The 142,938-nt window shown below is 41.3% G+C and overlaps 9 protein-coding genes across 14 annotated transcripts in view; 5 read left to right on the top strand and 4 right to left on the bottom strand.

Annotated features, from left to right (window-relative positions):
- The window catches only part of LOC103709836 (uncharacterized), a 19,316-nt gene extending 9,033 nt beyond the window's left edge, over positions 1-10,283 (top strand). Inside the window, exons 10-18 of the mRNA XM_039114470.2 lie at positions 744-808; positions 897-963; positions 1,111-1,224; positions 7,061-7,134; positions 7,915-8,012; positions 8,216-8,275; positions 8,373-8,441; positions 8,526-8,579; positions 9,977-10,283. Of these exons, the coding sequence (XP_038970398.2) occupies positions 744-808; positions 897-963; positions 1,111-1,224; positions 7,061-7,134; positions 7,915-8,012; positions 8,216-8,275; positions 8,373-8,441; positions 8,526-8,579; positions 9,977-10,027 (652 nt within the window). The 3' untranslated portion in view covers positions 10,028-10,283. The remainder of the gene's footprint in view (positions 1-743; positions 809-896; positions 964-1,110; positions 1,225-7,060; positions 7,135-7,914; positions 8,013-8,215; positions 8,276-8,372; positions 8,442-8,525; positions 8,580-9,976) is intronic.
- Positions 10,284-15,389: 5,106 nt separating this feature from the next.
- FAH1 (fatty acid hydroxylase 1) lies at positions 15,390-19,682 on the bottom strand. 2 transcript variants are annotated; one of them, XM_008795354.5, is made up of 8 exons: positions 19,545-19,682; positions 18,286-18,356; positions 16,848-16,940; positions 16,576-16,772; positions 16,359-16,464; positions 15,934-16,080; positions 15,682-15,843; positions 15,390-15,528 (listed from the first exon to the last, which is right to left on the bottom strand). In XM_008795354.5, the coding sequence occupies exons 2-7, from the start codon at positions 18,334-18,336 to the stop codon at positions 15,724-15,726; spliced, it is 714 nt and encodes a 237-aa protein (XP_008793576.1). In that variant the 5' UTR covers positions 18,337-18,356; positions 19,545-19,682; the 3' UTR covers positions 15,390-15,528; positions 15,682-15,723. The 2 variants fall into 2 exon arrangements, with proteins under 2 accessions (XP_008793576.1, XP_008793575.1); XM_008795353.5 differs by having other exon boundaries at positions 15,390-15,843.
- A 5,895-nt stretch (positions 19,683-25,577) lies between these two features.
- Positions 25,578-27,123, bottom strand: LOC103709838 (uncharacterized). The gene has a single exon (XM_026805720.4). It carries the CDS (start codon positions 26,899-26,901, stop codon positions 25,789-25,791), a length of 1,113 nt encoding a protein of 370 aa, XP_026661521.3. The 5' UTR covers positions 26,902-27,123; the 3' UTR covers positions 25,578-25,788.
- Positions 27,124-36,055: 8,932 nt separating this feature from the next.
- LOC149768477 (uncharacterized) lies at positions 36,056-38,393 on the bottom strand. The gene is made up of 2 exons (XM_089929338.1): positions 37,666-38,393; positions 36,056-36,969 (listed from the first exon to the last, which is right to left on the bottom strand). Exons 1-2 carry the CDS (start codon positions 38,329-38,331, stop codon positions 36,538-36,540), a joined length of 1,098 nt encoding a protein of 365 aa, XP_089785464.1. The 5' UTR covers positions 38,332-38,393; the 3' UTR covers positions 36,056-36,537.
- An 8,916-nt stretch (positions 38,394-47,309) lies between these two features.
- Positions 47,310-51,720, bottom strand: LOC103709839 (tubulin beta-5 chain). Its single transcript, XM_008795356.5, has 3 exons — positions 51,116-51,720; positions 48,491-48,760; positions 47,310-48,198 (listed from the first exon to the last, which is right to left on the bottom strand). The coding sequence occupies exons 1-3, from the start codon at positions 51,507-51,509 to the stop codon at positions 47,525-47,527; spliced, it is 1,338 nt and encodes a 445-aa protein (XP_008793578.1). The 5' UTR covers positions 51,510-51,720; the 3' UTR covers positions 47,310-47,524.
- A 12,807-nt stretch (positions 51,721-64,527) lies between these two features.
- Positions 64,528-66,778, top strand: LOC103709857 (myb-related protein Zm1-like). The gene is made up of 3 exons (XM_008795381.4): positions 64,528-65,206; positions 65,546-65,675; positions 65,778-66,778. The coding sequence occupies exons 1-3, from the start codon at positions 65,062-65,064 to the stop codon at positions 66,580-66,582; spliced, it is 1,080 nt and encodes a 359-aa protein (XP_008793603.3). The 5' UTR covers positions 64,528-65,061; the 3' UTR covers positions 66,583-66,778.
- A 16,537-nt stretch (positions 66,779-83,315) lies between these two features.
- On the top strand, positions 83,316-93,312 carry LOC103709840 (actin-depolymerizing factor 11). 2 transcript variants are annotated; one of them, XM_008795358.4, is made up of 4 exons: positions 83,317-83,537; positions 90,629-90,894; positions 91,108-91,210; positions 92,913-93,312. In XM_008795358.4, the coding sequence occupies exons 1-3, from the start codon at positions 83,517-83,519 to the stop codon at positions 91,172-91,174; spliced, it is 354 nt and encodes a 117-aa protein (XP_008793580.2). In that variant the 5' UTR covers positions 83,317-83,516; the 3' UTR covers positions 91,175-91,210; positions 92,913-93,312. The 2 variants fall into 2 exon arrangements, with proteins under 2 accessions (XP_008793579.1, XP_008793580.2); XM_008795357.5 differs by lacking the exon at positions 91,108-91,210 and having other exon boundaries at positions 83,316-83,537.
- A 6,259-nt stretch (positions 93,313-99,571) lies between these two features.
- On the top strand, positions 99,572-110,049 carry RBL (Noc2p family). 3 transcript variants are annotated; one of them, XM_008795359.5, is made up of 14 exons: positions 99,572-100,262; positions 100,347-100,486; positions 100,752-100,812; positions 103,479-103,587; positions 104,675-104,726; positions 104,808-104,902; positions 105,122-105,190; positions 105,280-105,795; positions 106,546-106,848; positions 107,281-107,607; positions 108,640-108,846; positions 109,228-109,317; positions 109,398-109,497; positions 109,640-110,049. In XM_008795359.5, exons 2-13 carry the CDS (start codon positions 100,369-100,371, stop codon positions 109,467-109,469), a joined length of 2,019 nt encoding a protein of 672 aa, XP_008793581.3. In that variant the 5' UTR covers positions 99,572-100,262; positions 100,347-100,368; the 3' UTR covers positions 109,470-109,497; positions 109,640-110,049. The 3 variants fall into 3 exon arrangements, with proteins under 3 accessions (XP_008793581.3, XP_026661522.3, XP_038970399.2); XM_026805721.4 differs by having other exon boundaries at positions 99,958-100,084; XM_039114471.2 differs by having other exon boundaries at positions 100,090-100,212.
- Positions 110,050-126,625: 16,576 nt separating this feature from the next.
- On the top strand, positions 126,626-128,116 carry LOC103700036 (uncharacterized). Of its 2 annotated transcripts, none has more exons than XM_088717270.2 (2): positions 126,626-127,003; positions 127,378-128,116. In XM_088717270.2, exons 1-2 carry the CDS (start codon positions 126,794-126,796, stop codon positions 127,879-127,881), a joined length of 714 nt encoding a protein of 237 aa, XP_088573396.1. In that variant the 5' UTR covers positions 126,626-126,793; the 3' UTR covers positions 127,882-128,116. The 2 variants fall into 2 exon arrangements, with proteins under 2 accessions (XP_088573396.1, XP_008780235.5); XM_008782013.6 differs by having other exon boundaries at positions 126,656-127,003; positions 127,357-128,116.
- Positions 128,117-142,938: the final 14,822 nt, after the last annotated feature.

Raw genomic sequence — 142,938 nt, 5'->3', positions numbered from 1 at the left:
TTATAGAGGATACAGAGCTTAACAACATCGAAAAATATTTGAGTTTTGATTCTGGTATATGCATATGTTATTCTGTAATTAGTTTGAGATAGAATTTTTCAAGGAAGAAAATAGATGAAATATGATGATGTTTTCTTGAAATAGAGGTGATGCCATAGATAATTGATACTTTACCATCTTCATTGAATCATACCTTCGACCAATTTTCTCATGACTTCCTAGTTGTTTAGGCATAAAATTTGGCAGCATGCAGAGTTCCTTGCAGTTATTCTAATATCTTCTACATTTTTTCCCCACCTGATCTCAAAGATCCTACCGATCTTTTGTTGAGACATTCTGCCATGCAAGGTCTGTCATCCTAACCCTTACAATCCCATACCAACCATCTCATGCCATACTGGTAAGGTACCGAGTATGGCACCAAGGTTTTATTTGATATATGAGCCGAACTAATCCTACGGGTTCAAACCAAGTGGAGCTGCCCCGTACTTGGTGGTATGGGTCGGGCAGTACTATAGTTGGAAGTGAGAAAAAAGTGTTGAGAGCTAGTCTCGGTGCATGTTACATATCGTACCTTATTGAACTAGTAACATACCAGTGTGATCCCCAATACTGGTCTTATGAACTTTGTTACCACGTATGTTATATGAATGAAGCAGTGATACTTATCATATAAATTGGGAACAATGCCTTACTGTCATTAATTAGTGGTTATTTTAACCTATATTTTTGAGCTTTTGTAGGCCTCCTTGTTGTTTAGTTCCTGGTGCTGGACTTGGGAGACTAGCTTTGGAAATTTCATGTCTTGGTATGCAGAAAAGTCTACAGCAGAAATAAATAACTACTTTTCTTACTTTGTTGCTTAGTAGTGACCACTCATTGCCTTCATTGAACAGGTTTTATATGCCAAGGAAATGAATTTTCATATTATATGATGATCTGCTCAAATTTTATCCTCAACCAGTAAGTTGGTTATTAAGATTGCTTTTTGAGTTGTTTCATCTCATTAACCTTGTAGGCAATTAGAAGATCAGAATCAAATATCATGTAATTCTTCATTCTTCATTCTTATGCAATCCAGTTAAGACAAATACTTTGTTCTTTTATCAGTATTCAAGTGGCCAATGAATGGACGATTTATCCTTGGATCCATAGCAATTGTAATACTCTTTCAGACAGGGACCAACTTCGGCCCGTTTCATTTCCAGATATTCATGCAGCAAGGTATTTGTTGCTTACCCTATGTTCATTTTTCTTATAATGGTGTGACTGTTAATCTATTTTTTTTTTCTTCTATGTAATGTTTTTTTTTTTTTTTAAAGAATCTCTGAAGGCCATGATAATTATTAGTATATTTTAGCCATGTTTTCTTATCGAGGACCTCCTATCATTCATCCCATACTTGGTGGTGCTTTCATCACTCTGAATCGGAAGAAAATTGAATGCCATTTGATGGGCTAATGGTGCTTCAAAAATGTTGGTGAAAGTAAAGCACGTAAAGTTGTAAAATGAAAGGCTCTACTAATTGGAATTTCGGACTACCTTTGTTATAAGTTGTAACCATAAACAACCAACCTTATTCCATTCACTTTGTCTTTATTATATAATTTTTTTGACCTGTTTGTTTCCATCAAAAGTCAAGGCTTTATTTAATGCAAGTCTTTTGGATTTTTCCTCACCATATATCCTACCGGCTCCTCATACATTTTTCCTGATTCACTTTCAGAATTTATAACCCTCTATTTTTGGACTTCTTATGGCCCCTTATTGGCCAGTTGGTTATTCATCACTTTCTCCATGGTTCGTGTGACTCGAAAGTTTAACATGGGTTTCATTTTCTTTTGTTGCAAAAGATTCTTTTATTCATGTGACATCTAAACAAGTTCCAAAAGACAGAAGATATTTGAATCTTATTTACCATGTATCATAAAATGGATGGACCATTTCAAGGTGAAGTCGTCCATAGTTTTCATACATAATCTGTTATTTACTTGTGTTGGACAGTGGAAAGTGGAAAATCCTGTCTATAAGGGCACACTTGGCTCACAGAAGCCCATATTTGGAATTGACTTAGGTTGGTGATTGTACCCAGTAAGTAACTGTTGGATGCAAATCTGAAGGCTCAAAGTGGTAGATTTGCATAATCTTGTGGATGGTGTTTCTTGATCTACTTCCTACCAAACGATATTAAGGACCAAATCAAGAAAATACCATCTCAATACTGCCTCCAACTTGCCATGCTCCACACTCTTTTCATCTTTCTCACACAAATATCATGAACTCCTCAAACATATTGAGGCCAATAATTCTAGGGTCCCCATCCAAAAGGTTAAAAACTTTAATTGTAAGCCATTAGTATTTGGACAAAAACTGATTAGTTGGATGCTTAATCTTTTAACTTAAATGGCATAGAACTGAATAAAGCTGGATGGTGAAAAAGCCTAAATGTTGAGGAAATGTTTATCAATATAAATTTAGCCCTTCAATGTTGTCAACATGGAAAGGTTCTGCTTTATTCTATAAGAAACCAGATCTTGTAACACTCCAACTATTGTCCTAATTCTGGCTGTACAATTAAAGACCAAGGCAAGGTGTAAGATCTTTACCTTGAGTCCAAGGCATGAGTGTCTGATGCATCTAATGGGTCTTGAAGTTAACCTAGTTCGACCATACTATACTGCCTTGACGCCTGGTGCATGGCATATCATCATGTAGGTATTGTTGGGTCCTGTGAACCATGAGTTGATACAGGGGCCGTACCATGTCTTGTAATGTACTAGTACATGAACAAGTCAGGGTTGATAACCCCAACTTGTTACATCATTGCATTAAGTTGCTGCATACCTTGCCTCAAATATCTCCACAAGAAAAGTCTCACTTGCAAATTTGAAATAATTTATCATTTACTGAACCACTAATTTATGGCCCCCTTCCAAACTTTGAAGATGCTTTCTGAGGATGGCAACCAAGAGCATCTACCATAAGGGGATGAGTGGGTCCTTCTAGGGGAAGATTGCAAGAAAACAGAATGCCTTTAGGGGAAGTTGTCTGTGTTATAACATTCTTGAACATGCTTTCCCTATCTCATGCCGGAACCATTCTTTACAACTCATAGATCCCCATGTGACATATTATGACACAATAACAAGAGAAAAGGCCTTGTGTTGTGCCATCCACTTTTGAGATTATCACATTGATTACATAATGTTTAAATAATAACTGATCTTGATCGCAAACTATTCTATATATAAGCTTTTCTTTAGATGGAAGTCTGCAAATTTTAATACAATAACAAGCAAAATGCCATGTGTTGTGCATCCATTTTTGAGATTATCACATTGATTACGTACCACTTTTGAGATTATCACATCGATTATGTAATGTTTAAGTAATAAGTGATCATAAGTGCAAACTATTCTATCTGTAAGCTTTTCTCTAGATGCTAGTCTGCAAATTTATTAATAACAGAAAGGATGAAGATTAGTTGGATTGCTGGAGCATTATGTTTGTCCTTCAAATTTACCATCATATAATTTCTATGTGGCCCTTCAAATTAACTGATAATATGTGGCAATGCCTGCCATTTCATTATGTGTGGTGAAAAAGGGAAGGTCATAAGAATTTAATAAACAACATATCCTACATTTTCAAATATGAAGAGCACTCGTCATATGCCTCTAATGTATATTTGTATGTATATATACTTGTACGCAGTTGTGTCAAACAAGGATTGCCGAACCGTTATCGAATGCCATACTGGTCGGCCACTGGTATACTTCCAGTTTGGTACTGTACCGACAGATGGCATAGGGTGGCATATTGGTCATCTGACCAGTACGACATTTTCTTTATTTTTTTTTTGTTTTTTTTATTTTTTAGTCTATTTTCTTTTCATTTATTATTTTGATGATTATGGTTATTTAATTTATAATTTCGATGTTGTTCTAATATCTTTTTGGTCATGAAATGGAATTGAAGTACAATTAAACTATTTATAAGTGAATATATTACAATATAACAAATAGAGTTGATTTAATAGATTTAAAGAACAAAATACGTGCCGACATCTAAAATCTTATGGAATGTCGATGTCCCTCATAGATATTAGGCTTGCGATCATAGTCTGGATTTGGAATATTCAAGCTTCTAAGAGAATTGCCTCATATTCCTGCATCCCATAATATGCGCCCGCTGAAGCCATCCTTAATACTAATCCTCTGTGTAATACTGGGTTAGCCATTTGAAGATCGTGACAATGAAATTTGACTCGTTAGTTGACTGGGGTTGTGGAAAATAGTACCCACTCGAATACGATGCCTGAGACGAACGATATCCATGCGGGCATAGCCTGGGTCTGTAGAAAAGGATTTGGTATATGACTTGGATCCAGATGCATCCAGGTATTCGATTCCACATGCGAGGTCATCTGTAGCAGCAACATCATGTTCTGAATGACCTCGAAGGGTCTATCTCTTATATAGAATGATATGCCTGCGGGCTTTATCAAGTTATGCATTGTGGTCTGTATCCTGGGTGGCTTGAGTGAATCGAGGCTCCTAGTGAATCGATGATTCTAGGCTATGAGTCATGCTAATTGTGCCACATCCACTGCTACCTCCCTAGCCGCTAGATGGCATCATCGTTGGAACTGTCATTATCATTGGTATTGCGAAACGATTTGGAAAATCGGTCATTTAAGTGCTTCCTAGTCTCTTGAGCAAATTGACTCCTCATCATCATCTCTCTCCAATGGAGCTATAGTTCTCGTTCTTTTTTCTTTCTTGTTGATCTGAGGAACTACCTCCTTTTCTTGGATGCTCCTGTCTACATGGCTTTGTTTGGTAGATTGACTGCACCCATCATCCTAAGTAGATCGGGTATCGTGGTGGCTTCTTCTCGGATCAAATCTCTGGAAGGATGTATCAGACATGGAGTTCTACAACGACCAACTTTTGTCTAACCTCTGTAACTGCTCGACTGGATGTGTCATTCTATCCATCGTTTTGTATCCACCCTAGCCTGGCTGGTCGAGAAGGTATTGTGGCTCATTTAGCTCTAGCTGTGGTTGATGGCCCACAAATCAACCAATTATCTAATCTTCATAATCATATTCAAAGTTATTGTGAAGTGGATCATCATAATTTAGGTCCACTTCCTCTTTAGTACACTTCAATTTTAGATGTAGATTGTTATGTATATATATAAGATCATTCAAGCGCTTCTGCATGAGACGATTATTCTATTTGTTGTGGATAAGGATTAAGATAAACTAGTTGCGCTCACAGCCATTAGAGAATACTATCTGAAGTATCCATATATAATACCATTTTTTTATTTTTTGTATTATTAAAATTTTAAATTATTTTTAATTTAAAAATAATACTTAATTAAGTAAATAGTGGTTAATTATAAATATCAAGAAAATTAATTTTAATTTGGATCAGCGTAGCATCTTATGAGGGGTGCTACATATATTTTTCTTAGCCTATGGCATGCACAAATGACCACTTATTTTTCAGATTTATTTAAATTTGAGCCTAGTTCTCTATGCGTATGATCAATGCCCAAATTTACATAAATTGCTAACGAATTGTGATAGAAAGTACCCAAACATGCTACCAATTTTATAGAAATTTTTTGATCACTATTTTATTTATTGTTATTTTTTAATATGAAAATATATACTTTTTAATCTAAAAATTTATAGACTTATCAAAAAAACTATAACTTTGCCTGCATTGCATAGATCATCTGTAGAGCTATAGCATATCATGAAATTACGTCAAAATCTAAAAAATTGGCATGATTTTTCCTCATTTTCATTCTTTTTTGCTGATTTTCAACATGGAAAAGAAAAAAGAGAGGAGAGGGGAGGGGAGAGGGCCCTTTACCTATTTTGGGGTTGGATCTAAGCTAAATCCATGAAAATCCACCATTTTCCTGATTTTTTTGGTCGAAAAAATAAGGGAGGTGAGGCGGAGAAGGCATGGGAGGCCATCTCCGCCTCCCTCTCAATCATTCAAGGGGAAGAGAGGGCCGAACTACCCTAAATCAAGCCAAAACAGGTGCCCATACCTTCTACGCCTCCCTCTCAATCATTCAAGGGGAATGGAGAGCCGAACTGCCCTAAATCAAGCCAAAACAGGTGGTTCGACTTGGTTTGGGCCTGAACCACCATTTCAGGCGCTATTTCGAGCCACATGGTTGTACTGTCTTAGTGTAGGGGCGGTATAGTTCGGTATGCCCCAAACTGGGTAGTTCAAGCGGTTTGGCATTTCATGTTGTCAAATGTGCATATCTTTGAGCTGCATTCTGACTATTAGAAATGGGGATCAAACCTTAAATACTACTGGTGCAATTGATGTGATGAATTATCTAAATTAATCTAGTTCTTCAATGATATGCAACATCTGAAATGTCAAGCAAATATAGAGTTTATGTTTTGGACTCTTTTCACTATCTTATCATGCATTGAGTGGTGGTAGGTTTGTCATTTTTCCATAACAAGATAAATAGTTTATTTTTGTTTATGGTTTGGAAGAATCTAAATTATTTAAATCGATCCATGTGTTTGAAGTTAAGTTGATTATGATTAACAATGTGATTGTTGATTTATACACCCCACATATAAAACATACATTTTCTTATTGAAATCCATTTGTTTTATGGCTACTTGATGCATTGACGAAAGAATACTTAGAACCATTTTCTTTCTGGTTCTTAGGTATTTTAAATGCTTCATATTATCATTTAAGCCATTAGATTATTAATTGCCTAAGCACTCTCAGTTTGCAATACAATGTGATGGTTTGATGATTCTTGTTAATTTTGTCATTATTTATAATGTAGGTAAAGTCTGACATCCATATTATTGCCAATCAGTGTTAAAAAATGGTGGGTAGAATTGTTATTCTGTGTTTGCCTATATATTTGATCCTTTATTATGTTCCTTCTATAGAAATGTCTGTATCCAATAAACGGCTTCTTAGCATTTTTGTCCTTGTTGTTTGACGTGTCTTATCCTCTCCTCTTGTTACTATTGCCCTTAAATCACCAACAGTGCAGGAATTACTGAAGGCTTTTCTATGTGTGGTGGTGACTTTGTTGAGGTCTACAATGATGAAAGTCAAGAAGGTATAATCAGAATTAGATTTTAAGAAGAACAGGATGGTAAATTTTCCGTGCATAAGGAGGTTCAAAATATGCCTTTAATGGGTGTCAATTTTATGATTAGCTTTATGATCATGCTTAGAAAATCCTTTTTCTTTGAAAAATAGATACACAATGAAAACTCAAACTTCGCTTTAGACCACAAAATTAGCACATCAGTAGTGTGTTGGAATTCCAGATTGTAGTTTAAGTAATCAAACATGCATTTTCAAAGCCAGTGGCTGATTTAGACAGGCCTAATGTAAGCTGTACATAACCTTTTGGCAGGAATCTCGTAAGTTTATGTTATAGAGTTGGGGCAGCTTTATAAATGAGGTTACTACAAGTTGTTAGAAAAGAGATGGGAAAAAAAGAAGGGTTGAAGAGTTACTCTTCTTTTGTTGCAACTCTTGCTAGGAACTCAATTTTCACTCCTTGTAATTTCCCCATGACTTAAAACTAAGGACACAAGAAGTCATCTTATTAATCTGTGGAGGATTCACAAAGCTGACTGCATATGCATGGGTCAACCAAGCCATGCTCTTTGCGCCCAAAAAAAAAAAAAAGTTAAATCTTATGCTGTATGTTAAACATTTGAAAGCTTGCTGCAGTCTGTTTCCTCCACTGTGAGAGTTTGATAACTAGGTGTCGTTTAACTTTAATCCAACAGGGGTTTCTCTGGATTTATTTCAGGTCACATACTTTAACACTATAATTGTGCTGAAATTCTTTCATATGCTTACTGCACTCCTTTTGTTCTTGCAGCATTTTGGGATGCTGTTGTAACATGTTTCTTCCTGGATACGGCACATAACATTGTTGAATACATTGAAATAATATCAAAAATTCTCAAAAGTGGAGGAGTAAGTTTTTTTGAAACTGTTTAGAATAAACTTCTGCATTTAGTAACTTTTCAGAGATTCCTGAACCTTACCAACTTTTTCTCAAAATTTGATTTGTAAGCAGATCCAGTTTTTTAATCAATGGTTTTTGTGCCTTATTTCTTGGTAAGTGATAAGTATTATCTTCTAATGGTATGAACGATTCATACTTGTTATATGAACAGGTCTGGATAAATTTGGGCCCTCTACTTTATCACTTTGCAGACTCATACTCACCTGATGATGTATGTATATATAATTTCAAGCGCAGATAAGATATATAATGGGTTGATTTTTTTTACTTAATGAGCTAGCTGTAACTTGTTCTCCTCTGACATTCAGGAGATGTCCATTGAACTCAGTTTGGAAGATGTGAAGAAAGTTGCTTTCCACTATGGATTTGAATTGGAGGTATCTACAATTAATTTTTAACCACATAGATTTTAGAGAAGTTCCGTGATTCATGTTTCCACGTATTTGTTCCATGAACCACAGATGGAGAAAACCATTGAGACGACTTACACTGCAAATCCTCGGTCAATGATGCAAGTAAGCTTGTTATCCTTTTGGTTAATTTGCATATGATCGTATATCATCAAAGCCAAGCCTCCTTATTCTGCCAAATCACATAAAAGTAGTAATTGTCTAGGTCAAAGTACGCGGAACCGACTGAACCGATCTACTGGTGAAGACTGGTATTGGTTGGAACTGGTACTGAATCGGTTCTGAAAAAAAAAAAGAAAAAAAATACGCGGACACATTATGCTACAAAGTGGCATTTAATGCAACTCTGCCGCGTTAAAAGCCCACGCGGGGCAGTGCCTGGGCTCGCTGCTGCCTCGCATGGGCTCGCTGCCCCGTGCATGGACCATGATTCCCATTGCGTGGAACGTGCGCAGGCACGAGTCGGGGACGCGTTTCCCCACTCGTGCCCGCGCCCGCGCCCCCGCCCCCCACGTGCGGGCGCGCTCCTTGCGGCCTATCTCTCTCTTTTTTTTCTTTCTCCTCTTCTTCTTTCCGAGCTCCCTCTCTCCTCTTCTCCTCTCTTTCCCCCCTTCTCCTGCGAGCAAGGGAGGTCTTCTTCCCCGCGAGGCGCTCGGGAGGAAGAAAGAGGTCCGATAGCGCAAGAGAGGTCTTCTTCCCTTATCTCCTTGCGTGGGTCGCTGCCCCGCGCGTGGACCATGATTCCTACTGCGTGGAACGCGCGCAGGCGCGAGTCGGGGATGCATTTCCCCACTCGCGCCCGCGCCCCCGCGTGCGGGCGCGCTCCCACGCGGGGGCACTCCCTGCTGCCTATCTCTCTCTTTTTTTTCTTTTCTTTTTTTTTCTTTCTCCTCTTCTTCTTTCCGAGCTCCCGCTCTCCTCTCTTCTCCTCTCTTTCCCCCCTTCTCCTGCGAGCAAGGGAGGTCTTCTTCCCCACGAGGTGCTCGGGAGAAGAAAGAGGTCTGATAGCACAAGAGAGGTCTTCTTCCCCTATCTCCTCTCCTCTCCTCTCTTCCCCCTTCTTCCCCGCGAGTACCGGTGCGAACCGCACTGGTTCACACTGGTACAGGCAAGAAACCGTTCGGTTTGAGGTCGGAACCAAATTCCATGGTTATACCGTACCGGTGGAGGCCGGTACCGGTATGGTACAGGCTGAATCGGTCGGTTCTGACCGACCGGTTCAGCAGACTATGGTCTAGGTGCTATCAAAGTCCTGAGCTGGTACCTATACAACCTGGTTTTGATTGTGAAATTCTAAATGGCCCTTGAGCTAGACTGTATGGATGACACGAATACCCTACACTTTAATTCTCGTCATGATGCCAAGTGCACATGCATAGACTGAAGTTCTCCAATTTCTAAGAATTCTTATATTTTTATGTTATTGAAGTATAAGTTTTGGCCAAGTATTGTACAATGCTATTGTAACGGGCAGACATCTCATTGTTGCTTCTGAATTGCAGAATCGATACTTTGCAGCCTTTTGGACAATGAAGAAGAAACCAGTGACATGAAGTTACAGTTCTTGGGAGCTATATGTGTGCCATTAGCATTCTTCATAAAAGCAATTTACCAGATAGAAGTGCTAGCTTTCATCGTGTTAGTCTAAATGCAGATTCTATAGCCTTAGTAAATGAAGGGGCAAAAAGGACTGGTGGGATACATGAAAAGCACTTGTTTGGTCACATGGAATGCTTTACCTTCGTACTTCAAATTATGAACTTGAAATATTACCAGTTATAAAGTATCTTTGGGGACGATTTATTCGATATCAGGTTTCTTCATGTATTTGTGATTTAAACAATCCTCATTAACCACTGTAAGTCCAGACGGCAGCAGTGAAACAGGATTTCAATTAATGTTGCATGGTAAAATTGCACACAAAATGCAAAAAGATGTATGTGGAGACTCGGTAGGAACTATTTCGAGATGAAAATTTGAGTTGCTTGTTCCAGTCAGCAATTTTCTTTGAAAATTGTGCTATGCAGGCAGTCAAACCCATTGAAACTTTAAATTTGTTTGGGTTTGAGGATTATCTACCTGACTCAAATGCATATTAATTACCTGAATGCATGCATGTATATGTACATACGTACATACATACATAGACACACATTAAATGACTATTTTTTCTTATTTTATTAACTCAATTTCTATTTGCTTCTTCTAATTGCATCGATGCTTTATTTCTATAATTATTTATTTGGTGGGACGATGTCCCAGGAAAGGAAGGATTGTTTTGTGGATGACTATTTTTTTTTACATTTTTTAGTATGCATTTTGATTAGAATAGCATTCTATGGATATGATTCTACTGGATATATCTTCTTCATTTTGTCAAAAAATGATTTTATGGTATAGGTGTTTATGACTCTCTATTTCCTCAGGCATTATGACTTACTACAATGATGCTGCATTATGACTTACTACAATGATGCTATCCATGGATCAAATAATTTTACAGATTAGATTTTGCATGGTCTCGCATTATTAGTCAGTGAACAATTTATCAATTAGTTAACAAAATGCGATGGTTCTTACATATAATTTCTTTATTTATTTAGAAATAATTTGTTGAGACCATGCAGTTTTTTCCTGTTTATCTTATAAAATAAATAAAATATTATAAATGAAGTGCAATTGGATGGATCCAACTTATTCTTAAAATATACGATTTGCACATACTATCTTTCCAAAAAAAATCAATACACCAAACACTACACGTTTATTAGATTTGTTGCTAAAATATCGGTATTAAACCCAAAGCTTCCATACGTACATATTGCTTTCTTGCACATACATATGCGTATAAGTATGCATATATATTTATATAATATAACTTTCATTATATATTCGTTATTTGAAAAATAAAAATTAATGACATTTTAGAGCATGTTGAGTATTTATACTTGACTTTAAGTAAAGTCTCATTTTTAAATTTTTAGTTCATTAATATAGTTGATTATCAAGTGCTCATAATTTACAATTTAAAAATTTTGCAGTATGTATTGGATACTTCATAAAGTATGGATTTTTTTAGCTTAATTAACTTCTTAAAATATAATATTTGATACCTTATACATGCTCAGACCTGATCTCCACCAGTTTAAACCCTGTACACAGTTTTGTTACCCCAACCTAGATCCGAACCGATCCTTCAATGGACTCGGTATAAAACAAAGTTTAGACCCAAAACCTCAACAGAAATAGGCGCAAGACTTGGACCGATCAGATGAGTTAGCAACCCTAGCCATGGAGATTACTCTTCGGCCTGATTTCCAGATTAGCCAGTGGCCTTGTGAATTATGAAAAGTACTTTGTATCATCTGTCTCCTATGGTCTTCGACTCACGGCACATAGTTTAGTGCTCCTAACATGCAGTCGCATTTTGGATTAAATTATCAGCATATATGAGCCAAAATGTTATTTGTCTGCATGTAAATTGGACATCCTTGGCGATAGAATTGTTAACTAATAGGTAAATTTGCTGTTCTTCATCACACCAATGAAAAGAAGCTGTTCATCGAAATCAGCTTTGCAAACTACGAACTTCTTCCTCCTAGATTCTGCTTGGATGTTCTTTATTTCTGTCATTGGTGTCACAAACTAATTGAAAGGCCTTTAGGGGCGATTCAATTGTTTGGCTAGAGTGAACTAGGAATGGCATTATATAATGTAGAGAACTCAGTTAGTAAGTATAAATATTTTTAGCAGGTCCTACAAGCCTCTTATATCAGGTGCTGTGGCAGGATGGTGTAGAACAAAACATTGATCATCTGGGCTTGTTGGCGGATTTCTCTCAGTTTTTCAGCGAGCTCTTTTGCGAGGTGAAGGCCATTGGGCTTATGAAATGGGTGGGCTGGGAAATAAATCTAGTCAGGCATGTGTCATGTCTCCATAATGGCAATGTTTGGGCCTTGGGGGCGTGTGACTCCACTTCTATTTCTAAAATTCTCTCTGAGAAAAAAAACAGGACTTCACCTTTGAATGTTTACTTTGTGCCATCTCTTAATTTCTTCCATGCATTGCACATATCAGAGTACATATTTAATTAAAATGACACTTTAGCCCCAATTACTTTAGGCCTTTTATTTGGTACGCATATATTCATGAGTCTTCAAAATACTACAGAAGATTCATTTCTCCCTGAATAATTGTTCCAATTTTAATGCATTTATCAGTAATTGTTTTACCTCCCTTTAAGATAAATCACCATAAAAGTGGACATTTTGCTCTTGTAATTATGAAATACTTTTAGGTAATTTTTATGATCATTATAAATTATTTCAAACCATCAACTTTTTCAAAATTGTAATTTTTCATCTTATAATACATGGGGTGGTTGTATTTAAGTATTTAAGATATCTAAGTGGAACTTTCCCTCCTGTTCTGCTCCTTCCTCCAAAGTAAAAATCTTTTAGCATGTATAAGATAGGTTTTTACAGACTGCTGCAAGTTATTCACTACATTTGTTTTGATTCACATTACAACTTTACTGTACCTTAGTTTGTAATCCCCTGCTTTTGATGCATGCTTCAAAATTTACATTTGGACTTCATTCATAAAAGCATCCATAGGATGTATGTGAGTTGCACTTGTCTATCTACCCGTATATAATGCAAAGCTTTCGGAGTTTAGCATGCATTCATGTACCCTGCATATGGAGAGAGAGCCAAGGGGCTCTTTTTACCGATTCATCTGCAGGCAAATATGGAAAGCACAATGATGCACAAAGAGCATGATACTATGGTTCAAACTTCAAAGAAGCGTGTGAAGCTAATGTCTCTTTTATCATATAACATTTTCTACCACCTATTTCATGTGAATCTTGACAATTGCTTAGTTTAGCATATGCTTAGATAGCATTGGACATTTAAACTCGAACGTTGCATTGGTTTTTAGTAGTAAGTAGATTCTACTTGTGAGGACCCATGCGAGCGTATGTTTAATCTCACATCAGTTATTCGTTGGAAAGATCCTGAATACTTATATAATCCAAAAAGTACCTTCCGGCTAGCCTTTTTGAGTGACATCCTAAATTGTAACAAATAATATCAGACCGAACCTGACCTGTAGTCTATGTGAACTAGGAGATACTGCAGCACGAGCTCATTGAGGCTGACTACAAGCTGATCGTGGTGCTTGTGATTAGATTTGAATGGATTTAGATCCTTAGCCCGATAAGGACGGTAGGGGTTAAACGGGAAGAGTATATGAGGACCCATGCAGATACATATTTAGTCCTACATCGGATATTCGCCGGAGAGATTTTAAGTACTTATACAAAAATTAAGAAACTTATTTAAGCCATCCCTTTGTTGCAACATCAAGAAAAGAATCATACTTGCTTTTGTGATTTTGACTGCCAGGCTACTTAACCTTCTCTTTTTACCTCAGGCAAGATAAAAATGAGGTTAGCTGATATTAGGTTGTCTCAGAAGTCAGAACACACAATCTCTGTCCACAGAAGCTTCAGAAACAACCCTAAAATAGTTAAAAATCACATCCACCTAGAACCCCCTATGAAGGAGAGAGGATGCTGCAAATATTTTCATAAAATGCAATCCCCCTCCAAAAGAAGAAGAAGAAGAAACGAAAGGAAAAATGCACCCACCCACCACTTGGGTGGAATTTTAGATGGGCATATGGATACATACAAAATGTAGAATGACCCGAAAAATTCGTTTGGTTCACGGAATTTTCTTTTTCATTGAAATATTTTTTTTAGAAAGATGATTTCTGAAAATATGATGCCTGAAAAAATAGTTGGCATATTTGATTGATTATAGAAAAGTGACATATTCCAAAGTAGCTTATTTTGGTCGAGCATTTACTTTTCTGAAAAAGTTGTATGAAATATCTATTATACCCTTAATAAAGAAAAAAACTTTACCAATAAATTTTGATGACTTAGGGGTATCTTTGAAATAAAAAGATTCCAATTCTCAATCAGTGAGAAAGTAGCTTTTCCATACCCTTCATAAATTTTTTTGTCATGAAACATAGAAATCTTATTTCCATAGAAATACTACTTTTTCATTTCTCTTTTTTAAAAATTCCAACCAAACAAAAAGCATTTTTTTGTTTTTTCCGTTGACCACACTTCTTCCCCTTTTCTGCAAACCAAACAAGTCCAAAGAGACAAACCAGCAGAGTTCTAGGTATAATATTTAGATTGCTTACAGCTTACCAATTAGTTCGGTAATGATTTAACTGTCCTAACAATTAGCACAACAAACTCCCTAAGAGAATAGGACGAAGCAATTAAAGGGTCAGCCTACGCGCTTGTAGAAATTTATTTTCACTAACATTACAAAATCCTTACCGTCAAGAATTACTGACACAGAAACATCCTATAAAAAAATCTGGACATATTTTTATTAGCCACAAATATAAAAATTATTATTTTTTTAATTTAAAAACTAAAGAATTTTATTTTTTATGTAGACTCTAAGACTAGAATTTTATTGACTGTAGTATTCTATTTGTATGTGGACTCTTATTTTGATTTTGGATTGTTTATATAAACCTATTGCTATATAATTAAGAATATAATTTGCTTTATTAAAATTTGAGATATAAGAATATTGAGTCGCCCTCCCACTTTCTCCTTCTCTTTCCTTCTCTTCTTGTCTCTCCTTTTTCTTCCTCTGTTCAGCATCAATTTGACATCAGAGCTTGTTTTCTCCTACTGATCAAATTCCTGAGTTGCCAAGGCAAGATAGGGTCTACAATCAACTAAAACATAGAACCTGACTGTCTTCGTACAGATGAACTAGGCCCGAATAAATAACATAACCAACCCGTTATATGCCAGTCATTGCCTTCAATCACATTCGTCACACAAGGTTTATCAGAGATACCATGGAGTGCACATCACAAAAGAAGTCTTAACATATAATTCTCAGAAACAGAGATCGGTCAAGGATCCCGAATATGGGAATAGGAGTATCCATAGCGTACTCATTCATAAAATTCATAAAACAAGAATTGCCAGCCAAATCTTACAGCCAATCTGCAAGAAATAATTGCACATAAAGGAGAAAATAAGGTTACAGAAATTCCTGCTAGAACTGGCAAATCCAACGCCATAATTAACACTAGTACAATCATAAAACAAAAATCATTCCACAAATGCGACGGCGACATAGGGATGAATAGAGTCTACCTTGATAAATTACAATCTCTTAAGTGATTGTGGGGAAAAATATCAACTGGTTTTCCCGGAGATTTCTGATGGAGGCAATGTCCCAAACATGATGTCCCATAGTTTAGAAGTTATCCCAAAACCCTTGCTTTGAACTCTGAAGTGATGATTCAGATGATACCGCTGGTAGACAAGCAACTTCTTATTAGAATAACACGTAAACATCTGAAACTGTCAATGAGAATCTAAATAACAGCTCATAATTTTTCTCACCTTGAGATTTCTAGCTGGATCTTTGGATGGCTGTCCATGGTGAAGATAATAGTGAGTACAGTCATACATAACATAACCCAGAAGACCACCTCCAAATAAAGCAGGGGTAGTCGATGGGGTTGCCATGAGTTTAACTATATTCCAGAACTGAAAGACAATTCATGTAGAGTCATTAGCTTTTCCGTGCTAGTTAAACGTCAATATTTCAGGTAGTAGTGTCAAGTGGAAAAAGAATTCCCTAGTTAATTTGTTCCCAAGATTCTAATCAGTCCCTTGGAAGCATCAGTTTTGTGATCATCATCTTTTAAAATCTAGAAAATCTAATACTATGTGCATCAGTGACAAGTAACATGCTTACAAACTCATGAAAGAGAAGTGTCTAATTCTTACTAGCCATGTAAAGATATTGGAATGCATTTACCTACCGGCACACATAGAATAGCTGTGGCAGCAGGGGGGAAAACAAGGCGGAGTCCATCCATAGGGTGCTTATGATGACATCCATGAAGAAGATAATGTGCTGTGTTTGCCCTGTAGCATAATTTTCAAAATCTTTTAACATATATTTAATTCATTTTAGCAGGCAGAGAGAGATCGAACTGGGGCCTTGAATTAAAAAACTGAAGTGAAAAATAAACCTACCAGTAAGTTTTTGTTTTCATGTGGAAAAGGAAGCGATGCAGACTATACTCAATCAGCGTCCACAGAAAGACTCCAGCCATAACCATCAGAGCTACTTCAGGGATTGTATGGCCCATTCGGACAGACATGGTAATGAACCAGCAGACAACTGGCAGCCATATGGTCGGAACTGCCCACCATACAGTGCGTGTTAGGAACTGAGGAGTTAGAAAACCAGGGGTTAGAAGCCAGTATCAAATGCGCCTCAGTCATTTAAGACAATGCAATAATACCTCCAAGAAGTCATTTGCAAAAAATTGTGGACCTTCCTTGCTAACAATAGGCTGATGAACCCAGTCCTGGTAAGCTTCCCCAAGGTGACCAACCTTTAAAATTTGCAATAAAACAGGCTTTTTTAATTGATCTCTAAGCATTTATAAGTGAGCTACAGTATGGAAATAAGATCAGGATAGTATATAAGAACAGGAGTAGAATTTTTCCATAAAGAACTATAACTATAAAAGCAAAATAGAATCATAATCTGCAATCGAGAAAAATATAGATGACGTAAAATTCAAGCATGCAGTATATTTTGTATTATATAGGATTACATCACAGATGTGCCAGATTTTTATGCATTTCTCATAGTTTGTAATTGCTAATGTCTACGGCTGCAACTGGATTAGGTCTCCCAAGACCAGAACATGCAACCCAACCCAGTAAGGCTAGCCAAACCCAAAACATAAAATCATGGTCAGGATTGGCTCTAGGTCCAGACCCACATAAATTACAGGTCAGATTTGGATCTTTCTTTTCTCTGACCAAAACCAAATCCAATCCTACCCTGCAGACCCAATTAGGTTAGTTAGCCAAAAAATCCAACCCAATTAAAACCCTACTCCTGATCATATATTCAAATATCCACATAATTAAACACAGTCAATTTCAATAATGGAAAGCAGCACGTTATGCTAAATGAGTTTGATGCATTGTCATATGATTATATCAAACTACTATTGTTCTCATCGAGGGATTCACCTATCAATTACTCCCTTGAAGATTAAAGTTAGATCAGCATATTGCTATAAATTTTATAGTAGATTTCCTTATTTATTACAGCATGTACCAGTATTCAGTTATAATGAAAAACATTCTGATGGATTTATCTAAAATACATAGCTGCAGTGTCCTATATTAAGCTTCTCATACCTACGGGAGAATCATAATAGTCTCATGAGTGATTGTTGACAATTATAAGATATTTTACCTGAACAATTGAAAATCCAAAGAAAACCTCAACCCAGATCCAAAGATATGGGGCTGGGCTTGGATCTAGACCGACCGGACCCAACATATTATCCCCAATTGATTTCAAAAGCTGAGCAATCAACTTGAACCAACCCAATATATAAGCTGCTTGAATTGGATCTAGATATTAAATCCAAATTCAAATGAGATTGGCTTGAGTTTAGCAAACCCCAGACCCAACTGACCCATTTATAGCCGATAATGCCATAGCAGGGAAGATGGGATCATAACTCTAAATCATCACTTAGACAGTATCTGAAATGCAAGAACATGATAACGAGAGCTTTTACCTTTCTCTCTCACTCTCTCAACATTATAATAGAAGTGCCTAAGTAAAACAGTTCAGAACACCAAAATGCCTTTTAAGGTGAAAGAAATATGATAATTACAAAAGAAAAAAGATAATTACAAGTTTTATCTTACCTGAAAGACGAGAGGCTTACTCAAGTCCACTGTGAACTCCTGCGCAACCATTTTAGACACTTTAAGATAGACTGCAATCATAGAAGAACACATAAATGTGCATCATGAGATGAAACAGCACGAAGAAACCTATAATAATAAAATCAAATGAGAACAAGAAGCATGAACAATAATTCATGAAAAATCAAATGAAGACGAAACAAGAAACATGAAGCAACAAGCAAGAAAAGTGTGAATAAATCATGTATATCTTCAGCCATATTTGCCATATATCCTTATTATAAGGTGGGGAATTTCAAAAACCTGATATCATTACTTAAGGATGGTACAACCAATCACATTTCGAATAAAAGCAGATAGCTCAAATTTATGATGAGGTCATCAATCATTATCCCTAACCGACATATAGCCCACAAATCCAACGGTTCCTCTTTTGAATGCACCTGATTCCAAAATGCATTTTAGAAAGCAACTACTTGGGCATGAAAAGTTAAACCTAGAAAAGGTAGTTTGCTGTTGTGGGCCTTTTGGTCAGCGTCAGGTCAATACAAAAATAGAAAATGAACCCAAAATAAAGCGAGCAAACCATCCATACACTTCATTTGAGATTAAAAAAAAAAGAAGCAAAATTTCAAGCTAATTTTCTCCATTCTGATGCAAAATTTCTAGACTTCAAACTAATGAACACATCTAACATTTTAAGATCATCAAAACTATCACTTGAAGTGTATTACAAGCTAAAACACATAAATCTACACTCAAACTCATATCCGTTTTTCTTGCAACAAAACAGACTCCTGCTTAGCCACGAAACCAAAAAAATCGGATTTTGATATACCAATCACACGAAAAATCTGATTTTGTGCTCCATGGCACCAGCGCTACAATGAAATCACACACCAAAATTTTCCATGCACTAAAAAAAGAAGTGAAAAAGGTAAAAAAAAAAAAAAAACTCCAGTAAACGAAATAGAAACCTGATCTAATTTTTGCTCCAAAGAACTCACGATAAGGTAAACAGAGCAAGGAGCACCAAGAGATACAGGGAAATGCGAGCTTTTCTAATGCAAACGCATCCATCTTCTAAGAACTAAAAAATGCGGCTATAAAACCCTCCCCAAAACCAAATCAACACACTCGAAACCTCATGGAACAAAAGATCTGCACAAATTCCACGAGAAAAACCGAGAAAACCGACGGATCTACGAACCCAAGCCACCGACTCCATCTAAACATCAAACAAACGGCATAGAAAAAACCTGGGGAATGGCGCGTCAGCTGCAAACCCTACGAGTCGCCAAAGCCGCCGGCCACCTCCTCTTCTCCGTGAGCACAGCGCGCTCGGAGAGAGAGAGAGAGATGGGTGTTTTTTGTTTTGGGTTCTATTTCTATCCGCCAATTTCTCTAACTCGGGCGCTGCCCTTCCTCGCAGCGAATCGATGCCGTCAACCATGCCGTCACGTGTGGACGGAATATTCGGGCGCCAGCTTGGCCACCCTTGGAAGTTAGCGAGTTCCAGCTCAGCATTCAGACTAAAAGGACGGAAAACGGTACCGCCGTCAGCCTCTCAATGTTAATTTACTATATCTTTAAAAGAAATTTTATATAGCAGAGTTTATAAAGTTAATTAAATATAGGTTTTTTTAATAAATACTCTTCCCTATATATATCACTACATAGATATCCTTTCAAAATTAATAATTATATATATAAACCTTTAAAACATTTATTTTACAATTTTATTTTTTTATTTTTATTTTTACATGTATACCAAGCCATCTACGTCGTTAGAAAATTAACTATTTTAAATTCAAATAATTAAAATATTTTTAATAGATAGATGTAAATATATATATATATATATAAGATAAATAAAAAATTTTAAAATTTTATTTTATTATTAATAAAAATAAATATGTTTTTTTAATGGTATTAGAAAAGTCGTTATATTAAAAGAATTTGTAAAAAATATTATTTTATAAAAATATAAAAATAAATATAAATTTAAAAAATATTTATCTAAATTTAAATTTTTAAAAAGATATTTATGAAAAAAAAACTTTTAAATATAATAAGATGAGGTGCACCGGACGTGGTTTGGCTTTCCATCTACCCGTCAACTTTTTAGTCGGACCACGTACAGACAGGGAAAGCTTTGAAGCTGGAAAGTTTCCGCTGGAGATGATTACTTAACGTGATCCGTGATGGGATTGGTTTAACGTGACCTTTGGGTCTAGTCTTGCATGTTGGTCCGCTTTCGAGTGCATGATTAGATTGCTATTAGGGTGCAGAATTGGTTGATAGTAACCTACTCGTAAAAAAGCTCAAGCTTGATTTGATGTGGAATTGATTTTAATTTGATTTAAAATATCGATTTAATCTAATTTAAGGGGAAATATAAATTTAAAATTAATTTCAAACAAAGTTTTATTGGATCTGAGCTTAATCAAGCTTGACTCGATTTGGACTACTGGTTGTAACTGCGCAGGCATCCAAAAGGGGATAAAATTGGAAAAAGGAAAATTGGGGACATCGCCTGGCGCTGGCTTCATGATGAAGGAAAAAGGCTGCCGGGAGGTTATGGTAAAACCCGTGATCGAAGGGCGAGAAATACGAATTTAAGCAGGAACGGCCTGTGGTTGTCCGGTCACGAAAGCTGCCGCTCACGAGGGCCGTGCTATTTTTTGGCCATGGCCGCGTGCGAGACGTCCATCGCTGCGAAGACGGTTTTGGATAATTCTCCTCGCCTCTCTGCCAGTAGGGCTCGCCATTTGTATTTAGATTCTAAAAATTTTAAAAATATTTGGCCATCAAATTTTTTAAATTCATTGCACTGTGATTCAACCATCTATTTGAATCCAGATACCTTTAATAAAATGAAAAAAACAAAGATATCTTTGATTCAGAAAGGTAGGACCGTAGCTTTCATGCAATCTTAAGACACTGTGTCCATAGTCATTCGTCCGCCAGCACGGATTTTAAAGTGCTCATTCTCTGTCATTTATCCATCTACCTGGATCTTAAAAGTGATATATCTTTTATCATCTATCTGCTTGCACGAATCTTAAAGCACTATATCATCTATCATCCATCCGCTTGCATAGATATCAAAGCGCTCTAACCTCTATTATCCGTCCATTTGCACAGATCTCATAGCACTCCATGTTCCGTCATTCATCCGTCTGCACAAATCGCAGATTACGTCGTCCTCTATCATCCATTCACCTACATGGATCTCAATGCGCTCCATCCTCTATCATTCATCTGCCTGCATAGATCTCAAAGCGCTCATTAATCTTCTGTCATTCATCTATCCGTATGGATCTCAAAGTACTCCATCCTCTGTTATCCATCCATTTGCACAAAATTTAAAAGCGTTCTATCCTTTATCATCCATCCGCTTGCACAGATTTCGAAATGCTCCATCCTTTATCATGCATCTGCCTGCACATATTTCGAAGCGCTCCATCCTCTGTCATTTTTCTGCCTGCAGAGATCTCAAAGTACTGCATACCCTATCATCCATCCACTTGCACAGATATCAAAGTAGTTTGTCCTCTATCATCCACCTACCTGCACAGATCTCAAAGCACTCCATCCTCTATTATCCATCCATCTGCACAGATCTCAAAGAGCTCCATCTTCTATCATCCATCCATATGCACAAATCTCAAAGCAACCCATCAACTACCATCTGTCTATATGGATCTCAAAGCACTTCATTCACTACCATCTATCTATCTGCACGGATCTCAAAAGCACTCTGTCCTCTGCTATCCATCCGTCTACACAAACTTAAAGCGCTCCATGCTTTATCATCCATCCGTTTGCACAGATTTCAAAGCTTTTTATCTTTTGTCATTCATATACTTGCAAAGATCTCAAAGTGCTCTATCCTTTATCATTCATTTGTTTGCATAGATCTCAAAGCACTCTATTCTTTGTTATCCATCTACTTGCACATATCTCAAAAATGCTTCATTCTTTAACATTCAAATATTTGCACAGATCTCTTCGACGAACGAAGCGTTAATCTCGCTGGTGATCCTTGATGTTTTCTTCAACAATTTTTTATAACTTGCATAGCGATAGAATTTTACAGCCTTAAAAAATTGTATTATATGTAATTGCAATGCCTAAATATACCTTAAATATTTAGGTTGTATTTTCAATTTTTTTTTCTTTTAATGAGAAATGTCAAATCATGCGTGCGTTGCCCTTTTGGATACTATAGGAAAGAAAGACCTAGGTGGGATATAAAAAAATCTAATTCCCAAAATACCTTTAAGCTTTTAAATAGAATAAAGTAAGGTCTTTCCTTTTATTAAGAGCATACCGGAGATTTTATATAACTTTTTTAAAAAAATTAATGCACGATCAAATATAAGCCATTTTAAAATGTGGCGCTTTTTCATGGTCAACCAAACATGCAAAAATTATTTTTCAAACATCAAATACTAGAGATCATTAGTTTTCAAGGAAAAATATTTCAACAAGGGAAAATTTTTCTCGAAAACCAAACGAGTCCAAAGACAATGGAACATCAGCAAGGAGAAGAAATCCATGTATGAGACCCTGCAAGTGAGCCTGCTGGCTGGTTGGTTTCTCAAAGAGTGTGACTGACATAGAAGAATTGGAGGAGTTTTGTAAGCTCCCAAATATCTCCAAATCTCCAAGTAGAGGATGATGCGGAACTGCCCTGGCACAGACTGATTTGGTCTAATGGATCACTATTACATCATCCCATAGTTTTTTGATATTAAGATCATGCATAGCCATCTTTAAGCTCTCCCATGCAGCTCATAGCTCAATAAGAGGAACAGAAGAAGAATGAAATCTTTTTGCCCCAACATATATAACCATCAGACTACCGCAATCTTTAATGATGAAACATGCTCTTGCTTCATGGTCTCGAACCTAACCATCACAATTTAACTAGTCATGCATTTGTTGTAGGAAGGCTCACTGAGCCGGTAGCACCAGTTCGCAAGAACTCGGAAGCTTAGAAAGCATACCTTGCTGAAATTTGCTCCGCATCAACGACCAGGACTGACATACTCTTTGGTCTCGAGACATCTATAAAAAACCAACTGGCATAAGCAATTACAACCCTCTTCACCACCAGTTGATGATGATCTAACAAGAATTCCAATAGATATGGAGCGGAAAACTTGCTTGAAATGCACCTCAAGTGTTCATAGCCAGCGGACTATGAATCAATAAGTGATCAACATCCTCTTGATAGTTGGGCAAAAGTCACAATAGGCAGTTTGACTGTCAAGGAGGTTCCTTTCAAACTAATGTAGCTTACGATGTAAGCGCCCCAAGTAATTTTCCATCAAAAGAATAGAACTGTTGGGGTATTAGGCATCTTCCATACCCGATTAAGATTCTGGCTTATGGAGGCATTACTACATTTACATATTAGCTGTTAAGTGTCACTTGCATTTAATACTGATTTCTCTAAATTACGCCGCACTAAATTGTCAGAAACATAAACAAGTGGTATTAAAACTTCTGTAATTTGACTTACTATCTCAGGAGGAAATAATGAATCTAGCTTCTGCTGGTCCCAGCACTTGGAAGCATCAAAGTACTAACTCCGCTGCTATCCTGACACTGATCCATGTTAATATAGGTTGGCATGCGATTAAGAGGAACATGTTGTAATTCATGGGTCAGTAAAGATATGAATTTGTTCTCCATTCCCAATTTCCGATGAAAAGAACCATCTTGAAAATTTAAAAAAAAAATAATTGTGTATCTGTATGGTACGAGATGGTGCCAGTTTGTACCATCTCAGTCTCCTGCCAATATGCAGTTTGATACAGAGATTGCAAACCTTGGCTATATCCTAAATATTTCAGATACTTGAACTCATCTCCGTGACTCCGTGAACTTAATCATGCATCAGCACATCAAGTTTCTTTGTGCTACTAAAAGCAAGATCCATATAGAGAGAGTGCAATGTTTACAACTTCGACACCAGCATCTTTCAACTGACGCACAGGGTTTTGATTTCAGAACAGAATTCAGGAATAGTTAAAGTAATTTTTACTTTATTAAGCTGATGATGGGTGTTCGTAATCATCTAATTCTCTCAGTAGGAAAATAAATCAAACAAAATCATGTCAGATAATATAATAGATCTCAGCACGTTGAATAAGCATAGTTAAATTATTTTTATGCATATAAATTGCTCTAGGAGATGATTTTGTGTCAACAAATTTGATCCTGAACATGCAGATCTTGTGTTTTATCAGAATCCTATGATCTTGAATAGCTGACGGTGATATTGTGGAGATGAAAGAGTCATGGAAACTATGGATAGACTAATGACAGCGAGGACCATTTGTTAGGCTATGTTCCTCTATTTCTGAATAACAACCTCAAGAAATACGGTAGGAATTGAAGAGGCCAGAGTAAATGCAGGTCTTGTCTTTAATAAGATACGAAAGAATTCCACAAAGTTAGTGGAAAGACATGGTGAATTAGATTTTCTTCTCATCTACGAATAGCAAATACAAGCATTGCCATAAATTTCCATGAGAGAAGGAGGTGCAAGAACGATGGAGCCTTCACCACAGATGAGACGATAAGCATTTTATAGCAAAACCAATACCTATCATGCTACTTGTCCAGCAGATGGATGAGGCTTTTACAAGGAATCACTGATACTATAGTCATTCAAAAATTAGGACAATTTGACCAAACAACACTTTCAATAACATAAACAATCTAAGACAGAGATTCATAAAAGAATTTTCTCAAATGAAGTCATAAAAGATACTTATATTGATTTTTTATCATGTGCCCTAGGTAAAACTAACAGGGACAGTAAGAAAGAATAGAAAAGCTTTCATGCTTTTCTAAGAAACACTAATTATATGGAGGATGGAATCAAAGAAGACCTATCAGATCACAAGAGGAAGCCTGTTCAGTTAAAACACACTATATGAGTTTCCTAAGAGTAGATGTTATATTAGATTCCTGGTCTGAGAGTTTTGGCTTGAACATCTAGGCAATGAAAAGAGTAGGTTTCGATATGATGTAAAAGAACAAGATATGTAAAGGTGGTCCAAAAAAGGATATAGTTTCAATAATATCTGAAAGTTTTGAAGTAACAATATGACACCAATGAGATGGCAAGGTTACCTTGTTTCAGACTCTTGCCTCAGACCTGTTGCACTCACCATCAGAAACATCTACAAGTAGCAAAGCATTAAAGTGTTGCAAAATACTACTAAATCAGGCAAAACAAAGAAGTAAAAGAGATCAAGCTACAAGAGGAATAAATAAACAATTGCAATTTTCCTTTTACCTTTTTGTGGACAATACTTTATACAAACTTTGCCACACAAATCATCAACCCAAGGTTGAGCTGAGCTTTCGATCATGAGAAGTGATGATACATGCAAAAGCCTTCCCAACTTCAGAGACCAAAAAAAAACTTCCACTAATGCACAATACATCAAAAAACTTGACATCGGCTCGATGCATGTTTCATTTCTTCTGCATGGTTTGAGCTAATTTGATAAGCAGACACCAAGACAGAGTTAGAACGACTGCCACAGCCTTCCCTCCGACAAGCCCAAAAAGAACTATCACAAGGAAAACATGCTGCTGAGATCCTGACTTAGTCTTAAGAACAATTTCTCGACTCACATCCACATCCTCCTCTTTATCAAAATTTGTATCCTCAGTGGAGTCAATGAAGCTCGGAACATTGCCATCTTCCTCGTCTCCTGCTCCGTTGATCACTTCATCCACTTCTCTGATGCCATCAAATTCTCCTCTCCTGCTCGAAATCGAACAAGAATTCGAGATCGGTTCCTTTTCATCTTTACCTTTCCTACTCCCACGAAACTTCTTCGGGACAAACTTTTTCCAGAACTTCTTCCGATTTGAATTACCAGAAGAACCAACATTTCGGCCGACAGCAAGATCCCTCCATTCCGGCAAAATCTCCCTCCGCTGATCCGAATCGATGAAAGATTCCTCCCAACTCCTGTCGGATGCAATCGAATCCAGGCGGCCCTCGACCCCAACTTCCCTTATCGGAGAAACCCGCTCCCTACCCTCCAAATCCAATCCTCCAACCACCGAATTCAAGCTCCTCCTCGTATTCGAGCACGGCTTCAAGAACGCGAACACCTGGAACCCCATGAAATCGAGCAAAAGCAGGGAAAACGCCGAGACCGTGATCCCGGCGACAAGCTTCCTCCTTTCGATAGACAGAACCATTAAAACCACCAAATTCACCACCAGAAGCGCAAATCCGGACCCGGTCCCGTTGCTCCTGATCTCCACGGACTTGGGAAGCGGAGGGCGGGGGCATTCTTCCGAGATTCCATCGCGGCCGGCCCTGGGGCTATGCAATGCGGGAAGAGGGCAGGGATCGTCGCCGGCGACGGTCGCCGGAGCCCTAGGGAAGGGGGAGGGGGTCTTCTTGCGGGAGGGCTTCTTGAGGCGGTCACGGTTCTTGACGACGAGGTCGGCGAGTGAGGTAGGGAAGCCGGTCTGGACGACGAGAGAGGCGCCGCGCTCGGGCCGGGCGAGGCCGGATACCAGCCGGGAGAGGCCGGCGGCCCGCGCCTTCTTCCACGGGTTCGGCATGTGCCGGGCTGGGTCCGGCGATCATCGAAGGAGAAGGAGGCGGGCCGGCTCGGACCGGGCCGGGGGCGGAGACGGAGGCGGACAAGCTCCGACGCAACGGCGGAGAGAAATAGAGCCAAATTACCTGGTTGGTTGGTTTGTTTTGGTTTTGGTTATTAGTTTTGAAGTGAGGTAATAAGATGATGGCGACGGGAAGCAGAAATAACCATTAATTGCAGTGCCATTGTTCTAATGAAAAATCATTAAAATTTGAGTGCCAGCCGCGTGGAAATTAGTGGTGGATTTGTCTTCTTTAATTAATTGCATCAATAGTTGGGTGGCAAATGATTTGCTGTTGAAATGAGTTGTCGTCGGAGTACTTGCCTGGCACTCACTTTATGCTCCGGTATATTTGGTGGGAAGGAGTTGCAATCTGAAATGAAAATATGAATAAATAATTTTTATTTCAGCTATTTGATTCTAGAAAGTTTCGTATCCATTTGGACTCTAAAAAAATAAATTTTTTTTTTATATAAATATTTTTTAAAAAACTTTAAATTTACATAAATATTTTTTAAAATTTATATTTATTTCCGTACTGTTATAAAATACTATTTTTGCACATTTGCCCTGATGTAACTATTTTTCTAACATCATTAATAAAAATCATATTTATTTTAATTAAAAATAAAATAGAGTTTTAAAACTACTTTTTTATTTTTTCATTGCGATTGCCTTATAAATAGTTTTATTTGCACATTTATGCATTAAAAATATTTTAGGTATTTTAATTTAAAATTATTAATTTTTTAACGGTATTAGATGGCGTGGGTATATACGAAAAATAAAAATTTAAAAAAAGATTAGAGTAGCAAAACAAATGCTTTGCGAGGGTATACATACAAATATCAATTTTGGAAAGCTATTCATGCAAAAAATTCAAAAATAAAATACTCTACTTTTTGTTTCTATTTTTTATTTAAATTTTATGTTAATTTTAATTACAAATCATTTATATTAGAAATATGATATTTTGATTTCATATTTCAATTCATTTTGATTCTAATTCAGTTTTCATATTCTAATTCATTTTAATGTCGTTACCTATAAATGATAATATTAGTTATAACCAAAGATGTTCTTGGATAATTATTGTTTATTTCTGACCATGAGGGTGACGTGCAGTAACAAATGTGTTTGGTATTTTGGGTGCCTCGATGTACAACTGCGGAAGGTTATTGTCACGTATGGTATGGTTTAGGTTTGCAGGACTGAGCAAGAGGATGGATGCTTCAAGGGTTTGGTCCGGCCAAAAACCAACCGCATCACCAAGCTGCCTAAACCTGAAAAGAAGAAATCAAGTTGAGATTTTTTTTTTTTTTGTTCATTCAAAGCCAACCATCGCACCTAATTATTAGATTAGAACCAAGTTGCATAAGTAGAATATGCCATGGACTCAACTAATTACATAGATGCATGATGTTATGCAAAAGCAGTCCAATGTATTTGGGACCTAAGGCTGTTTTGTCTTTGAGGTCTTTCCTGCAGTGGACCGGTCTAAGGCGAACTCACAGAGGCAGGCCCTGATGTTATGATCTTCGCAAACATTATGCTTGCTAGATACTTCTAATGATCTTCTATCTCATTAATGAAAGTTTTCGACTTAAGACGAGGGCATTATACCAAAATGTCGATTGTCTAGGTGATGAGCTTGGTGTCATCATGTGGTATGCAGAATTTTCTGTGGTTTTGATCTCAATTATTGGACCCATGTTGTTTTTGATAAGAGCATGCATAATGTTGGGTGTTAAATGCTGCGACTAATTAGGTTTGAGTCAATTCATAGTTTTCGGTCTGTTATGTGGCCTATATGCAACCATTCTTAAACTGCATGGATCACAAATAAATTCAAGCTATTTGCATTGCCAATTTTTTAGCCTCTTTTCAATTTGAGTACAAATCATATCCATGCCCACTTGAAAATTTTAATGTTTTCCATCACCGACTAGCTCTACTACCTCCCACTTGAAGATTTTTGATATCTTCATCCTTTTCTGACATTTAATTTTGAAGTCTTCAAGTCCAATTATTAATTAGAAGATATAGGGCTCTCTTAAGTAGCTTTGCTGCCTCCAATTTGATTCACCTTTATTTTTCTACCTTTTTTTGGTCTTTGTAATGTGGCTAAAGAAAATTGTTATATAGAAGATCAATGACAAAAGCCCATAGATAGTAGGATGGCTAGTTACAGCAGGAAACTTTGGGGTCTAAATGACTCAATAGATATATTATAACATGTTGCCCAGATAGACAACCCAAGAGGGGAGGGGGGGTGAATTGGGTTTTAAAATAATTTAGATAATTAAAACGATGTGGTTGATTAATTAAAAACTATTGCAAGTTATTTAATTAATGCTAAGTGCTGTGAGTGATGTGAGGGGAAGAAGAAGAGAGACAATCCAATGCAAACACAGAGTTTTATAGTGGTTCGGAGCTACCCCTTGCTCCTACGTCCACTCCCCAAGTCTCTCTTGGGAATTCACTATAACCCCCTTGGATTACAGCCGGTTGTTTTGCAAGCTCACAACCAAACTTGTTGTTTTACGAGCTCACAACGAACTCGGTCGGTTTTCCCAGGCTCACCGACTAGAACCAACCCCGATTGTTTTCCCGGGCTCACAATCAAATCCTTACACGCGTTGGTTTTTAACTTGGCTCACCAACCAACCTTAGTCCCCTTGATTCAATCCCCCGATTGAACCAAGTAAATACAAGTTATAGAAAGAAAGGAAAATAAGCTTCTCAAAAGCAGATGTAAAACAATATAATCAAAAGAGGAGTTTAGAAGCCCTCAAACGCTTTTAAGCTGAAGTAGAGGAATGGCTTCTTGAACTCCGGTCTCCTCTCGAATGTGTAGTCGACTTGAATGCTGGAGGAGAAGGCTTTAATTGCTGGGAAGATGTAGGTGGAGCTGTAAATGCAGATCTTCCCTTTTTCGTTGAAGAGCACGTTGCAGAGCTTGAATCCTTGATTAGTTGGAGTGGAATGACTGTTCTCTGCCTTGCTACAGTCTTCTGTGGCTATTTAAGCCAACCCCCACGGAAACTAGCCGTTACACTGCTTTTTCTGTCCGTTCTGCACACTCTGCGCAGCCTGACAATATGACCGTTGGTGGGTTGGAGTCGACTCGCGCGATTAGGAGTCGACTCGGCTGTAGCGGGAGTCGACTCAAGCTTTTCCGGAGTCGACTCGGCAACTGTTCCAAATTTGAATTAAAGTTGCCGTCACGACTGGGAGTCGACTCGTCTTGACCCGGAGTCGACTCGCCAACTTCTGGAGCTGACCTGGCAATTTTGGAGTCGGCTCATCCACTGAAGTCCGTGGATCCAATTTTGAATTTTGTCTACTCGAGTCGACTCGACTGTCCTTGGAGTCGACTCGAATCTCAGAGCCCGAACTCCCGATTCTCTGTCTTTTGGCTCATCCAGTCTTGGAGTCGACTCGAACTTCCTTGGAGTCGACTCGGCTCTCAGTTTCCGAAAGTTGGTCTTCTGCCTTTTGACGTGAAGCTTGTCTTGGAGTCGACTCGAGCTGTCTGGGAGTCGACTCGAATCTCAGACTCGAAAACTGCTCTCTGACTTTTCTTTGTGTACCTCTTGGAGTCGACTCTTACTACCCTGGAGTCGACTCGTTAAACATTGGAGTCGACTCGCGCACTTCAGGAGTCGACTCGTTGACAGGTTCTGAGATGAGGCTTTCTGTTCTTCTTTCTATTCTCAGTCGGAGTCGACTCGTACTAGTCTGGAGTCGACTCGAGCTCGTGCCAGTGAACTTGATACGCTTGGAGTCGACTCGTGATACTCGGGAGTCGACTCGAGTCTCAGACTTTGGTTCAGCAGACTTCTTAACTTATCCAAAATACTATGAACCAAATCTAGAGACACTTGGACAGGATTTTCACTGAAACACTCAATTGAATTCATTAGTAATCACAAGATATACTCAAATGCTTTGAGCTCATCAAAATCAAATGGGATTTTAATCAATCACTCCACAATCTCCCCCTTTTTGATGATGACAAAACTTTGAGTATATGTAAAATGACTTGCTCAATAAATAATGAAATAAAATCCATAAATGAATTCAAATGTCTGATAATTTAATTTATCCAAGTTTGAAAGGAGTGAAACAACAAATTTCGGAGTTAAAGCTCCCCCTTTCATTTGAAATTATATAAGCCTTCATATTATGCAATCAATTGTTTGGCTTATATGTCATTAATGATTTAGCTTGATTAAAATTCAAATTCTCTCCCTCAACATGTGCATTCAACTATGTTTTGATTCTCTGAATTTTCTTTTAATGCTTTGAAGTTTTTGAACTGAATTTTTGTTTTTAGAGGGAAAATCTGTCAATTTGTTCTTGAGTAGGATTCAGCTAATCTCCGAATATCCCTTGAATAGATTCTGGAGATTACTCCATTAGGAGCCCCAAAAGAGAGATAATGAGCCTCGAGGTACCGAATCCACTTAGAACAAATTTGTGTGTGTTTTTAAGAGTTTATCTTTTTATTTATTTCCATTGATTTCTTTTACATATTTTTTTTTCATATTTCTCCCCTTTTACACATTTTATACATAGTTCTCCCCCTTTTTGTCATCATACCAAAAAGGAGGTAATCAACCACAATCAATGGCACATAATTGAAGATAAGATGTCTACTCATTGTATTGATATGAATTGAAGTAGATTTGAGCATACAATAAGTAAAATAAAACAATACAAAACTAAACTCAAACACATCTATGTCCTCCTCGAGGATGAAGCTCCCCCTCTCGAGGATGCATCTCCTCCTCTGGAGGATGTGGCTCCTCCTCTCGAGGATGTGGCTCCTCCTCTCAATCGGCTCTGCTCCATGAGGAGGGTGACTGCATCTGTGACATGCCCAAGCTGTGTGATGATAGACGTGGTGGCTCTGCTATGTGTAGTGGAGAGCTCTGTCACCGACGCCTGAAGCCCAGTCACCGATGTCTGAAGTGCGTCCAGCTTGTCGATGAGTACATTCGCCAAGCGCTCGGCCCCCTCGGTGGTGGTGTGCATGTCACGACCTATCTCCTCTCGCATCTGTCGAGTGGAGCTCGTGACCTCACTCATGCTGTGGAACTGGGCCTGGACCAAACTCCGGACATTGTAGATCTCTTCCCGTACATGAGCCGTCATGTCAGTCACGGCTGTCAAGGAAGGGACCAACTGAGAAGATACGGGTGCAGGAGTGGGAGCAGGCACCGCACCTCGGAGCTCCCGAAGCAGCTCATCCCTCACCTCTCTGACTATCTCCTGTCGCAGCTCCCGGAGCTGCTCAGGATCAATCCGGACCGCCATAGAGGGTGGTGCCGAGGAGGAAGGTCCGGCGGAGGTGGTAGGAGCAGGAGAAGTGGATGGGAGGTCTGGATGGTCTGGAAGGTCTGGGTAGTCTGAATCGGGCTCAGGACTAGGTGAAGGTCTGGTGGTCTGAGCGGTGAGGGTAGACTTCCTAACCCAGATCCCTTCTCTCTTCCGAAACCCCATCCTGTGCATGGTCCCCGTACACAAGCGATCTGTCCATCGCAATGCACGAGAGGGTTCCCTCTCAGGAATGGAAATCTCGTACTCCCTAAAGAGAAGAGTAAAAATCATGCCGTATGGGAGGGTGAGCCTAGGTCTATCTAGAGGCTCACACATATACCTATAGATGAGTTTGGAGAAGTTGACCGGGGTGTCCTGAAGAATGTAAGACATAACAGCTAGGTCCCTCTCATTTACAAAATCAAATCTTCCTGTCTTAGGGAAGATGGATCTGGACAGAATACTCAAAAGGATTCTCACTTCAATAGGAAGTGAGCTAGCAGATACCTCGTCTAGGGGGGACTGAGGTGGATGCCCTAAGACGACCGTAAGGGCCTCAACTCTATCCTCAGGGTGTGCGGGAGCCATCCCTACTAATGGAAGGTGGAGGATGTGGGCAATGAGATCCTCCGTGACACGCACAGGGACACCTACTACTGTGCCCTCGATACCTCCATCTCCCCGATGGACGGTACTATAAAACTCTTGAACAAGACCAGGGTAAGTGGGAAGGTCCAAAGTGAGGAAGTACTCTAGGCCCTGGGCTCTAAGCCTATCACCTATGGTGAACCCTTCCCGGGAGAGATAGTCAAAGTCGACATACCTCCCGGTGGTGACGGCCTCCCCGGCCAACGGCCTTGCGGGAACCGCCCTAGGCGGGGAACGAGCCGGAGGTGGTTGCCTCGCGGGATCGTGCCGCGCCTTGGAGCGCCGCTCGGGACCGGCCTCGGGACGGGACCTCTTCCTAACCACGGTCTTACGAGGCATCTTGACCTAAACGGGAAGAAACACCTAAAGGACGGAGAAAGGTCGACGGAGGAGACTCGGGACGGACCGGAGACGACCTAGGAACGGACGAAAATCCTAAGAACCGGTGAAAAATCAACCGAACAGAGGTTGGAGACGATCGGGGACGACCTAGGAGTCGGCTCTAGGGCTTTTTGAACAGTGGCGGCTTGAAAGAAAAGTGTTTGCGAAACGACGAACCTAGGGTTAAAAAGTCGGATCCCGACTGCGAGTCGACTCCCCTGAGTCGCGAGTCGACTCGACCTCGAGTCGACTCCAGAATATGCGCGAGTCGACTCTCCTTATGCGCCTGTAGACTTCGAGTCGACTCCCGACAATGTGCGAGTCGACTCCCCCTCAGCTGCCATCTTTGCGAGTCGACTTCTGCAAATGCGCGAGTCGACTCCCCCTTAGGAGCCGGCTCTGAAACTTACTCGAGTCGTCTCTAACCTTGGCACGCACCAAAAAGTCATGCTATAACCGTGCCAAATGAGGAAAAATCACCTAATTGGGATCTGATTTGATGATCATTGAATAGAAACTCTATTTTAACCGCATTCTAATCATCAAAATCAATTAATCTAGTGGAAACTCCCACTAGGATGGATCAATCACTCCTAATCCCCTCCTAAGCACGCTAAACCTCTCTTCACTTAGGGGTTTTGTAAAAATATCTGCTAATTGATTATCAGTACAAACAAATTGGAGTGACACATCACCATTCAATACATGATCTCTTATGAAGTGATGTCTTATCTCAATGTGTTTAGTTCTTGAATGTTGAATTGGATTTTTAGTTAGATTTATGGCACTTGTATTATCACAATTAATGGGGATTTTATCTTGTTTACTGCCATAATCTTCTAATTGTTGTTTAATCCACAAGATTTGAGCACAACAACTCCCGGCTGCCACATATTCAGCTTCTGCAGTGGATAATGCAACCGTGTTTTGTTTCTTACTAAACCATGAGATTAGGTTTTCTCCTAGAAACTGACACGACCCGCTGGTACTTTTTCTATCAAGCTTACATCCAGCGAAGTCTGAATCTGTGTACCCTATTAAGTTTAGGCTAGATTCTTTAGAGTACCATAGCCCTATGTTCTTAGTTCCTATTAAGTATTTAAAAATTCTCTTAACTGCAGCTAGGTGTGATTCTTTAGGATTAGCCTGATATCTAGCACACATGCAAACACTAAACATAATATCAGGTCTACTTGCAGTAAGATATAGTAAAGATCCTATCATACCTCTATAAAGTTTTTGATCTACAGATTTACCTGATTCGTCTTGATCTAATTTGCATGATGAGCTCATGGGGGTGCTGATTGATTTGTTTCCTTCCATATCAAACTTCTTGAGCATCTCCTTGACATATTTTGCTTGATTGATGAAGATGCCTCCTTCAGATTGTTTGATTTGAAGCCCGAGGAAGTAGTTCAGCTCTCCCATCATGCTCATCTCAAACTCACTCTGCATCAAATCAGCAAACTCTTCGCAGAGGCGATTGTTAGTAGCACCGAAAATGATATCATCAACATAAATCTGTACTAATAGCATCTCCTTATTTTGCTTTTTCAGAAATAATGTTGTGTCTACATTTTCCCTAGAGAATTCATGTTCTAATAGGAATTTACTAAGTCTCTCATACCATGCTCTAGGTGCTTGTTTTAATCCATAAAGTGCTTTGTTCAGTTTATACACATGATTAGGGTATTGATGATTTTCAAAACCAGGAGGTTGTTCTACATACACTTCCTCATTAATATACCCATTTAAAAATGCACTTTTTACATCCATTTGAAATAGTTTGAAATCCTTAGAGCATGCATATGCTAATAATAGTCTAATAGCCTCAAGTCTAGCTACGGGAGCAAAGGTTTCATCAAAATCTATGCCTTCTTCTTGATTATAACCCTTTGCCACTAGTCTAGCCTTATTCCTTATAACAATTCCATTTTCATCTAGCTTATTTTTATATATCCATTTTGTACCTATAATTGGATATTTAGAAGGTCTCTCTACTAGATCCCACACTTTGTTTCTAGTAAATTGGTTTAGTTCTTCTTGCATTGCATTTATCCAATTTACATCATTTTCGGCTTCTTCTATATGTTTGGGCTCAAAGTGTGAAACAAAAGCTAGATGGTTATTTAGATTTCTAAGTGAAACTCTAGTCCTAACCGGTTGAGATGGATCATCTAGAATGAGTTCCTTAGGATGCCCGTGAGCATACCTCCAAGCTTTTGTTAGCCCATGATCCACAATAGCCTCTTGGCTTGATGATTCTCCTTCAATCAACTTTTGATTATCATCTTGTAATCCCATCTCATCTATCTTTTCCTCAAGTATTTCAACATCATCATCAAAATTAACTTTCTTACTAGAGGAGATGTCCCTAGAGTCATCAAATACTACATGTATAGATTCTTCTATGACTAAGGTTCTTTTATTAAATACTCTATAGGCTTTACTAGTTGTAGAATAACCTAAGAATATTCCTTCATTAGATTTAGGGTCAAATTTTCCTAGATTATCTTTCCCATTATTATGCACAAAACACCTACATCCAAAAACATGAAAATAATTAACCTTTGGTTTTCTGTTTTTCCACAGTTCATAAGGTATTTTCTTTATAATGGGTCTCAATAGAACTCTATTTAATATGTGACAAGAGGTATTAATGGCTTCTCCCCAAAAGTACTTAGGGAGGTTACTTTCACATAACATAGTTCTAGCCATTTCCTCTAGTGTTCTATTCTTCCTTTCAACAACTCCATTTTGTTGTGGTGTCCTAGGTGCTGAGAAATTATGGGTTATCCCCTTTTTACTGCAAAATTCATCAAATGATTGATTTTCGAATTCGGTACCATGGTCACTTCTAATGGCTATGACTGAAGACTCTCTAGCATTTGTTACTTCCTTATGGAACTTCTTAAAAACAGAAAATGCTTGATCCTTATGTGCTAGAAACATGACCCATGTGTACCTAGAGTAATCATCTACTATAACTAGATCATATTTATTTCCACCTAGGCTTGTTGTTCTAGTTGGACCAAATAGGTCCATGTGTAGTAATTCTAGAGGCCTAGAAGTAGAGACACATTTTATGGATTTAAAAGAGTTCCTAGATTGTTTGCCAAATTGACATGCTTCACATATTTTGTTCTTTTCAAATTTTAATTTTGGCAAACCTATCACGGAGTCTCTTTTAACTAGTTTAGTTATTGTGTCCATGCTTGCATGACCTAACTTACGGTGCCATAATCAACTAGCATCATTATCTTTAGTTTCATTTACAACTAGACATTGGTTATGTTTTGCAAGATCTTCTAGGTCTACAACATATACATTTCCACGTCTAATTCCTTTAAAAACTAAACTATTATCATTAGGATTTGTTATAATGCATAGTGATGGTTTAAACATAACATCATATCCTATATCACATAATTGACTAATGCTTAACAAGTTATGCTTAAGACCATCAACATATCTAACATTATCTATAAAAGTAGAAGGGGTGATTTGAACTTTACCAATACCAATGATATGACCTTGGTTGTTGTCTCCAAAAGTCACAGCACCTCCCTTCTTAGCTTCAAGGGTGAAAAATTGATCTTTATCACCCGTCATGTGCCTTGAGCAGCCACTATCCAAATACCAGCAGTTTTTGTTGACCTTGGCTGCAAGACACTCCTACACAAGCAAATCATGTCATCTTAGGTACCCAAGTTTTCTTGGGTCCTTCATGGTTAGTCAAGTTGGTTCCTTTTGGAACCCATACCCTTTTAATTTTTCTTTTTGTTTTACTTTTCCTATAGTCACATGCATTTGCCTTATGTCCTATAGTTCCACAACAAAAGCAGGTTATTTTCTTAGTTTTAGTTTCTCCAGCTTTAACAAAGAAGTTACTAAGAAGTTTTTGTTTATTTCTTGGTTTATACCCTAAACCCGCTTTATTAAATACTGCTCGTTGACTATTTAGTATCATGTTTAATTTTTCAGAACTATATGTAAATTTTTCAACTAAGGGTTTGTATTTGTTAAGTTCTTTAGTTAGTGTTTGATTTTCTACTTTTAGATCATTAAGTTCTTTTGTAAGATCCTTATCTAAGGTTTGTTTATATTTTTTAAGTTCTGAAAATTCCTTAGTTAGTTTTTCATTATCTTTAGTTAAGGTGTTAGTCTTTTGAGTTAAAAGTTGGTTGTTTGTTTTAAGTTCAATATTTTCTTTGGTGATTAAGTCCTTATCCTTAACTAATTTATCTATGATTGATTAGCTATTTTCAGTTCTTTATTCTTAAGATTTATAGCCTTATATTCTACCATTAACTCATTAAACGCATCATAAAGTTCATCAAAAGAAAAATCAAGATGCGTATCGGAAGTTACCTCGTTTTCGTTGGCCATGAAGCAGAAATTGGCCTTCTCTTCTTGTTCATCATCTGATGAGGAGGATGATGAGTCGGAGTCGGATAGTGTAGTGACAAGAGCCTTCTTCTTCTTGTACTTACTCCCCTTCTTCAGTAAGGGGCACTCTGCTCTTATGTGACCCGGCCTCTTGCACTCGTAACACCCAATCCCCTCGTTTTTCCTTTCCTTACCTTTGTCCTTGCGGTAGAAATTTGAGGGGCCTCTCCTTTGATGATAGGACTTCTTGTGGTTGATGAATCTCTTGAACTTGCGCACAAGAAGAGCCTCACCATCATCTTCCTCATGTTCTTCTTCTTCACTGCTGCTACTGCAGGACAAGTCCTTGTTAGATGAAGTAGATTTAAGTGCTATTACCTTTTTCTTATGGGAGGACTCTTCTTCGCTGTGTTGCTTCATGGTTAGCTCGTGAGTCATTAGGGATCCAAGGAGCTCTTCGAGTGGAAGCTTGTTCAAGTCTTTAGCTTCTTGGATTGCCGTCACCTTGGCTTCCCATGACCTTGGTAGACAGCGAAGTATTTTCCTGACAAGATCACTGTTAGTATAGCTCTTGCCAAGGCTTTTTAGGCCATTGACAATGTCAGTAAACCTAGTGAACATGCTAGTGATTGTCTCATTAGAATCCATTTTAAATAGTTCATACTTATGAACCAATATATTAATTTTGGATTCTTTAACTTGATTCGTGCCCTCATGGGTCACTTCAAGTCTATCCTAGATCTCTTTTGCAGAGTTGCAAGTAGAGACCCTATTGAATTCATTTCTAAGGCACAATAAAACACATTCATAGCTTTAGAGTTTAATTGTGCCTTCCTCATGTCATGTTCATCCCAATCCTTTTCTAATTTGGGTACCTTAACACCCTCTACATATGTGGATGGGATGTATGGGCCATTCACTACAATGGTCCACATCTCATAGTCTTGGACTTGGACGAATATTCTCATCCTAGCCTTCCAGTATGAGTAGTCGGATCCATTGAAGAAAGGGGGTCTTTGGGTGGACTGACCCTCAATGTGAGAAGATCCAAATGGGGTTGTCATTTTGATCTTTTAACTCTTGAGTGGAAGAGTTTTTGGCTCTGATACCACTTGTTGCCCAGATAGACAACCCAAGAGGGGGGGGGGGTGAATTGGGTTTTAAAATAATTTAGATAATTAAAACGATGTGGTTGATTAATTAAAAACTATTGCAAGTTATTTAATTAATGCTAAGTGCTGTGAGTGATGTGAGGGGAAGAAGAAGAGAGACAATCCAATGCAAACACAGAGTTTTATAGTGGTTCGGAGCTACCCCTTGCTCCTACGTCCACTCCCCAAGTCTCTCTTGGGAATTCACTATAACCCCCTTGGATTACAGCCGGTTGTTTTGCAAGCTCACAACCAAACTTGTTGTTTTACGAGCTCACAACGAACTCGGTCGGTTTTCCCAGGCTCACCGACTAGAACCAACCCCGATTGTTTTTCCGGGCTCACAATCAAACCCTTACACGCGTTGGTTTTTAACTTGGCTCACCAACCAACCTTAGTCCCCTTGATTCAATCCCCCGATTGAACCAAGTAAATACAAGTTATAGAAAGAAAGGAAAATAAGCTTCTCAAAAGCAGATGTAAAACAATATAATCAAAAGAGGAGTTTAGAAGCCCTCAAACGCTTTTAAGCTGAAGTAGAGGAATGGCTTCTTGAACTCCGGTCTCCTCTCGAATGTGTAGTCGACTTGAATGCTGGAGGAGAAGGCTTTAATTGCTGGGAAGATGTAGGTGGAGCTGTAAATGCAGATCTTCCCTTTTTCGTTGAAGAGCACGTTGCAGAGCTTGAATCCTTGATTAGTTGGAGTGGAATGACTGTTCTCTGCCTTGCTACAGTCTTCTGTGGCTATTTAAGCCAACCCCCACGGAAACTAGCCGTTACACTGCTTTTTCTGCCTGTTCTGCACACTCTGCGCAGCCTGACAATATGACCGTTGGTGGGTTGGAGTCGACTCGCGCGATCAGGAGTCGACTCGGCTGTAGCGGGAGTCGACTCAAGCTTTTCCGGAGTCGACTCGGCAACTGTTCCAAATTTGAATTAAAGTTGCCGTCACGACTGGGAGTCGACTCGTCTTGACCCGGAGTCGACTCGCCAACTTCTGGAGCTGACCTGGCAATTTTGGAGTCGGCTCATCCACTGAAGTCCGTGGATCCAATTTTGAATTTTGTCTACTCGAGTCGACTCGACTGTCCTTGGAGTCGACTCGAATCTCAGAGCCCGAACTTCCGATTCTCTGTCTTTTGGCTCATCCAGTCTTGGAGTCGACTCGAACTTCCTTGGAGTCGACTCGGCTCTCAGTTTCCGAAAGTTGGTCTTCTGCCTTTTGACGTGAAGCTTGTCTTGGAGTCGACTCGAGCTGTCTGGGAGTCGACTCGAATCTCAGACTCGAAAACTGCTCTCTGACTTTTCTTTGTGTACCTCTTGGAGTCGACTCTTACTACCCTGGAGTCGACTCGTTGAACATTGGAGTCGACTCGCGCACTTCAGGAGTCGACTCGTTGACAGGTTCTGAGATGAGGCTTTCTGTTCTTCTTTCTGTTCTCAGTCGGAGTCGACTCGAGCTCGTGCCAGTGAACTTGATACGCTTGGAGTCGACTCGTGATACTCGGGAGTCGACTCGAGTCTCAGACTTTGGTTCAGCAGGCTTCTTAACTTATCCAAAATACTATGAACCAAATCTAGAGACACTTGGACAGGATTTTCACTGAAACACTCAATTGAATTCATTAGTAATCACAAGATATACTCAAATGCTTTGAGCTCATCAAAATCAAATGGGGTTTTAATCAATCACTCCACATAACAAATCTTCATGAAAATTTCATGGCTGAATCTAGGGTAAAACATATCCATTACTGCAAGAAATGGGTCTTGAAAAGTTAAACCACCATTACCAATGTAGGATTACTACTTGATACTTGTATGAATGTATCATACAAAATTATGCGTAGCCCTCATTTAAAGGAAATGTAAGATGATACCTATATCAGAATATGATAATAATAGAAAACCCATATAAACGGTTTGTATAGCCAAAAAGATTGATAAAAAGGAAACTGAATTACATTCTTTATATTCTAGAGTTAGTTGAGCTATCTTTCTAAATCTTGAAGGAACTTTTCTACATAGCAATAATGATTCAAATTAACTATTGTCTTCCCTGCTACCGAAACTAGTGGTGTAACTCAATCATGCATCATGCTTGTGGCATAGCTTTCTTTTCTAAGGGCTTACTTAGATCATGATTAAAAAAGGGATATTCAGATGTGTGCATAAATACTTTTTCAAATAATTTACATATGGAGAATGTTTAAAACATATTATCCAAATAAGAGACAATTCTTATGCCTTTTGGTTGACAAGTTCTATTAAAACAGGTAGTAAAAACTCACAAAATGAACAAGTTTTACAAAAACAATTGCTAGGTTATTTTTGACAAACCATTTTATGCCAAAATTAGCAAATAATAAAACCTAAAAATAAGTTTCATGAAAAAGATCTTCCCATGTTTTTCATAATCATGCTTTATGGATATCTGTTTTAGTACAACTTACTTCCAACCAAACAACTCCTGAGCAAATTTTATCTTATAAAATTAGAAAAAACTAGCAAAGAATGTGCAATCACTATTTTTTAGAAATTGTGTGATTTTAAAATTCCCAGCTTGTAACAATCTCTTATGCCATTGAATCTTCCTTTTAACTTTTATGTAAAAAATAAAAATTACGAATATATAAATTTAGAAGATGCGTATGGCTTTGCCTTGCATTTCCAAAGATTATCTTGCATATGACTTGCTGCACATTTCGAAGATTATCTTATCTCTGAAATCCACTATTTAGATTTGGAATTGGTTGATTCATACCACAACATAGGGCTGTTCTTCAACACTTGCTGGAATCTACTATGTAGTGACATTCGAACAAAAATTCTAACAAAATTAATAGGTTGCATTGCTTAAGACCCTAAGTAATTGACTGATATTTACTTACCAGCAATATTTATTTTTTTATCATCAATTGTTTTTCCTTCGAATTCTTAAAATTTACGAAATAGTTGCAACAATGAATAAGGCAAAAAAAGAGAAAAAATGCCCCAAATTTTAGTAAGGATGAAAAATAAAGGTAAAAGTAAACATAGTTACTGAGGATTGAACCTGCCTTACAGGTGTACAATGTTTTCATTTGGCCAAGTTGGTTATCTTTTATTTTGGTTGAAATCACATTTGACTTAAAAAAATTGACTAAAACATGCCTGGATCAATAAGATCTCACAGCAAAGGAGGCACATTGCATACAGAAATGTTTGAGGAGAGATAGGAGAGATCGAGCAATCTAGCGAAACTAATTATTCGGAGGTATTTTAACTCGTCTCTAGGAATCCAGATAATTAGTTCTTAAAGGATGTTCCATTAAATATGTCTCTCCTGTTAGAGAATCTTACCAAAGTTGATGATTGCAACAATGAGAAGGGTGTTAGAAAAGAGTTGACAACTTAGCATCTACTACTGGAAGTAGACTGCAATTTCTACTAAGTTGGAGTTGTACTGCAACTTAATTGATGGTGGACTGTCAGATCTAGATCTGATGAAAGGCTAGTTGCCATCGAACTTCTTTCGATGGATTATCGGATGTGGCTTGAAGATACAGTCTTCTATTCATTGCTTGGATTCCTACAACAATTAGAGATCAAGAAGTGACATTGATGCCAGAAACAATGGGAAGAATGCCAGAAACAATGGGAAGAGTGTCAGAAAAGAATTGACAACTTAGGATCTGCTGTTGGCAGAAATTGGATGGCTTCTGCTAAGTTGGAGTTGTGCTGCAACTTAATTAATGGTGGACCATCAAATCTAAATCTGATGAAGGGCTAGTTACCATCAAACCTGTAATGCACAAGCCAACTAATAGGGAATTAGGCCTAATCCACTTGACCAGCCTAGATGCAATAGTTAGAGTGAAAGACAAAAAAAAAAAAAGATAGAACTTTTTTCGACTTGTTATAGAAGATAGAAAAAAAAAAGAGAATAGAGCCTTGCTCTACCTATCCTCCAACAACTATTTAAAGATCTCCACAACTTTTTTTGCCTCACTACCAACAGATTTTGTTGATTGCCACCGCTAAACCACTATCAATTTTTTTTTCTCCTCTTGGCATCCAAATGGCCTCAGCTCACCGTGCTCATTAGAAATTTTAGTTGAATGCTTGTCGGAGTCTTAGGTTCTGAAAGAGAGTTCTCTTTCTTTTTCTCTCCTCGCTCTTTCCTTTTCTCTCTCCTCTTCTATCTTTCCCTCTCTCCATCACTCTTCCTCTCTCTAGAAATCCTACAGACTTATAGAGGTCCATACATCTTGATGGACCTGGATCACCCTTGACCAGGTCCATACATCTTGATCGACCTGGATCACCCTTAACCCTACGAGGGGTTTTGGGTCTCCCAAATTTTCGTTATGCAACCCTAGGAAGGTTCTAGGTCAGCGTATGTGGCTCTAAGAAAGGATTTGGGCTGGCCTTATTATGTTTATCTGCCATAATCTATGGATAGTTATATTTATTCTGATAATGAGCTCTGGCTCTATAAGTGAGCAATTGTTTAGGTAAGAAGATCTTGGGTAGATTTATTTGATACCATAAGTTCGTAGATCAATGAGTAGATTAATGTTTGCTGTATTTGAGTCTTAAACCGATAAAGGTAAGAATTTTCACCCCCCCCCCCCCCCCCCAAAAAAAAAAAAAGAAAATCCCATAAGAGCTACTTAGGATTTCACCTTGGGTGAAAACTAAAAAGTCCTGGCCCAATTTTGAGTTCAAAAGAAAAAATCAAACCAAACCGAACCAGCCGTGGTTCTTTTTCACGACTTCTAAAGTTCCTAGTTAAACTGGTTAAACAGGCCAAACCAGTCTGATTTTAAAATCTTTCTATTGTCAATGCCTACAGCATAGCTTCAACAAGAAAATAATGATCAACATATCTATTCCATGCAGCAGATTATAAATTGATTAAATTGACAAATGTAAGCAGCTAAGTAGGATTGCCCTATTTGAATTTTCACCCGTTGTGGTCCCACCAGGGCTCCTTTCCAGACCAGACATGCATCTTGCACTTAGAGATGGGCACTGGGCCGGGCCGCCCATGGCCCGACACGAAGCGGGCCGTGCCAGGCACGACCCGCTTGCTACAGTAACGGGCCGTGCCTAGCACGGCCCATTAAAGAGGGCCGGGCTGGGTTACCACTTTCTGGCCCGCGGACCGAGCCCGGCACGGCCCGTAAGGGCCTGGGCCCGGCACGGCCCGCGGGCCAGCCCGGAACGGCCCATAAGGGCCTGAACCGGGCTTGGGCCGGGCCAAGCACGGCCCGTCCCCCTTAAAATAAAGAAATAATTTTTTTTAATAAATTAATAAATATTGAAAATTAAGGATTTATTAATATAAAGCCACCTTAATGGTGGGGGGTTTGGTATAGACCCCTACCAGTTTATTAATTTAAATCAAAATGGTACATGAAGGGAGGTTTGGAGTTTGGACCTTGGTCTGACCTCCAGAATACAATAAGAAAGGAGAAAAAATAGAGATGACTCACTTTAATAATTAAAAAAATAAAAATGTACTATTATAAAAAATTAAGAAATCTTACTAATCATCAGTGATTCAGTATTCACTATTCAGTAGTGTTTGTATCATCATCATCAGAGGATGTTGTATTATGTCAACCTTTATCTTGAAGTCTCGCCTCAGCATCCAACCAATCTTTGAAGCAGAGAAGCATCTCAACCGTTTCGCCAGTCATCCTACTTCTCTTTTCGTCAAGAACACGCCGACCTGCACTAAAAGCGGATTCCGATGCTACTGTGGACATCGGCACAGCTAAAATATCGCGTGCAATTGCAGACATAACAGGATATTGATTTTTAACACTCTTCCACCAAGATAATACATCTAGACTCTCTATTTGATTTTCATCATATGCAGACCGAAGATCATTTCGTAAATAAAATTCTAGTTCACTACTTAAAGATGAAGAAGATGAAGATGAACTTGAAGCATGTGTGTGTTTTCTCTGTGCAATGAATGAAAAAATAGATGACGAACGAGAACTACTAGAAGAAGAAATAGAGCTTTGTACGGAGAATCTAGATCCACGAATTTTTTCATCATATATAGCATAAATATCATAAAGAAGTTGTTTTACCTCAATTTTAGCATGTTCAGGATCTTGAATCATATTTTCATAGTATGCATCAAGTAAAATTAGCACGCCATTCAATTTAACTCTTGGATCAAATACAGCAGCTAAGTTATGCATAGGACATATCTTGTCCCAATACTCATTCCATTTAGATTCTATTTGCTCAATAATAGGTATTAAAACATCATCATATCTATGTTCTGCAAATTTTTGACTAATTATATATGCTTGTTGTAAAAATGAACAAAAGTTGGATAATAAATACCAGAAAGAACATTAGTAGCATTATAAAAACTAAGCAAAAAATCTTCCCAAATTTTTCCTTTTTTCCAATCAGTTTCAGTCAATGTAAAGCCTAATCCACGATCATTAATATATGCACTTAATAAGTTTTTATATGGATATGCATCATGTATCATGCTATATGTTGAGTTCCAACGAGTAATTACATCAAGTTTAAATTTTTTAAAACGTTTACCATGATTTATACATAGTTCCTTAAATTCTTGAAGTCTTGATCTTGAAGCATGAATAAAAGAAACCGCATTTCTAATTTTTGAAATCACATCTTGAATCATGCCCATGCCAGCTTAAACAGAAAGATTTAAGATATGACATGCACATCTAATATGCAATAAATTTCCATTTAACATGGGATGCAATGAGTCCTTTAATAATGTAACAGCAGAATTATTATTAGATGCATTATCAAAAGTAATAGACATAATTTTATCATTAATATTATATGAACATACAGTTTGATAAATAGCATTTGAAATTTGTTGCCCAGAATGTGGAAAATCAAAAGCACGAAAAGCAAGAATACGTTTATTTAATTGCCAATCATTATCAATATAATGAGCAGTAATGGCAATAAAACAATTACTACCTACAGATGCTGACCAAATATCAGAAGTTAATGAAATTTTTACATTTAAAGTAGAGAGTGTTTCAATTAAAGTTTGTCTCATTGCTAAAAAGTTAGTCATAGCTACTCTTCTAAATATACGCCTACTAATTCTTTTGTAAGCAGGTTGTAGGTTTAGTTGAACATATTCTTCAAAATTAAAAGATTCACATAAACTAAAAGGTAATTCATCCTTAACTATCCATTTTACAAGTGCTTTTCTTTGATTTTCATGATTATATGCAAAATTACCTACAAGTGATCCCCCTTGTATATTAAGGGTACTTTGAGCATGAGAATCATGCATCCTATGACTCTCTTGATGTCTTTTTAAATGGCCTGTTCCCCCACTACTACTACAATTATAAAGTTTGGCACATTTTTTACATTTTGCTTTTCGGACTCCATGAACCATAATTCTATCAAATTCATTCCATACAGCACTAGTCCTCTTACGAGAAGAGGTTTGATTTTCACTCGGTTCACTAGTTCTAGAGGAACTAGGAACATGGGGTTAGGGATTAGTTTCTTCTCCCTCAGAAACAGGAGGAATGCCAAAATGACTTTCTTCAAAAGATGACATATCTAAATTGATGAATGCAAAAAATAAAAACTAACCACAAGGAGGAATTGAGTAGAAGGTCAGAGGGCAGAGGTAGAGCCGAGATTCTGAGCTTCCTCTTGTGCTCTCAACAGGAGTGACATTCTCTTCTCAACAGGAACCTCCTCTTGTGTAACACTTGAACACTTGCTAAATGCAAACTAAAAATTAAATTGCTAAAAGAGCACTTTAGAAGAGAGAAATAGTAGTAGTAGAGAAGGAGAGAATAGTTAGTTTGGTGTGGTGAGAATGAGGAAGGAAAGGGGTATTTATAGGACTCCAAAATTTTTTTCCCCAAAATACCCCTCAAATTAGCCGTTTTTGGACTGTTGGGAGGGGTATTTTGGAAAAAAACCAAAAAATAGCCGTTGGAAATGGCTATTTTCTTCCCCCCTGCAAGACGGGCCGTGCCAGGCACGGCCCGTAACGGGCAGAATTTTTCTGCCAGACGGGCCGTGCCAGGCATGGGGCCCGTAACGGGTCCAAACAGGCCGTGCCCGGCACGGCCCGTAACGGGCAGAATTTTTCTGCCAGACGGGCCGTGCCAGGCATGGCCCGTTTGGACCCGTTACAAGTCGTGCCTGGCACGGCCCGTCTCGTGCCGTGCCAGGCCCGGCCCGCCAATCCACGGGCCTAGGGCCGGGTCGGGCTTGGGTTTTTGGCTGAGCGGGCCGTGCCCGGCACGGCCCGTTTAGTCCGTGGCCCGGTGGGCCCGAGCCGGCCCGGCCCGGGCCGATGCCCCTGACTACTTGCACTCAAGGAAAATAGCAAGTAAGAAAACAAGAAAAATTAAAAGATTGTACCAATTTCAACACATGAGATGTTAGAATCCGTGCCAAAACAAAATCAGGGCACAGGTCCATAAATGAGATGGCACAGATTGTAGAGCAACATAATATCTCACAAAGTAGAAACATAAAGTTAGCAATGATAAGGTGTAATGCTCGTACAAACTCCAGGCCCAGAAATCACAAGCAACACATTCGCAGAGTCACAAAATGAATACAGACAGAAAAGTGGTTCTCATATCACACCATACCAAACCCTCTCAAAGCAACCTGAAGTGAAAATTGTCAGAAGCATATGATATAAAACTCAGGCCATCTCTTCCTCTTCCTCTTCCTCCTCATACTCTTCTTCGTCAGCTGTTGCATCCTGGTATTGCTGGTACTCGGCCACCAAATCATTCATATTGCTCTCAGCCTCGGTGAACTCCATCTCATCCATTCCCTCACCAGTGTACCAGTGCAAGAAAGCTTTCCTCCTGAACATCGCTGTGAACTGCTCACTTACCCTGCGGAACATCTCCTGGATGGAAGTTGAGTTCCCAATGAATGTAGATGCCATCTTCAACCCCTTTGGTGGGATGTCACACACACTGGATTTGACATTGTTAGGAATCCACTCAACAAAGTAGGATGAGTTCTTGTTCTGCACATTGATCATTTGTTCATCCACTTCTTTTGTGCTCATCTTCCCACGGAACATGGCTGAAGCTGTGAGGTAGCGGCCATGTCGAGGGTCAGCAGCACACATCATATTCTTAGCATCCCACATTTGCTGAGTCAGCTCAGGAACGGTGAGGGCCCGGTACTGCTGGGAGCCTCTAGAGGTTAAGGGCGCAAACCCCACCATGAAGAAGTGAAGGCGGGGGAAAGGGATCAAGTTGACCGCAAGCTTTCTAAGGTCAGAGTTGAGCTGACCTGGGAACCTTAGGCAACAGGTTACACCACTCATGGTAGCGGAGATGAGATGATTAAGATCACCAACTGGACCAAAGAGAAAGAAAAAATGAGGCTTTAAGGCCATCAAAGAACAAGAAATAACTATGAAAGATTTTATATTGCAAGCAGTATGGTCCATTAACCAACCCAAGACAGCAATTCACATTGGAGTTGGAAGTCTAAAGCAATCCAATACAGGGCAGAATAAAGAAATTATAATTCTAATTCAGCATATTTTACCAGTTCTAATTAACAATCAAAATTCGCAAAAAATGACAATGAAGTTTAACCAGTGCACTCATTGAAAGGAAAAAGGAGGAGAAATAAAAGAACTTACAGGTAGGAGTGGCAAGCTTGAGAGTGCGGAAGCAGATATCATAGAGAGCTTCATTATCAAGGACCATACATTCATCAGCATTCTCGACAAGCTGATGGACAGAAAGTGTAGCATTGTATGGCTCCACAACTGTGTCAGAGACCTTGGGTGATGGAAAAACTGAGAACGTCAACATCATACGGTCTGGGTACTCCTCTCTGATCTTAGAAATAAGAAGTGTTCCCATGCCAGATCCAGTGCCTCCTCCCAACGAATGGCATACTTGGAATCCTGCAAAGGCAATCAAACAGATAAACAACAACATTCTTTAAAATGATAACTGCTTATTTTTTGGGATAAAAAAACAATCAGACCACAATTGCACCACGTGGTACTATAACAATTTGAGGAGATAACAAAAAGCACCACATTGGCTCAAAACATGCCTTATCTATAAGAGTCAGAAGCCACATTTGCTTTTCCATACCAAAAAAGGAATGATAAGTATATCTTGAGATGCATGCAACCCTTCCATAATAATGACCTAATCAACATAAAGTCCAACTTAATTATCTAAAAGCAGGAATAGCTGAAAGAAGGATAAAGAGAAACATGTCATGAGTTCATAAGGCTGTATACATCTATGGTCAGATATAATCTGATCATGGTTTACCAGGCCTTCTCCGATTATGCCTTACTATGCTAAACTAAACTAAAATTCCTTGAAGATAGTTTAGAGCATAATTTGTGTCCAAAACCCTCTTAAATTTGCAATACTTATTGCTTACTATCAAATCCTTATTTCTGACAAAATTAACTTAAAAATTCCCAACAACTACGAAGACCAGAATATAAAAATATGTTAAAATATATGATCACAACCTTTCACCAAGCCAATACATTAGTAGTCATTGCACTTTCAAATTATAGTCGTTACACTCTTTTCAAGGATCTGAAACAAAAGTTGAAGAGGAACAACAAAGAAGTACCATATGAGCTGTGGTAGGGGATTCCCCTTGAATCTTAGATGTTTTGGTTACTCTTAGGACTTTCTGACAACAGAACATGTAAAGCAACTGTAGAAAGGCCATATCAAACCAGTAAACACAGATGTGCCCATAAGACGTTGTAGTACATGTCACCTTGTATAGAAATACGCACTAAAGCAAGGTTTAAATACTTGATCATAAATACAAAGTATTACTATTATTATTTTGTCGTGCTCATTTTTTAATAAACTAAAGATACTTATATATAATCCAGGTATCGCAAATCACTGGTCCAAGAGCAAGAAATAGACACTACAAGGTCACATGTACTGGGTACTTGGAAATGTATCCACCCACGGTGATCAACGCTACTTTGTGAGCATCCAATAATACATGCATTTAATCAAGTACCAATAGCTACCCAAATACTTGCAGCTATAAGATATCAGCAGTGAATCATAAAGGACACCATCAGTCCAAGATTGCTAACATATTTTACCCCTTAAGTGATAACAGAGCAGAGTTCAGACAAAGATCTGGACATTAAAGTTACATAAAATTTTGTCCTTATAAGATTGCCTACACACTCATCAATTAAACTTGCCAATCCAGATACAAAACATTGAAAAACATATGCCGGGTAAGGATCTGGATCATAACAATCTCCACCAAGAATTCATTTTCATCTAACCAATGAATAGAAAGACCTGTACATTTTATTTGTAGTTCTCGTCTCCTTCATACCCACTTGGCGACTTTCAATCTCCATGAAGGATGCAGAAACTATAAATTTCACTCAGATGTATATGACAGATCTGTGGTGACAGAACAGAGCTACAATATCTTTCCAGCTGCCAACTAAAAAATAATATTGTATGGGTTCGAAATGGATTAAATAGAACTACATGAACACACAAATCATTTACCTCATAGAACATACAAACTAAGCATTGGGTTGGTATAAAGGGGGAAAAGTAAAACATTGGATCCCCATAGAGATGAATTCATGCTGGCACTTAAACATTAAAAATAAAATGTTTTTATATACAAGATTCAACAAAGAAGAGAAATAAACATTAAAGAACAAAAGACACCGATCATTTTAATTGGACAAAAATAATAGCTAGCCATCAGAAAACAGGGACGCAAAACTTCTACAATTATAATAATAACTAACGATGCAAGTAAATAACAAGATTGATGAGAGGAAAAATCTTAGAAGAAGGAAATTAAAAAAACAATGTGGAGGAAATACGAATGGCAAACTTGCAATTCGTGATTCTTAGAGTATAACCTGAGCTTGCATATAAAAGGAAATCCAGATTTCAAGAACCAGTAGTCTTAACACGATAATATCATTGGGGTCCGATTTTTTTTCTAAGAATAGGATAATTAACATTCGGATATCATATACAACAAAAACTAAAGAAATATATCAAAAACCCTAACTACCTTCAATGAGACAAATTACACAAATACATCTGACCATATGTAAATTACATCGAAAAACCAAATTAACCACATTTCAGAGACAATGCGGAAAAATCAAAGAAAAACACATAAAAGCCTTCAAAAAATGCTACCAAGATGGAATCTTTAACGACATCAACAATAAAATGAACAAAACCCCTAGCATTCTCCATTTCATACCACAAACCTTGCAAGCAGTCGCAGTTCTCGGCCTCCTTGCGGACCACATCAAGAACGGAGTCGATGAGCTCGGCGCCCTCGGTGTAGTGCCCCTTGGCCCAGTTGTTCCCGGCCCCGGACTGGCCGAAGACGAAGTTGTCCGGCCGGAAGACCTGGCCGAAGGGCCCGGATCTCACGGAATCCATGGTCCCGGGCTCCAGATCCATGAGCACCGCCCTGGGGACGTAGCGCCCGCCGCTGGCCTCATTGTAGTAGACGTTGATACGCTCGAGCTGGAGGTCGGAGTCGCCGGAGTATTTGCCGGTGTGGTCGATCCCGTGCTCGTCGCAGATCACCTCCCAGAACTTGGCCCCGATCTGGTTCCCGCATTGCCCGCCCTGTACGTGAAGGATCTCCCTCATCTTCGCCTCCAAGCGCCGCCCTCGTCCTGTGCGTCTCCGGGCGGCCCGGCTAGGGTTCCGACGAAAAGGTGGCGGCGGCGAAGGGAGGAGGGGATGGTTGGAGGGGAGCGGAGGGCGGAGAGGGGTGAGCGATTTGAGAGGGCTTTTGTAGGAGGGTATGGGGTGTGCTCACCGGAGTTTGCTCACCCGTTCATATATCAGCCTATCGACTGGGTATCACGCGCGTGTGATGTTCTGGGAGGGATAGAGGCGAGTCAGGGGCGGTGAGAGGATCAATGCAGTGCTTCGCTGGAGCGGACGGTCGGGAGGAAAACCGTTACGGTGTCGTTTATGGGAAATGGTGTGGGTCGGCTGTACGGGAAAATGGTGTGGTCACTACATAGCTGGACCTCCCCCGAATCTATCTAAACTTTCATTCGAGGATGACAGCATGCACCTGGATTTCCAAAAAGAAAAAGGGGGAGGGGCTGGGTAGGGTTGCTATTTTTATTTTTATTTATTTATTTATTTATTTATTTATTATTATTATTATTATTATTATTATTATTATTATTATTTATACAACGGCGCGTCACACACGATAAATATGGGTGCAACCAACAAAATTAGAAAAAATAAGTGGACAAAAAGGAGGAGTAGATACATAATTCTTTCAGAGAAAATCTTTGGAGTGATGAGTCGCATAGAAGGCAACTCAATCAGCAGCACTGTTTGCTTTCCGGTAGATATGAGTGTTCCAAAAGAGGTCACACTCTCTCAAAAGTCTGCACATGTCGTGGAACAATGTAGTAGCGCTGCGCCGACCTCAAATCCACTCGATCATTGTAGCCGAGTTCCATTTGAGGAGGATACGGTCCGCATCCAGAACAAACCTCACATAGGTGATGGTCTCTCATGTGGCTCTAAGCTCGACACTAATGACAGAAGTATCGAAGATCCTCTGGCTTTGATTGCCACCAGTCTGGCGTCATGGTCTCTAATGACAAATTTCACACCTCCACTGCCCCCTCCCTCATCGACACTTCCGTCGAAGTTACATTTAATCAGTTAGTTCTTCGTTGGATCGTATCTACTTCTTCTTCTTCTTCTTCTTCTTTTTTTTGTTAAGATGAGCATTTCACACTACTCTAATAAAAATACAACCAAAAAAATAGAAAACAAGATATCTCTAGAAACTCTAGGTACAATGCCTCAGAAGTCTAGAAAAATCTGCTGGAATGGTCAGCCACAAAGGAGGTCATACAGTCTGTAGCTCTATTCACCTTCCGATAAACGTGCCTCGCCCTAAAGAAGATACAACCTCTCGCCAAGCCTCCGATGTTCTAAATCCGGAAATGCGACCCTGTCCTCCTAGCTCGACTTTGAATCTTGTCAATCACCATCACTGAGTCACCCTCCAACAAGATGGCGTCGGCCCTCAAAATATGGCTGTGGCTGGCTCAAGCGGCCCACAGTTCTACTTCAGGCACTGAGTTGGTGAAGATCTAGCACCCATCCGCAGCAACCAGTCTGGAATCTGGATCTCTGATAGTAAAGCATGTTCCTTCTTTTCTGCTAATATCCAACACATATCCGTCAAAGTTATCTTGAGAATACTTGAGAGCTCCCTAAATCATACCTTAATTATTAACCCCTCTGGGCCGGTTTTATAATATCTGGTCCACAAGCAAAGAGAAGCTTATATGCTAGAAACAGTCTTTTGTGATGTGTTGATATTTATTGGAGCAACTACAAAAGAACTTGTAATACTGTCAAATTTTGGTTCGGATGGTATATATAGCTCTTGCCGCAAGTGGCAAAAGGCGAGGTTCGATTTTGAAGGATGTTGGTCCTTGCTTCTATGTATAAATCTTAGGTTCTGGGAATATTTAGCTTTGTCTGTCCAGGAACTTCCATTCCAGCCTAAGTAGAAAAAAACACAACTTGAAATGGTATGAACCACATTTTTTTAAGTTGAGCCCTTGATAATGATAAAAATCTTGGTTGACTCATGAACAATGAATGTGATGGATTCTAATAAAGGATTTAATGGATGATTGTGATATCATCAGTGTATCTTTGGTAGATAAAAGATATTTAAATACATCAATAGATAATCAAAGTGGGGCTCCTTCTTATTCTCCAAAAAAAGAGAGGAAAAAGCAAAGAAAAGAAAAGAAAAGAAAAACCGATAATCACCCTTTCAAATTTTGGATGATGTATTTGTACATTGAGGTAAAAATGCATATAGAGATCAAGTGAACCTTCCAAAGTCAAGCGCAATCTGGAATTTTATTTTTATAAATACAATAGTATTCTTCTAATCCGCTTAATACTACAATTTTTTTTAAAAAAAGTTCAAAGAAGTTCTTTATACTCAAAAAGGTCAAGATCTTTAAATGGTTTACAGCTTAAAAAGAGTTTATATTTTCACTAAAAGGTTATAACAACATGGTAAGATTATTATAGTAAAAGATGACATATTTTTGCTTGAAGTCTGGCATTAGGTGTAGGGTTTTGTGCATCTTGCTATTAGAAATATTGGTTCTATTGCTTTTATGCAGTTGTAGTTGATGGTAACCTTTCTCTCTGTAACAATCGAAGACCTTACCCAAAATGACTAGCCGAAAGGTATTATTTGGATTTCTTGATCCTGTCTAAGTACTCAAGATTTACCCAGCAAATAACCGATGTCGGACTAAACACATGCTTGCATGGATCCTTACATACTCCTCTCGTTCAAGTCATGACGTCCTCGTCAGACTAAAGGTTCAAATCTATTCAAATTTAATTACAAACACCACGATCGGCCCGTAGTCAGCCCTAATGGATCCATGCTACAGTGTCCCTAGTCCACATAGTTTATGAGCCAAGTCCACTCTGATATTATTTATAACAATACAGGATCTTACTCAAAATGGCTAGCCGAAAGGTATTATTTGGATTTTTTGATCCTGTATAAGTACCCAAGATCTATCCAGTGAATAATCAATGTGAGACTAAACATACGTCTGCACGAATCCTCACACTCTCCACCGGAAAAATGAAAGACATTTTACTAACAAAAGTCATCTTGCATTTTCCTCTCTCCATCTTATAGTTTTACAAATTCTCAAAGAAGAATCAATGGATTTGTAGAACGACAAGAAAGTCTTATTGCCATTTACCATGCCCAACTCCCATAAAGGATTTATAGCAAGAAACTGTGTATTTTATTAGAAATAAAAGAAGCCATGCAAGTTGGACCAATAGTGATCGATGTTGGATAAGATATCAACATGCATGGGAGCCGTACTGGTAGTTGTTTTCCATGCTTTGGAGTGACATGCCAAGCTGTTCTCATTGAACCCCAGAAAATTAATCAAATAACTATTGGTTAGCAAGTCATCATACGATTGAATACATTATAGAGATGGAAATAGACTGAACTGTAACTTTGAAGCTAGAAGCCAAGTACCATCATTAGTTTTCATCATTGGGAATCCTGTTTACTTGGTGATGATCCTTAGAAACTAACACCCATCTTCTCCTCAAAGATACTGTTAGTTAAATGGATTTGTCTAAGGGACAACAACAGATTTTTTTTTTTTTTTTTGTTGGAGAGAGAAGATATTACATGCATTTGATGAGTAGGTGGCGCCCTATCATGCCCTTACCACTTTTTGGGTGGTTTAATGAGGTGGATATTATGCTTTAGTTCTACTCTATATATATATTTTGAAGCATATTGTAAAGATAAACTGACAATGTAAATGTTATCATATTTGATAATATGAATATTTCGAATGATCTGTTTGATTGTGATACGTGTTATTATATAACTTTTGTTGTTTATATATTTGATAAATATATATAGAGTTTTAAAATTTTTAAATAATTTTTTTTTAAAAAAAAATTAACTTTCACAATGCTTTACAGCATTGTTAAAAAAAAGCACTACCGACGCTTTTTAGAAATTTTGGCAAGTTGATTTTCAATGCTTGTATTGCGACGCTTTTGCGACGCTTTAGAAAGCGTCTGAAATAAAACTATCAACATTTATAAGCACCGGTGTAGAATGCCTGAAACTGATGTGGTGACATCAACTAAAATAGGTTGTTTTAGCAGACTATTGGCATGTTTAAAGGGATTAAAAGGGAAGTCTAGAGCTTAGCATTTTCAACCAACAGAAAGAAAATCTCATGGCTCCCCACTGCGTTGGTTATTGGTCCATGGAAGAGATTGCAGACCAAAGACAGAGAAGGGCTGGCATCAGATTAGTTTGGCCAAGGGACTTTAGTTAGAAGGACTACAATCTGATTTGCTTCTGGTCACAGATAAAGTAAAGCTATAAAGGAGCCAACAACTCGATAAGAAGCCCCAAAAAATAAGAAGGCTGATCTCCACCATTTCTCTCTCCCTCGTCTCCTCTCTTCTCACACGTCCTCTCTTCCTCTTCGCCGTGACCCAGCTCTACCCCTCCACCTTCATCTCGCCTCTCTTCTCCTTCTTCGTTTTTTCTCTTCTCCCTTTCTCCCGGTCTCTCCTAAGGTCCGTATGGTGCTGCCTTCTATCGCACTGTAAAGTAGTGCAGGATAAAGTTTGTCGAGCGGACGTTAGAATATAGCCATTTCCCTATCATAATGATCATTAGTTTAGAACATAAATTTAAAAATTATTTGAAAATATTAGCCTGCGATTGAATAGATGATACATGTATCTGGTTTTTGAATTATTAGGTTCCGAGAAACTCTAACAATATGATTAGATTACTTGATTGTTGGTATTTGCAAGATAAGTAACATTTGTTTAAAATTAATTGTGCAAATTATTATCATAATTTTAAAATGTATTGCTAATAAAATTCTCTAATAATATGAGATTCAATTTATCATTACCATTTTACTTATTAACTATATGATTAAATCTTCACTACGAGATCAAACATGTAAAATTATGTTGGTCGTACACTTGTATGTTCAGCTATAAAATTCAAAGTGACATTGTAAAATAAAAAGACTTTATACATACATACATACAACCTATGTATTTGGGTCCTTGGATTGGGTTTCTTTCTTTACTCATATCTAGAACCTATGTCTACCTTATTCCAGCAATGGTTGAGTACAAGTTTCGGTACCTTATTAATATGGTATGGACCAGTACAACATGTTATTTTTATGAACATATGGTGCATCTTTTTTTACTAGCACGACAAAATTAAGAAAAGGTATCAACAAAAAACACAATTTGAGTTAGGGTGGTTTAAGTCAGGTTGATTCAAGACATTCTAATGTCGGTTTGGTTGGTGCTTTAAATTTAGAAATTTGTACTTGATTGGGTTTAGTTAGGTTGAGAGGAATACAAAGAACATGGTTAAGCTTCAGTTAGATCGCCTGTAATAGAAATTGAGTTCGATTTAGATTCGGTTGGGTTTCCCATGCTCTAATCTAAACCCAGTCCAACTTGAAACGAGGTTGACATGTTTCAACCAAAGCCAACCCAAGGTGTATATATATCAGCCCAACCTGAGTCAGATTACAGATTAGATTATTAGATGGTTAAGGTTTGGGTTAACCTAAATCGAGCTGTGTCTCTTTATTTAGGCAATAAATCCTCTACATGCTAGAGATGAAGCTGGTGCAAAGAGGGTCTTAACTTCCAAAAAGAAGATGGTGACATATTTCAGATGAAGAAGATCTAAAGCTAAGTCCAGATTGTCCAACTTGTTTAATGCCAAATTATGAGGTTTGCATGTCAAATCCTTGACTCAAAAAATGTTACTCAAGTTTGATAGTTCTTGTCTAGAAGAATGTGGTATACCATAGTTATCATTTTTAAAACCAACTTCCTATACATTAATCTGATAGATTGCTTTACTGGAGCCATCACTTGAATTGTTCAAGATTAGACTACTTTCATAACTTCCTACATCGTGGTAGCTATCCAATGCATCTATAAGTTGAACAAACTAAAATTTGGATGGGGGATGTGTGGCCAAAATAGTGAAGAGCTTTTTAAAATGAAGAGCTGTTTCATTAATCTGATTTTCTCATTGTAAGGTATTCAAGTCAAACATGAATTTGGGATACTTTTTATTTATTCTTAAATTTCTCCTTTTTAAAATGGTTGTCAAGCAAATTAAATGTTCCATTAGGCTCTGAAAAAATTCTTCTTTTTATTTTAATTTTTCATTGTAATTGAGTTTTATTGCACTAGAGAATGGGTCCTAAGTGTTCAAGGAGCCGACACCTAAATATCCATGTATTTTCATCGATTTTATATTTTTTTGAGTTTGATAAAATTGAGATTTTTCTCATTAATATAGTTGTAAGATGTGATCCAGCAAAGGAGTTGTGATGCAAGGCTACGGTTTTCAAGAAAAGGAACTTGTAAGAGGCCAGGCGACTTAAATCAACTTTTGATGGAGATTTTGGTGCAAGACAGAAAACCTTTTAGTAAAGTTTAATAAAATGCTAACTGTGAGGTAGAAGATCCAGCAAAAAGAAAAGGTGTGAAAAGCCTTCTATTTATCCCTACAATCTTCTCTCTGAATTTTTAACCATTCTTTATTCTTATTACTTTTGTTATCTATTTTAAATTTTTCAATTATTGCTTTCTCATATTTTATTGTGAAACTTGTTGTGCTTACTATGTATGCTGCGGAAAAAGATAGCTTTTAACTTCTTTACTCCATAAGCTCTCAAAACCCTAGCACTTTATTTTTATTTTTATTTTTTTGTTGTTGAACAAATAATTTATAAAATTCTAGTGCGGATATATCAAAAAAAAATCAAAAAATAGCAAGTCTTGGAGCGCTCTAGACAACTTCCTCTTCCAACCTATAGGGCTCTTTCGGAGTGATCTGCCACATACTAGCACTCCTTATTGGTTAGACTACATTTGGCTATCGACATGCATAAGTTTTCATATATTTATTTTTAATAAATGGATTGTTTCTACTGTTCAAGCATCCATAAATGTGACATCCCACTAGGGAAGATGTGCATTTTAGCTAAAAATCATCAGTGAATTTAGTGTTCTCTAAAAGTTCACACATTTCTTTTATTATATTCGTCACGAATAACCTGATATCAATTGTAAGGTTGGATTATTGTCCACCTTGACACATTTCGTACCATATGCATATAGTCTAATTAAACTAAAAGTTTTGTCCAATTTGAATCGATCTCAAGTCAAGCAAGCTAGAAAGCAATCGAAGAGATGAGCCTTAGAAGCATGCAAACGGATAGGTCTAGAATAAGTCTTGTACGAGTCCTTCAATCGAGTCCCTCTTCTTTAATAGGCACTTTCCGGTAGCAGGTTTTCTTATCTTGACACATTTGTGGTGTAGAACTTTTCAGAGAATTTAAGAACAATGAAATGTGGCCACAAAATGTAAGCCTAAGTTACTCTGAAATAATCAACCTCAAAATGTCAAGGAGAAGGAAAGAAGAGGTAAATGAAGAATATGAAGTCTTAGCGTTTAAAGCAAACAGAAATAAAATTATGGTCAGTTCATTCATCAATAGAAATCATCAGCTCCACAAAAAATAATTGAAAATCAGAAGTGGAAACTGATCTTATGACCTAACTAATGAAAACTTTTCTAAGGAGTTGGGACCACTTAAAATGTTTCCTCCTTAGAGTCTACAACAAATTAAATAGTGGCAGAGAATAATATGGTAGAAATAAAAGTTGGGGAATGAAATGGAAGTCAGGTAGAGAGGCAAACCATCCAGATTTTTAAGTCACAAACAAGTAAAGCTCACAACAAGAGACCATTTCATGAAGCATTAGCATGTTAATTTAATGAGCAAGAGCATGAAACCTTAGAATACAGTGATAGAAAATTCAAATCCTTTTGTGCCTTTTGGATTGCAACTGTTGTTGGTAATATTATGATTAAAGCTGGGCTATAATCCAGTGATTGCACCTATCCTCCATTTGAAGGAGGTTTTGGATGCAACCCCCTCAGAGGTGCTTTTCCAAGTGTATGACCTAGGTAATTCTTACATGGTGCAAATTCCCCCATGAAGGAGGTTTTAGATGCAGAGGTACAGGAGGTGCTTGTCCAAGTATATGACCCAGGTAATTCCTACATGGTGCAAGGCTTCATCAAAAGAAATTCCTACATGGTGCAAGTGCCCCTACTGTTATCCTTAACAAAAAAAAAAAGATAGCGAGTAGCACTAAGTACATGGGATACAAATGAGGGAGAAGATTGTTGCAATCCAATCAACCAATGAGATGGATGGTCACTACACCCCACCCCCTCGCACCTTTTTTTTAAAAAAAATAGATGTAAAGGCCAATAAAGAGCCCCACCATCTTTCATTAAGGCAAATGAAAGCTGCAACACAAAACCAGCCTAATGCTTTGGAGGTTTAATTCCTAATTATTTTAAACTTATATTAATAAATGATTCTCTTCTCTTGTATTTCTTTCTTTCACATAGGGTGAGAGAGCTTCACAACCAAGGGTTTGTTCTGTGAGAGCTCAGTCTGTTGTACATGAAAAGAACTATGGGGAAGTGAGAGTATTGTAAGTATAAAAATTAGCATATTCTTGGACAAACATACTCTCCACTCTAGATATATAACATTGGCCTGCATTACCTAGTAATAGGCTAATTACTACATTGCGTACGTAATTCAGCAGCTAAGGCCAATCTAGATATCCATCTGCACCATAGAAGCACATTTTGATTCTGCGAGACATATTGGATCATATACACAGTATTTTTGGACCCTGAAATAATCTAGTGGAGCTGGGGGTGCATGGTAAAAACCTCTTGACCAAGTATCAGTTGATTAGAGTATTTAGCATCATGGCTTCAAATTGCCTAGAAATTTTCTATATGTGCTCCCGGATCCATAGAATCTTAAACTAACAAGAGGGAGGTCCCCACTCAGTTAATGGCCACTGTAGGTGTTGTCCCCCTTATTAATCTCTTTTCTTTCTCCATTGTACATGTGCTTTTGGATATTTGTAGCAGGTCAATTCCAACAGGAAATCCATACAACTCCAAGGTACTATGTGTTCATGCAGTCTTTTAATTATAGTCTTTTAATTATCGGAGTTGGTTAGATTCCATAGATTTAGCTCCCATTTTTCATCGATCTTGGTACTCTTTTTACCAATGACATGGAGCAGAAAGGCACACTTGAGCTTCATTCCTACACATATGGAGGGGATCAAAAGGCCTAAGCTAGAGTAAGCATGGCCAGGATCGATGCTTACTGATGACAAGCTCTATGGAGTGCTAGCAAGTTTGGAAGCATCTCAAAAGTTGGCTAGGAGTCAGCTTGTCAATGTTAATTTGAGATCCCAATCTTCAAAGACAACTGATACTTTAAATAAAATTTCTTGTAGTTAAGAGTCTACATGGTGGTAGACTTCATCTTCTGGGCTGATGACCAAAACTTGTGACATGGGATTAATTTGAAGAGGTCACCATCTGCATGGCTGCGTCATTTATTTTAATATCTTTTTGGAATTACTATAAACATTCACTTTCATTAATTTTGTAGATATGTTACATTGACTTGATCACACATGAAAAGATGGTCAAGGAAGAGAGACAAAAGAGGAGTCATCTATTACAAAGGAATAAAATCTTGTGTTTTGAATGTCTTCTTTCATGTTTCTTTCTCTTCGTTTTCTTTTTTAATATTTTGCATGGTATATCGTAGCTATTCTCTATCTAGGTATCTCAGTTGTTGTTAAGCAAAAGTTACTTTGAGATGGTCTAGTTTAGACGTGCAAGTTAGTGAAAGAGGGAAAACCTAGTCAAATGGAGATGTAGGCTTAGAAAGATTAGAGCAAACAGAAACTAGGCTTATTGCTTTCATGGTCCAAAGAGGAATCTTTTGAGTGCACTATGACTGAGGCTTCAAGTCATTTTTTTTTTCTTATATTCGTATGACTTCATCTTTGAGGTGGTTGAGCTTTGATTTATTTGGCGTCGTAGGAACCATGCCGACCATCTATAGAGTCGCATGCCAATTGAAGCTTCTATATTATATATCTACGCTATAGTAAAAAGAGGCTTTGGCGATGCTTTATATGATCTTTACCGATGCTTATAAGTATCGGTAATATTCTTTCCGGCACTTTTAAAAGCGTCGCCAAAGCATTGCTTATGTTAAAGTGAAGAACTAATATCACATATTTGCACCATCAGGCTACCACGGTGACTATTTAATTTGTTGCCTATGCAATTTGTGGATGAATAATATGTTTATTTACTATGAAGTGGCATTGCAATATACATCCTCGAAAACCTTGATTCTTTCACACTTGCACCATTTCCATAGAACTATGCTGGTGGTAGCCACATTGTACATTTCTTTGATACAATTGAACCCTAGACCTTCTAGGGATGGCTCATAAGTACTCAAGGTTTGAACACAAAATCTCCTCCCACAAGAAAAGGGGTGAAACCATTAAGCTATAACCCTATTTGCTCTTTGCATCTCATTTCAGAATTAGATATTGATAGACCTTTTTCTTTTAAGACATGTATGTGCCTCGAGAGAAGTAAGGTCCGGAGATAACCCTTCCGAGGCCTTGTAAGCGGGTCAGGAGATGGCCGAGCCGTAGCCTCATGGTCTGTCGACCATTCTTCAGTTGATAGAATTATGGTTCCTAACCAAGGGGATCAAAAAAATAAAAAAAAAAAAAAGGAAGGAGAAAGAGGCAAAGAAAGAAGAGAAAGGGCAACAAAAATGGGAAAAAACGTTAAAAGAAATGAAGAAACCCTAGAACTATTAGAATAGAGGCAAAGAAAGAAGAGAAGAAGACCGGAAAAGAATACCTACTAAAGAATCAAAATGAAGGAAGAGCAAATGAAAGAAACCTTCAACTACTGGCCTTGACTGTGAAAAAGGAGGGAGGGGGGGCTATGGTGAAGAAGCGCTCATTCACTTTCGCTTTGGACGTTCCAATTACAGAAATGCCCATAATGGAGAAGGAAGGAAGGTAGTTCGTCTTATAGAATCCTCAGACGGTGCGGATCAATCCGATCATTTGAATGCTTCGTTCGATCTCCCTCCACATGTCGCCCCGGCATTTAATTTTGGGCGATCACACAGATCATCGTTATTAAGAAGTCTAATTATCTCAAGGATCCCACCATAAATGATAATATCTCAGCAAGGTCGGTGAACACCACTAGATAATATATGCAGTCAGAACCCTCTAAAAAGCTCAAGAAATGGCCAAAAAAAGTGACCTCAACCGGTTGGCCCAACAACTTACTTCGACATATCAGCTCGGTAAATTGGCACAACTACTTTGTTCACTCGAGTGTAGAAAATCAACTCGGATTTGGAAGTGGGGAGTAATAGATATGCCTTGGATTCGACCTTTCCCAACATGGACATACCGACCAATGGGTGTTCCCACGTGGCCTCTGTTAAAAGTACCATAAAAGCCATTAAGGCTCGCCCAATGAGAGGCCATTACCGCTCATCTGATGATCATGCACAGTTAAGCCCCATGACAAAATGTACGGGCAGCTACTAAGCAGTTAAGATGTATGTTCGCGTCACTCATTTACAAACTCCGACCCTCGTCTGAAAAAACAGCACCAAAGAGATCTTTACGTATACTTTCTCTACTTGCCGCCACTCTCTCTGTTGAGTCTTCACTATTTTTCTAGGATTCTTGCTTGACTTAAGTATCAGAGGATCTTCCATTAAGCAAACTCCGGTAAGTAGACTTCTTTCCTGTTTCAGTTCGGACAATTCATCTAAGCATAGCCACCATCGACCGTTTTCCTTATCATCTTTAGCTCAAACCGGCCTTACGGATCCAACCAGCATTTTCACCGACCTCACCAGCACTTGCGATCACATTAGCATCAATCTCCAAGCGCCCCACGATTGGGCTGGATTTTGGCGGCAACGAGTCCCACTCAAAGGGCAAGAGAGTCCCTTCTAATGCTGCATTGAACTCAACAATTTTTTTCCCCATAATGTTCCCCTCCTACATATACTATTCAAATATTTATAGCTCCTCAAACCAAATAGCAAATTATAGAACTCTTGCATTCAAACCTGATTTACAGGGCCATTGGAAGAAGCAGGTATCAAAGGGCATCACAGGTATGGCATTCAAGATTTCCTCTTTTTTTTCCTGAAAAAAAAAACGTTGCCTGGAGTCTTCTTAAACTAGAATACAACTCACTTGTTTTAAAAAAAGACTCCATGCCACGGTTTTTTTTTTTCTATCGTTGCCATTCTTCCTCCTCCTTTCCTGACACACTCTTTGTCCGTTTTGTTCTCATCTTTTTGATCTTTTAATACAATGGCATGACTTTCCCTCTTCTTCAATTCAAAAAAAAAGAAAACCAAATGACAAATGGCGTCCAGAGGCCTCTGGAGTCGGCTTAGTTTGGGGGCAAAAGTCTAAAAGGTCTAGCTCAAATCACTTAAAATTTTGTGACCTCAAAAGACCTGGTAATAAGAATATAATTTCTAGAAGATTGTAAGTATGCATGAGAAGACTCGGCCTACAGAAAGTCCAAATCATATGACGTGGTATTATCCCGCGACCAAGACAACGTCATTGATCTGAACTTTTGAAATGATTATATCCACTCCCCCAATTCCCTTGTTTTTTAGATATTCTTTGTTTATGTTACTCTCGAATCATGATTTTTTGACTATATATATATATATATATATATTTATAAATGAATCTACACTTGTGTCGATTTCTACTTAAATCCAATTCAAGTCTAGGTTTAAGGATTAGAGCCTCACATAATTGATCTAAGCTGTTAGATATGATCTACTATCTCTAGATTGCTTACATATCTAAAATTATATTATTCGGAGATGTTCAATATCCATACATTAAGTGGTCCAAAAATGTTTTCTGTTGAGCGAGGAAACATATTAATAGCACCCTCCCAGGTGGAAGGGACAAGGGTGGTGTGCCTCCACATGGCAGGCTGAACAAGGAAACGGGACCGTATTTAATAGGTCCAAGTTCAGATGTTCAAGTATGCTAAATTCTAAGCATACCAATCTGGGCATGTGAATCTTGCACGCCATTTTATTTTATTTTTTTTAAATGAAAATACACCAGAATCTTGCAATCAGAATTAGGCACCTAATTATGACCAAAAAGCAACGTGTGTCACAAAATTTACGGACTTGTAGACCCTGACATCTGATGAAGACTTCAGCCAGCTGCTTCCCTCGTAGCTCACATGTTTCCAAATAACCATGGTATAGAAATGTGAATATGTGACTGTAAAAGTAGAAAAAAAAAGAATGATGCAAGTTTGACGCATGTTTTGTTATGACATCTCTCGTATATTTTTTTTGAAAAATATATGTAATTAAGGTGAATGGTCATGTGTAACACGACTCCTTGACCAAAAATTTTCTGGAAGCCGTTGGCTCCTCCATCTCTCTATATATAAACTTACTTGTGTGGGAATCCAGGCTCAGAACTCAAAACACCAATTAAAGGTGGCATCATAAAGTTCCACACACACACAGAGAGAGAGAGAGAGAGAGAGAGAGAGAGAGAGGGTGGGTGTCTTTTTGCGTGTGGAGAGACAGAGATCTGGAGAGAGATGGGACAAAGGCGAGGTCGAGCGCCATGCTGCGAGAAGGTTGGGCTGAAGAAGGGGCCATGGACGCCGGTTGAAGATGCGAAGCTCATAGGTTACATTCAAAAGCATGGACACGAGAATTGGCGTGGTCTCCCCAAACAAGCAGGTGCGTACTACTTTGATTTGTTCTCTTGGTTTATCCAAGACCTTTGCAAGTAATAGAGCTTGGAATACATTTTGGTTCACATTTTGGTCTCCCTTCAATAAAAGAGATGAGGGATTTGGGAAGATGTAAGTGGAAGGCTAAATGATCATGTCGCGGTGATACAGAAAGATATTTTTTTAGATTTCTTAGTTCAGTATAAATACTTACAACGAATAACCGACGTGGGACTAAACACATGTCTGCAGAAATCTTCGCAATACAATAGCAACGCATGATGCTGTTTTCCTTGAAGAATATAACATAAGCTAGGAAGTTAGAGATTTTGTTAATTCGATGCAGGTTTGCTTCGATGCGGGAAGAGCTGCCGCTTAAGGTGGATTAATTACCTTCGGCCCGACATAAAGAGAGGGAACATCACAAAAGAGGAAGAGGAAACCATCATCAGGCTTCATGGACAGATGGGGAACAAGTAAGATTATAGAATCCAAAGTCTAGCTTATTAGGTCCATTTCATCATAATGCTTCAGCTTTTATCAAGGCTTAAATTAACTTACTATATATTGTTGTTCAGATGGTCCAAAATCGCCTCATGCCTCCCCGGAAGGACCGATAATGAGATCAAGAATCTGTGGAATACCCACTTAAGGAAGAGACTAACACCAAAGGAATCGAATAATCCTTCGACCAACAAAACTAAAGTTCCTCCAAGCTCACCCTCCAACTCTAACATTTCATGCGACAATGATGGTAATACAAAGATTGATGAGGACGGCAAGCAACCAAATGTTGGATCCTCTGAACCTTTAGAAGGAAATAACTCATATGACATGGAATGCAGTCAAGATTCAGTGAACATAATGAGTGAACTCTTCATGGAGATAGATCAATGCATGCTCATAGAAGGATTATCTGACCTTTCAGCAGATGACTCTAGAGATTCTTCCGGCATCTCTTCATTGGAATCACACATAACATCTTGTGATTTCCAGGAGAAGTCAGTCCAACAACCACTGCAGGACGACGGAAAGAACCACCAAGATTACTTAATCCGAGTACCTGAAATCTCCATCGATGCAGAAATTTGGAGCATAACAGATGATGTGGGTCCAGTGGTGGAAGGTGGAGCTCACACCATTCCAATAACCTCTGAAGGAGATTCAACAAGGGAGGTTGATGACAAGGGTTGGTTGGCTTACTTAGAAAAGGAGCTTGACTTGGAGGGAACAATGGATCTCAATGCGGTCGAGCAACTTTGTCCGACGGGATATCTTGGTGGGGTTTTGGAGGACTTTGATCCAGTCTCCTGTTATTTTCAGAAGAGACACTGTCCGCCTCCCTCGGATCTTGCATCCCAGGTTGGTCCATATATAGGATGACTCAAATGGTGGAAAAAAGCTGCAACGTCATGCAACCATCGTTAGGTCTTTCGACCCCCACTAAACTTTGCTTGAATCATATTAACCTTGACCGTGTATATTTTCTCATGGGGTTATTGTCCTCCTATCATCATGATGAGATCATAGTAACATCAAACATATATCATCTATGGTGTACGGTTTACACTGCAGAGTTCTGTGCAGCACTCGATAGCCGCTATCAGTAGATAGACGTTTTATTTGATATATAGCTGCCCATCTACTGATGGTGGCTATCAAGTGCTGCACATTACTTTACGAAGCAAATAACGCACCCCAGAGAATTTTGAGTCGCCGTCGACGTCTCTCTCCCTCTTGTGAATGCTGGGGGGGAGGATGGGTGCGGGTGGCTTAGACACAAGGTAGGGGACCTGACAAAATGCTCATTTGAGGGTGGTCTCAGAATCTGGTCAATACCAACTACAAAGTTTATATGGCTTAACTATTGCGTGCAGATAGGGCACAGTTTTCTTCTAATAATTATTGTGCGTGTGACTTAGAATATGGTCAATCCCTACTAGACAAAATTTACATAGTTTAATGGGTCTTCTAATAATGTTTTCTCAGCTCAATTATTCGTCTCCATGTATGAGATGGTGAACGACACGATAGAAAGTGGATAGCAAATCAGCCCACTTTTTTTTTTAGGGAAAAAAAACTTTGCATGGGCGATATAAGAAATTTTTGAGATAATGATGACATGCATGAATGAATTAAATCGGAAGGTGCAAACAATTAGACTGCAAGATCCTTGTAACAAAACCATATATATATATATATATATATATATATATATATATATATATATATATATATATATATATATATATATATATATATATATATTTGATGAGATAAGAATAATTGCATCCTAAGGAACTTAGAAAACGCCACTGTTTATTACTTTGAGAAGCTTAAAAGTGCACCTCTCCATTCTGGAAGTCAGTCTTCTTCAAAATCGACACTTTTCTCTGCGGCAACAAAAAAGATGTGAGATAATGTAAGGATGGTTTCATCAGGCAACTCTCTAACATTCTTTTTCCAAATCTATTCCAAATAGCAAAAGATAAAGCATTTCTGCTTTGTAAATATCTCCATCATCAAATCTATTCTTTCCACCAAGTTATACGAGCAAATCCAACTTGACCTCTAACAGTTTGAATCTGTCCTCCAATCCAACTCATTGAACCTAATGATAGTTAGGGTTGGCAATGTTTCACTGTTTAACCTATTTAGCTTGATCCAACCTGTTATAGGTCGGATTAGGTTATCTATTTAACAAAATAATCAAGTTCAAATTTAGAGTTTTGACCTATTTAATAAATAGATCAAGTTCGGATTAATAAATTTTTGATCTATCTTATATCTAATTTTATCTGTATCTTATCTGATCTGACCCGATTGCCATCTCTATACTACCTTGATGTAACCCCAACGCCTCTGGTTGGAAGCCATTTAACTTGAGCCCATCTCTTCAAAGCATGGAATGAAGACCTCGGCTATGGCCCATAAAGTGCCCAGTTGGAAGGAGAGAAATAATGGGTCTTCCACAACAGAATACAAAACTCACGGCTTCTCCAAGCATCAAAGAATGTTTTAATATTCTTTGAACTTCATAGCTTTCAACTCCTTCCTCCTTTAGACACAATCTATTACTGCAGTTACCTATTCTACTTGTTTTAATTTAGTCCTGCAATTATACTCTTTCATCGATTTAATCAAAATTCAGGTCCTGCAATTATACTCTTTCATCGATTTAATCCAAATTCAGGAACACACCAGTAGAAGAAGAAGAAGAAAAAAGGACAACTAGTTGCCTTAGCTTGTGTGAGATTTATAGGATCAGTAGGGAAGTTCCGGGTCCATATCCTTCCTTCTTGAGGATAACCAAGAGATAACAGTGAGAGAATCACCCTCCACCCAGAGTGTGCTTGCTCTAAGAACTTGGGTAGCAAATTTTGGCTAGAAAAATAAATAATGAAGGATATCAAATTTGTGTAAACAAAGGCAATATAGAGAGTTTTCATAAAAGATATATCAATCTTTAGAACTTACTAGTTACCTTTTCACAAAAGATAATGATCTTTCTTTCATGTGGTACTCTACATGTCAAATGCTTTGAATCTAAACCATATAGTAGCAGTCAAGTAAGACAAGGATTTAGCAGGCAGCTATTAGCTCAGGCCATACTTGGCATCATTTTTTCCTGCTTCCATATTTTAATATAAATACATGAAAATTGAGGCAAAAAATCTATTTAGTTCCATTGTTTTACATTCTATTTTTAACATTAATTTTGATAAGTTGTAGAAAAATAAAAACTAGATTTTCTTGTTTCTATTCTTTTTTTAAAAAAAATAAGAAACTTGGTTTTCTATCCACCACCACCCTCTCTGCCACGGCCACCTTCACCCTACCACCACTTTCATGATAAAATTTAACTATTTCTTAGAATAACCTTTTATATTAGATATATTTGTATGTTTAAAATTTTAAAAAAAGTAGAAACAAAATTTTTATATTCTATTTAAAAAAGTAAAAATAAAAGTGATGTGAAATACAATCTCAATTGGATCTTCAATAGCAAGGCTAAGAACTCAAATAAATAAGTTCTTGCTATCCTTTTTAGGCTGTAGTCTTGAATTTTATAAATACTATTGTTGGTGGAAAAATGGACCACCCCACAAATGCAATTATAGCACCCAAATCCGTCCGCAAGATCGAGCTCATCCAAGTGATCGGGCTCTTCCGCTCTCGAGCTCATAGGCCGAGCCGAGACTAGAAGGCCGAGCACAGAAGGCCGAGACCAGAAGGCCGAGCACAGAGAGTCGAGCACAGAAGGCCGAGACCAGAAGGCCGAGACCAGAAAGCGCCGACCAGAAAGGCAACCCCGCCACAGGACACTCCGCTAAGCAACCAGCTTGGCTCGACACCCGTGCCGGGCCCGTGCCTTAGCCAAATATCCAATCTCCGCCTAACCCTCTAAAGGATCTGACAACTAAATACATGACTCCACTACAATCTGCCACCATCCCCAAGTCATCAAGGCACAAGATCTCCGCAGGCATTCGGCACACCCTATCATTAATGCATGAGACCCCCTCAGGCCTCCAATGCACTCAGTCATTAAATGAACATGGCTCAAGGTGATCTCCGGATCACTGAACCATCAAAGCGCATGGCTCTTCCTGACCACTGGTTCACTCAGCAATCAATGCACTTGCCATCTATGAACCCCAGGCCCACCACGGCCGGCGATTCAACCACCCCAACGGGTCCGATCAATCGTGACAGCTCCCTGACAGTGACGGTAACCCATTAATTTGCCCAGTCACATCACAGGTAACCCTACCACACTCCCTATAAAAGGGGAGCTTCTCCCTCTGAAAAAAAGGGGGAGGGAGGCTTCTTCCTCCCAAAGGGATTTTTCGGACTTCACATACAGTCCCTCTCTCTTCTCCAAAATTAAGCCCCCCTCTGACTTAGGCATCGGAGGGCCGGCGCCGGAAAGCCCGGCCACCGGCTTCTTGCAGGTTCCCCCGGAAGGAGCCGCATGCCGACAATCCACCGCCCACCGTTCTCGCTCACGGACACAAACATACACACAAAAGAACAAACATTCCTCCTCCTTTACTCCCCCCACATATTAGCCCCCTCTGACTTAAGCTTCGGAGGGCCGGCGCCGGAAAGCCCGGCCACCGGCTTTCTTGCAGGACTCTCCAGGAAGACACCGCCCGTCGACGTACCGCCACCCCGGCAGCGGAGCTCCTTCCCTCTCGGTTCGCGGCAGCCCCCGGGTCCAATTTTCAGCAACAACTATCAAAGTCAACCTAGCACATCTTATATAAATGACTAGGAAATATAGCAACATGAGTCGGTCGAAGTACTTGTAATTGAATCCCTCCCTTGCAAGGATGCTAGAACTTAAGGGAGAGTGTGTAAGGATCCGGCATATACAGTAGAGAAGGTCTTAGGTTGTTATTGTTTGCCCTTGGGGATCATACATTGTGTCACTAAGACAAAATATAAAAAAATAAAAAGAAAAAAATAGAAAAAAATAGTGAAGAATAATGCAATCTACATGCATTCAAGAATCTTTGAATTGCATGTACTAGGGACGTGTCATGGTGATTTACATGTTCATATAGATACGATATGAAAGTTCTACCTGGATTCTTTTTTGTTAATAGACATTATACTTTGTTTGCTTGGGACAAAGGGGTGCAAATAGACTGGCTTGCGGGCCAACTTTCACATTGAGATGGATGTTCAAGTTAACCCTGTGGCAATTTTTTCAAATCCTGTGGCTTCTCCTCTCATTACTCGACCATATGCGATCGGTAGCTAATGAAACTTGGTTTCGTTGGTGATGCTGCTCTCCTAAATAGAGACGGTAATACTTAACCCATTTAACTTGATCCAATTCATTATAGATCATGTTGGCTTTCCTATTTAATAAATTAGCTAGGTTCGAATTTAGATTTTTGACCCATTTCAGATATAAGTTGGATTCGGGTTGACGATCTTTTGACCATTCATATATTTGACCCGATGCGCATCTGGCCTTACCAACTCAAATTGCCATCCCTACTCAATGCGGGTTCGAACATGAAAGGTAGCATTCTTCTCTCACCATCAAGTCATGGTTGTTTGCTCATCTGGCTAGTGAAAGGCCCTTCAATGGCCCCCAATATGTACCAAGCTTTTTTGTTTTGGTAACAGGGAGAGAAACTCTCTACACCTGAATGAAGGGGATGCCCCCTGCATCTGTTGTAATATATCAAGCTAGAAAAGTGTTGCCGCGTCCTCGGCCGAGCGCATTCCCCGAGCAGGAGCGCGTTCCGCCGAGCAGAGGCCAGCCGAGCAGGCTGAGCCGCTCAAGCAAACCCCCGCGCGGGAGCCGGCCGAGCGCCTCCCTCCGAGCGGGAACCACCCGAGCGCGTTCCTCCGAGCAGGAGCCGGCTGAGCATGTTCCTCTGAGGAGGGGCCAGCCGAGCGGACCCTCTGGGGCGGGGACCGACCAAGCGATACTTAGCCTGGCCAACCCAAGAACGCCCAAACCACGTCCTGAGGCCACGTCCTCCCGCAGCTTAGTCGGGAGATTACGTATTGACTTCACCAACAACTGATGAATACGAGTCGTGCAGACTCCCGTTTCACTCAACAATCAAAGCGTATGGCACTCGCAGACCCCCAGCTTGCTCAACAATTAAGGCGTATGGCTTCCATCGCTTACGGACACCAAGCCTTTCACGGCAAACTCACATGCCTATAAATGACGGCATGGCTCCATGACGACTTGGGCTCCGGCCTAATCTCCTGCAATGATGGCATTGACTTTCATTATAGGGCATTAAAAGATTGATCGTACGACAGATTCTGTCACATCACAGGTGAACTAGCCCTCCCTATAAAAGGAGTATTTCTCCACTCAAAAGAGGGGCTTTTCTCCGACTGGAATCCTCTCTCTCTTTCTCTCTCTCGGTCCATTTTTCTCCTCATATTGCCCCTGTTCTGACTTAGGCATCGGAGGGCCGGCGCCGGACAGCCCGGCCACCGGCTTCCTGCAGGTCTCTAGGAAGGCGCCACCCGTCGACGGACTGCCACCCACCACTCAGGCGGTGGAGCCTCTCCCTTCCGGCCGACGGTCGCCCCTGGGTCCAATTTCCAGCAACAGTTGGCGCTAGAGGAAAGGCCCGAGTCGCGACCATAAAACTGAGAAGCAAGGGAGCTTCCAACGCCTCCCGACGTCCTCCACCAAGCCCTGGACACTCTGTCCAGAACTCGCCGCCTCCGGAAGACTCGACTCCTCAAGTCCGGCCGGAGCAGTTCGATGCCCTGGTGTAGCAGGTTCAGGCTTTGGCCGCTGCTATCCAGGGCCTGCAACCCAGGGGCGTCCCGATGGTGCGGCCCCCTCCGGCCCCAGTTCAACCGGCGCCCCCTGAGAGTGGACCGCCTCTCCTAGGTCAAGATCATCGTGTTCCGGCCTCCCCTTGGGGGGAACACCCGGTGAGGGGTCCTAGAGACTGGCCACAGCCGTCAGAAGCCGAGTCAGTCCCAGGACAACTTGCGCCGGGGCGGACCGCTGCGGTGGTCCCTCCGAGTGATGAGCTCGACAAAAAGGTCAAGAACCTGGAACGTCAAATTGAGGCGCTCCGCGGCAGGAAGACGGGACGCGATGGTGACTTCGAGTTCACCACGAGATCCCCCTTCTCCCAGCAAATCGAGGATGAGCCGGTCCTGCCAAGGTTCAAGATGCCCCAGGTGGAGCCCTACAATGGCAGGACCGACCCTCTCGACCACCTGGGAAGCTATCGGGCCTTAATGGCCCTGCAGGGAGCCTCGGAGGCTCTACTTTGTAAAGTCTTCCCAGCAACACTCCGAGGAGCAGCCCGGCTCTGGTTTACCGGGCTGAAGCCTAGTACCGTCTCATCCTTTGAGCAGCTCGGCAGGCAGTTCGCCAGCAACTTTGCTGCCAGCCGACCCCAGCGGCGGACCTCTGACTCCCTCCTCGATATAAAACAAAAGGAGGGGGAGTCTCTCAGGGAGTACCTGGACCGATTTACCACCGCAACATGGGAGGTCCGGGAACTTGACCAGTCAATCGCCATGTCAGCGTTAAAGACTGGAGCCCGGTCCTACAGATTTCTCTTCTCCATCGAGAAGAGTTTCCCTGCTGATCTGACCGAGATGCTGGTTCGGGCGCGGAAGTATGCGAAGGCCGAAGAAGCCGTCGCTTCCAGACGGGGCGGGGCCGAGCAGGCCTCCAAGAAGCAGAAAAGGCGCCGCGAGGAGCGTGGCCATCCCAGGAGCCCGTCCCCGCGCCGAGCCAAGAATCCGACCCGTCTGAAGAGTCCACCCCGGCTGCGGAGGCCACCTCGCCAGAGGTCCCCGCCTCGCCCGAGGTCTCCACAAGCCCGCACATCCAACGGGAGGTATGAAAACTACACTCCTCTTACCACTCCTCGGGCCGAAATCCTTATGGAGATTGAGGGTCGAGACTACTTCCGGCCCCCACCCCCGAGACGAGACCCTGGGGCTAGGCGTAACCCCCGAAAGTATTGCTGCTTTCACCGAGACCACGGCCATGATACGGAGGAGTGCTTTCAGCTTCGGGACGAGATCGAAGCGCTCATTCGCCGAGGAGTGCTTGATCGGTTCGTGCGGAACCAACCCACTAGAAGGCCGGTGGAGAATTCCCCGCAGCCCGAAGATCCAAATGCCAACAGGCCCATCGCCGGCACTATCAACACCATCCGAGGCGCGCCCTCGGTCGGAGGAGCTCCAGAGGAAGGAACCATCTCAAAGCGCTTGCGCGCCTCGGAGGCCATCTCATTTTCAGATGAGGACCTGAAAGGAATTGAAACTCCCCATGACGATGCTGTGGTCGTCTCTATGGTCATGAACAAATTTGATGTAAAGCGTGTTTTGATTGATAATGGAAGCTCGGCGAACATTTTGTATTTCGATGCCTATTCCAGAATGGGGATGGCGGAAAAACAACTGCGGAGGATGAACGCCCCGTTGGTTGGCTTTACTGGGGACTCGATCCCAGTAGAGGGCGAGGTCGACCTCCTGGTCACGGTCGGCCTCGCCCCCCGAGAGAGCACCGTGAAGATGAGTTTCCTTGTGGTGCGCCTGCCCTCGGTTTACAACGCCATCCTTGGACGACCAGGCCTCAACGTCCTCCGAGCTGTGGTCTCGACACGCCACTTGCTTATGTGGTTCCCCACCAGCCAAGGGGTCGGCGAGGTTCGTGGAGACCAAACGGTAGCGAGGCGATTCTACATGGCGACCTGTGAGGCGAAGCAACCGACAGCAGACAAAAAGCTCTCGGCCGAGGCCTTGGAGGCACGGGTCGGCCCTCAAAAAAATCGGGTAGAGCCTGGTGAGCTACTCATCCAAGTTCCTTTACGAGAAAATTCTCCCGAGCTAACCGTGCAGGTCGGCTCTGGCCTCGGCGCCCGCGAGAAAGATCGCCTCGTCAGCTTCCTGCGGGGCAACATGGATGTCTTCGCTTGGTCGCCCGCAGACATGCCAGGGATAGACCCGGAGGTCGCGGTCCACCGACTCCAGGTGAAACCTTGCAAGCCTGTGCGACAGAAGAAGCGGAACGCCGCCCCAGAGCGGCAACGGGCGATAGCTGAGGAAGTTGATAAACTCCTCGAAGCCGGCTTCATCCGGGAAATATCTTATCCAGAGTGGCTCGCCAACGTGGTCCTCGTCAAAAAGACTAGCGGAAAATGGCGCATGTGCGTGGACTACACCGACCTGAACAAGGCCTGCCCAAAGGACAGCTTCCCCCTCCCCAGCATTGATCAGCTCGCGGACTCCACTTCGGGTCACGAGCTGCTGACATTCATGGACGCCTTCTCCGAATACAATCAGATACGGATGGCGCCAGAAGATGAAGAGAAGACGGCCTTCATCACCGACAGAGGTACTTACTGCTATAAGGTGATGCCTTTCGGCTTGAAGAACGCCGGAGCAACTTATCAGAGGCTGGTCAGCCGGATCTTCAAAGATCAGATAGGTCGAAACATGGAGGTCTATGTTGATGACATGCTGGTGAAAAGCCAGATGGCACAAGATCATGTGGCCGACCTCAGTGAAGCATTCTCTACACTTCGGAGGTACCGGATGAAGCTTAATCCAGCTAAATGTGCGTTCGGAGTCACCTCGGGCAAGTTCCTTGGCTTCGTAATCACACAGCGGGGAATCGAAGCCAATCCCGAGAAGATCCGAGCGCTCCAGGAAATGATGCCTCCGAGGACAATCAAGGAAGTGCAGCGGCTTACGGGCCGAGTTGCAGCTCTCGGAAGGTTCGTCTCCCGATCGGCCGAGCGCTGCCTTCCGTTCTTTGCGGCCCTCAAGAAGCCAAAGGACTTCTTATGGTCGGCCGAATGTCAGCAAGCCTTCGAGGAGCTCAAACGCCTTCTCGCCTCTCCCCCGCTGCTCACGAAGCCTCAGCAAGGCGAGCTCCTCTACTTGTACCTGGCTGTCTCTCCCGTAGCAGTGAGCTCGGTCCTGGTCTGGGAGGAGAGCAAGCTTCAAAAGCCGGTATATTACACGAGCTGGGTCTTGAGGGACGCCGAGACCCGGTACTCTAAGCTGGAAAAGACCGCTTATGCCCTGGTCGTCTCTGCTCGAAGGCTCCGACCGTACTTTCAAGCTCACACAGTGGCCGTGCTGACCGATCAACCGGTGAAGCAGATCCTGCAGCGATCAGATCGCGCCGGTCGAATTACGAAGTGGGCCATCGAACTCGGAGAGTTCGACATCGAGTACCGACCCAGGCCAGCGATCAAGGCGCAGGCGCTCACCGACTTCATAGTCGAGTGCACAGTGCCGGACGAGCCCGAAGCCAGGCCAGCTCCAGTGGAGCAGACCCCGAGTCCGATCTGGACTTTACATGTCGATGACTCCTCGAACTCGGGGGGTAGCAGAGCGGGCCTAATCCTCACCAGCCCAGATGGAGTGGTCGCCGAGCAGGCCCTACGCTTTGAGTTTCCCGCCTCCAACAATGCGGCGGAGTATGAAGCTCTCATCGTCGGGCTCAAATTGGCCGGCGAGCTGGGAGTAAGGGACCTGAGGGCCTTTAGTGATTCCCAGCTGGTCGTGAACCAAGTCCTGGGTGATTTTGAAGCCAAAGAACCCACGATGTAGGAGTATCTCCGAAAAGTGCGGGATCTCACCTCGACCCTGAGCTCCTTCCACATCCAACACATCGCCCAAACGGAGAACCTCCGAGCGGATCAACTATCGAAGTTGGCGTCCTCCCGCATGAGCGAGCTCCCGAAAGCAGCAGCGCTGAGCACAGAAGAGCCCGAGCCGGCTCTCTGCATCGAAATTGAGCCGAGCTGGATGGACGAGCTCATCAGCTACTTGCGGGATGAAGTCCTCCCCAGCGATGAACGCGAGGCTCGCCGAGTCAAGCGCTTGGCTGCCTGGTACATATTGTACGAAGGTAAACTCTATCGGAGATCTTTTACCTCTCCCCTCCTCAGGTGCCTCCGCCCGTCCGAGGCGGATTATGCAATGCGCGAAGTCCACGAGGGGATTTGTGGAAGCCATCTGGGGGGACGAGCGTTGGCGCACAAGATTCTACGCCATGGATACTATTGGCCGACGCTCCAGAAAGATACCCTGGACTTCGTCCAGAGGTGCGACCGGTGTCAGAAGAACGCCAACATCCAACGACGACCCTCGGCCCTGCTGACCTCGATCAGTTCTCCCTGGCCATTTGCCCAATGGGGGATTGACATCTTGGGACCGTTTTCTTTGGCAACGGGACAAAGGAAATTTATAGTTGTCGCCATCGACTATTTTACGAAGTGGGTGGAGGCCGAGCCACTTGCTCGGATCACCGAGCAGAAGATGCGGGACTTCGTCTGGAAGTCGATTATTTGCAGATTCGGGCTCCCCCGCATCCTCATATCAGATAACGGTCGACAGTTCGACAACGCCCGTTTCAGAAAATTCTGCTCCGAACTTGGCATCGACCACCGTTTTACCTCGGTCGCGCATCCACAGACAAATGGAGAAACCGAGGTAACAAATCGAACCATCTTGCAGGAGCTCGAGGCCAGGCTCGATCGGTCCAAAGGACAGTGGGTCGAAGACCTGTACAACGTCCTGTGGGCCTACCGGACCACATTCCGTGTGCCCACCGGCGAAACTCCCTTCAATTTGACGTACGGGACAAAAGCCGTCATTCCCCTGGAGATCGGGCTCCCTTCTTCGAGGGTAGAACATTTTGATGCCAGCTCCAGCTCCTCGCAGCTCAGAAATAATCTCGACTTAGTCGAGGAAGTAAGAGAAGCCGCCCGAGTTCGCATGGCAAAGTACCAGCAAAGGACGGCGCAGTACTACAACGCCAGGGTCAAGATCAAATCCTTCAAAGAGGGGGACCTCGTTCTCAGAAAGGCGGAAGCCTCCCAGCCAACCGAGCAAGGGAAGCTGGCCCCGAACTGGGAAGGACCCTACCGGATCGCGCGTGTCCAGCGACCCGGAGCCTACAAGCTAAAATCTCTTGACGGGACTCCCATTCCACGGAGTTGGAGCTCCAAAAACCTTCGGGTGTACTACCAATAATGCCCCGAAGGGTCCTCCGTACCAATTGTAAATCTCATTTGCAATTGTTTTAACTCTGCTAAATTTCTCCGGGTGTCTACATACTTCCAGATGACCCGGCCCAGCTCGTATATACGACCCTGCTCGGATGCAAATAGAACCAGGCAAAGCCGGGCGCCGCAGCGAAAAACTCGGAACGCCGATACCTCCATCGATCTCCATCGACGATCGACCTCCATCAGATACCTCGACCACGGTCGGGATGCCCCGATGCTTCGGGATGACGGGGCAGTACCTACGTGGTCTCCCCCGGAAACAAATGATCGCGATCTCCATCGACCATCGAGCTCGGCTCGATCTCCATCAGGCATCGAGCTCGGCTCGATCTCCATCGACCATCGAGCTCGGCTCGATCTCCATCGACCATCGAGCTCGGCTCGATCTCCATCAGGCATCGAGCTCGGCTCGATCTCCATCGACCATCGAGCTCGGCTCGATCTCCATCGACCATCGAGCTCGGCTCAATCTGCATCAGGCGTCGAGCTCGGCTCGATCTGCATCAGGCGTCGAGCTCGGCTCGATCTCCATCAGGCATCGAGCTCGGCTCGATCTCCATCGACCATCGAGCTCGGCTCGATCTCCATCAGGCATCGAGCTCGGCTCGATCTCCATCAACCATCGTGCTCAGCACGATCTCCATCACCTATCGAGCTCGGCTCGATCTCCATCGACCGTCGAGCTCGTCTCTCTCTCCATCAGCCTTCGGGCTCAGTTCATCCTTGTCGGCCATCGACACTTTGGTCCCGATGTCAGACTCAAGTGATCCAGGTGCCCCGAATCCTGTGGTCGCTCCGTGCGCGAGCCCAAAAGCTACGCGACCGTGCCTCGGACTAGGCTCGGGGCCGCCCTCCATGGACATTCGCGGCACGGGGTACATAACCCCGAAAAGGTATGCCCTGATAGCGCCCGCCCTGTTCGATACACATGCTCCGTACATTTTCATGTTCCTGATGAATACCGACTGATCGGGGTCTCCGGCCTAAAGTATTGGTCGAATGCATCTACTTAAACCTTAGCTCGGTTCTACGGCCGCCCACTAAGGTTTGGTCCTGAGCTCGGGGCTCGGTGATTAGAGCAAGGCGCTCCCTAACTACGATTGTGAAACTACAAAGCTCAGGGGCTCGGCAGGTCCGAGTCCGATCTAAAATGCCTTAGTGGCTTAGACTAAAGCATCTAAGGAGCCGGAAGAAGATTGGAAGAAGTATATTCATTAAAAAAGCCCAGAGACCAAAATACAAAATTGGGGGTCGGCCGTGCGACAGACGCGGGCCGACCCCGAGTTACAAAAGAAAAAGGAAAAAATATCCAAGTTAGGGCACGGCTTGCGGGATCTCCCCGGGCTCGACTTCAGCGCCCTCGGCTCGGCTCTCTCGGCGGTAGCTCCGAGCTCGCCGACCTCGTTGCCTTCGGGCGCAATCTCGGGGGCGGATTCCCGAGCTGCCCCTTCTTCGGGGGCTTCCGGAGCCGCCTCGGTAGGCTCCGTCCCGAGGCCCTCGACTCCAGCTCCAGGCTGGAGCAGATCTAGATCGAACTCGGGGCAGAGCCGGCGCAGCTGGTTGCGGAAGTCGTCGAACCCTTGGACAAGGCCGTTGACAGCTTCCTCCTCCAGTAGCTCCTGGAACTCCTCCAACTCTTTGAAGAGCCGGACAGCGTCTGAGGCCCGCTTCTGGGCCTCCTCCTCCCGGGCTCCGAGCTGAGCCTGGAGCTCCTTGATCTTGAGCTCCGCTTCTCTTATTGCCTGCTCACGCATGGTGAGCAAGGACCGCGCCTCGGCCAGGCGAGCCTCGGAGGCCCGCAGCTCCGACCTGGCCAGGGAATGGGCAGCCTTCTCCTCGTCAAGCCCCATCGTCAGGAGCTTGGCTTCATCTTCGGCGGCTCCCACTCTGAGCAAGAGCTCCTCCTTCTGGAGCTCTAGTCCTCGTGCCTTCTTCTCGGCCTCTTCTTGGGCTCGCATGTACCGGCGAGCCCGTTCCTTGTAATCGGCACCCAGAGTGATCAGAGTGTCGACTTCGAGAAGATGCTGCAGGCAAAACAGGGGTCAGGCCGAAGACAAGTAAAGGACTAGGAATATGGAAACGCTAAAGGAAAACTTACCCGAACAGCCGAGAGACGAGCCGAATCAAGAAATTGATTCAGGCTCATAGCCTAAATCTTCGCCCTATCGGCAGGAAGGATCGCGACGCGGAAGAGTTGCCGCGCCGTCTCAATGTTGTCGAGAGCGGAGTCACTCTCGGACAGCCGCCACTCGACTGTGTAGGTCCGCTCCCCTTGTTCTTCCTCCTCTGGCGGGGCAGGGGGGCCGGGCCTCGCCGCCACTGGAGAAGGCGGCCTCGCAGCTCCTCCGCTGCTGCTCGGCTCAGGTGCCGAGCTCCCGGGCCGGGTTGCAGGCCGGCCCGATAATTGTGAAATAGGCGTAGGACACGCCAGCGCCAAGGTCTTACTCCCCGAGCCTCCGGGCTCGGAGCTCCGAACCCCCCTCGCGCCTTTGGGAGGGCCGTCTCAGGGAGCGGCGATCTTCGCCTTCTTCTTTGGCTCCAGCGGCTCCCCTGAGAGCTCGGCGGCCCTCTTGCGGAACCGAGCGTATATGACCTCGCTCTTTGTCACCATTTTTGCGATGTCTGCAAGGGCGAGCAGGATGTGTTGGACAAAAAAAAAAAAAAACAACAACAGAAAACAAACCTCCTACTATTATCCTTACCATGAGGCCACGCCGAACTCAGGCCTACATTCACCAAAGCGTCCTCGCTTATGAGGCCGCTTAGGAGGATGCCGTCCCTGAGGCTGCGAACGTCATCAAGGATCCCCTGCTCACGCGTGGTAAGCTTGGGAATTTTATTGGCGCTCCTGAGTCGGCTCGGCCTCCACCTAGGGTCGAACCCCCACGACCGCTCCGAGCCCAAAAAGAAGAATTTCTTCTTCCAATCATGAATGGACGACGGAGCGCCCTGGAAAAGTGGCCGACCCGCCCGAAGGGCGATGTAGAGCCACTCCCCGTCTCCCGGATTCGACTTTAACATAAAAAGTCGCCGGAAGACGTTCACAGAAGACGGGACCCCGTACGCCAGACATAGCGACAGGAACCCGATGATGGTCCTCCATGTGTTTGGAGCGAGCTGCGCCGGGACCAACTGGTACTCCGCGAGCAGCTCGTTCACAAACCCATGGAGCGGGAACCGTAGGCCGGCCTAGAGTGCCTCCAAATACACTCCGATCCAGCCTACCGGGGGATTCGTGACACGGTCCCCCGGCCCGGCGGGTTCCAAATGGAACCCGTGCAGAGGGAAGAACCACTCCTCGACCATCTCGACCTCCACCTCGCTCATGACGGACGCAACGTCATTTGGACCAGAACCCATTGGAAAAGAGGGGAAGAAGGAAGGAGACTCCGGACGAAAAAAGAAAAAAGAAGAAAAGGACCTGTCGGAAGTTCGCCGGAAATCGGTCACTCCAGACTGAGAAGAAAGCAAGAAGAAGAAGAAAGGAGGTAGGAAGAAACTCGAGGAAGACTTATATATATACCCCTCCAACGGCCTGGATCCGCGGGACCGAGCGCTGCCCACCGACCAGACCGTGACACGTGTCAACCCTAGCAATTAAGACGCCGCATCCAACCCGAACTGGCACCTCGAGTACGGGAGCGTCGCGTCGGATCGTGTGGTCTCATCATGAGCCCACGACGCGAGGACGCTTCGAGAAGCGAAAAGGGGCTGACGAAGCGACTGCCCATTATTAGCGCCTTGGAGCGCGCGGAAATTCGAAAATCCCCCTAAGCCACAATTAACACGGTCGAAACTACTTCCCGCGCTCGAACTCCCGAGTAGCTCGAGCTCGGAAGTCGGGGGGTAGTGTTGAGGGAAGTGTTGCCGCGTCCTCGGCCGAGCGCATTCTCCGAGCAGGAGCGCGTTCCGCCGAGCAGAGGCCAGCCGAGCAGGCTGAGCCGCTCAAGCAAACCCCCGCGCGGGAGCCGGCCGAGCGCCTCCCTCCGAGCGGGAACCACCCGAGCGCGTTCCTCCGAGCAGGAGCCGGCTGAGCATGTTCCTCTGAGGAGGGGCCAGTCGAGCGGACCCTCTGGGCGGGGACCGACCAAGCGATACTTAGCCTGGCCAACCCAAGAACGCCCAAACTACGTCCTGAGGCCACGTCCTCCCGCAGCTTACTCGGGAGATTACGTGTTGACTTCACCAACAACCGATGAATACGAGTCGTGCAGACTCCCGTTTCACTCAACAATCAAAGCGTATGGCACTCGCAGGCCTCCAGCTTGCTCAACAATTAAGGCGTATGGCTTCCATCGCTTACGGACACCAAGCCTTTCACGGCAAACTCACATGCCTATAAATGACGGCATGGCTCCAGGACGACTTGGGCTCCGGCCTAATCTCCTGCAATGATGGCATTGACTTTCATAATAGGGCATTAAAAGATTGATCGTACGACAGATTCTGTCACATCACAGGTGAACTAGCCCTCCCTATAAAAGGAGTATTTCTCCACTCAAAAGAGGGGCTTTTCTCCGACTGGAATCCTCTCTCTCTTTCTCTCTCTCGGTCCATTTTTCTCCTCATATTGCCCCTGTTCTGACTTAGGCATCGGAGGGCCGGCGCCGGACAGCCCGGCCACCGGCTTCTTGCAGGTCTCTAGGAAGGCGCCACCCGCCGACGGACTGCCACCCACCACTCAGGCGGCGGAGCCTCCCCCTTCCGGCCGACAGTCGCCTCCGGGTCCAATTTCCAGCAACAGGGAGGAATAGTCCTCACTCCAAACTTGTAGACCTTGATCGAAGCTTGTTGAATGCACCACATGATTCGCTTCCTTGCATGCATGGCAACAGGAAAAATCGGATAGCGTGGAACAAAGCAGCTTAATATTTCTCAAAGCCGGATGCTGTAGAGAAACCTTTGCCGTTGATCCAATTGATCGGCCATTATTTTTGAATCCTCTTCTAATATAATTTTTCTTAGAGTTTTAATTAAATTTTCTTATTCTCTAAATTTTAATTTTAGTTGTTTTAAATATTTTAAAATATCTTTTGTGAGAAACTTTTTTTAGAAGAGTTGTGACTATGAGAATATTGATTTCCGAAAATATATGGTATTTCCGAAATATGATTCGATCTCAGATAATCTGATCTCTTTCTTTCTGGCACACGTTTCTTGATATCTCTCTTTCTGGTAATGTGTCTGTAGTCGGTCCGATCAAGCCTCGGATCATGTTCTTAGAGCAGTATATGATATTTCTAACAATTTTGTTATTTTGAAATATATTAAGAGCCATTTTCAGCTGATGCCATGCAGCCAATAACTCAGCATACAGATCTCGTCCCATGTACCAAGCTCAAAAATGGGCCAGATAAATTCTGGGCCTTTATGGGCCTCCAGACGCCAAGATAAATTCTGTCTTTAAAAATTCGTGGCAGCCATCCAAGAGCCCCCGCAAGATTTTTTTTTTTTTTAATTCAATCATCCATCAGACGGCCCAAAACCTTTTCCATAGTGTTCCGTAGCCGTTCCAATTCCCCAACCACTTAAATCGGAGACCATGGGAACATCTTTTTCTCCCTTTCTTTAATTTTGGTGCAGGGGGGCCGCAGAGCACCGCAGGTCGTCGAACCCATCTGCTTCCCCTCCACTGCTTTCCCCTCGTTTTAATCCAAGAAAAAAAAGAGAGAAGAGATTCGGATGTGAGCCAATCCTTTTAGTACATCGCCTCCCAGTTCTTTGAAACCCTTGATAGTTTTTTGCTGCCCCAGTTTCTTCGGTCAAATGGCTTTGCTTCGAAGTTATGTAAGTTTTCCAGGATCGTTTGTTACTATTTGTTAATAGTTGTTTCTCTTTTTAGTTTTTGATGGTTGAGATTGATCTGTTTCGTAGATCGAGGGGAACTGGATTTGAATTTGTTATATCTTTACGGTTTTGGGTGTATAGATTGGGATCAGATTTTCCGCAGATCTGGGGTCACTGTGGTGTTCATTCTGTTGTCGGATCTTAATCGGGTGATCGGAGCAATGTGATGCCCTTGTAGAAAGGATCTTGTTTTCTTTGTGGGGCTTGGATGGAGATTCGATCTTACGATAATAGATTAGAAAAAAATTCTTTTTTTTTTTAGTACGATTATTGTAGTTCGGTGGATTAGGTTTTTGGTATTGGAGAATTTTGATATGGATAACTTTTTTTAAACGATTGATAGGCTTCAAATTTGTATCAGTTGGAAAAGTATCCAGTTCTTTCCAACCCATGTTTCGTCTTTTCTTGTGGTTTCTATTCTTCGTTTTCTTTTAGAAAATAGATCTATTTCGTTAAAAGTTACAGTGTGTTCTGTGTCGTTTGTAGCTTTCATGTTAAAATTTTAAAGTGCTTGAACAGTTGGGTGTAGAACTGCCTCACTACATTTTTCTTATAATTTGTGCTATTTTTCTAGATTTTGTTTATTTTCATTCTGCAACAATTAAATGATGCATTAGTTTATGTCATGCTAGCATGGAAGGCTGCACGCAGTTCCTCTGGCATGTGTGTCAGTCATGGAATTGCCTCTGTGTTGTAGATTTTACCATGGTCCAAGGTTTGCCTTTATTGTTGATGACTCTGGTTAATGCTATACATTTTGTATAATCTTAGTGTTCGTTGTTGCAATGTTTTTTTACTGACAGCGGCTAGTGAAATCCAAATCATTTTGTTTTAAAACCCAAAGCATCAAATGGACACGAATACATCTTAGTGGCAATTTCTTTCTTTACCAAATGGGTGGAAGCGGCATCTTATCGAACACTGACATCGGCAAAAGTGGCCAAGTTCATTAAAGAAAGAAATTTATCATAATCTCTATTGATGAGTTGAAATTTATCATATAAGTTAAAATTTTAGACCTACAGGCATAAAAATCTACCAAGTTTTGCATTCGTCCATTGATGCTGATGCCATCTGCAAGTTTATGCCATCCAATGATATCAAGTGAAATTAAATTGAAGTATGGTTGAGTTGTTAGATCGTCTGTTGTTGCCAACTTTCTCTTAGAGCAGGGGAAATTAAATTTTGACACAAGAAGACAACGAGTCATCTTTAGAAGTCCTCTCACACACCTTCTTAATAGGTGCTATTTATCAAGTTTGGAGGCAAAAGCCCATTTATAATCCAAGGGCCATTGAAACATGTCACTTTTTCTTTGTCTAGTTGTCTAATAGATACAGCAACATGCAATAATATTTCACACTGTGGTATGGAGTCGAAGGAAAATATTCCTAAGAGGAGGATGAATCAGTTCATCATAACTTGCATTAATATAAAATACTAGAGTAGAATTCTATTTCGGTGTTGTGTCAAGGCTCTGGGCTATTCTAAATGTACCTGCATATGAAACTTATGAGGGTAAAGGATTGACACTTGGGGATGGGTCTACAAGAGAAATTTTTAAATATGAAAAGGTTCTGACACTTCAATATGTACCTGCATGAACATTCGTACTGAGATCTGTGTGATATAGGTTTTAAGTTTTCTTGAATTAGCTAGAAAAATTGGCTGATTTTGAATTATAAAGGTGGTTTCTTATATTAGTGATAGAAAGTAGTGAAGCTTACCATTTGTTTCTTTGTAACTAGTTTGGAATGAGAGGATTGTACAAATTTTTCCAAATAACAGGTTCATGAAATTTGGAAAGCAAGTTGGTGCACTATTTATGTTTGGTTTACCACTTTATATGTTGGCACATTGATTTACACAAAGTAAATTTAGCTCATCTTTTTGCATAGGCACCACCAAAACAAGGTATCTTTTGTCTCATTACTTATTTATTTCCTTAGGGACCTTAGTGTCCAAAAAAAGGAGCCTATTGACACTTCATCTGATTCAAGAGCCTGTTTTGGCTATTCTAGTAGGTGAACTAAGAGTTCAACAAAATAAAAATCTTGATGACTTGCTGATAACTGATGAGCGTTTTGTTCCATTTTCACTATAGAGCAAATGAATTGTCTGGAACAAAGTAGAAGGTTTAACTCCCTTCATTTATTTAGCAGCCCTTATATGAAAAGGAAGCTGATAGGACCTATGTCACAAGCTTAGATTGCCTAAAGTCACTTAATGTTTTACTAAAAAGCACTCTATAACATACTTCTGGCAGCTTGTACCAACCCTGCTTATTTGGCATGCTTTTTTCAATATGAGAATGGATCAATTTGGGACATTCCAGGTCCATTTAGTTAGGTAAAATGTTCCATATATAAATTTCATCTACATGGGCTATTTACAATGGACCCCTATATGATTATTTCAAGAAAAGTAGGACAATTCCAAGCCTTTTGGTTACCTATTAAACCAAACATGATGCTTTTTAGGCTGATGTCGTGAACTTGAGCCCTTCTTATGCTTATCAATGAAGAAACATGAACATACAATGCCTACTTTGGGCCCTTATTAGGAGTATGAGAAATATATAAGGCCTATCTAAGATGAATTCTTCTAATGGATCCTTATTTAGCTATTTTCGATGAAATAAGAGGCTAGTAGCCCCCCCCCCCCTCCCAACCAAAACACAAGCCAAAAAAAAACTGGACTGTTTCTTTTTCCCTAATATTAAGTTAATATTGTTTTCATGGTATCTAATTTAAATGCAATACTTGTACTGGAAACCATATAGTTAATAAAATAAATTAAATGAGTAAGTACCTATATTGGGGTTCTTGCATTATATCTCATTCGTGCCTAATTGATCTAACCCATGATAAATGTTTTGGACTAAATGATTATGTCAAGGTTCTTGTTGACTATTTCGTGTTGGTTTCATGAAACCTTAGTTGTCATTGATTTTTTTTAATTACTATTTTTTGTTATGGTACCTTTTGGTGTTATTGCAAGATATTCCAAATCAAGGTTTGCCGTACAGGTGCATACTGACCATACGATAACGGTACCAAACCAGTACGTGGTATGGGGTGTATACCAACACTTGGTATACCAAATCAAGGACCATATTGTGCGTATTGATACTGCAATAGGATGGTACTAGTATGGGGTCCGATACCGAAATGGCAAACCTTGCTCCAAATTCTTTGGCATAATTTTCATATGTTAGCTTTAGGCATGTTTCTCCTTTATACTAGTTACATAGATTTAAGCATCATTGTTGAGGCTCTCTTACATCTTTGTTGCAAACACATGTACGATCTAAATTGATTCTAAATCACTTCATTCTCAGCTTCTACAAGACCTATGGCTTGGAATATATACATTTCTGATTCCCTTATCCATGGCTTTATCACATATCCATCTTCATCAATATAGTCATGTAGCTCATCCTAAATATATGTTTGGAGGCCAACACCATGGAGCTAGTATCATATAAACTTAAGCTTTTTAAATCCCATAACCAACATCAAGTGAAGTGGGTACCTGACTTAGGCTTCATAAGTCTTAAGCATGTATTTGAGTCAACCGAAAATGGGCCAACCTTGGTGTTATAATTCCTAGGCAATCTTGGGTGGGGCTATTGGAAAATTTGGATATGTTCAACTCAAATAGACCCATTGACATTGTACTTCAAATCAATTTGGTAACTAACATGGAGTCCATGATTTAGAAGTAGGGCATCCAAGACAGTGTCAGATTTACCTTTACTCCCACTTACTCTGCCATTTTGTGAGTAGCATATTTTTTCTCTCCCTCTATTGAATTTGTTTCTTGCTGTTCTTGGGTTCAAGCTTGGTGTTCTAAGTTCTCTAGACTTGAAGTCCAATTTAACCCAAGCCAAGTCATTTAACAAATCAAAAATTGGTCAACCTTAGACATAGGCTCTATAATGCTGTAGCTCCTAAATCATTTAACTAGAATAGGCTGTTGACTTGTAACTCCGAGCTTATAGCTAAATTGGAACTGAGGAGATATATAGGTGAACCAACCCAAAATAGGTTAGCCTGGGCTTATGTCAAATAACCATGTGGGTGGCCTAGTGTTGCTATCCCCTTAAAATCTTGTAAACTTTGGACTCATAATGTTCATTGTTATGGCTAACAAAAGAAGTGGTAATCTTACTTGAGTCTACTACCTTTGAGCGTAGTTGAACTAACTTAAATGAGTCAACCTCGAAGTCTTGAACTTGTTTCTTCTAAATCCTATAGCTAACCTAAAATTAAATAGGCAAGAAGCATAGCATCTGTAGCTGACACAGGCTTGGAGGCCTAGCACGAGCTTTAGAGCAATACAACAGAAGAATAAAACTAGCTAAGCAAGTATAAAGCTAATTCTATAAGTCAAGAAAACGTCTAAATTTAGAAAATTTAAAAGCAGGTAGATAACTAAGAATGAAAGTCTAAGAATAAGTAGTAGCTCTTTACCTTTCTACTAAGAGCATTTCATCATCGCTAGAATTTACCAGGCTCCTTCGAAACACACCACAATGAAGAACTCCACTAACTGATAGCGTCACTATCCCCAAGACCCACCAGGATTTGCTTTAGAATCTACCAGAGCTTGTGCAGAATCCACACTGCAAAAAGATTTCAGAGCAACCATGATTTATCATTTACCCAAGAGAAAAGTAGATTGTCTAAAACTAGGGTATATAAGGGTGTATTGCAAGCTATAGGGCCCCTTATATTGAGAGGGACAAGTGGGTACCCTTAAAGGTCGACTAAAACTCGAAAAGAAGATCCTAAATCCACTAATGTAATCTTCATCTTAAGGGCATTCTAGATGTAAAAATAGATCTATCGAATGATGACGAGGATCTGTTATCAGATTGGTTAGATGACAGTTTGTCATCAAATTCATTCGGATGGTGACTTGGGGACCATTAGATTCCTAAGCTTCCTAGTTCTGTTTGGAGTTGGATGCTTCTCCAAATGGCAATATCTTGCCGTCAGAACATTTCAAATGGTAGAGAAGCTACTATCGAATCAAGTAGCATCGTACTTGGACAAGGCCTTTCTGATGGTTTTTGCCATCAGACTGTTTTGACCATAAATTTTGGCCATCAGATCTGGTAATGTTCGACTTGGACTGGTCGGTCATAGAGAGGCCTTTCTGACTGTTTCTTCTGTTAGGCCATTTTGACAGTGAGTTTATGTCGTCAAGTCCTTCTAACAATGAATGTCCTTCTGATGTCTTTTTTGCTTTTGAAGGAGGTGTTCTGATGTTGGATTCCTTTCGAAGCCAGGTTCTTGCTGTCAGATCCAAATTTGACTCTTTTGGCTTTGGCTTTTGTTTAGATTGGTCCCTGCCTGTTTTGGTTTTGATGATAAGTGTTAGTGCTGTCAGTTGGCTTTTGATGTAGACATCTTCCTGTCGGATAGAACAATGGTAGTAGTCTTACCATTGGCATCACAACTTGGTCCATATGGTCTTTTGGAGGATCAAGACATACATTCTAGTACTTTGATGCTTTTGATCATAGGATCTCATGCAAATAGGACCGGGGTTGCTAAACCATAGATTCAAGCATCTCCGGCCTGCATCAGTAACTATGAAACCTAGGTGAAACATTCCATGATATGTTAGCCACCTTATGTTTGATGGATATGAAGCTCAACAGTTATAAATTTAGAGATCCGTAGTCAGTGAATCCCAAATGGATCATTGTCAGGTTGTTGATATGGCGTTTGCATATCCAACACAAGATCCTGAGTCAACTGTTCGTTGTTTACACATCTTGGGTTTGTAACTCTTCCAAAATTTGCTTTGGACCTTTTGGTTCCTAATCCATGTTTTGCTGCCTAGTTCTTAAACTGGACCAAATTTCTATAATTGGGCCTTATGTATCTGCTGTTTTATGTTTTACCGTGTATAATTATGTAATTATTGCTAGAAAGTTATATGCTCCTGACAATACCATGTAATAGGTAACTGCTGTTTTCATTTTTGTTGGAATTGTCTTCTTTATACCTATCTGTATGAGGTTTCCTAGTTTATGCTTTTCCAAACATGAGGTGGTCTTCAGTCTCGCAGAAGTGTTAAAAAGAAAAGTTCTGAGCCCATAGGGTGGACATGAGGGATTTATAAATGAATTAGTAACTCTTTGGTATTGTTAATTCTCGTATAGATCTCATAGTTTATGCTTTTCCAAACATTAGATGGTCTTCAGTCTCTCAGAAGTGTTAAAATGAAAAGTTCTAATCCCATACGGTGGGCGTAAGGGTTTGATAAATGAATTAGCAACTCTTTGGTATTGATAATTCTCTTATAGATCTCCATTATCACACTAGTAAGTGTGATATCATCACTACCTAAGTAAGTTGGAAATACTTCAGGTCGATATGTTTTATATTTGCTTTGCAAAAGCCTTCTTGTCAAAGGACCCTTACTTCATTATGAATTGGTTTAAGCAGTCCTAATTAATTAGGACAACATTTTGTTTTTTTTTTGTGGCCTAAGTGCTTTATATCTGGGTGTGGGTACATCCATGAATTTTAGAATACATTTAATTTGGTAAAGGAACTAATTGTTTATTCTACCATTTAGTTGGTGGATCCTGATATCATCCACTCGGTGAATCTGATGATAGACCCCTTCATGTTTTATCCCTTCATAATTTTATAAGCTTGGGCTCTATCAAATAATGAATTGAGTCTGGATTTTGTGGTTAGTTATTGGATGTATCTTTGACTATTTTATTATCAATCTCACTCTCATTCTGTGTAGTTTACTCTTAGAAACTGTATAATTGATGGATATGCAGTAGACAAGTCTTGTATGCCCACAAACCTATTGTGCTTTTGGAAGTTGAAATTTGCTAATCGATGAACTGATGCTTTGGTGTTCTTTAAGTCCTGGAGTGGTATTATACACCTTATGGAAGTTGAATTTTACTATTGTACAACTTGATACCTTTTATATTCTTAAGGAGTCCTGGAGTGATATTATACACCTCTAACAATCAGCTCAACTTCTTTCAGTCAAATGCATCCTCTGGGATGGGTGTTGCGGACCATTGCAAGGATACATTCTTAGAGCTTCAGAGGAAGAAGACGCACCGATATGTGATTTTTAAAATTGATGAGAAGCAAAAGGAGGTTGTTGTAGAGAAGACTGGAGGTGCAGCTGAGAGCTATGATGATTTCATGGCTTCTCTACCAGAAAATGATTGCCGATATGCCGTCTATGATTTTGACTTTGTGACTGACGAGAACTGTCAGAAAAGCAAGATTTTCTTTATTGCATGGTAATTCTCTGTGCTAGTTCTCCCTTTGATTTGCTGAGAATGGTATTATCATTGTTCGATAAGGTGTAATGTGTATAAAATTTTAATCAGATAAAAGAAAATATAGGTAGTTGTTCTAGTTGTGCAATTTCTGCAGGCTAGGCAGTTATCTGTCTTGTATTGTAATAGGTGGATGGTTATTTGACATGTTTTGTTATTGCAATCTCTGTGTAGTTGCAAGCAAGGGTTAAATCCTTGGGACAGGGATGTCCCGCTTTCTCCATGGATCGGGATGCCCTGATGTCTATCTCGCCTGTGTAGGCGTCCCGGTCGAGCGGTAGGCTTCCCCATCTCTCTTTCCTTCCTTCTTTTATTTCTTCATTTGTTTGTTTCTTTTCCTTCGTTCTTTCCTTTCTTTCTTCTATCCTTCCTTTTTTTCTACATCCTTTCTTTCCTTTTTTGTCTTCTTTCTTTCAGTCTTTTTTCCTTCCTTTTTCATAGTCTTTTTTCCTTCCTTTTTCTTCTCCCTTTCTTTCTTTCCTTTTTCTTCTTCTTCCTTTTTTTTCTTCATTCTTTCCTTTCCTTTTTTTCCTTCCTTGCTTTCTTTCCTTTTCTTCCCTTCTTTCATTCCTTTCTATTTTTCCTTTTCTTCTTATTTCCTTTCTTTTCTTTTTTTACTCTTTCTTCTTCTCTCCCCATATGGATGGGTTTTGGAGCCCTGCCCCTGCCTCGGTGCCATTTTCTCATAGAAACAGGAGGGGACGGCTGAGATGCCCCCTATTCGGTCGGGATTTAAAACATTAGTTGCAAACTTTAAAGAAATGAAGTGGTTTGAGATGGTCCCGAAAGTGAAGGTTGATGGGTTTGAGGGAACAGATATAATGATGAGGTGGAATCAGGAAATCCCAACTATTTTAATATAAATTAGATTTTAATGTGTAACTTGACTGATTGCTTTAACAAAATTATGTATCAGGATCAGGGTAATTCATGTGTGTGGATTTGAGGGCACAACTATAGTACAAATGTGCATGCACGCTTACATATACACATAAAGTTATGCATACATGAAATTCATACATAAATGCATATGGAAGCATGCATTCATGTATGTTTATACACACGTGGACAAATACATATGCATGCATACATCATATGTATTGATTGGAGTCATTATTGATGTCATGGCAAAGCAGGATTGTTGGTCTTGTTTAAGCAAATGAAATGAAGTATTTGAATATGTAGTCTGAATTCCAGATTACTTGCTTTCGAAGAATCAGTGCCGGAGGAGAATGCTATCTGATACAGGTTGGATAAATGTGATGGGAGGATCCATAGAACATGATTGGTCCAAGATATAAAGTTTCCATATTATTTTATTTATGATTCTTAGAAAAATGGATTACCATTGGAGATTTGCATTGAAAATGATTGCATAAACAGAGGATGTGACCTCTCATGTGAACAGATTGTGAAAAAAGATTCATGAGCTCCACCCTCTGCCACCTTCCATTGAGAAAATCTTATTTGTTGGTAATAATCATGTCTCATATGTTTTTCTTCTCATTCTAGATTTCTTTTTCATCACTTATTAAGATGATCATCAAGAATAACGAGCCATGCTTGCCAAACAAAATGTATTGTGGGCGTAGTTTGCACTGCCAAGTATCATGCTTTAGATTGCATGTTAAGCATTTTGATTGGAACAGTTGAAAGTAGGTACGATGGGTGTAAATCGACACCCTCTGCCACTTTCATTGCCAAAAGGATTCTCAGAATGCCCCCTTGTTGTTTTCACTTTTTTCACTTTGTCAATGTAGATTTGAGCATCTTCACTTGAGCCATATGCGTAGAAAAGACCATTGTTCACATTATTATTCCATAACTTTAATACCTATGGCTCTTGAATATTTTTTGGATCTCTTTCTGCTTTTCTTTTCTTGTTAATTTCTGATTTGTAAATTTGTGCTGATACAAGCGATGTGTTAATGTTATGTTTACATATAATTGGGTATGTCATAAATATCTTTTTGGATCAGGTCCCCTTCTGTATCTCGAATTCGAGCTAAGATGCTCTATGCAACCTCCAAGGATCGGTTCAGGCGAGAGCTGGATGGAATTCACTATGAGATTCAGGCAACCGACCCCTCAGAGGTGGACCTTGAGGTTCTTAGAGACAGGGCACATTAAATCAGAGTTCTTAGGATCATGCAAACTAAAACAAGTGATGGGTGTATTCAGTAATGCCCTTTGGAAAATAGTTGTGAAGAAACCAGATTCTTATGAACTATATGCAGCTTGACTATGCTGGTTGATATTTATGTTGTTGGAAAACCGATATTTATAAACTATGGAAAGAGATTGTAAGCAAGTACAACTCCTAAGACCATAGATTGTATGATTGTTGTGCATGATCGGGTGACTGCATCTTCCCTATTATCTCTGTTGTTGTTCAAGTCACAAATGTCAAATTAAGAGGGAACATACCCCCTCCACCCTCCCCATCAAGAAGCTGATTGTCCACCTTAGTTACCCAATCAATCATGGGGTCCCTACTCTATCTTTCTAGTGGCAGCTCATGAAGCTTGATTCGGAAAATTCTTCAAGGAAAAACAATCTAACATGTAACTGAGTAATTGTGCACTCCTGTGTGTAGTTGTGTGACTTGCAGAAAAAGAACCTATCCTTGCAGAAGTTGTGTGGTTGTTGAACCAATTTTGGATTCTATTCTTTTGTTCAGAGGGAGACTATCTGTGTAGCAGATTGGCTTGAATGTTTAGGTAGAGAATATAAATAGCAATTTATTTGGAGATGCAGGTAGCTTGGGAGCAGTTGGAGCTTTGTGTATAGGCATATTAAACAGGAAGTGTACTTAAGGATTTGTTTGATTTGCGGAAAAATTTTACCTCATCAGAATATTTTTGTTGGAAAGTTAATACCTAGGTTATAATACATGAGGGTAGTTTTTATATGTTTGGTTTATTATAGAAAAGTGGCATAGAAAAGTAGTAGGTTTTGTGAGTAACGACACAAATTAGAGGAACTCTAAGAGACTGTGGCCAGCAAAATCAAAAAAAAAAAAAAAAACATAATATTTGACAATTTTTTTTAAACTGCTAAAACATGCATTTCATATATCATGGGTACGAATACCTTCAAGAAAATCAAAAATAAAAAGTTCTAAAGTTTTTCGAGTATCTCTCCTTCTTCAGTTCATAGGATGCTTCTTGAATGGCTCGCTACATAAATTGCCACCCAGTCTGCTGTCTATTAGCCTCACGATATACATGCATAGTCTGAAATGTAACACTTTCTCTCACCAACGTCCAAATATCGCGGAGCAAGGGATAAACTCTTCCGTCATTGCTTGGGGTCCTTTAGATCCAGCTGATCACCGTGACCGAATCATCCTCAAATAGAACTGGACTCACGCGGCGGGTAAACTTGATCGCACAAAAAAAAAAAAAAAAGACAAGCTTGAAAGTAGCGTAATTAAGTTAATAGAGTATATAAAATCAAAGAATACCAACCGTCCAAATAAATATGGCACCGCGATGGGTAGTTCTAAATACACCCCCCCTATTGCTCAGGACACCCCCCAAAAATTAAAAAAAAAATACCCAAACTAACCTTTAGTGTAATTACCATATTGCCCTTGAAATTTTCTCAGTACACCCCCCTTCCTCCTCCTCCGTTTCGTGCTCCGTTCGGCACTGGATCGCCGAACAAAATGCTTCTGTTCGGCTGAACGGTGCCGAACAGAAGGCTTCTGTTCGGCGATCCAGTGCCGAACAGAAGGCTTCTGTTCGGCAACCCTCAACCGAACAGAATCCTTCTGTTCGGCGGAGGGAAGGGGAGGAGGGGTAGGAGGGTGGGGAGGAGGCGGCGGAGGGGGGAGGGGTAGGAGGGGTAGTTGGAGGAGGGGGAGGTGGAGGAGGAGGAGGAGGAGGGGGAGGTGGAGGAGAAGGGGGAGGAGGGGTAGGAGGAGGAGGAGGAATGGGAGCAGGGAGGAATAGGGGGTGGAGGAGGAGGCAAAGAAGGGGGAGAAGGCGGAGGGGGATGCAGAGTAAGAGGGGATGGGGATGGGGGGCGGAGGTAGAGGGGTGGAGGAGTAGGAGGAGGGAGGAGGGAGGAGGAGGAGGAGGGTGAATAGGCGGAGGAGGAGGGGAGAGGGATGAGGGGGAGGCGGAGGGGAGAGGGATGAGGGGGAGGCAGAGGTGGGCGGGAAGAGGGGGAGGGGGAGGAGGAGGAGGATGAGGAGGGGGAGGAGGAGGAGGCAGAGGCGGGGCGGAGGAGGAGGGGAGAGGGATGAGGGGGAGGCAGAGGTGGGCGGGAAGAGGGGGAGGGGGAGGAGGAGGATGAGGAGGGGGGAGGAGGAGGAGGCAGAGGCGGGGGGTGGGGAGGGTGGGGGTAATTTAGGAATTTTTAATTTTTTAGGGGTGTCCTTAGCAAATGGGGGGGTGTAGAGAGTATTTAATTTTTTTTTAATTTTTGGGGGGTGTCCTGAGCAATAGGGGGGGTGTATTTAGAACTACCCCACCGCGATCCATTCACGACCCCACGGTAAGCACTTCCAAATGACCAAAATAACCCTCCATTTCCAGCACTGCCACTAATGTCCCGTTTCGCGGGATCCTTCCCCCATCCTGCAGAACCGCATATCAAACCGCCTAGATCAAATCCGACGGCCCAAACGGTGCTTTCTACCGGTATCAGACATGTCCCGATGGGAGAGGGGCCAGTGTGGGATTGCTACGAGGGGAGGTTCTCCTTCCCCCCTTCATCCTTTTCTTTAGCCAAAAAAAAACAAAAAAAAAAAAAAACAAAAGCGGAAGACGGGAGAAAAAAAAAAGGGGACAAACTTATGTACGGTTAGGGCTGGAAGTGGGCCGGGCCGGGTCGGGCCAAACCCCCACCCAAGCCCGGCCCGAATTTTTTTTTCGGGCTTCGGGCCGGGCCGGGGCCCGAAAAATTTTTAAGGAACAAGGCCCGAGCCCGGCCCGAGCCCATTTGGGCCGGCCCAGTTGGGCCCTAACCTGGGCCGGCCCAGTTGGGCCCTAACCTGGGCCGGCCCGTTTAGGCCAGCTCGTTTGTAGCCTGAAGATGTAGAATGTTATACCGTATACAGTAACCGTTAAAATGCAACAGAAATACAAAACAATTTGCACCATATCCAGAAAATATTGCAAGGAAAAGAACCAAAAATTTAACATAGGCATACATCCATGGGCTTGCCATTTGTTTATAAGCTAATTTGAGAATATTTCCCATTGTTTTCATGTCAGCAATAGCCACTAACAATGTATAATATCCAGAGTAAACAATTTTGAGTGAATTTTCTTGGTGATGCTAGCTTGGAAGTACCGAAGGTCCAAACTACCAAAACCAAAAGGCAAAAACTGACATTCAAAGAATCAAAATTGATAGAAATTCAAGTGAAGCTTGCATGAGCGGACTAAATGCCAAATCCCAAAACAAATAAAGATAACGGAAGATTGCGATGGACGGTCGAAGAGCCCTCAGATCTAGGGTTTCCCCGCTTCGCCGAGCTTGGACGGTCGACGACGATGGCTGGCGACCGGCGACGAGCTGACAAGAAAAAGCGAGGAAACCCTAGCTCCACGCCTTCGCCGCTCGTCCACTCTGCGCTTCTGCAAATCCTAACCAAAACGAAGGTAATTGTACCTCGCCGATGATAGGGTGGTCGGGACTCCTCTTCACCACGACGGACCGTCGAAGAGATGAAGATCTTGGACGGTCGACGACGACCGAAGAAACCCTAGCTTCAGTGCTCGTCGCCTCGTCGCCTCCACCGGCCACTGCTCGACGCCCCAGAGCCCGCTCCGCCTCCACCGGCCACTGCTCGACGCCCGAAGAAACCCTATCGCTCAGACCGCTCCGCCTCTGCTAAAAATAGCTGCTGCCCGCGATGTCGATTCGGGTGATTTAGGGGATTCGGGTTTGGGCCGGGCGGCAGACGGGCCCGCGATTCGGGCTGGAGGTGGGCTCTGACTTGGCCGGGCCCGGGCCTGGCCCATGATGTACCCGAGCCCGGCCCGAAATAGATATGGGCTTAATCATTCAGCCCGAGCCCGGCCCGAACTGTATTGAGCCTAGCCCATAGCCCGGCCCACGGGCGGCCCGGCCCGATGGGCTTCGGGCCGGCCCGAGCCCACTTCCAGCCCTATGTACGGTGGAACCAAGAAGGGCAAAATCGAAATAAATGCAATTTCCTTTAAACTTTTAGTTAAGTGCATAATTTATTCAATGACAATATATCCAAGCATCCAAATAGGCACTAAGCTCCTGTCTCATGTAGATTATCGAACGATCCATATTTTCTTTATATTTTATCAGACAACACTTTCATGATTTAGGAACCATCAATATTTACCTCAGACTTAATGGACTAGTAGATCTGTAAGCTTTTAGTTAGTCATTTTGCTAGCTATCTTAAAGAGGTTAACATCGAGCAGCTCTTTGTACAATCAACCTAATTCTATAAACATTTTAGTTTTAAACATTAATATTCTAGCTTATCAAATTCTCTAGTATTACTTTGTGTAAAAAATAAAAATTACGAATATATAAACTTAGAGGATGCATATGACTTTGCCATGCATATCCAAAGATTATCTTGCATATGACTTGCTATGCATTTTCAAAGTATCTTATCTCTGACATCCACTATTTAGGTTCAGAATTGGTTGATTTATACTACAACATAGGACTGTTTTTCAACACTTGTTGGACATCTACTATGCAGTAACATTTGAATAGGCATAGAATATAAAATTCTAACAAAATTATTAGATCACGTTGCTTAAGACTGTAAGTAATTGATCGATATTTACTTACTTTTGTTTTAAAATGTGTAGATCATAATTCATAAAATGGATTTTCAATTTATTTGTCCTATCCTATATTTTATCATACGTACAATTGATGGATAAATTTGAAACCACCAAGATACATCAACTTTTATATCAAGGCATTTTTATAGTGTGAAACACGGTTAATATTTTGAATATATACTTACATGCATACATTCCGTTCGAAGATCAACATCGTTAATCATGATCTATGTAACTAAAAGTGCCTATAAATCAAAAATTGTGTTTTTGCCATTTCTAACCAACGCATCAAATAGGCATAAAGACAAATGATTTTTCACTATGCTAGTTTGCTAAAATACATAACATAGTTTAATACTTAGACCATGGCAAAATATTGTTTATATTCTTTTAACTATTTATTTTTGCAATTTTTAGTACCTAGTTTACAAACCAATAAAACTCATGATCATGATCAATATTATGAGTCTTCATGTGTGTGTATATTAAGGTTATTTTACTCCAAATGCTTTTAATAAAAATTAATGATGTAGACTTTTCAAAGTGAAAATTCATACATTGATCATGTTCTACAGTGTAATGAAGACCGAGAAATAACATTTCATGTACTTTGGAGGACTTTTACCCATGCATCTTATAAATACAACATAGATAATGATATTGTATTTTTTTTTAAATTGTAATTATTTGCATTTGCAAATTATATAATATATAATTAAGGCTGCAAATGAATTGGATCAATTCGTCATGGGTGGTTCTATATACACCCCCCCTATTGCTAAGGACACCCCCCACAAAAACCAAAAAAAAAATACCCAAACTAACCTTTAGTGTAATTACCATATTGCCCTTGAAATTTTCTCATACACCCCCCCTTCCTCCTCCTCCGTTTCGTTTTGAAAAGAAAAAAAAAAACACCCCTCAAACCCCCCTTAAACCCCTCCTCCCCCGTTCCCCCTTCTCCCTCTCGTCGCCGGCATTCTCCCGATCTCCGACCACCTCGCCGGCTTCTCCCGGAACCACCTCGCCGGCTTCTCCCGAAATTTTTTTTTTTCACGGTTCGTGCTCCGTTCGGCACTGGATCGCCGAACAAAAGGCTTCTGTTCGACTGAACAGTGCCGAACAGAAGCCTTCTGTTCGGCAACCCTCAACCGAACAGATCTGTTCGGCTGCACAGTGCCGAACAGAAGGCTTCTGTCCGGCACTGTTCAGCCGAACAGAAGCCTTTTGTTCGGCGATCCAGTGCCGAACGGAGCACGAACCGTGAAAAAAAAAAATTTCGGGAGAAGCCGGCGAGGTGGTTCCGGGAGAAGCCGGCGAGGTGGTCGGAGATCGGGAGAATGCCGGCGACGAGAGGGAGAAGGGGGAACGGGGGGGTTTTGGGCGTTGGCGAGGTGTTTTGGAGGGGAAGAGCGGGGTGGGGGGGGTTTGGGGGGTGTAGAGAGCAATTTAGGTGAGGGGGTGGGGAGGGTGGGGGGTAATTTAGGAATTTTTAATTTTTTAGGGGTGTCCTTAGCAAATGGGGGGGTGTAGAGAGTATTTAATTTTTTTTTAATTTTTGGGGGGTGTCCTGAGCAATAGGGGGGGTGTATATAGAACCACCCATTCGTCATCCAATCCGACCTAAATTTTAGGACTCACGAGTCCGGATCAATTTCTAAAATTGGACCCACCCGGCTCAGATTCAGTAAATCTAGATCCGACCTGATCCATCTCCTTTTTTGGATTTTTTTTTGGATCGTTTACGCTGCGACCCGTTCCGACCCGAGCCGAAATCCCGCACTGCCGCCTGCGGCCAGGACGCCTGGACCCACGACTCCAACCCGAAATGGAGCGGTTAAATTGAAAGCCAGCGCCATTCTTCATCCTCCTCCGAGCCCCTCCTCCGGGCGCCGCCTCCTCCAAGCCTCTCCTCCTCCTAGCGCCTCCTCCGAGCGCCTCCTCCTCCGGGCACCGCCTCCTCCGAGCGCCTCCTCCTCCTAGCGCCTCCTCGGAGCCCCTCCTCCGGGCGCCGCCTCCTCCGAGCCCCTCCTCCGGGCGCCGCCTCCTCCGAGCGCCTCCTCCGGGCGCCGCCTCCTCCGAGCGCCTCCTCCGAGTCCCTCCTTCGGCTCCGAGCCCCTCCTCCGAGCGGCGCCTCCTCCGAGTCCCTTCTTCGGCTCCGAGTGCCTCCTCCTCCAAGCGCCTCCTCCGAGCGCCGCCTCCCGACTCCCGAGCTGGAAGGATCTCTGATTGATGGACGGCCTCTGATTGGAGAGCGGACCACCGACCACCACCACTGCATTTGCACTTCAGCCCCAAGCAGGAAGGATCTCTAGTACTTGACCCTGGGTTTGAGTCCGGACACGTAGATATATAAGGTTATCGGGTTGGATCATAATCCATTAACGCTAGGCCCGCTAATCCGTTTCGCCTTTCCTCCCGTTCTCCATTTCCTCAACCTCGCAAACAAATTCGGGAAAAACCCTAAAACCCTAAACCGCTCTCTGTTCTTGCCTCCTCCTCCTCCTCCTCCTCCCTCTCTTTGCTCAACCCTAGGCATGAATTCTCTTCCCTCGTTCTCAGTTTACTTCTCCTCGATCCGCTCCCTGGAATCTAACACGTTGCCGTAATTCTTGCCAGGTAGATAACCTTCGGTGAAGATATGGCGAAGAAGTTGGGGAAGAAGGCGAGGAAGTTCGCCAAGAAGAACCTCCAATCCGTGCTCAAGCGGAGGCGCAAGATCAAATCCATGTTCAAAAGGAAAGCCGCTTCTCGTCGAGGTTTCCATCAGATCTCAAAGCTTATAAATCTTCTTCTTCTTTGCTTTTACTTGATTTTATGGATATTTTCCAAGATGAGGACAGCAAATATAATCCAAATCGTAGTAACTGGGCCCTAAAAACAATCTAGTAACTCAAAATCTCTTCTTTATTCCTTGTTGTTATGTTATATTTAGTTTACATATGCAAAAGGTTAGAAAGGAGATGCTTTTGATTTTGTAATTAATGTACTGTCTTCATACTTGAACATCATATGCTGTCACAGTGGGTAATGAGGATGCTGCAGAAGAGTATGAGAAGGTGCGATCAGAACAGCATGCTAGAGGGTGAGAAGCTTCTCCTAACTCAATTTCATTATGATATTTGTTAAAGTTGTCATAATTCAAGTTCTTTTTCATTTTTCTTTTTCTTTTTTAAATTTCAATTCCGGATTCTTTTAGTTACATTGCGGTTTAGTTTGATGCATTGCTTGATTGGTTAAGTAATTTCACTGATTTGTTTTCATAAATTACTAAACGGGGCTTTCTTTGTTATTCGTACTTTACATTTGGGATATGATTTCAGTATTGGATTTCTATTCGTAACGTTGTGTTTAGAGAAATAGGTTTCTTGGTTCAGCTTTGAGATCCTTTCAAAATGAGAACTATGGATAAACAAAATTACTATATTGACAAAGTGAATAACATCCTCATCTAGCAAGGATGGTTGTATCTTCAATGACTTGTTTGAGTACATACCAACCATTTCATGATATCCAGTGATGGTAATTACTCAAGCAACATATCAGTTTGATGCATTACAGCATGAGCACAGGGCTTAGCTATTGTCTGAGCAAAGTAGGTTATTGACTTTTGTGAGTAAATACCAACCATTTCATGGTATCCAGTGATGGTAACTACTCAAGCAAAATATCAGTCTGATGCATTACAGCTTGAGCACAGGGCTTAGCTATTGTCTGAGCAAAGTAGGTTATCACTAGCAGTTTTTCCTAAAAGTGCCTAAGAGTCTTAATACTTAATAATTAGTTGGTCGAAATCATATGTGAATTGGCTTCCTGCTCTAGAGTATGGTGCCTTTGGAGTTATATTAGCGATAGGTGCTAATAGAAGATTGCATTAACCATTAGGTAAATTCATCATTGCAGGGATTTGAATGAAATTTTGGTCTCATATGAAGGTTCTTAATACATTGTTAAAAAAAATACTTTCTTTGTGGAATTAGTGTGTAGAGTATCATATCTTGGTTTCAGTATAGAAATCAGTGAAGATTATCAAGGCTTTTAAATGTGATCCGTGACTTTGCAAAGAAGAACACGATTGATCATTTTCTTCATTGTGTCAGCTCAAGTGTTTGGAGAGATGCACAGAATGATCATTACATGAAAACTGCATTTATTATCTTTCTATTATGTCATTAATAATATGTCATTGTAAAATAAGTCCTGTTTTTTACAGGATCTCAAGAATCATTGAATGTGATTTTGACAATTTACAAGAATATCCATTAAAATTAGCAAGGCAACTTAAAAAGTTAAAGACAAGTACTCTGGGAAAAATGGTTCATATTTTAACAATAAATTGTTCAGGAGAAATTGGAGATGTTAGATCATGTCGAATGAAGATTAAAGCAGGCCTGAAGAAGGAAAATATCATATGTGTGGAAGGAGGGTTGGATAAGGGGATGATGAGACTTGTGAAGACTGGGATGGTGGGGATGATTTGTAGCTGGTTGTTCTAAACAAGGATAAACCTTGACACAAATTCATAGAATCGCTTAATATTAAATCTTGTTAATAATAATCCTTTTTCTTTGTGCCTGTTTGGACATGTTTGCCTTCAAATATATTGAATCACAGATTCTTAAAGCTACTTTTAAATATATGAGATCAAGGCATGCTAATTATAACTTTTCCTCTCCTTTCTTATTGCCAGATTGGACATGTTTCTTCTTGCATACATGGCACATTCAATCAATAACTGAATCATCTGTCTTGTGGTCACAGTTCATATTTGTGTATATGTCACATTGCTTTAAATTTTACAGAACATTAAAATTCTGGCATGGATAATGTGCACTATCATTGCCAGTGATTGCATGTAGTTAATAATGTAAACACCATATGACCACATGCTACACAGGATAAGAATCTGGTGTGAACATAAAAGCTTTTCTTCTCAATCCGGATGTCTGATGTAAGAGAATTGAAACCTAGGTACAAAGTGTAGAAATAAGAACACCATACTTTGAGCTGTTTAAAGACTAAATGTTGGCCGTCACAATTTCTTTTCTATTTACCAATTGGTGATAAAGTTTCTTGTTTTTATGATATGTACTGTATAGAAAATAAAGGGAGAACAACTTTTCTTGTTTTCATATTCTGAAACAATCATCTTGAACTTACATTTTGTGAATTGTTAATCAGGAAAAAATCCATGAGTTTGTGTGTTCAGGAAGCAACAGTAGCTTCTTCTTGATTAAAATTTAGACAAACTAATTCTTCGTACTTTTATCTTACATCATCTTGTTAGCTTAAGTAGTTAACTGAAATCCAAAGGAAGTAAGTGGAGTGGTAAGCAATTACTATGCTATTTTCTGTCAACTTTAAAGGACTGTTTGTTTTCAGCAAAGACAAAACTTCTAAAACTTATGTAACATGTATTTTATGACCTTTAACAGTTTTGTTGCTCTCCTAATATTGCAACTTGGTTAGATGGTAAATTCCAAGCTGTACATCAATACATCCATGTTTTGGGGAATAAGACTGCCATGTTGCTTTTCCTTCTGTCCTACTAAAATCTGCAAAACTTTCTAGATTATGCAGATAATCAACCTCGTGCCCTTGATCATGTTGTATAACCTATTGTAGCTTATGCTATTTCTCCAAATTAATAAAAAGAAATACAACTGATCCATCATTTTATGAGCATGCATGCTGTCCTTTTTTCTCTCTTCTTATCGTGTATCTATTTTCATAATTTGTTTTTGTTTGCAGAAACTTTGAAGATGGAGCCATTTCGAACAATCAGCTAGACAATTTGTTTGTGGAAGATGATGATGATTTAAATGAGGATGTCTCTGACAGTGATGGATATCTATCAGAGGTATTTTCTGTGGATTCTCTTTCTGTACCATTACATTAGCATAAAACATATTCAATTCTTATCCCAACAAGCAGTGCTTGGAATTTTGATTCCTTTTCACCATTCATGTCTATCATGGGCTAATTCAGCTGCCTATGGAGACTTTATTAACTTGTCCCACAGAACTTTTATTTGTTCTATTTTAGGTTTTATGTATGCCTTCACCAACTTTCAAGAAATATTTGAGCATTCTGTATCATGGCTCCTTATATCTTTGTTGCATATGCTCTTACCATTTTAAGTAGAGGTCAGCCATTGTGCTATTGATGCCACAACTATTCACTTTTCAAAATGTGTTCTTGTCTAACCTAGTTCTTAAGTTTACCATTGCACGAACCTTGATATTCTGTACTTATCCTATTTGTTCGGACTTCTTCATTGCCTAAATGATCTAGCCTATAGAATGTTTCAAGTCCTATGATCTGATAAAATTATCGCATTGATCTGAAGGGCTCATGACAGCTGCACAGCACCTCTCAACTTTGTGAACTTGAATCTAATTTTATTAATCTTGTTCTCCATCATTTCATATGATGGATAAAAATGACAAAAATGTCAACACTGGGGTATCCCATATTTGTTAGCTTTGACTCGGCCTTGTACTCAAATGTTATCCTAGTAAAATTGTGTTCACATTGTTTGTAAATGTTCTATCTTTGAGGACATGGGTATAGGTGCAGGGTCTTTTGTAGTGACCTAAATAAAGCCTGCCATTATTGGTAAGTAACTTATCTCATCACAATTACTTCTAATTTTTAGTGGTTCTTTGTGTATGTGTTTGGCAATCAAGATTTGCTCCTTTTGTGAACCTTTATTCATTCACCATTCTTTTCGTTTTCTTTATAATGGAATCTACAATGTAATTTGATTCTCGACTTTTAGTTTCTGGATATCCACCAGCTATCAGCTCTTCACTTTTGTTGTCCAAGTTTAGACTAGCATCAGCTATTTTTTCTTTCTCACCTAACTTTTACTACCATATGTGTGTGCCTCTCCTTAACTTTTTGTATTCCTATTAGTAGTTCCACTGATGATGGTTAATTCACAGGATCCTGAATGCCCTTACATCTCGGAAAGTGAGAACGAGAATGATTCTAGAGGTTAGCATATCCTTCCTATTTCCATGCATTATGAGCGTTGTGATATGTTGTCTAGTATAAATTTAATGGAAGTATATGCAGACAAGAGCGATCACATTGCTTTTTTCGAACAAAACAAGGAAATTCATCTGGAGATTGCCAAGCAAAAGAGAAAACTGGAAAGGCTGCTAGAGAAGGTGATACTTCATGCTATTTTTGCCCCTGAAAAAAAAGCTTCAATGGTCTAGGTCTGCCATATGCTATTATTCTGAGTTAAAAGAAAATGCTTGACGTATGCAATGCTGTTTTTATTTTTATTCATTAATAGTCTAACTCTTCTTGGTGTAAATTTTTTTTTGTTTTGGATTTTTCATTATTGATACAATAACTAACTGGTTTGTGTAAATTGTTTTTAGGACCCAAAATTTTCTGAATTCCTTGAAAGTAGAAGATCTGACCTGGACCAAACCAGAAGTCAAGAGATTGTAAGTTTTTCAGACATTACATGAAAGCTTTGCAGATATTTATATTTATGTTTCTTCCCATTTTGATCATGGATCTGTTCTATGTAAAGTATTCAGATGATGAAGGAAATACAAGTTATCTGGATGGAGTTGCAATTAGAGGGAGTCAGATCTCACATGATGACAAAATCCTTACAGGGCATACTATAGATGTTTGGTGTTGGTTGGTTATGGAACAGCCAGATGGTCCTGCATTTGCTAACCTACTTAATGGATTCCGTGCTGCATCTCGATATGGGATCAACTCTGATGATAATTCATCGCAGAAAATTCCAAATAGAGATGTTTTCTCTAAAATATTGACATTTGTTCTCTGTGAAGCAGATGGTATTTTCCGTAGATTATTGGGAGTTCCAGACTCCTGCGTCAAAGAAAGCATTTTAAAGTTGAAAAGCACATCAGAGTGGAAAACCATGAGGCCACTGATGAAGTCTTATCTAAGGAGTTCTCTATTTCTTCTAAATCAAGTTACTGACAACCAGATTCTTGTTTTCGTCTTGTCTCGACTCAGAGCTTCTGTTATTTTCTTCACTTTATTCCCATCATTGGTAGGGAGGCTCATCAAGGTACCTGAAAATCTCTTGCTACATGGTTCCAGTGTTCCTCTTATGATATCCTTGTTAGTGAGATGTTGGAATCTAGTAACTAGAGGTTATTGGAAGTTTTGAACAAGACCATTTCACAATCTTTATGAATTTTGCATTCTTGGATTTCGATCAGTGCTGCATTTTCTGCATAAATTTCAATTCTTGTTAACGCTAGTAGTGTTATATTACAAGACATTTGTTACTTACTCTGACAAGTTTACCTGGTTAACTCTCGCAAGGTTTAAATGTAAGAAACATTATGAGCTAACTTTTATTTTTTTCATCAAAATGAGGCAGCTTTTATATTTTTCTTACGCGATACTTTGTCTCTTATTGTCAATACTTGGCTTCTTTTATAGTTTTCTTATGCATGGTACTTTGTTTCTTATTGTCAAATGTCAATACTTGGCAGCTTTTACCATTAATGCTTCGAAGAATGATGATGTTTTAATGAATTTTTGGTGACTTAACTAATTTTAGCTAAATAGTTAAAACTGGATGTAATTTTTACCTAACCAGCAAACCTTGTCCCAACTATCTAGTGTCATATGACAGTTAACTTCACAGCTAGAAGAATTTGCTGGATCTAATTGTTACTAAAGTAATTATGAACCAACCAGAATATTAGCAATATATTACCAGCATTGGTTATTATTGCTACCAAATAATTGACTTCATTGCAATCTAATTTCTGACTGATATCTTATGCCATCCTGCATTTGCGTGCAGATCTTGGTTCATTTGTGGGCGACTGGTGAGGAGAGGTTGTCTTCATCTTCATTCTTTTTTATTCAAGACATTGCTTCCCAATTATCTTCTGACTGCCTTGATACCTGCCTGACGAGAACATATAATGCTTTCATTGCACATTGCAAGTTTGTGGAACCTACAAATTTGAAGCATCTAAAATTTCTTATGGACTCTGTTGTGGAAATCTATTCTCTTAACATTCAAAAATCATATCAGAAGGTGCTTCTCTCTGTGCAGCAGCTGGCCAGTATCCTGAGACAAGCTTTAAAGACAAAGGATAAGGTTTGTAACATGCAATCCCAACTTATATCTAGCATTTGGTTCCCTGGAGTCCCCATCCCCCTCCCCCCTTCCCACTTATATCTAGTATATGCTCTGGAAAATTCCCATTCTCGTGGAAAGAAAAAAGTAGGCTATTCATTCGCCCCTGAAACAAAGGTGTACATACATAAGAAGAGGCTGATTATGCGATCGATGGGCTTTTTTATGATTGCTGCAGTAGTATTAAACAATACTATATCATTAGTATGATTTGCATCACATAATATGTCAAATTGGATAAGATGCTCAGGTCTTAAACTGTACAGGAGGTTCTTTCTTCTAGCTTTTTATGGTTTGTGCTTTCTTTTCCCTATATATTTGACATTAATTTTGATCATATGGTGTGTTCGGTATATAATTTTGACATTGCTCTACAATGATTTATGGATGCAGGAAGAACTCAAGAAGATACACAATTGGCAGTATATTAACTGCCTTGACCTTTGGGTTAAGTTCATTACCTGTAACTTCAGGGATCATGACCTTCAGCAGCTGCTTTTCTTGATTATTCAAGTTATAAGAGGGCTAGCTCATCTTTTTCCTGGTCCACGTTATGTACCTTTGAGGTTTAAATGCGTGCATATGCTCAATCATCTTTCTCTCTCCAGCAGAGTTTTCATACCTGTTGCATCCTTGGTTTTCGACTGCCTAGAATACAGGGGAAACAGCCATTCAGATACAACACAGAGAATGCAAGTTGACTTTTCATCGTTGTTAAAGGTTGGAATTGATGGGCTAGTTCATGTTGCCACTGGTTTTATGTTCACATTTTGTTCCTTTTTGTTTGGCTCCTATTATATGCTACTTATTTATTTTTAATCATATATGCAAGACTCATCTCATTTATGATCAGCTTAATAGACCAAGCATGGTTTAAAGCATTGACCATTGTAATGTTGCAGTAGCTGTTATAATGATTTTAGAGGCCTCTCTCTTATTAATTATATAATGGGCATTTAAATAAAATCTTTTCAGTTGACATTACGAAATTTTATATTGAACTATTTATAGCTACACAAAGTATTGATCCAAAATATAATTCTAAATCTGTGATCAGTAACTTTTGACATTATGGTGTTATTAACCAATATCTTCTATTAGAATAGCTCAAAATAGCTGTTGCAACATCAATTTCAATATTCAAAAAAGAAATCCATTAAAAAGCTGGACTGGGAAAATAATTCCCATTATTTCCACTACTACTGTCAATAACATTAACCCTGAGGGGCCAATATAAGGAGTTAGTAGCATCATTCAGATCTTGGGGTCAAGTAGGTTCCACCTGAGAGCTTCTTCCAACTGGTTGTGAACCTGATACGACCTTTCACTTACTAGTATGAAGTCCTGGTCAAGGCAAACATGGCAAGCAAAAGTTATTTTTTGAGGACAGGAATGCTTTGAGAAAGCAACTGCCTTCATGATAGTAATATTCTTAGGAGAAGAGAGAAGAAATCAAGGTTTGTTTCAACGAGCTGTTCTCATATCTGAGGTGCTTACTGATAATCTAGGGAGACAAATTGAAGCAGCTATAATATTTTTATACGAATTGCATATTTCTGTTATGAAATTAATATTATTCGAAAACATTGTGGCCTTCACCCATTCCTTAATCTTGATATACAATTTTTACCTATTTTTCCTTAAAATGTTCATTTGGCTCATAATCCATTCACTGCATGATCCCACACTTACATTCATGTTATGATGTTCTCATACTGCAGCTTCACCATGACATGGTCATTGTTGATGCAGGTGCCAAAGCAATTCCTTAAATCAAGAGACTTCCATGCGGGGTGTGTTCTTTCAGCAGTTGAACTGCTTGTAGCACACTTTATTCAGTGGAGCTACCATATATCATTCCCTGAGCTGGCAACTATTCCTCTCATTCTCTTGAAAAGATTCCATGAGAAGACAAATGTTGAGAGTCTACGCCGCCTGGTGAAACGTTTAATAGATCAGGTATTTCTCTTTTTCTTTTTCTTTTTCTTTTTCTTTTTTATGATAATTGAAGAGCAGTTACTGAAAAGACATTATTGTTCTGTTAGTGATGAGCAGATAATAAAATATATATTTATTGAGGTTGATGTACTGTTGTTCTTGGACCCTTTCTGAGAATCATGAAACAAATATGATAGAAAATCTTCTGCTACTGATTTGAGGGGCAAAAAGGGAAAAAGGTGTTTTTTTTAATCAATTACCATTCTGTTAAGAATTTGACTGTCTGGCTTCCTCTACCCCAATCAAGAAGAGAAGGATAAAGCGAGGGACAGCTAATTGGTTTAGGCATCTGCACTGTTCTCCATTAACCCTTTGTGACATGACTACTTGTTCTAAAAACAGGTTGAACAGAACATTGCATTCATTCAGAAGAAAAGAGAAGAGGTTTCTTTTTCACCAAATGATCAAGCTTCGGTTGAATGCTTCCTACAGGTTAGTTTCCTTCGCTTCAGTTTGCTTCCAAGATCTGTGAACTGCAATAATTTAATTTTCTTGGCTTGTTATACTTGTAGCTGGAAAAAACTGTTCCGCCAGCACCTTTCACTCAGTACTATTCCAGCATTCTACAAAATTCACGGTTTTGAGATAAGGATTGACTAAGGTTGCTTAACGGTAAGAACATCATTTCTTGGGCAAATAGCAAGACTTGATTCAGTTTTCTGTTACAGGAGCCCATAGTTTAATGTAGGCATCATTGATGCCAACCATAAGGATGACCTTCTGCATTAAATCCTTCATTTTGAAAATTTTACAGGGATTTCTGCTGCGAGGTTTCTGTGTTCCTCCCTGAAGGGAGAGAATGATGAATGCGTCATGGCCTTTATGCTTATATGATAATTCAAGTATTGTGTTTTCTCGGAGGGCATTCTTTTGGAGGAGAAACGGTGCAGGAATGGCCTGATGTATTGACCATAGGTAAGGTAGGAGGTGGATTGTCCGGCCGATGAACATTCATCAAGTTTTTTGAGATATCGTTATGCTTTCTCATTATTTAAAGCCTATCTTCACCTACAGTTTGTCCCACCGGCCTCGTTTACCTGTATTACTATAAAGATGTATCTTTGCTAAATACTCATGTTGATCTATCCTTTTTTTGTTCATTTCATGTAGCAACCAAGAGAGATTGTACTTATCATCAATATAAATTTTGAAAAATTATCTCAAGATTGCAGCCATTTATTGTGCTCCTGACATGCATATGATGCTGGTGCTATGTCCTAGCTCTAGATAATATCTTTGGGTACTTCATGCTTGAATTTTTGTTTCCACGGGGCCTTTAATGCATTGATGCTGATGAAATGAGGGTAGGCCCCTATCAAGACCTGTATATTTTCAGTCCTACCAATGTGCGTGATAGTGGTTGTCATGTTCTTGGTCTTATTACACCTTGTTTCTTGACCTGTTGCACGATTATCTGGATTTTGTTTTGTCCTTTTTTTTCCTCAATGTCAAGCCCATCAAAGCTATGAAACCACTCCCATTTAATGCTAACTTGTATGGATCTTACGGACCTTTCATTGGTCTCTTTGCATGGTGGTTTCTCTGCTTCGTATTCATCCTTCAGCGACTGCAACACCTACTTGTGCACAAAATCAACTTTTCGGCTCCTGCCCTGTTTGACTTGTTGAACGCATGATTGTCTTGACCTCACTGTGCCAAAACGTCCATGTCCCCCACCTTCCACGTCTCCCTCCTTCCCTCTCTCCCTCTCTCTCTCTCTCTCACACACACACACGCGCACACACGCTCGCACATTCATGGGGATGGTTTGCCTGACTTTTGGAGTCCTTATAATATAAAGTCAATGTTTTGAATAGCGTTACGCTGTGGTGTTGCAACCTCAATGGCACTGTTGTTGGTCAATGGCAATTATTTGTCTCAAAAATAGTATTTTAAATTTTTTATATCAGTCATGGTTTGGTGGCGTTATAAGTGTTATAATGGAAAATAATTAAAATAATAGGAAAAATAAGACATTATCTTTTTTATCTATTTTTCATTAAAGAAAATAATATTTTTGCATGACGTGATCTTTTATGAAGGGAAATTCAGTAAAAAAAAATTAGAAAATATTTTATTTATAGAAGTACAGTAAAAAATGGATAACATCAATTATTTACATTATAATGCTGTTATAATGTTAAATAGTATATTCAAGTGACTGTTATGTTTTCTTCTTACACATATATTGACTGTCTTCACTTATGTGGATTCGTAGTCAGACCTGATTAGATCCAGGTTGAGCAGTAGTCATGAAAACTGTTTCAATGGCCTTTATAACCATTGTAATGCTACTATTTTAGATACTGCTTAGAGCTAAGAGCCTTTGTGAAATTTTTGTGCTGGTCCTATGTTGCTTGCAAATGCTGATTGTTCTGGTTATAGTTTCATTAGGATCTTCCCTGTTTGGAGTATTAGGTCACTGTGTTTCTCTCTCTCTCTGAAGAGTAGAAACCTAGATATCGAGCGGCTGCCAGCTCGAGATCTGAGCTCTTCTCTTGCTTCCATGCCTCCCAACAATGTTCCCCATGCCAAAAAGCTCTGATCCAAGTTCATTTGCTGGCGGCAAATTCTTCTCCTCCTGATCATTGGAGGCTCCTTGAAGGCTTTGTTCGATGCCGAGGATCAGGTGGAGTTAGCTTGGCCATCATTGGAGCTGGGTCTCTGAAGCCCTCTCCTCGCCGGTGGGCAGTGGGTTGAGGGTCTCTCGCTGGATCACCGGAAGGTATGCCCGGGGGAGCAACCATGGAGGACAAGGAGGACGGGCGGCAGTGGAATTGGCACCGTCGAGAGGCATGGCAGGGAAGGGGAGCAGGTAGAGGGGCACCAGGGGGTGGGGGAGGTATAGATTGCAAATTGGGTTGAGCGTTGCCTTGTAATCAAATCGTTTCAAATTAAAAAGATTTAAGTTCATATAATACATGCACACCGGTAGGTTAAAAAGACTCGTAGGTGATAGGCCAAATGGGCGAGAAGGATGCAGCCATTTGACAATATATACGTAATGCATAGATACTCAAGAGTTATCCCCAACTGGTGTTCACATAAGAAATAAGACAAACAACAGACATATGATATGCTCATATGATCATATAATATATAAACAAAAAATCCATTAGGCCTACAGAAAACTTCGTTTCGTGAGCATGGAGAACGAACTTGAGAATGCGGAGAACTGGGAGGCACATGATGAAGTATAATGATTAGAAAAGTTAGAGCAATTAAAACCGGAGAGTCATATTTATGGGGATTGATGGAAGAGGTTGCATGCCAAATATGGCCTACGCCTGAGTTCGTTGCAAGAACTTTAGATAAATAGGATTGCATTATTTCTATTTTCAGGATTAGAGTGTTAGTTCAAGTGCCCCTCTGTTATTGCAAACTCTTATCCTAGTATATCCTTCTTACCACGAGTACTCCAGGTTAGACATGGTTCACTGTGCCACGCTTCTGTTTAGAAAGTTTAAGCATGGTGCAGTGGAGTGCCCAATGCTCAGGGTTGAGTAAGTTATAGACATGATGGTGGAAGTAAGCTAGATACTAAATTCAATTAACTCATTCTCTTCATTAATCTATTCCCACATCATCTCTTAACCCTTCTTTTTTTTATTCCATATGTTTGTTTTCTTGAAGAAAGTCTAACAATTAACTAACAGAGCCAACGTCTAAAAAGTTTTGCTTAGCTATTAGAACTTCATTTTCATTGCCATATGGTCTAGCCTTCTATCAGGATTTTGACACTATTAATAGAGTGGAAAAAAGATCACAATACCCTTGAGAGTGGTCGGATCTTGGCATTGTATGATCTCAAGGTGCTTCATCCTTTCTGATTCATCCACTTGCATAGATCTTAAAGTACTCTATCTCTATCATTCATACATCTGCACAGATATCAAAGCACCACATTCTCTGTCATTCATTCATTTGCATAGATCTCAAAGCGCCTCATCTTCTTTCGTTCATCCACCTACACAAATCTCAAAGCACTATATTTGTCATCCATTTACATAAATCTCAAAGCATTCAATCTTCTATCATTTATTCGCTTGCATAGACCTTAAAGCATTCTATTTTCTATCATTCATCCTCCTGCACATATCTTAAAGTATTCCATCCTCTATTATCCATTCATCTATACAAATTTGAAAGCGCTCTATCCTCTCTCATTCATATGCCTACATAGATCTCAAACCACTCCGTCATTTGTCATACATCTACCTGCATAGATCTCAAAGCACTCCATCCCTTGTCATCTATCCACCTGCATAGATTTCAAAGCACTCCATTCCTTATCATTCATCCATATGCACAGATCTCAAAGTGCCATATACTCTATCATCCATCAATCTACATAAATTTTAAAACACTCTATTCTTTATCATCCATCCACTTGCATAGATCTCAAAGTGCTCAATCCTCTATCATCCATCCACCTGCATAGATTTTAAAGTACTCTATCATCTATCATATATTTACCTACATAGATCTTAAAGTATTTCATCCTCTTTCATCTATATGCTTGAACAGATCTCAAAGCACTCCATCCTTTATCATTTATTTGCTTGCATAGACTTTAAAGCACTCCATCTTCTATCTTTTATATGCCTGTACATATCTCAAAGTGCCCCATCCTCTATCATCTATAAACTTGCATAAATCTCAAAGTGCTTTATCTATCATCCATCCACCTACATAGATCTCAAAGCATTCTATCCTCTATCATCCATCCACATACACAATCTCAAAACACTCCATCCTCTATCTCCATCTACTTGCACAGATCTCAAAGCACACCATCATATGTCATTCATCCACTTACATAAATCTCAAAATGCTCTATCTTCTATCATCCATTCGCATGCATAGATCTCAAAGCACTCTATTCTTTATCATCCATCTGTCTCCATAGATCTTAAAGTATTCCATCCTTTATCATCCATCCACCTACATAGATCTCAAAATACTCCATACTCTATTATCCATCTGCCTGCATAGATTGCAAAGCACTCCCTTTCAATTCATGCCAAAATAAGTCTCTTGCTAAGTTTGTGAAAAGGGTAAGTTTGAAATTTTACAAAAGTTTAGTTATTAGATGGCCTACACATGATAATATTTTGTAATGGAGATAGACAACTGGGCCATATTATAACGAATGTGAAGTTTTGGTGGTTAATTGATATTTTTTAATGTATGTTTGGAAAATCTAGCAGGATTAGGTTGGATTTTCTATAGGAATTAGGCCTGTTAACTTTTCAAGTCCTATTTTTTCAAAAGACCCATTCTAGTCTAGGCCTAAATCCCATCCATATATGGGCCTATCGGACTGTAGGATGAAAAAAAGATCTATGGAGGTCCTTTTTTTCCCCTAAAGAATTTGTGTTGGAAAGAAATTGGGTTGATATGGTCTTTGCTTAAATAGACTGCGTAAGCTATGATCCAATGAAAAATCCAGCCCAATCCTGTTGGATTTTCCAAACAGGTTCTTAAACTTTGGTGTCTATGTGTAAATGGCCCAAACTTAGAGGAATGTATCTGGAATTTTTTCTAGAATATAAGCAAGAGACTCTTCTCAGAACAATGGAACAATAAAAAAGAAATTTATAATGAGAGCAAGCGACCCTTCTCAGAATAATGGAATTGATTTCATATTATCTTCTTCTATACTTTGCTGTAGTTTTTACAATAGATTTAGGTAGCATTTTGTGATCGCAAAACTTCTTGAAGGTTCAAGGAAACCAAACCCAATCCTGTCTTTTTCAAATTCCGGCCGTAGGCCTGTGGCAGGCCGCAAAAATATCCTTGTATCACCATTTGCTTGGTTTCCCAGTTTCATTTTGAAAATCAAGGAAATAAGTTTTCGGTATGCCCGGAGGGACCCTAGATGGAATGCCACCAAAGAAGAAGACCGATGCTCGCCCTCCACTATTGTGCAAATCGGAAATCTTGTTGAAGATTCCACCTCTTTAGAGGAGCAACTGGTTTTCTGAGCCGAGCAAGTGAAAAGCTCCTCACCCTCACAACAACCTGGTGCCATTAGTGGTAGAACCCAATAAAGTGTGTTTCTCCAAAGGAATGCTGGCCAACATGAAGGTCAACATCCAATTATGGGAACATTCTAATAGGTAGTGGGCTAGAAGTGCAATACTGTTGCATAGTTGAAATATCTTGGAGGAGCAACTGGTTTCCTGGGCCGAGCAGATGGAAAGCTCCTCACCCTCACAACAATCTGGTGCCGTTAGTGGTAGAACCCAACAAAGTGTATTTTCTCAAAGGAATGCTAGCCAACATAAATGTCAACTTCCAATTATGGGATCATTCTAATAGGTAATGGGCCATATGTGTAATATTGTTGCATAATTGAAATACCATCTAGACGAAAGTTAGAAGGATCTATTGAAAGTGCCGACAAGCCAATTTGCTACAGTTCTAAGATTGTAAGTAAGTCAATAGGGAGTTCTTCTATGCAAATGTCTAACCAAATTGACAAATTGATTGCAGTTTTAGCCGATCAAAATCTGTCTTCACAAGCATCTTGCAATACATTCCTGAACTAGTAGATTTTTGAAAGTAGTCCTCAGCTTACGTGCTGATCACTTGTCCAAGATATACAGTATGGAAATGTAAGAATTTTAAAATGGCTTGACTTCCAAAAACTAATATCATATGATGAGAAAAGCCTAAGTATTATGTGGGAGAGCCATCAAGAATGAATCCGTAAATATAGAATATCGAAGCACTTATTAGGTTGCAAGGCCCATTCCATGCAACTGCTTCAGCCAGCTATAGGTGGAATGTAACTGTTGGTAGAGATTTTATTGGCCAATGAGGAAATGGGAGTAAGCCTATAGTTGAAGTTGTGATTCATGCTAAGGGGCAACCGAACCCAACTTCTGGAATAGGTGCGGTTATAAAAGCTTGGCGGGGGGCAAGGTGGACCTAGTAACTTATTGAAGCAAGCGGCTCCGACAATAAGTTTGGCACCTCTGGCGAACCCAATTGTTAATGCTGGGGGATAGTTTGGGTATCTGCCGGTTTCTAATTTGTTGCCTTAAGGGATATACTTATTCAGTTCTACATTTGTTTCGCAAACATTGGAAATGAGTCTTTATCAAGTTAGTGTGGGCCCTCATGTGACACATTGGAGTCCTTTGTTTCAACTAAAATTGCGCGCCCTTGCAGCAATGTGTAATATAGCAAAATTAGGATGATCGGGGTCAACTACCACCAAATCTAGCCCATTTGGTAGATTTAATTAGAGAACAACTTGGTTCTTTTGTAACCTACAAACTCCTCAGAGGATATACTCTTGGTTTTCAGATGATGATGAAGTATCTATGGTGGAACATATCAGAAGGTCTTCTATCCAATGCATTGTAGCAGGTGCCAATGATTTTCTTAAATTGAGGTTATTTGCAAATTCACTCATGGGTTCTGCTTTTCTCTGATATGTTAAGTTGCCCTCAAATTTTGTTTATACTTGGCAAGAATTAGAGAGTCAATTCTATGCCCAATTTTATAAACCAACCAGAAGTTTCAGTGGCTGATTTAGCTAGATTGACACAACAACTTGAGGAGTCAGTTGAAAAATATATGTCTCGATTTAAAAGGGCAAGAAATAGGTGTTACACATCCCTAAGAGAGGTCGAATATGTTAAAATTGCCCAAAATAGCCTTAATCTTGAGTTTAAAAAGAAATTTACCGATCAAGAATTCCCTGATTTGTCTTAGTTAACTTATCAAGTTGTGAATTATGAATCAATTTTGAGAGAGGAAGAGCATAATAAAACATCAAAAGAAATATATTTTAGAGACTATAATTATGAAATCTCGGCATTTGAAGCCTAGTACTGAAGGAAGGCTAAAATTTTTGTAATGTTATACAGAAGGCTGGTACTGAAGGAAGGCTACAATTTTTGGAGAATGATAAAGGCACCATGTTGATCAATAGAGATTCTTCTCCTAAGATGGTCGTGGATCTTTCGAAGGTGACATCGCCTAGTTATAAACATAATATTGTGAAAGAGTTGAATCTGTGGGGCGATTCTATGAAGATTGATAAGGCATATGGGTCGCAATGTTGGAGAAGTTGATTCAAGGAATTACAGAACTGGATCTAATACATGTGGAGGTGCGTTGCTGGACTTGTAGATAAGTCTCATGGTTTAGTGCTACCCCAGAAAGGTTGGTGGATCACCAAGAGAGACATTGGAAGAATTGGCCACAAAATCTCTCTTTCAATAGGTTGGAAAAAAAGAGGTCTAAATGTGGAGATTGGATTATCAGCTGAGAGGCTGTTGAAGGCAAGAAAGATGCATGTTGAAGAGTAACTAGAAGATAAAAGGAAGGCTCCATTGGATGAAGGCCAATCGTCTAGTGAGTACAATAGAGGAGTTCAAAAGAGATAAAGAGTTAGGGCAAATAACACAAAAAGAGCAAAGCAAAGATAAAAAGAGGTGCTGCTTGATTGACAAGTGGTTGAGACTTCAAAAAAGGTCAGGGTGATAGTCCTAGGCCGAAGTTCAAGTAGTAAAACGGACAATGACAGAAGAATGCCAAAATCAGTGAAATTTCCAATTACCCTACTCGGAGAATGGAATGAGATTCAACCAAAAGAAGAAGATAGTATCGGCCAGTGCCAATGATGACAAAACTTCAAAAAAGGTGTTGGCAAAGGATGAAGGCAATGGAGCAAATCTTGATAGCAGGGCCATAAGAGAGAGAGTTTCTTGACTAATGATGGTACTAGGTAAGAAGAGAGAAACCTACGCAGGCATCAACATAGTAATTAGCTGCCAAAAATATAGTTGATGAGGTAGAGTGAAAGATTCAATTTAGATCAATTTTCTGAAAGATAGATGTGAATATGGTCTTCATGCTGCCCTATATTTTATATGTGAAACCAAATCAACTTGCCTAAATTGAAGGAGATGTATTGCAAATGGGCGAATGTTCAAAATTTCTTTGTGTTGATCCGAAGCAGAATGAAGTGGTGGAGGATAACTCCTGGCCAATGAATCTTGTGTAGAAAAAAAATGTTGCTGCCATGTCATTCTAGAAGCCAATAACAGAGATGGACAAACATATTAAACCATTTTATATTAATGTATATATGTTTGGAAAGCCAGTTCGGCAAATATTAGTGGTTAATGGTGCAGTAGTTAATATCATACCAATAACAATTTTGAAGCTGGGAAAGAAAGAGAATGATTTGGTTATAGCAGATGATCGTGACCAACTTCATAAGAGGATCTTGCAAATCAAAAGGAGTATTACCGGTGCATTTACAAGTAGGCTCCCATGTATCTACTATTGCGTTCTATGTTATTGATACTTATACTATGCAAAATAGGATGAAGAAGAAGTGGAAATAGTTATAGCTAATAATAAGATATTCATGTCGAATGCCAATATAGCAGAAGCTAAATTATATCAAGAAGATATTGGTCCGGTGAAATTTGTGAAATAGAAAAAGTATGGAAAAATTACTAGTCTAACTATTTCAAATATGACTGAAGCTAACAGCAACAACCTTCCGTGTATAATGAAAATGCCTCGACTTATTGAGATTGAGAGGCTGAATGGTTTTCTAGCCCTATCATGATCACGGAACAAGATCAAATGAAGGCAATAGCTAACACCTTGGCTAGGTTGGCAGCATATGAAGAGTTTAGTAATCATATAATATATTATAATAAATTATTAATTAATTTATTTATATATTAATAATTATTACAAAATTTATATTTATATTTATACTTATAATATATTATTTTTAGTACTAATAATTATTTTGATTAGAAAAATAAGTAAAATAGAAGTAATATATTAAATAGTTTTATTATATAAATATAAAGTATAATAATATATTTCTACTATAAATTAAAAATAAAATTGAATAATAATATGATTAATAATATACTATAATATAATATATCATAATATATATAATATCAATATAATATAATATCATATATATAATATTGATATAATATATTAATGGTATATTGATAAACAAATTTTTTTTACTAAACTGAGAAATATTTTTGTTCTCAATGTTTAACACAAGATCACTATCCTGGGGTGATTTTGGATTTTCGACCTCAAGCACGGACATCCCATTACTACATTAGGCAATGATTTAATTGGTGAGGATAATTTGGGATCACTGCCACATAGGATCACTGTGGTGTAACCAAATACGGTGATCTCATCTCCTCCACTCACATTATCTTTGATCTTGAGATGATCACTCTATACCAAACATCCCCTAAATGATCTTAGTGGGATAACAAAAAGAAAGACTAAATTGATCAGAATTTAAATGGCAAAGAGTGCCATTATTATAACAAAAGTAGTGCTAATTGGAGTTTGGCCATTTTGAACCAGACTAACACTTGATTAATCAATGTTCTAGGTTGCAGAGTCCCAAGGAGAGGATATTACTCAAATTGTATTTCAAAAGAGATTGGTTGGAGTGTGGCGATAAAAATGAGATTTCATTCTTATAGATTAGGTTTAATTTGGTATCTTGACGAGGAGGTACAATTGAAGTAAATGATCTGGGTATTTTCTTCAAGGCCACATCCAGATTAGCCTAATAAGGCAGAATCCTCATACTACAGTTTGGCCAGAAAAAAAAGTTGATATCAGTTACATCCTATCATCTTGTTATCGTTGGATAATAGGATGTGGGGTTATTGTTTTCACCATATATTTGCATGCATATGTGGGCCAATGGACCGATTGGATTAAACTAATCATATGATGAGTGCACAAAACAAATGGATTGGATAAGGGCTAAGGTTCAACGATAGATTTGGGCGGGAAAGATCCACTTGCCGCAAGTCTGAAGATATAATCAGCTCGAAACAGTAAAGTGGGTGAGTAGAGAATAATTGACGACTACTTATAACTGCACGAGAAGATGGGAAGATATATATATATATATATATATATATATATATATATATAAATTGTAATAAAAGTAGAGGACCCTTTTCGGAACAATAGAATCGTTTTGTTATTATCTTCTTCTTTACTTTGTTCTAGTTTTTATAATAGATATACAATATACTTAAGTAGCATTCCATGATCTCAAAAACACTTGAAGGTTCAAGGCAAACCTATCCGATCATATCTTCTTCAAATTCTGGCCATCTTTAAGGTGGCATGCCGCGTTGCCATTTGCTTGGTACTCTTATTCTGGTCTGAAAATCTGAAAAACAACATATTATTTATTCACATGAATAAGGAAATGGCGGTCTCACTAAAGAAAAGAATATATCATCTAAAGGCTTGCATACTATGCTATGTAATGCAATATAATTTTGCAACAGCCCATAAAGGGTTATCAAGGAGTATGCTTAGAGGGGTGAATTGGCCTCAAGAGGTGATTGGCCCATGCCGAGGTAGTCACAATTTTGGTCAAGCATCACATGGGCCCCAAAATAGACTATATCTTGCAAAGTAAAAGGGTGGCAGGAAAGAACCCATGCCTAACTATGCTACCTTAATCTACTTTAGTCATTATTTGATTATTTTATTCATGCCTGAGATAAAATCTACATCTATGCCCACAATTTTGCTTCGAGTGACGCAACGAAATAGGTGGGGAAGAAAAATCTAACTCAGTAGAAATCTGCCGTGCTACCTTTCTTAATTGTAACATTCTCATGTTGCTTAAGCATCTCTCATACTCCTGCAATTGCTTGCTTCCGTTTCTCTCAAATCTCTTCATGCATTAAATGAGTGAGTAATGATCTAAACCCTGTGCATTTATTGTTAGCCCAAGACAATCTTGGGCGTCCAAGTCTTCAACGACACGATATGCAGGATAAACCCATGCAAAAATCAACGAAACCTCGAGTCAATGTTGGCATTAATGCAGTGTTTGAGTTTTCTCACCTTCTCGTAACTGCGCGTGGCCCCACCACCATACAAAAGCCTCGAGGAGAACGCGTTTGGGATTGTTCCATTAATAGCTCGAAGAAATACGGAAGTTTCGTGGGTCCTAAATGCCAAAAGGATTGAGCTATTTAATGAGACAGACTACTAGACTTAGTGCCTTAATGGTCAAATTTCATATCGTCAAACATACTTGAAGGTAAGGCATGTACTTGTGCTCCACGCTCCCCAATGGACGTGAAACCCGAGCACAACTCAACGTTACAGATGAACGAGGGACTCGTCAGACTCTCGCGGCCTTTTCGCTCCAAGTAAAGATGTATACAATTCACATGTCAATGGCTAGTTCTCTTAATGAAAGATGTCAATTTCTAGTTCTCAATTTAATTGCCATCCAATAATTATGATTTGATTAGGCTTCATTTAACTCCGCGCCTTATATTATACAAATTTATAAGCTCAAATAATGAGCAAGTCGAGGATTATTGGCGGTCGCATGGCTATCAAAACGAGGGACTTCGGGGGAAAAATTGTTTCATAGTCCCTCGTCACCAAAGTGCAGTCAAACTAGAGAACAGGAGTTAGTTTTTCTTGGTTTGACAATAAAGATTCATGACAGCAATGCGAGGTGATTCAAAATTTTAGATAAATGAAGAAACTCAAATAAATAAATTATGAGCATGAAGGCACAAAATCAAGATTCAAGATGAGCAATTGAACATGTTTAATTGTATTGCTGTAATATCTTCCTTAGAGTTAACCAAGCCTGGTCGATTTGAATGGCTTGGGCCTTAGGATGGGTGTGAGCCAGCCTTTCGGCACGCAGCCCAGTATGCAAGTAGGGCGAAGAGCTTATTTCTCAAAAAAAAAAAAAAAATGTTTTGCACGTGCATTGCACACGCTAAGGAAGAGATGGACTTCCAAAGAAAGTCGTCTTCTTCGTCGGTTTCTTTCAGAAGTTCGATGTTGACAAGGACTCTGACACCCTCTCCACTCTATATAAGTATGCCCAGGATCCCCTCGCCTCACTGTCGGATGGTGTTGCCGATCGCCATCGTCAGACTATCGTCGGCTCCCTTCATCGTCTCTTTTTGATTTTCTACGGCTTTGGCTCATCGTGCTCGTCGGAATTAGACTCGAGGTCATGCCGAAAGCCAAGGTAAGGCCTTCGAATCCTTTTACTTCTTTAATCTTGCATGAAGCTCCATCACCAGCCAATAAATTTGCCAGAATTGATGAAGAAAAAGTCCCCTATCTCCAATCCTATCACTAGCCCTATTTTCCCTTTTTTTCCTGCCAACAACACTGTCGCTTCCCATTGATGAAGCTCAGGCTAAATCATTAGGCCTCTTCTTAGGCCACATAGTGGTGATATAACGATTGGTGAGCATGCTAGAATTGGATCAAGTCAAGAACATCCTTTATTTTTCTATCATTTTTCTTGATTTTTCTCCTCTACGCCTATCACTGCCACCGACCGCCGGTTGCAAGACCTCTAGTAGCAACGCTATAGCCAGTGCCACCATTGGTAGTAACCACCACCAGGTCCTATGAGGCTCTTCCCCTTTCCTTATTTTTCTTAGAAGAAGAAGAAAAGAAAACAAAAAAAATGGAAAATATAATATTTTTGACTCTCTCTCCTTCTCTATATCTCTCTTTGAGTTCGGCAGGCCCGACTATAGGGACCCTCTCTTGTGATTTTCGACAATATTGGTAAAGAGAATCCTGACCCTTGGCTTTCGAGCGGTATACCAGCCTCCGCCTTGACTCTTGTCAAACACTACTAGATTTGGTTTCTCTCGCTCTCTATGGAGCTACCTATATTCTAGTCTGATCTTGATCAGATGAAGTTACTATGATCGGACCAACCCAGACTCTTAGGCACTACCGCCTAATTAGCTCTCTGCCATCCTCTTAGTCTCTGTCTTCTATACCCTTTCTCTCTTCCTCTCTCTACTCTCTCTTCCTCTCTCTCTACATGATTAATGGACCCTTTCAGGTCCCAGGCAAGCTCAAGATGACTATTGACCTAGGAGGGATCCTAGGTAGGCATTATGCGATCTTAGAAGGAGATTTTGGATCAATTTTGTTATGATCATCTGCCATAATACATGGATGGTTATAATTATTCCGACAATGAGATCTGGCTCTATATGTGTGCAATCGTCTAGACAAGAAGATATTGAACAGATCACTTTATCTCCGCATTCGTAGATCGAGGAGTGGATCAGTGCTCGCTATACTTGAGTCTCAAATCGATATAGGTAAGAATTTTTATACACAATATGTATTTGTAGCTTGTGTCGATAAGTTTGAATTTTGCATCATTATGTGTGTGATTGCTGCTTAATTTCTAATACAAATATATAAATATATATTTCTTTATGGCATAGATGTATCAATTATTGATGATTTTGGTTGTTTGAAATATGGTGCTGGTTATTTTGAAATTTGGTAAGAAATATAATAAAAAATTATATTTTTTCTAACATGAATAAAATTTAATAATTTGATTGCTGAGTAAAAAAAATTGGACTAGTTATGTTATGATGGCCAGTCATGGGCCGAATCATGATATTTTGGTTTGCCGCCATAGGCTGAAGTGGGGATTATAGTTTACCACCATGCGCCGAAGCATGAAATTATAATTTGCTAGTCATGGGCTGAAGTGTGACCATAGATAGTCTAGATCAAAAAAATAATTATTGATCGAAAATGTGGATAATAATGAACTATAAGATATATGAAATCACTATTGAACAAAAGTTTTAGATTGATAATATGTTTGATACTTGTTCTTGAACGAGATATATATTTGCTAATGTACATTTATATACGCATATCTATATGAATTTATTTGAGCCATGCTAAATAGTTGGTATGAGATTTTATAATTTTTGCTTGTAATTTTATAATTTATAGTTAATCTTTATTTTAAATTTATTTTATTTATGTTGGTGTGAGTGTGGGAGGGCTGTAAAACTTGCAGTATCTCTTTTTTTTTTTTCCAAAGTTGCAGGATGTGTAGTCTCGATTAGGTTGGACGTAGAGTTCGAACGATAGAGTCATTAGCTAGTTAGTTTATTTTTTGATACTAATGAACATTTAAATATTTTGTAGTTGAATAAGTTTGATTATTTGACTATGGTGGATTTATTTAGTTGAATTGTTTAGCTATTATTTATTATTTTATATTATGGAGTTGTTAAAATTTTGTTCATCTTAGGCCTTGCATGATCTTTAGGGCACCGCTTGAGGTTTATGTGGACATATCATATGTCTGACCCAGGTGATAGGTTGGGGGCATGACTATTACATTCAATCGAGATCATGCTTGCCATGAGAAATTGCAATATGTTTTCTAGTCTAGCTATGAACTAGCTATTAAGTGGAAGTGGATAGGTCATGATGAAAAAAGATGGGCAAACCTGATTGCTTTAATGTATGTAATAACACTAAAATATGGGTTATCATGCATACAAGTAGCTCTCACTTTTATAGCCATGTATGTCAAAAGTGCATACATACACAGTGATGTGTGGAGACTAAAGCTGACTATGGGTGGAGCTTGGCATACAAAACATGAAATTTTACATAGGCCCAGCCCGAAGCTCGACTAAAAATAAATAGAGTTTAGGCTCGAGGCCCGCTTGGCATGTACAAGCAGTTTTTTCTTTTTTAGATGTTTACGTTAAAAGCATATATATATTTATAAACAACTATGTGTAAGAGAAGGTACAAAATCATGCATGGTTCAATATAATTAGTTGAACAAATTTAATTATGTTGTGGTTGCCTATAATACAAGACAAGCAACGAGACAAATAGCTGTCTGCTCAATTATGAGCCAACTATTGAGTATAAGTTCCAACGTTATGGTATGTGTTGGTGGCTTACACATTTGAATTTCCCTATTGCATGTTTAAACACAAAACATAGGCCATCCTTTGTACATGCAATTTTCAGCTTTATATACAATTCATTATATACAATTGTATGCATAACGAACAAAATTATGACTCAAGATAAGTAGTTGAACATGTTTATCTACTTACCTTCAATATAAGTCATGACAATTATATAAATAGCTATATGCTTATTTTTTATCTATGAGCCGGCTTTCTAGGATAAATTGACATGACATAGCTTGTAGTTGTGCATCTATGTTTCCTTAATAATTTACTAGTCTAGTATGCTACAGTAACTCTGATGACACATCACAGTACATGTTTGTTCCTTACACATGTGAATAAAGGAATGAGATAAGAAGTTAGTTATGTTTAATTATATTCTGTTACAGTCACATTAAGTCAAGAAATGCGACAAATAGATATTTGCTTACTAGTTTGGCTATCGACCAACTTTGATGACATATCATGAGACACATTTTTGGCTCATAGACTGGAATAATGGATCAAGATTAGCAGTCATACATGTTTAATTATATTGTATTTTATGTTTAGTTACAATCAAGCAATGGGACAACTAGTTACCTGCTTACCCAACAAAGTATGAAAGTATAGAATTATAGTTTGAGATAAGCAGTGGAATTATAATTATATTGTGTTTACCTTCAATATAAATCAAGCAATGAGATAGTTATGTGCTATGTGCTTAGGTGACCCCTATGAAGTAGTTGAGTGTGAATTGACATGTCATTGTACATGTCCATGCCTTGTATATCTGCATTGCCCTAATAACTTACTAGTCCATGACAACTAGTCTAGCTCTCATGACACGATATAGTAGGTGTTCGTGGCTCAACAAACTTGAATAATGAATCGAGATATGCAGTTGGACATGTTTAATTACATTATGTTTGCATTCAGTTTGAGTCAAGTAATGCGACAAATAGATATTTATTTTGTCTAGCTATCCACCAACTCGCATGACACGTAATGATATATATTGTTATGGCTCATAAACCCAAATAAGAGATTAAGTATATCGGACATATTTAGTTATCTTGTATTTACATTCAATTTAAGTTGGGTAATATGATAAATAGCTCTCTACTTACTGGTCTAGCTACCAACCAGCTCCAGCGACACATCATTGAATATATTCATGGTTCACACAACCGAATTATGGATCATGATGAGCAGTTAAACATGTTTAATTACACGGTGCTTACGTTCAGTTTTAGTCAAACAATACGACAAATACCTATTTTCTTACCAGTCTAGCTACGAACAAGCTCTTGCAACACGTCATAGTACATTTTTGTAGCTTGCATACTTGCACTCCTCTGATCCATAACACCATCTAAAAATCATGATTCCCCTTCATATATGCAAGCAATTTCTAATTATGTAGCTGTACATGATAAAAAGAGAACATATAGCCATGTGCATCTCTGTATGCAAAGATGAAGGGCTGCGTGGAGGAATTTTCTGCACTCCAAGGTTGATAGGATGACACTATGCATGCATTCATTAAAGATTTCCTACGGATGTACGTTGAAAAATAGTGAAGATCTACATGGCAGATTTTACAGCGGCTGACGGTACGTTATAAAAGATATAATTCTTGGGGGCCACAAAATCCGACTGGAAATGAGTGAATCCAAAGTACTTTAGAACTTTCCACCTAGCGCGTAGGTAAGACAGACTCACCGCTCATGCTCCTCAGCCAGTCTCCAAAAAGGAGGCCCGCACTTTCTCCGCAGCATTAAATGCTCCCTCCACACCATTAAATGCTCCTTCCTTTGGCCGTCTCTTTCTCCTCTCTCTCTCTCTCTCTCTCTCTCTCTCTCTCTCTCTCCAACCCTTCAACGGACTCCATGTAATAATTGCTGTTATCAAAATACTTTTGGACTCGTGTCATATTATCTTAACTCCGGCTTTCTTCATTCATTGATTACGCGCGCTCTCTCTCTTTCTCTCTCTCTCCACTCTTTTCTGCTATAAATTCCCTCTATCTTCCTCTCTGGTTCCGCAACTTCTCCTTCTCTTCCTTCCTTGGATCGATCTCTAGGGTTTTAGAGCTATCGTGTAGGTCTCCAATGGAGACCGACCTGAGGGCTTTGGCGCGGATTCTTAGTGGGTACAAGGAGGAGGGAGGAGAAGGGAAGGGGGAGAGGGAGAGGGAGAGGGAGAGGAATCTCGTCACCCTCAACCTCCTCGGCGGCGGTCCGATCAAAGTCGGATCCAGGGGTTTGGATCTCGACTTCCGGGTTTCTTCGCCTGGTTTGGAGAACCGCCGCGATCTACTGGTAATTCTCTTCTTTCCTCTTTGTCTCAAGGGAGTTCCTAACGATTTCCTTAAGATATTCTCTGTCGTCGACTCGGTGACTTCTGTGCGTTTCCGTTTGTTTGTTGATTGAAAAATTCTTGATTGAGATTTGGAAATTTCATCAAAATGCATCGCCAAGAAAGCTAGAATCGACTTCTTTTCTGGTTTCCAGCGTGCAGCGTGGCGTCAAACTAAAAAATGCAAGAATTTATATATATATATATATATATATATTTTCTTCTTTACTTGTTTTTCTTTGAAAAAATATATATTATTACTTATTATTATTATTATTATTAATTTGGCCTAAACGAGTTTCTGAATCCGTGACAGTCCGATCTGATGCATCCTCAGAAGCCCAGCCCCCCTCCGGCGCGCCGCGAGCTCCAGGACCTCAACCTCCCACCGGCCCCCGACGCCGCCGGCGACGGCGGCGACGCCCCTCCGCTGGAAGACTCCGCCTCCCTGAACCTGAACCTTGTGGCTCCCCCCGCTTCGGAGCACCCCAGCACCTGCACCCTCGAGAACGTGAAGTCCGCCCTTGAGCAGGCGGAGCGCGAATCTCGAGACAAGGCTCGTCGAGAGGGAAGACTGGATGGCTCTCCTTCGTCCTCGTCGTCGTCGGCGGCCACGAACTCATCGGTGAAGCGGCGCGGGGGCGAGGAAGGAGGAGGGGGAGGAGGAGGAGGGGAGGTGGGAGTGGACGGCTCTGACTCGTCCGGTGGGTCCCTGATGGCCACGGGGTGCCCCAACTGCCTCCTGTACGTGCTGGTGGCCAAGCGGGACCCGCGCTGCCCACGGTGTGGCTCGCACGTGCCGGCCCCCTTCTTCGGCAAGAAGCCTAGGGTCCATTTTTAGTTCAATCGATGGTCAACTTCAGATCCCAGAACTACATAAAATTGTCACCCAGATATAGATAAAAAAAACGTAGACATGAGATAATAGTTTTTTTCACTTTTTTCCTTTTTTGTAAATAAGAGAAGGAGCTGTCTCTCAGTTTAGATGACTATTTTTGTTTTGTTATTTTTGATTTTTATTTTATTTGTGCCGTGGATTGTAAATAAATAATTTTTGTAAATAAATAAAATTTTTGTAGCTAAATTTGTAAGTCTTGCTTTTAATTTTTTTTTTTTTGAAAATGAAGAATGGCATGGAATGATATGATTGAGACTAGAGATCTTGAATGAAAAAAAAGGCCAAACGCTGAGAAAGGATTAAGTATTTATAAAATTTGAATAAAGAAGGTAAGAATATTGATAATTTATGTGTTTATTTATTTATAAAGTCATATTAGAGAGGGAAGAACAATAAAAGCAGTAAGCGACAACATTTTAACTACAAAAGATAATAATCATTAATTTGCAATTCATGCACATTCCTTGAATGGGGTGTGAAATTCATGAGTGAATAACAAAATTTATTAAAAAAATTTTGAAACACCATTACAATATGAAAAATAAGCAGGCCAAAGCAAAGTTAAAGAATATTTTGAGAATTTAGTAATTTTAAGGATATTGCCATTATGGATGGACAACAATATTCATCATGGTTTAAGTAGACTTGTTATGAATACTAACTCTTTATGTCCCTCACAACATTAGCGTTTCTCTGCAGTTGTTTCAACCAATGCTTGAAATATTTGGTTACAGTCCTATATACATGCATTAAGCTTGGGAGATTTTCAAAGTCGTTAGTAATGAGATTTTTTTTTTTTTAAACTTTACATGCTTTTGGTATTGGATGAATACACTCCTATCTAGTTACAAAAAAATGTTCTCTCTTCGATCAACCTAAGGGAATAATGTTTCATATCTTTAATTTCTTAGTTATCCTCGTGATTAACTGAAATGGATATGGAGTATGGGAAGTTTTATACCAACATATCTTCCAATAACAATTAAGATCTCAGACATCTCCTTCTAATGAAAAAAAAGCATATATATCCAAAATGTGGTTGATATGGTGAATTCAACATTAACACGATTCTTGTGCTCAATCTCTAGAAATACTAATTCAATGTTGTAATAAGATAGTGAAAATATTTGTAGAATCGCTGATAATCTATTCATGTTATACAACAAATATCTTTGAATGCTATCACCACCTAGAATTCAACTTTAAGTTGAAGTAAAACAATATACAATCCAATCAACAAAACAAAATTGAACATGCATGTCTAGCTAGAGGGGGCTGTACATTTAGATAGATTATTGTATCCAAGAATTTTGGTAAACAAAAACAAAGACCAACCAATTGTTTTTTTCACAAGTCCCATTGACTGGTCATGTATGACACCGACTATTGTTACATCAAACATGTTGTGACATTAAACACAATAATTTTTGGATCATAGGCGAACATAAGAGTGGAGAATATGACACTAGGAGGATATGATAAAGATACTTATTTAATGATAACTGCATACAGTTAGAAATAGTTCTCCTATTGCACATAATTAAATTAGTTAGGTTTTTCAACAAATAATAAGTGATTTTACAAGAACCACATATACGTCTAATTGCTATATTCAATAATGCATTGTTGACTAAGGAATATATGGTGGTGGATGTTTGGACTAGACCTTTGAGTTCAAACAAGAGCTGAAAACAACCAAACTTCACTATTATCAAAATAGTGGGCCACATAAGTAAACTACAAGGGGCTTACAGGTTGGCCTTGTATGCTAAAATTTGAGACTTTTGCTTGCACATCGCATATAGTAAATATTTAGATTAAACTAGAGCAGTAAGTTGTATCTACCTTGATCTTGATTTTTTGCCATGAAAATTTTGTTATAACTACCTCATCTTTTTCTATTATTAAATATGCAATAGAGATGTCATCGCTAATGTTCAAACCCTGAACCTCTTCCAAGTGGAAAGAGTTGCAAACCAATTGAACTAAAGTTCATTGAGCTAGAGCTATTTGAATTAATAGACACATGTTATGAGACAAGGTGACATAGGTTAGTTGGTTGTATTTATAAACTAGCTTTTACTCGGCTAGTTAACATCTCCACTTTGGAGAGGTCCAAGGTCCAATCCTTGGAATAATATCCAAAATAGCATCGACATTTGTGTTTGGCAGAGCAAAATCTATATTTCACCTTCATTAGTTTTTAACATTGTAGATGGGATAGTATCCTATCTTTTTTTAAAAAAAAGGGATTGCATCTTATCCGACTATGATCCAACTTGATTTAGGTGTATTTAGTGTCGCTCCTGTTTTACAAAAGAGAGAGAAACCAAAAGCTAGATTCCTAAAGTGTTTTTTTTGTCTTTTCTCCTTGCAGCACTTTTTATATAATATTAGTAAGCACTTAATTTTTCAAGAAGTTCTTTGTTGCTTTAAAGGTCACAAAAGTGCTTCTTTTAAGCAACGCCAAACAACCCTTAGACTCGGCCTATATATTTTGAAGTTTATACTTGTAGAGATAGCATTAGGCTCTAAATTAGACATGTCTTGATGAGTTGAGTATAGATCTCAAAGTCAACCCAATGTGATCGAACTCTAACGAAATCAGTTTGAAAGGAAAAAATCTAATTCAAAATTAAAGATCTAGTATTAAAACTATATACTCTAGCAATACTTGTTAGATAATGAGTTGGGTTTGGATCTAAATTTTAGGCCCAAAGTATTTTGTAACTAGTTTAGGTAAGTTGGGTTCACACAAGAGTTGGCACACTTCTAACCTAAAGAGCTTACAAAATTTTGAGGGGCAATTTTGATGGAAGCATGTCCTTTGTCTTATATGTAGAGGAACATATAGCATTATATCCATTTCTATAAGAAGAAATATGGGAGCGTTCTTATCATCTACTACTAAAACAGAAATTCAACGAAAATGCATTGCACCTCCAATTCCATCCCTCCAGGCAAGATCGTTGCACATTTAGTATCATATCAATAAGGAAAACATTTCAAGAATATAAGAATTATTTAAATCCGATGGAAGCTTACAACATTTTCTTTTTCCTCAAAGTGTAATTATGCACGTACCACAGACCTCTCTAGTAACTAAATATTGCAGGTATTTTCCAACTCCTACTAGGAATTATGCTAGTAAGTGTTCATTGTAGGGTTCAGCAGTATCCTGAATAAATTCCAACAGTCTAACCCTAATCCCAACCTTAACAAGAACACTAGTCATCCACTTCCTTTTGCTCACTTGGATCACCCATCCCTTTTTCCCCATCAAACTTTCCTCATTGTATTGCTTATGTTCTTTGTAACTTCCCCTTTTCAGGAGCTCTCATAGGAGAAAGGTAAATGTGGTGGAAGCATTTGAGGATGACTTTGGTTTCATGAAATACATTACTTACCAATCTTTGCATGAAATTAGTTTATATGTTTGTTAGTTTCAAGACATTCAACTAATAGTCCATTGTATTTTGTCCCCCAAATGGATGCAGAACATAGAGTATTTCATGTAGTTTTATCTGTTTGTGAAGCATCAAGAGGTCAAATGTTTAGTATATACAGGATAGGCACAATAATTTCTGTTCAGGATTAAAGCACATGATAATTTATGGCATCAATGCCAACCACTTTACTAAACATGCCAATTGGCACCCATGTTTTTTTAAATATTTTTTAAAAAATAACATTATCTCTATTCTTCGAAAGGAGAGAGAAAGGAAAAGTCTTCCCTGTGCCAAACCTCCTCCTAATCCTTCTCTATTTAGTCTTTCTACAAGAGTTTATCCTTGCTGGCATTTGTGTAAGAAATAAGGTAGCTTAGGCCACCTATCCTCTGACTGTGCTTATACAAATCAAGCTGCATATTCTCTCAGTAATTCTCTCAGCAATTCGTTGTAAATAAAGTAATTCTTATTTCAAACAGAGTATGAGGTCATAAGGCAATTGCTAGTTTGACTGACTACTTATAGAAGGCAAGAACCCAGCATACAGACAGACCTTGGTATATAATTATCCCTGTCAAACTTTGTGCCCATTTCATATGGAGATTGGACCTTCTTTTCACATTTAGTTAATTTAACTATTAATACTTTTATTAATCCTCTTCTTGAAGAAAAATGGGAAAAAACACTACATTGTGTTGATCAAATTAATAATGCATCTGCTTGAAGAGAACAAAACATGCCATGATTCATTGGAGAATGAAACCTGTGATAGTTCAGCTTTTGGTTTAGAATGGTAATAGGATCTCCTCAATTCAATATTTTGGCTCCTGTGTTTTTGAGCAATATCCAAGATTTTAACCCTGGACCTCCTCCAAATGATAGGAGTAATTTGATTGCCAAATGCAAGGATTTGGACTAGATACGTTATGGATTACTAGTCATAGGCCAAATTATGATACATTAGGTTGCTACCACAAACTGGATCATAGATATTTTTGTTTGCTACTATGGGCTGAAGTGCCAATATTTTGGTTTTCCACTGCAAGCCAAAGCATGGATATCTTGGTTTGCCACTGCGGGCCAAAGTGCAGATATTATGGTTTGCCATCAAGGGTTAAAGTGTAGATATTATGGTTTGCCATTGCAGGCCAAAGCATGAAATTATGGTTTTTCAATCATAGGCCGAAGCGTGACCATGGATAGTCTAAATTGGTAAGATAATTATTGATTGAAAATCTGGTTTATAATGAAAGATAACATATATGAAACTATTGTTGAACAAAAGTTTTAGACTGATGATATATCTGACATGTTTGATGATGTGTGTGTGTGTGTGTATGTGTGTGTATATATATATATATATATATATATATATATATATATATATATATATATATATATATATATATATATATATTTGAACTATGTTGAATAATCGGTGTGAGGTTTTATGATTTTTTCTGTATTTTGATATTGTTGCTGGTGGTCCAAACCGAGAACGATTGACACAGCGGTGTGGACGGGGTTCCGTCTGAGTTGTCTTGGTTGGTGTTGGTTACGCTCCACCTTCCACCGGAAAACCTGCGAGCAAGCCTCGCACCACCACTGGGGTAGTGGGGGCCCTCCGATGATCAAGTCAGAGGAGATTGGAGGAGGAGGAGAAATGATAATAGCAAGCAAGAGAGTGCTCTGGAAGATATTGCTTACCCCCCCTTCTCCCCCCAGCCGCATATATACCTGGCTGGGGGGTCTCTCAGGGGGTTTGTCATCGTGGGGCGCGATGGAGTGGCCACTGACATGGCCGTTACAGGGCGTCGTGGAGCAGCGCTGGGTACGGCATGACAGGGCGTAGTGGAGTTCCGCTTTGTACGGCTGATACAGGAGATCGTGGAACAGCATCGGATACAGCCGTTGCAGGGAGTAGTGGAGCAGGAGGCCTCGGCGTGCCTCTGGGAAGCAGCCTGTCGTTATCAAAAGATCTCCGACTCGGGGTCGGAGTGCTGGATCAGGGGGCAGCCGACTCGGGGTCGGGCTGCGGTGCTGAGGATATCCGACTTGGGGTCGGATTGCTAGATTAAGGGGTAGCCGACTCGGGGTCGGGCTGCGAAGCCGAAGATGTCCGACTCGAGGTCGGGCTGTGGAGCCGAAGATGTCCGACTCGGGGTCGGATTGCTGGATCAAAGGGCAACCGACTCGAGGTCGGGCTGTGGAGCCGAAGATGTCCGACTCGGGGTCGGATTGCTGGATCAAAGGACAGCCGTAGTCTTCATGGGCGCGCGTGCCGGTCACGTGGAGCATGGCGGCTTAGTTCCCCCGTAACAGTAGCCCCCCACTTCCGAGCCTGGAACCAGAAGGGGAACGGGTGAAGGGAGTGATGCTTCAAGATTGCCGCCATCCCTCGGAGAGGCGCGCGCGCTTCGAGCTTCCCGCCTTCTTTATGGCGTATGGCGGTTGTTGCTGACCTGGCAGTCTGAGGATTTCGGCGGACATCCTTCCTTAATGGTGTCGATTCGAGTTTGGGGCGCGAGCGACCCTTCGGCGGCCAGACGTCCTCTGGCGTCATCGAGGCATCACCCGCCTTTCCGCCTATTTAACCGGGGCCCTCCCCCGTCCGTCTTCCTCTTCACAGACATTTTCGAGTTTCCCCTTTGCGCTGCCGTTGTTGCCGTCGGACTGTTCGCTTGCTTCTCCTTTGACGCTCTCGGAGTCGTTCTTCCTTCTCCTCCGGTGAGTTACCCCATTTTTCTACTTAGGGCTCTCCATACTTTCTCCTTTTGTACTAGTGTACCCCAGTCATCCCGGTCTTTCCCCCCTTCTTGTCCCCGTCCTGACCGTAGGTTTATTGGCCATTAGGAATGGGCGAAGTGAGAGCAGACCGCATTAAGTCGGAGCTGGTCGCCGAAGACTTAGACAAACTTGTGGCTCGATACCACCTTCCCGAGGCCTGCAACGTTACGCTCCCGGGGCCTGAGGAGAGGATGTCCCATCCTCCTCCAGGGAAGATCGCCATCAATGAGGGCATTCTCCAGGCCGGGTTCCGCTTTCCCCCTTCGGACTTAGTCGTGCAGGTACTCCGGGGTTTAAGAGTTGCGCCAACGCAGCTGGTGCCGAACTCGTGGCGTGCCCTGACGGTCTTCCAGGTTCTCTGCCGCATGCACGAGATTTCCGCCACTCTGAATGTTTTTTGGGAGTTCTACAGCCTGAGTGGCCACCCCCAGGACAAAGGGTGGTGGTGCTTTGCGGCGCGGCGAGGGTGCGGCCTCGTCAAAGAGGCTCCTTCCTCCATTCACGGCTGGAAGGAGCGTTTCTTCTTCATCGATGTAGATCCCTCTTGGGAAATCAGGGCGACCTGGGAGACGCCGATGAAGTCCCCGATCGGCCTATCGAGACTGTCGAGGGAGGAATCCGATGGCTTGGCCGCCTTGAAGGGGTTGGTTGCCGAGGGCCAGCTTCCCCCGGTGGCCCGCCTTATTTCCGAGGATACCTTGGTGAATGTCGGTCTGAGCTCGGTCCCCACCGACCGTGAGCCCGCTACCATTTCTTTTTTGACTCTTTTCTCCTCTTTCGTCTCGTTCTTTCCTTCGGTTTCTCAGCCCTCGACCATCTCGTTCTTGTTGCAGAGATTGAAGACGTCATGCGGTCGGACAAGGGACCGGCTGTTGGTAGGTCGTCCCTACTGGATGCGGTCCGGAGGAGGAAACGAGCTCCTCCGATCGGGGCCCCGCCGGCGAAGAAGTCCCGCAAGGAGGTGCCTCCGACGCCGACCGACGAGTCCGGGCCCACCGATCAGGGAGACGCCGTGGGCACGGACCGGCAGCTGACGCTGTATCAGCCCTCCGGTGGTGAGACTGCCGCTATTCCGGAGGTATCATCCGAGCCCGCTCAAGACGGACGGGTCGGACATGATCGGTCCCCGGCCCGGCCTTCGACTCAGCCGGCTCCTGATGATTCAAGGAGGGACGCGCCGAGGCCCCGGCCGAGCGGGGCCCTATCAATTCCTGGAGTGACCCCCGCCCCGAGCACAATCAGCAGGACTCTTCCCCAGGCGATGGATAAGGGTAAGGCTGCAGAACCACCATCCGGCTCTGGGGAGAAATCGGGGTCGGCCTTCACTACCGATGGCGCCCGAAGCCTCATCGAAACAGTGCTGCTGGAGAAGGACCGTCGGCGGGTCCGGGAGTTGGGGGTCTCTGACGTCGGGGCTGCCAGCTGCGTCTGTCTCATGTCGGTGAGTGTTCTTCTGGCCGCTTTTCACCATTTATTAGCTCTGTTGTTCTCCGCCTGACGCCCTCACTTTTCCTATCTCTTAGCTCGCCCAGTACATGATCCGTCTAGAGGAGTGCTACAAGGAACAGGCGGGGCTTCTGGCGAAGGCCGAGGACCGACTGAAAGCAGTGGAAGAGGGAGGCCAGGCTGTGGCGGGCAGGACGACCGGGGACCTCGAGGCGAGGCTCCGGGAGGCCAAAGAGCGGGCACTCGGCTTCGCCGCCCTCGAGAAGCAACTGTTGGAAGCTCGGGAGAAACTCAAAGTCGCCTCGGGCCTCGAAAGCAGGGTTAAGAAGGCGGAGGAACGAGCTGAAAAGCAGTCCCGGAAGGTCGCGGACTATCGAGAGAGGTGGGAGAAGGCTCAGCGGTCTGCCGACAGCGCCCGCAACCGAACCCGGTCTCTTGAAGCCAAACTGGGCGAATTGGAGTCAGCCTTGGAGAGGTCCCGCGCGAACGACCAAGAGCTCCGTTCGCGCCTGGAGGAAGCTGAGGCCGCTCGCACTGCTGCCGAGGCGGAGCGTAAGGAGGCTCAGGCTAATCTGCTGAGGGTCTCCTCCGAGGCTGAAGACCGGATTGTGGCGAAGGTCTTGGAGGCTAAGGCTCAGATTACGGAGCGAGCAGAGGCGGCGCTGGCCGAGAAGAGTGCGGAGATCGGGCGCCAGGCGGTACAGGCTTATCGTCAGTCCGCCGAGTTCACCCGTGATATGTCGGAGGCGGTACGGGCCTATCGTCAGTCTGACGAGTTCGTCCGTGACGCGTCGGACGCGGGGTCCGAATCCTTCATCTTAGGCTTCGAGGAGGGCCTGGCAAGGGTGTCGGCTAAGTACCCCGAAGTTGACCTGAGTGGGATTTCCCTTCTCGACTCCTCTCCGGCGCCATCGCCTGCTGATTCTCCTACCGCCTCCCTACCCCCTGCGGACGAGCCCGACACTCCCGACCCGGGGGTTCCTCCAAGCTGACCTCTTGTACCTTTCGTTGTCCTCTTTTTTTGTATGTCGGCATTTTGCCAAATTGTATGGGCCTTGGCCCTGAAACAATGAAAATTAATACAAGTCGAATGTTTCTTCATCTCGCTTTCGTCCTCCTCTTTTTTTTCTTTTTAACTCTTGGCGGCGTCTTGCCGACTCCTGACTCTCGAAGTTCTTCCGGCCCTAAGCCAGGCATCCGAGGGTTAGGCCTCAGGAAATTCTTCCGGCGCTAAGCCAGGCATCCGAGGGTTAGGCCTCAGAAAATTCTTCCGGCGCTAAGCCAGGCATCCGAGGGTTAGGCCTCAGGAAATTCTTCCGGCACTAAGCCAGGCATCCGAGGGTTAGGCCTCAGGAAATTCTTCCGGCACTAAGCCAGGCATCCGAGGGTTAGGCCTCAGAAAATTCTTCCGGCGCTAAGCCAGGCATCCGAGGGTTAGGCCTCAGGAAATTCTTCCGGCGCTAAGCCAGGCATCCGAGGGTTAGGCCTCAGAAAATTCTTCCGGCGCTAAGCCAGGCATCCGAGGGTTAGGCCTCAGGAAATTCTTCCGGCGCTAAGCCAGGCATCCGAGGGTTAGGCCTCAGGAAATTCTTCCGGCGCTAAGCCAGGCATCCGAGGGTTAGGCCTCAGGAAATTCTTCCGGTACTAAGCCAGGCATCCGAGGGTTGTCAGGCCTCAGGAAATTCCGCTCGTTGGTCGGCCAAGGCTGGCGCAAGCCGAGGCGACCGGTCGGGGCTTCAGGCTAGTCTGCTCCCGGGATGATCATCGGGTTAGCCTGGCATCCGAGGACCGAGCCTCGGGAGATTCCGCACGTTGGTCGGCCAAGGCTGGCGCAAGCCGAGGCGACCGGTCGGGGCTTCAGGCTAGTCTGCTCCCGGGATGATCATCGGGTTAGCCTGGCATCCGAGGGCCGAGCCTCGGGAGATTCCGCTCGTTGGTCGGCCAAGGCTGGCGCAAGCCGAGGCGACCGGTCGGGGCTTCAGGCTAGTCTGCTCCCGGGTTGATCATCGGGTTAGCCTGGCATCCGAGGGTTGTCAGGCCTCAGGAAATTCCGCTCGTTGGTCGGCCAAGGCTGGCGCAAGCCGAGGCGACCGGTCGGGGCTTCAGGCTAGTCTGCTCCCGGGATGATCATCGGGTTAGCCTGGCATCCGAGGGTTGTCAGGCCTCAGGAAATTCCGCTCGTTGGTCGGCCAAGGCTGGCGCAAGCCGAGGCGACCGGTCGGGGATTCAGGCTAGTCTGCTCCCGGGATGATCATCGGGTTAGCCTGGCATCCGAGGGCCGTGCCTCGGGAGATTCCGCTCGTTGGTCGGCCAAGGCTGGCGCAAGCCGAGGCGACCGGTCGGGGCTTCAGGCTAGTCTGCTCCCGGGTTGATCATCGGGTTAGCCTGGCATCCGAGGGCCGAGCCTCGGAAAATTCCGCTCGCTGGTCGTGCGCCTGTCGCTTGCCGCCCGACGGGATTTCTCCGTGGCCAGCTGCGATCGTGTTTCTCCTCCTCTCCAAGCGTCACCTGGGGAACACCAGATGGGCATTAAATGCTAATTGAGGGGTTACCTGGGAAATCGGATCGCCAGTTGCTGCTTGCGAGGAGTGTCAGTTAAGCGGCCGCGATGCGCGCGTTCTTCGAGGCGGATGCGGCTTGGGCGCGGGCGGAGATACGTGGACCTAGGGGTACAGGGCACCCGGAGTGTCCTGCACAAAAAATGCGATTAAGGAGAATGACGCTTAGGAAATCGCGGAAAGATACGCCTTAAGAGCCGGATCGGCTCCGGATTTAATGCGCCCGCATTTATTGGAGCCACCCGTATCGGAACGACCGGGGGGCAGCAGTTTGGCTATAAATATAGGTGCAGGTGCGATGGAGCCTGCCAAGCCGGAGCTGTTCAAGTTGCCATGGATCGTGGACCTTCTCTCTGGCGCATGGCTGAGAGACTCCTGCCGAAGGAACGGGAGGCGCGCCCCTCGCGACTTCAGCCAACTAGCCGTTTCATCTGGGATCAGCAAGGAGGGTCTCCCCGGCGGAACTCCGCTCTAGGCGTTTCATCCGGGATCACATCTCCCCTCCTTGAAGTTCAGCCTCCCGATTGAGCTCTGCACCAGACGCCTGATCCGGGACCGCGCCTCCATATGCTCTTCCCCCTCGTATTCCTTCTCTCCCCTAACACTGGGGAGGACCGGAATATTCCTTGGAGGTGGCGTTCCTCTGGAGGCAGCGGGAGCTTCGTCGGCGGCGGCTCCTCATCCTCTTCGTGGGGCGTGGATGGCGCCTCCGGTTGGAGGCAGTGTGGACTTCTCCTTCGTCCACTTCTTCTTCATCCGCGCCGGCTCTTCGTCTCTTTCGTGAGACGCCGATGGCGCCTCCGGTTGGAAGCACCCACTTCTGACGGGATTGCAACCGCTTCAGATGGAGGTTTCGGGATCCCAGATCTTCAGCTCCTCGGAGTCTCCACCTCTTCTTTACTTTCTTTACACCCTAATTCCCCCCTGGGAATTTCTTGTAATCACACGAGCACGCCGTTGTAACCAGAAATTATTGAAATGCAAAGCGTTATACATTTTTGAACTGTCTTCCTGGCATCGTCGTTCTACTGGTAATACATCCGCAGGTTAGCGGAATTCCAGCTCCTTAGAATTTCTCGACCATCTAGGGCCTCCAGCTGGTAGGAGCCAGGTCGGTTTACCCAGCGAACCTTATATGGGCCTTCCCAATTTGGCGCCAGCTTCCCACCTTCCGCAGGTCGAGATGCTTTAGCTCGCCTTAGCACCAGATCTCCGATTCTGAAAAGCTTCGGTCGGACCTTGGAGTTGTAATATCGGGCCACCCTCCGCTGATACATCGCCATCCGAACCTGCGCCATTTCCCTCGCTTCTTCCAAGAGATCCAGGTTCCCTCGGAGTTGTTCCGAATTGGCCTCGGGTCGGTGCGCGGCCACCCGAGGTGAGGGGAGTCCGAGCTCCACGGGGACAACGGCTTCCGTGCCATAGGTTAGGCTGAAAGGCGTCTCCCCGGTAGGGGTCCGATGCGTGGTCCGATACGCCCAAAGGACATTCTCGAGTTCTTCGACCCAAGCTTGCCCCGTCCGACCGATTCGCGCTTTGATTCCTTGGAGGATTGTCCGATTTGTGACCTCGGCCTCGCCGTTGGTTTGGGGATGCGACACAGATGTGAACCGATGCTCGATCCCGAACTCCTCGCAGAAGTCACGGAAATGCTTGTTGTCGAACTGTCGCCCATTATCCGAGATGAGGACCCGAGGTACCCCAAATCGGACAATGATGTTCTTCTTTACGAACTTCCGGACTTGCACCTCCGTGATAGTGGCCAGCGGCTCTGCCTCCACCCACTTGGTGAAGTAGTCGATTGCAACAATCAAAAATTTCCGCTGAGCTGAAGCGACGGGGAATGGTCCGAGGATATCCATTCCCCACTGGGCGAAGGGCCAGGGTGCAGTGATTGGCGCCAGGGGGACAGAAGGGACTCTCTGGACGTTGGCGTGGCGCTGGCAGGCGTCGCATTTCCGCACATGATCCTTTGAGTCCTCCAACAAGGTAGGCCAATAATAGCCTTGCCTCATGATCTTATGCGCCAAGGACCTAGCCCCCAGGTGCGATCCGCAGATGCCTTCGTGGACTTCGCTGAGGGCGTAGGCCGCTTCCGCGGGGCGGAGGCACCTTAAGAGGGGGGCGGTGAACGAGGTCCGATACAGCCTCCCTTCATAGAGTACGTAGTGGGCGGACTTCATGACGAGTCGCCGAGCTTGATCTTCGTCCTCTGGGAGGATCCCTTCGGCGAGGTAGGCGACGAGCGGGTCCATCCAAGATGGCTCCGGATCAATCGCCATCACCGCTCCGGCCTCGCCGATGCTCGGGGCATCCAGGGTCTCCAGGTAGATTGCCCTCGACAAGTTGTGCGCGTCTGCGCCCACCAAGCGGGACAGCCTGTCGGCCCTGGCATTTTCGCTTCTCGGGACCTGCTGAATGTCAACACTGCCGAGGTCGGGAATGAGTGCTTGCACCTTCCAGACATAGCTCTGCATGGTCGGGCTCCGAGCCTCGAACTCCCCTCGGACCTGCCCGACCACCAGCTGGGAGTCGGTGAAGACCTTCAAACGCCGGATGCCGAGCTCCTTGGTGAGTTTGAGTCCTGTGACTAGGGCCTCGTATTCCGCCTCGTTGTTGGTCACTGGAAATCCGAACCTCAAGGCATACTCGGCTATCACTCCATCGGGACTGGTAAGGACCAGCCCGGCTCCTCCACCTTCGGGGTTCGACGACCCATCAATGTGAAGCGTCCAGATTGGGAGGTCGAGGCTGGGTGTTTCCGGCGGCCTAGGTTCCGCCTCCTGCACAGTGCACTCAGCGAGGAAGTCCGCGAGCACCTGGGCCTTGATGGCGGGTCGGGGCTGGTAGCGGATGTCGAACTCACCAAGTTCTACTGCCCACTTCACCAGCCGTCCCGCATTCTTAGGATTGCTGAGGATCTGCCGCAGTGGTTGATCGGTCAAGAGGGTGACAGGATGAGCCTGGAAATAGGGGCGAAGCCTCCTGGCCGCAGTGAGCAGCGCGAAGACGATCTTTTCCGCCTTCGCATACCACGTCTCGGCATCCCGTAGGACCCGGCTGATGTAGTACACAGGCTTCTGGAGCTTTGCCTCTTCCCGAACCAGTACTGCGCTGACTGCGGTTGGGGAGACCGCCAGATAGAGGTAGAGCATCTCCCCCTCTTGCGGCTTGGACAGCAGGGGAGGAGACGCCAAGTACTCCTTGAGTTGGTCGAATGCCACTTGACATTCGGCCGTCCAAAGGAAGTCTTTCGGACGCTTCAACACCTTGAAGAACGGTTGGCAGCGTTCGGCCGATTTTGCCACAAATCGTCCGAGCGCGGCGACCCTTCCAGCGAGCTCCTGAACCTCCTTCACTTTGGTCGGAGGGGACATATCTTGGATGGCCTTGATTTTGTCCGGGTTGGCCTCGATCCCCCGCTGGTTGACAATGAAACCGAGGAACCTCCCGGCCGAAGCGCCAAAGGCGCACTTCGCTGGGTTCAGCTTCATGCGAAACTTCCGCAGGGTGGCAAAAGTCTCCTCCAGATCCGCGATGTGCTGGTCGGCATGGCGGCTCTTCACCAGCATATCGTCCACGTACACCTCCATGTTCCGGCCGATTTGCCCTTTGAAGATTTTGTTGACGAGGCGCTGGTAAGTGGCGCCAGCATTCTTCAGACCAAAGGGCATTACCTTGTAACAGTACAGCCCCCGGTCTGTTATAAAGGCAGTTTTCTCCTCGTCCTGTGGAGCCATCATTATTTGGTTGTAGCCGGAGAAGGCGTCCATGAAAGACAGCAGCTGATAACCGGAAGTCGCGTCGACCAGTTGGTCTATCCGTGGAAGCGGAAAGCTATCCTTGGGGCACGCCTTGTTCAGGTCGGTGTAGTCGACGCACATCCTCCACTTCCCGCTCGCCTTCCGGACAAGTACGACGTTTGCCAGCCACTCGGGGTAGCTCACCTCCCTTATGAAGCCTGCATCCAAGAGTTTGTCTACCTCCTGGTCGACCACCCGGATCCGATCCGGGGCACAGTGTCTCTTCTTCTGCTTTACTGGTCGGTGGGTCGGGTCGACGTTGAGGGCGTGAGAAATGACCTCCGGGTCGATCCCGGGTACATCGGCCGCCGACCAGGCAAATACATCAGCATTGGCTCGGAGGAATTCCACTAACCTGAGCCGAGCTTCCGAGTCGAGGTTGGCACCGACCCGGACCGTACGGTCCGGGCGACCCTCTTCAAGGGGAACTTCGATCACACCCTCGGCCGGCTCCCCGTGCCGCAAAGCCACCTCGTCTCTGGCGTCAAGGGACTCGACGCTTAGGGCCTCCACGGGCTTCTTCCCTTTGAGAGTTGCTAGGAAACATTGCCGTGCGGTCGGTTGGTCACCTCGGACCTCTCCAATCCCGGCCGCCGTGGGGAACCGCATTAGCAAATGGTATGTAGAGACTACCGCGCGAAGGGCGTTCAGTCCGGGTCGTCCGAGGATAGCGTTGTAGGCCGAGGGAACACGGACGACCAAGAACCCGAGCCGTACCGTGGCTTCTGCGGGTGCAACGCCCGCAGTCACAGGCAGCTCAATGACACCTTCGGCCGAGATAGCGTCTCCAGTGAATCCTATGAGGGGGGTGGATGTTTTGTGCAACACTTGTCGGGACAAGCTCATCTTTTGGAAGGCCTCGTAAAACAAAATATCAGCTGAGCTTCCACTATCCACAAGAACACGCCTTACATCATAGTTCGCCATAGTGAGGGAGATCACCATGGCATCATCATG

This window comes from Phoenix dactylifera, chromosome 1 (assembly GCF_051530095.1).
Source record: "Phoenix dactylifera cultivar Ajwa chromosome 1, Ajwa_hap1_PhDact_Kaust_v1.1, whole genome shotgun sequence".
NCBI lineage: Eukaryota > Viridiplantae > Streptophyta > Magnoliopsida > Arecales > Arecaceae > Phoenix > Phoenix dactylifera.
This window is presented reverse-complemented; position numbering and strand designations above follow the sequence as displayed.

What these genes read in the sequence shown, in the direction of transcription:
- LOC103700036 (XM_008782013.6), top strand. Translation starts at nt 126,794, where the DNA reads ATGGAGACCGACCTGAGGGCTTTGGCGCGGATTCTTAGTGGGTACAAG. An exon ending in AGAACCGCCGCGATCTACTG is followed by an intron (nt 127,004 to 127,356) that starts GTAATTCTCTTC and finishes AATCCGTGACAG; the next exon opens with TCCGATCTGATGCATCCTCA.
- RBL (XM_008795359.5), top strand. Translation starts at nt 100,369, where the DNA reads ATGGCGAAGAAGTTGGGGAAGAAGGCGAGGAAGTTCGCCAAGAAGAAC. An exon ending in CTTTAAAGACAAAGGATAAG is followed by an intron (nt 106,849 to 107,280) that starts GTTTGTAACATG and finishes TTATGGATGCAG; the next exon opens with GAAGAACTCAAGAAGATACA. An exon ending in TGAAACGTTTAATAGATCAG is followed by an intron (nt 108,847 to 109,227) that starts GTATTTCTCTTT and finishes TTCTAAAAACAG; the next exon opens with GTTGAACAGAACATTGCATT.
- FAH1 (XM_008795353.5), bottom strand. Translation starts at nt 18,336, where the DNA reads ATGGTTGCGCAGGAGTTCACAGTGGACTTGAGTAAGCCTCTCGTCTTT. An exon ending in ATGAAAACAAAAACTTACTG is followed by an intron (nt 16,465 to 16,575) that starts GTAGGTTTATTT and finishes ATTATGCTACAG; the next exon opens with GGCAAACACAGCACATTATC. An exon ending in ATCCAGCTAGAAATCTCAAG is followed by an intron (nt 15,844 to 15,933) that starts GTGAGAAAAATT and finishes CTTGTCTACCAG; the next exon opens with CGGTATCATCTGAATCATCA.
- LOC103709838 (XM_026805720.4), bottom strand. Translation starts at nt 26,901, where the DNA reads ATGCCGAACCCGTGGAAGAAGGCGCGGGCCGCCGGCCTCTCCCGGCTG.
- LOC103709839 (XM_008795356.5), bottom strand. Translation starts at nt 51,509, where the DNA reads ATGAGGGAGATCCTTCACGTACAGGGCGGGCAATGCGGGAACCAGATC. An exon ending in GAACTGCGACTGCTTGCAAG is followed by an intron (nt 48,761 to 51,115) that starts GTTTGTGGTATG and finishes TTGCCTTTGCAG; the next exon opens with GATTCCAAGTATGCCATTCG. An exon ending in CAAGCTTGCCACTCCTACCT is followed by an intron (nt 48,199 to 48,490) that starts GTAAGTTCTTTT and finishes TCTTTGGTCCAG; the next exon opens with TTGGTGATCTTAATCATCTC.
- LOC103709840 (XM_008795357.5), top strand. Translation starts at nt 83,517, where the DNA reads ATGGCTTTGCTTCGAAGTTAT. An exon ending in TGGCTTTGCTTCGAAGTTAT is followed by an intron (nt 83,538 to 90,628) that starts GTAAGTTTTCCA and finishes AACTTCTTTCAG; the next exon opens with TCAAATGCATCCTCTGGGAT. An exon ending in AAGATTTTCTTTATTGCATG is followed by an intron (nt 90,895 to 92,912) that starts GTAATTCTCTGT and finishes TTTTTGGATCAG; the next exon opens with GTCCCCTTCTGTATCTCGAA.
- LOC103709857 (XM_008795381.4), top strand. Translation starts at nt 65,062, where the DNA reads ATGGGACAAAGGCGAGGTCGAGCGCCATGCTGCGAGAAGGTTGGGCTG. An exon ending in TGGTCTCCCCAAACAAGCAG is followed by an intron (nt 65,207 to 65,545) that starts GTGCGTACTACT and finishes AATTCGATGCAG; the next exon opens with GTTTGCTTCGATGCGGGAAG. An exon ending in CATGGACAGATGGGGAACAA is followed by an intron (nt 65,676 to 65,777) that starts GTAAGATTATAG and finishes ATTGTTGTTCAG; the next exon opens with ATGGTCCAAAATCGCCTCAT.
- LOC149768477 (XM_089929338.1), bottom strand. Translation starts at nt 38,331, where the DNA reads ATGGATTCTAATGAGACAATCACTAGCATGTTCACTAGGTTTACTGAC. An exon ending in TCATGGCCAACGAAAACGAG is followed by an intron (nt 36,970 to 37,665) that starts GTAACTTCCGAT and finishes TTGCTTGTGTAG; the next exon opens with GAGTGTCTTGCAGCCAAGGT.